Here is a 127,234-nt window from a genome sequence, read left to right as displayed (position 1 = left end):
ACACGGATAAGCATTTGCAGATGGGAATTTGCAGGCAAGAATTATTTTTGTATTAGGTTGTCACTTTTACGTGAGCTGTGTACCAATAACCCTACATAATGCTGCCATAATCGTGACAAATCACCAGCCTGTAACTGTATTACAGTTCATGATAAGCATCATGTGACTGTGATATTGTCATAATGTATGCAGCAAAGTTTACATAGCAGACTCTGAAATAACTCACCACGGTATACATTTATGTCATTGCAATGGCATTTATTACTAGCTTAATTGCATTTTTATAACAGGTGTTATGCCACGCTTATAACAGGGTAATACTGGCTTCATGGCCTATATTTCAAATTAAGTGTTACCAGACTGTGCTTGCTGTTGAAGCATCAGACTATTCCACTCTTTTTATAATTCTGCATTAAATATGAGCACTTGACCCTCAGCACTTGGTTCCTCCTCAGGTTTTTTTGTTAGTTTTTTTTTTTTAAATTTATAATTCTGTATTAAATACGAGCTCTTGAACCTTGGGCTCCTCCGCAGATTCTCGTGTGGCACACCAGGACAGAAAAGCCCGTCCTCGTCAACGAGGGGAAGAAGGGATTCACGGACCCCGACGTGGAGATCTGACGCCGCCGCTAACACCGGTAATATCCCGCGTGGATACGGATCGGGCCCGACCGTGCGGACGTGACATCATCACACCCCTGCGTGTCCTTCACTGATGACAGTGTTTGAGAGACGGCCCTGTCTGTATGCGCTGTGTTCACCAGTGAGTGGGAAAAGAGCGTTTTCCCTCCAAAATGAAGCTGGGGAACCAAGCTGAGGCTCCGCTCAGTCTTCATGATTCAGAGTGGGGCGTGCTCACTGGAAATTATTAGAACATTTCCAAATACTGCTGTGCTTTGGGTACCGAGATGTTTTTTTGTGACCAAACGCAGTTTTATTTTACCTTGTACACACACATTCTCTTTTTCCTGCAGGCACCCCAGTTCTGACGTATTATAACATTATAATGGCACCACATTTGCCTGGCAAGACAAGTAATATTCTGTGAAAGATATAGCATTGGATGGAATCACAGTTGTCTGTTTCTACAAGAATGTCTAGTTTGCGAGCTTTAACGTTACTGGATCATTACAGTGGGCGGGAGTGTAGTATAACGGGTAAGGAACTAGTCTTATAACCTAGAGGTCACAGGTTTGATTCCCTGGTAGGGCACTGCTGTTGTACTCTTGAGCAAGGTGTTTAACCTGCATTGCTTCAGTATATATCCAGCTGTATAACTGGATACATTGTAAACACTAAGTAAAAAGATGTGTAAGTCGCTCTGGGTAAGAGTGTCTGCTAAATGCCTGTAATGTAATGGATCATACATTGTTGTCTTTATTACCCCCACAGGTACTTTATTTGGCTGGACCTTCAGGGGGTTGAACTCCAGCAGCCATTTTGGACAAGCCTGGCAGGAAAGAACTGTATTGCCGGGCGACTCCATTTCAGGGACCGCAGAGTACTAGGGAGAAGAATCCCTCGACCATAACAATGTTAACTAAAAACAAAATACAAACACTTACAATGACCGTGATGTACAAAATAAATGCACTGTAAGTAAAGCACAGATTAGTCCAAGAAGGCAATATTTATTAATTTTTAGTGTTGAAATGAAATGCGATGTAATAATAACAGACTGAAGACCCAGTCAGGGGCAAGTGCATCTCAAAAGGGCCGCAGAGTGTGCTTGGTTTTTTTGTGGGGTTTGGGGGTGGGTTAATATATGTATTTTTATTTTTGGGCAATTTTTTTGTTCTTCTTTTTTATATCTGCATGGTGTGATACTGTGACAATTTCCAGCATCCAATCCTGTGAACGAGCGACGCCCCTCCCACACAGAAGGCAAACAGAATCGATGTCACTCACCCAGGAGCTGACCAATCAGAGTGCATCTCCAACTGTCACCCATTCATTCGTCATTTGGCTGGCCGTGCCCTGACCTCACTTTTGGGGTTTGGGTGGGAAGGGGGGGTGGGGGGGGGGGGCAGCACAAGAGAAAGAGATGCTTGTTTGGAGTGAGTCAGCAGCTATGAATGGACTGGAGGAAAACAACCAAACAACCATCGGCCCTCAATCCTGAAAAAAGAGGCACAGCACCAGCCCCCCCCCCCACCGAAAAAAGAGGCACAGCACCAGCCAAACCCCCCCCCCCCCAACCTGACATGTGACATCCGCTGGGGACCAGGACACCTGCTAGTCTTTTGGCACATAAAGGTTTTTTTTTTTTTTTTTTAAAGGGAAGGGTTGCTTTTAGCTTTACTTAGCCTCCCTAAACCTCTTAATTGCTTTCTTTTTGTTCCATGTTTACACGCGGTTGTCCAATACTACTGAATCCTGTCTTGATTTCAGACTTTGGTCTGGGGTACAGGGTCCTGGGTCATGTGAAGAATTCCTTCATCAGATGTCTACTGAAACTGGTGCCACCCTTAAACCATGGCACGCCTCTGATATTTATGAAATTTGTAAATTTGCTTCTACTGACTTTGTTTCACGATAATGCGGGGCAGGTTTCCAGAACGTGGCTTGACATTTTGCTGCATTAGAGATAATTCGTCTCTGCTATGATTCACACACTCACGCTTCTCTGACACTTGAACACTTGTTTTTTTTTTGTTTTTTGTTAAAGTGTTCATTTATTTCACCGTTCAGTTCGAGAGGGAAAGTGAAAGATCAATAAATGCTACAGGCCACCGTTTACGAACAAGTAGCCATTCCCTTGTTTTAAGCTTGTCTTGAATTTTCCTACGGATTAAGAAATGACTGCAGTCCTCTTGTAATGTGTCACATGTGCTTGCTTCACCCGAACTTATAAACAGAAAACCTGGCAATTTGCACGTCTGCAAGTTAACTGATGTTTTCATTTCACATCATCAATGATGCTTGAGGGCATATTTGTTTCGAGTGGGCTCTTAAAAGTTAAGTGGAAGCTGCTCTCGTAAATTAAATTAATGTAAATATTAACGACGAGTGGGAAGCGAGGCCTCGCTATGAAATTTCGATCACGAGTAGATCACAGAGCTATTTAATTACCGCAAAAACGCATAAATGTGAAATGCGTCCACCTTACATTCCAGTGCCCTAAGGCCACCATACATGCCCTACTTTAATTCTAACCGTTATTGCGGCACGTTTTCTCACGCCAAAGACCTACAAACAGCCACGACTGCTCAATTGAACCCGTGCCTGGGTGAATCTGGCCATTTTGGGAATTACAGATTAGGCGCTTTGTCTTGTTTATGTGCATTGACAGGCATTGAAGCCACAGTCTGAATGACCTCATTGTGACTTCATGGCAGGTAATGACAGGCGTCGTGTCATAAGTACTACAGCGTTATGTTACGTAGGCTTTACTGCGTATAGCTGAAGTAAAGTGGAACTGGAAAAGTCAAATGCAACAAGGGGCGGCTGTTGGAATGGGAGGCGGAATCAAGTTAAGGCAGACGCCTGAAAATAAAGAAATCAATCTGCGATGTGACAAAAAGCACCCATCAACTGCTGATGAGTACTCTGTGAACACTTGAATGAAAGTTTCAGTTCTTATCAAAATGGAAGCCCTGTTTCGAAGGCGGCTCTGCTTTCTTTTCCCCCACAAAGGTTAGAGCTGCCGTCTCGTTGCTTGACAGATTTGTTCCCTTCATTTTTCGCCGAATAACAAATAAGTTGTTTAACATACTTTTTGACTGTTGTTGACAAGCTGACAGAACAGAAGAGATAAAAAGACCTGGGGAATGGCGAATGTTTGATAAGACCGGCACAAAGCAGTCAAAAACAAACACTCAAGATTAGTCATCCAGGCCTTCCTAATAAATGTGTCAAAGTTGTGTTCCTGCCATTGAAAGTTTTAGTTCAAAGATGTCTTTTGTGTTGTGCATGCAGCACAAAAGAAAAAAAACTGTTTTTAAGTTACACAGACATACTCGGTTCGGCATAGTTTTTTGATCGCAGACTGAAACGGCAGTACGCCAATTTTCAATCAGGGTTTTCCAATATTTTTATTTCCTTTAAATTCTTATGGTTGTGTCTGTGTGGAAGAATAAAAATACAGTCTCTGTTCAAAGGCACTTGTAAGAAAGGCATTGCTGTTCATAATAATAATATGTCAAACATCAGTTCTTCATCCTCCACAAGACTGAAAGACCTCCCCCCAACTCTGGACTCAAAGTGAGTGTGTGTGTGTGTGTGTGCGTGTGTGTGTGCATAACTTTATCACATTATTATACTGTTCATAGTGGCTTCTATAATATTTCTACATTTCTGAGCCAAACTATAACATTAATTACAACACAACATTGACCCAACATTTTCAAATTTATTACCAACAATGCATTTGCTGACAGCAGAAGTACACGGATGAGCAGAACGGCCTAATGAAGCGCACCAAAGAACAAAGCCCTCAGTTAACATTTACACTTGTGTCTCAACGCTCGTTAGATAATTAGTTGTCAAGGTGATGAATTACTGATTACAGCAAGGAAACCCTGACAGACTGCCAGATTCACTTCACGGAGACATTTCCTAAATATCAGTATCAAATACTCCTGCGGTTTTTCAAAGAGACAAAATCATGAAGTTCATAAAGCTGTGCTACAAATCCCCCCAAATTTTTTTTTTCTCTTTATTGCTAGTGTTATGCATCTTCGAAAGCTAAAAGATACGAAAGTTTTATAACCTTATTTTTAAACAAGGTTTCAGGATCCTTGTTCGCCTCACCATTTTGTTATTGATCTTCAATTTATCCAGAGCTCTGAGGACTTAATTCTTTTCACAGAGGTTCTTTCATGCAAAGCAAGGAAGGCCCCGTGTTGATTTTACACTAATATTAGCTTCTGTTACGAGCCAAAGCATGCAATTCATGCATTGGTCAAACTGTGCACAGATTTTAAAATTTTTATTTGTTGAAAACCTGCCTAAATTGAAGGAGGTTTGTCTTGGCTATGTGCTTCATGTACTTTTTCACGAGATCAGCTGTGCCAATTCAGTGATATTAAAAAAACCAAGAGTCTCATTCTCCCATCTGTTCAGAGTCCATTCTTCTCTATATAAAAGGTCTCCATTTTTGCTGTTACAACTTACATTTGTGCTTTAGGGGCAGTCACATATTCACTCACTGGTCTGGGACTGTTCCTTGTCAGACACAGCACTATTAATCATACAAATCAGGTAAATTTACTTGTTATGTTCTCGAACATTGTGAGTCACTCTGGATACCAGGGCCTGCCAATGATAATAATGTAATGTAATCACACAGCTAAATTCACGTCTGGTTTCTCTGCCCAGAGATGGATATGTAATTGTAGTAACTGTACAGTAGGACCATGTAATCATAACTATGGTTTATTTATACTTTTCATATCTTTCAGGCAGTGGCCTGTAGGCTCTTCCGGACAAATGGCGCATTTCCATGAATTTTTCTCTTTAAAAAACATTGACCTATGGATGCTCTTCCAATGGATACATTCTGGCTAAGGAGCAATGGCAACACTTTCAACTATGGTGTGGTTGCAGATGCTTAGTAAATCATTAATAAATGAGTCACACATCGTTAAAAAAGCATTATTCATAATTCATCAATATTAATAAATGTCATGAAATGTCCACAGAAGGAGGGGGCCAGGGTGGCTGGATTGAGAAGATTATACACAAGGTTATAACAGTTGCCACGGTGATGAGTGTATCAATGACAATACAACTGCACTGTCTGTAGATTTGACATTTCCAGAAACTCCAGGCATTATTTATTAAGTTATCCATCTTTTTGTTATGTTTAAGAACTCAATTCAACCAGACAAAGGAAAGGGCAATGGTTTCTCAAAACCTAGATGGTTGTGCAAACTGAACCACCAAATTTCCCCAATGAAAGGGGTGGGGAAAGAACTAGGTAAAAAAATATAATTAAATGGTCTAGGCATAACTTGAAATCAATCCCAATTACAAAAGAACATATCACTTTATATTGACATATAGAAGGATCAAACAGAACAGAGCTATTTTAGAACATTGATTTTTTCATTGTATATGATTACACTGATTCGATGTTTTCGGAGTGTGTACGTACGTGTGTGTGTGTGTTTGTGTGAAAAATCTGAAAATGGTTGAACGATTTCAAAACCATAAAACCATACTGGCAGTTTATGACATTTGAGTGACATACACAAGGCTGTTCGTATCTGTGTTTATAATGGGCATTTATTGAGTCATTTTAGTGAGCTCCTCAGCACATCACAAAATAAAATGAATAAATAAATGCCCGACCTTACAGCCGCCTGGACGTGAGGCTTCTTTAGACCTTGTATCGGTCCGTCCGTCACACGCCAACACTGAGCATATCGCGAAGCTGGCCCCAGAAAACCACGGAGGCAGCCCATTATGTACAAAATGAAAAGGACGTGGCTGTCTTCCCAGAACCAAACACACTTCCACCCACACAAGAGCAGGTCTGGAGAAATTAAAAAAAAAAAAAAAAAAGCTGACAAAAAAAAGTCTGTCTGGAATGTTCTTTGCTAAACGTCGACGGTCATGCCCAGATCCGGCGAGTCCTCGAAATGGACTTTGCCGTCTGATTCCACTTCCTCAAACACAATGACCTAAAATAAACAGAGACAGGAAGTTGACTTGAGACAGAGCAGGTCAGAGTTTGAGCCGTATGTGGCCGTGCTCTCTTGTACAATAAGGGCGGCCGTGTAGCACAGCGGGTAAGGAACTGGGCTTGTAACCGAAAGGTCACAGGTTTCCGGGTAGGACACTGCCATTTGTACACTTGAGCAAGGTACTTAACCTGCATTGCTTCAGTGTATAAATGGATGCAATGTATGTAAAAGTTGTATAAGTCATCCTGGATAAAAGTGTCTGCTAAATGCCTGTGATGTAATGACATCTGGAGGAGAGAGAGCAAGTTTTCTAGTTTAACTGCGACATGACAGGGATTGCGCAACGGTATTAGAAGCATTGCCTGTGAAATGCCCGGCAGTACGTGAGCTGGAACTGGAGGAGGTCAAAATCGCACGCTTGAGACGATCGTTCGCTCTCGAAAGATTTTCATTTGCCGTGCTCGATTGCCAGCGAAGCCATTAATTAGCTGAAAAAATCAATTCCCCTTGATAGTTACGTTGCGTTTCTCAATATTATCTTTTGGTACCAGTTTTTTTTCTCCTTATTTAACAAAATTGAACAGCAGGACATAAAGATCACTCAATCCGCACAGACCCCGCAGTTTAATTGCTCATGAAAATGCATTGATTTAAGCTGGTTCACTCTCTATTGCCCTTCTCTCTCAGTGATGCCATTAAAGTAACAATTCACCTATTTAAGTTAAAGCCTGTTTTCTTTATGATGATTTTAAAAAAGGGGGGGAAAAAAGAATGTGTCAGAACAGGATAACTGGGTCTGGGTACCTGATTGATTCCGCTGTTGAGCCAAGGTCCCGGGAGGTAGAGGGCTTGCTGGGGCCCGATGGCCCAGTACCGTCCAAGATTCTGCCCGTTTATAAATACCACTCCTTTGTTCCAGCCCTGCAGACCAAGAGGAAAGACGGTTACCATGCCGACACCCCATTAAACAGGAAATGGGCCGCAGTACCTCAATGCAAATATCAATAAAACACTGTGTACAAAAAAAATGTGCTGGTAATGTGGCGTCCCCTTTTTTTTTTTTGGACCAAGACAAGTGAGCGCTACATTTTTCACCGGAGGGGTGATGTTCAACTGAAGTAAATATTTTTAGGTGGTTAGCACCACAGCAGACTCTAAGGCTCTCTCACCGGCAGCTTGACGAAGACATCACTGGGATAGCCATCCACAAACAGCCTGCCCTGGAAGAACCCTGGGAAGGCGCGCGGTGCTGGGTGGAATTTCCATGGCGCTGAATACAGACTGAAACGCAAAGAGACCTTTCCTGCTTTAATAGAGTACTTCCCCAAAAACAACATTTCCAGATTGTTTTTTTTTTTTTTTTTACTTAGCATTATTATATTTATAATACATACAGTTGGTATATAAACTATATACTACAATGTAATAAGAGTAGTACTGTACAACACATGTAGAGGATAGGTTCTGGTGGTAAAATATTCTGGCTAGAGGTGTTGGATTGGCAATAACTGTACTGACGTTTGTGACAGTAATTGTATAATTTGAAGAGTGTTAAGGTTATTGGGACAATTTGACTGGGGTTACTGTTATTTAGATAATCTCTATATACCTCACTCAAATTATCTGAAGCACCTCTGTAGAATTTGAACCAAGCTAGCTAACCCAGAGGCAAAGACCTCAAAGCGTGTACAGCATGAACTTGTGTTTATATATGACCGCACAGCCAGAGTGCTGTAGCACATAGTGTCCCACTAAATCCTGACGTCGGCCTGGATCAAGGTGACCTGCTGCCGTCCAACACCGAGGGTCTCTGAGAACTCTGCATTCTGTGCGCACCCCAGCACACCTGCGGCTGCTAAATGTGGGCATCAATCGCACCACCGTGTTCCTACTTCTCTTCCAAAACGTACAGTACTTCCTCAAAGAAGCTAAGTCGACACGCATCCTGCCGACTCCCCCTCCCCCTTCCCCGCAGTGCATCTGAAAGCCTGCGCTGACACAGGTCAGGGAAGCGAGGCGAGACAGATGTAGATCTGCACAGAGCCTGAACCAAGCCTGGCTCCAGCTCTGCTTAAAAATGCCTGTTGCGCTTCATAACTAAAATTCTTTTTTTTTTTTGCTATGTGGCACAGCCGATATGCTAGTTGTTAGTGGAGAAGTTTGCTGTACTTATAAAAAAAAAATAGCCTACAAAGTTATTACAATAGTGGATTTGTTTCATATGGTAAACAATCCACAGATCTGTCTGGAAAACATTTATGTCTCAGCTGAGGTTCGGGCGCCAGACAGAGTGCGGAACACTGTGCTACAGCTATAATTCAGTATGCACATTAAGTCACATATTTCTAATATAATACAACATAAGCTTGGAGCCATAATAAAGAACACACACACACACACTCACACACACTCTCTCTCTCTCTCTCTCACTCACACACTCTGTCACGGTACGGGTAGGGGGGACCCAAACGCAGAGGGAAAAAAAAAAAACACAAACTCAAAAGGGAAAATTAACAAAGACTTTACTAACACGACAGGCAAACAAGTAGGGAACAGAGAAGGCCACGAAGGGCAAAAACACAAACTCAAAAAATATCTACTGAAACAACAGGAACTCAAAAACACAGGCAGGGCAGAGTACAAGTAAGTCAAACAAACACAAACAGGTCACAAACACAGGCAGGTACATACGGTCGGCGCGAACATACGTAGGAAACAAACACAGGAACAAAGGAAATGCAGAAACTCCAAAAAAAAACAAAAAAAAAACACTAGAAAACCAAGACATGGGCAGGAGCACATGGGGCAGAGGCTTACGCACAAACAATCTGACATAACCACAAGGATCCAGCACCTGACTCAAGGGAGGGGGAAACTTAAATAGAAGAGACACTGACGAGACACAGGAGGGCACCATGAACAATCAGGCCACAGAGAGGGAAGGGAAAACGAGACAATCAAGAACCAATAATGAGACAATTGAAAACAATCATACAATTAACACAGGGGGAGCAGGACACAAAACAGAAGTGCCGCCATCTGGCGGCCCAACAGGGGAAACGCAGACAGGAACACAGGACCATGACACTCTCTCTCTATCACACACACACACACACACACATTCTTTCTCACTCTCTCACACACACACACAAGTGTACAGGCACACACAGTGTATATGTAAACATAATTTATTTACTGAAAAAAAAAAATCCTCTCAAACAATTTATTTAGCAGTGGGTGTACCCGCACAGTGTAATAACTTGACATTTACATCAGAGGGAACAATAACGGCAAACAAAATGAAACGCACAAACCGTTCAATGAAGCTGGGCTTCATTTCCAGGCTGTAAATTGTGAAGTCTCTCAGTGGGATGTTGTTCAGTACGACATCACCCACCAGACCTGAAACACGTTTTAAAAATGACATTTTAAAATGTGCATTAGGAAAATGAACACAGAACACATAATCAGAGTCAGGGATTCTTTTTTTTCAGTTAATTTGTTGAATTTCAATTAATTTCCTGAATTTACTGAACCGACTCCAGCTCTGTGTATAATCAATATGTGTGTCTGTTGTGTACATGTGTATAGCAGGAAGCTCAGCCAGGCAGATAAACACTCAATCCAAATGCATTCGATTTCAGCTAAGCCCACATATTTGCACTACTAAGCTGCAGATACAGTATCTTCCTTTCACCCCACTGAAAATAAATATGTGGCACATGACTGAACACTCTCTACACAGCAAATACTCTTTTACAAGCATGTGATAAAAATGTGATATCGAACGCAGAAAGACTGGCTTGCTACTGTTTTTTTTTTTTCTTCACTTTTCATGTGAAGACATATGAGCCAAAAATGTCTCCCTTGCTGCTCAGAGTATGTTAGAGAGCCAGAGAGAGACAGAGAGAAAGAGACAGAGAGAGAGAGAGAGAGAGATGTCATTTTCACTCTACCTTTGTGCTGGTTGTCTAAAGATTTCCCATAGTGCACTCGACCACAGTTCTCCACAAGAAAACTCAGTGTTCGTTTGCCCTGCAGCCAAAAGCAAGATTTAAAAAATATATATTATCTATATATATTGTTATGTTATTGAATATACTGCAATATATTTTCAATACATAAAAATACATAAAGAAAATATATTTCACAGCTGTCTAGTTAAAATATTTATAATATACAGAATATACAGTCAATATACAGACGTGCAAGAGCACTCTACCTTCCCATCAGGCACTGCAAGTTCCAGGCTCTTGTATTTGAAAATGCCGATGTAACGTCTGTCGACAAACACCTAAATTACAAGGAAACCTCTGTCACTTTAAGGAGCATTAAAGAAATTAATGTGTGTGTGTATAGTATACATATACAGTATATATATTGTGGGTTAGATTCATTTTCTTTTTTCTGTAACGTAGTTTCCTGTTTTTCTCTTGGATGATGCCAGTTGGGATTGACTCACCAGTGCTCTGTCTCGCACGTTGTTTCCAGAGCGCAGGAGGCCCCCGCTGGTGATGGTGGTCTCGTACAGAGTGTACCCAGAAGACTGCCCGTTGCCGTTGTTCACGGGAAGGTTCTCCATATTGACCGGCCTCGCCGATTTGAAAGGCTTCGGGGAGCAACAGAAATGTCCATTAACCTTTGACCTTTCTCGAATGGACCTCCCACTGCTGTGGGTCAGCCATTGGCCCCTGGCATGGCTGTAGGCACATGTGCTCACTCAGTGATGCCCAACTGACACAAGACGATCACTTCATAATTTATAGTTTATACGGTAACGCAGTGAATGTTAAATGTTAATGTAACTCTGAGTTCAGATTCATAAAATAATACCCTATCAGGGATGATTTACCGCTAAACACGTTACAGCAGTAGCGTTCGATCATGCGCCATGGAGATGTGTGATTGGTTGGAATGCACACTCTCAGCCCTCCATGATTGGACACTACTACTGTAATGTGCTTAGCGGTAAACACCAAGTTACATTAGCACTTAATATTTTAATGGACAGGAATGAAAAAAAACTGACAACAGACAAGATGAGAATTCTTCGTTTTCATGAAAAGAATTTGTCAAACTATGTGAAGTCTACACTGTCAAAATGAACACAGCAGCTAACAAATGAAATGGCCATTTCAGTAATAAAGAATTATAAGTTGGCTGCGAGGATTTGCCTCATCTAACATGTGGAAGATGACAGTAGCCACCAGCAAACTTTGTGGAATGGAGTAGTTTTCACTTCAATAAAACTCTGCAGATAACTTTCGAAACTGCTTGGTCATCTTGTAACTTTTTGATCTAAACCAGCCTTTAGACAGTCATATCACTCTTGAGTGACTTTTATTTGCTAGGGGATAACACACAACATACTTTTTTAAAAGATGACAGAAGAAGTAGTCTGCACTTTCGAGAAAGATGTGGGAAAATGTGTGTATGTGTAAGCTTTAAAGTGTATAAAATACCCTTTAATAAAAGCTGAGAATCTGCTCTTTAACCACATGTCAATTGTTTGATTACAAATCTAAAATTGTGGATTGTGGAGTACAGAGTCAAATAAAATTTAAAAAATATTTGTCCCAGACGTTATAGAGCTCACAGTTCACTATATATATATATATATATATATATATATATTGGCTCTGGTCATTTTGAACCACTGGAATCAGTCGGCTTTGTGACAGTGACACTTATTTATTTTAGTTTTCCAATGCGACCCAATGCAGGTGGATCGAAACTGGAACCTTCCCTCACCTCACCGGTGAACTGCAGGGCGTCCCACAGAGAGAGGTGCTGGTACATGATCGCCGCCTCGTAACTCTCCTTCCAGCGAAGGGGCGGCATTTCCGGAAGCTTCTCGGCTGAGACAAACAAGGGGCGCAGAACACGTGACATCGTGCAGTCCCTACCACTTGAGCCTCTGTGTCCCGATATGAGCCCCTGTAAAATGTCTCCCTTAACCTGATTTGTTGAACGGGGCTGTCAATCAAACTCACATGGAGCTTGGGCCGTGACTGTGAACAGTACATTTGAGCTAGTAGCATGTTTCTAATTCTTAAAAGAACACGTTTTAATGTTAATAGCTACCAAGCACAAGAAGGCCTGCAAAAGTGGAAGAAGTATAATTATGCTATTAGTTATAGGAAATTATTTAAACTAAATAATTTCCTTTTCATTTCAATTTCGCTTTTACACAACTCCAATAAAAATTAGATTTTTTCAGTGTCACGTAAAATGCATAAAATTAAAAAAAGGTATTACACGCACAGATGTGTCTGTTACCAACAGTACTACCATTACCTCTAAACCACAAACCAATGCATTAGCGCCCCCTGTAGGCCAATACCATAAGTGTGCTGAAAGTAGGTGGCGGTGCATTGTAGAACTTACTGTGATAGCGGCTGAATAGATCCCGCAGGAGGTGGTATTTAGGGGTGTAATCCCCGGCCTCAGTTAGCGGGGCATCGTAATCTAAAACAAAATCAGGCCTCAGTTACTGGATGATGATAGGCCCCGCCCCTCATACTGGCTGGATAATTCACCTGCCAGTCTTTTTTTTATAGCCAATCATCATTTTGTCGGCCTTGCCTCAGCTGTCCAACAGTGGAGCAGCACAGAGCCAGTTTGTGAAAATACTGGTGTTGACCACAGCTGTGCCACCAGTGGTCAATGTTTTCTGGCTGGGGAGCATATTTTATGGGACAAGGGGTCATTGAGGGGAATTTCATTACTGTCTGGCCTATCCTTACAGAAACTGAATATAAGAAAAATACGTTAGCATAAAGATATTGCAACACTTCATAATATACGGCAAAAAAATATATTAAATGACAACTGCTTTCATATATTGCAATATTGTTTAGTGCATTTTTTGTGGCATGTTAATTTCCATAAGGGTCTCCAGCACAGAGGTGAAGAGATGTTTTTATTTTAGTGGCAAGAGGCTGTGGGCTGTGGTGTACAGCAGACATGCACGGCTGGTCCTCCAGTATCCCACAATCCGTTGTTCTTATTCAGCACCACGCCGCAGCTGTTCAGCGTAGTTTAGCTTAGCGTTTGAGCGGAAAGACATTTCACTCCAGCCTCCCAGCTATAAGCCTGGCTTTTAGCAGTGAGGTAGCTCTAAAGCCCCGCAGGGACTCTGGATAAAACCCATCACAACTTGAACAGAAAATCCAGGATCCACACAGACAGGTACTCAGCTGTGGCAACACGCTATGCCCCTGAGTAGCTGAGTAACACTGTGGAAGTCAGATGGCGCCATCTATTGGTACAAACATGGAACTATCCATGAATGCAGCGCTACACTATTGTGGACCCATGACCAAAAAAAAAAAAAAACTTTTGGTTGCACTTGGTTAGCTAGTTTTCCGATGGTTAGATAATTAATCAATGTTATTGCAGGTTTTTAAAAACAGTTGGCAGGAAAACACTGAATATTTTTTTCTGTTACAGTAAAATATTAATGACATAAATTTTAAGGTGCAACATCACAAATCTAAAATCCAACTCTATTATGCAAGTCCCTACACTTCTATATAACAGACATTATAAAGCAAATAGATACCAAGGTCAAATACTTTAATTGTTTGAAATATATAAACCTATTAGATATTTGTCAATTTTAAACATCAAAAATAGATGAAAGAAAACAGAATTTTAACCAATATTCAGAACAAATTTATTATTTACTGTAATGTGATGGTTATTGACATGTTTAATCATTAATCATTCACAGGGATCCGCGAGAGTATTTTACTGTTTTATAGCCTCAAACAGACTAAAGCTTTCAGCCCAGAGTTTTTGACCCATGTCTGGTCCATATAAAACTTCTATGTAAGACGGCGTTGGACAGCCTACCGTAGCTCGTGGCCAAAGCCTTGTATGTCGGCTCAGCCAGCGCTCCGCTCATGAAGCCGAAGTTCGTCCCCCCGTGAAACATGTACAGGTTAACTGACATGCCCTTCTTCAGAATCTTCCTCACCATGGCAACCATGTCTGCCGGGGAAGAGGGTCGGGCGGTTATCAAAATGTGAAGCAGCAATTTTTCAAAAAAAAAAAAAGAATTACGTGAAAGTCCTGTCCTTGTTAACAAATAGAATCAGAGATCAGAGATCAGAGTCATTGTAAAAAATGAGTTCATGCCGGGGAGTTGAATTTAAGCTGAAATGGCTCACCCTCTGCCGCGAATACGTGGTGCAGGTCGCCCCAGGAATCGAACCACCCGGCCCAGTATTCCATCACCAGCTTGGGGCGGTGTGGCTGAGCAACCAGCAGGCACACAGGATTATCACGGGGAGTTCAACAAAAATTAGGCAGTTCTGACAATATCAGCTTCACACCACATCACAGACAGGCAGGCAGCACTGACCAGGGCCATTTTGTGTTTTATTGAGAACGAACCACACGTTGCTGGACAGACGTGCGGCAGACATACATGTAGGGTGACAGGGCAGGACAATGGGTAAGGAGCTCGTCTTGTAACTGTAACAGGTTCGATTCCCAGGTAGGACACTAATGTTGAGCACCACTGCTGTTAACCCTTGCTGTTATACTTAACCTGCAGTGCATCAGTATATATCCACCTGTATAAATGGATGCAATGTAAATGCTATGTAAAATGTTGTGTATGTCTCATCCAGAGCGCCTGCTAAATGCAATGTAACTGTAACATGCACGGCTAGTTCTGAATACCAGTACGCCCTCCAGCTAAATCTCATACACACTGACTGAAGAAAATCTGCACCAGCAGCAGGTTTGGGACCAATAACCACTTCAATTCAGTCGACTCGGAAAATTAATTGAAATTCAATCTTCTAAGGGTATAAAGTTCCATGGATGTTTTTTCAATTAATTATTTGATATGACTGAACTGGAAATGGAATTAAACCAAACTGATTGGTAGCACTTGCACACACTTACATTTAATGTTACTGCATAACATGAAAATAGCATCTTCACTCAGGAGACATGAGCAATGAACACTAAACGGAACAGAACATCAGTATTCATCGAAAAGTCGAGCCTTGCCTGCACAGCGTCCAGGTATTTCAATCCTTCGGGCTTAAGCTTCTGCATATTGACAGTCCTGAGTGCTTCGGTAGAGAGAGAAGCCCAAAGCATTACATGAGAATTTCCCACGACAAGTATAAAACTACAGCTTTACTGAACATGGGTGGTAAGACCATACAAAAGCTATAATAAATACAGTGCTATCTGATGTTAAATACTGATTTGAAAGGCCAAAGCACAGCAGACCCAGGTGTGACATTTATTTTAATTACTTTAACTTTTCACGTGCCAGAAAGATTTTAAAACACATATCCCTGAGAATTTTCAACAAATCATGTTACAGACCAAAATGCACGCAGTGCTGCTGTAGTCAGGATAGTTAAGCTAGGATGTTTCTAAGGGCCCAGACTGACAGCGGCCCTCAAAAAAAATATTAAAATATAGGATTTTCTGGGGTCTTGGGGCTCAATGTGAGATCTTTTCATGGGGCACAAAATCCCTGGTGACACCCCTGCATTCAATCATATTGTGATCTTATGAAAAAAGAGAATAGATCTGATTACTGGTGAAAGTAGTGTTTCTTTTTTATATGGTCTGGAATATATAAATGTATCAAGGGGAAAGTATTTCAAATGAAGTATTTTACCCAGCTCTCTCACACAGCAAGTAAAGCTGATGTGTTTTTATGTGAACTTCATGTTTTATCGATAAGCAATTGATAAAGAGAAGGTCACTCATTGGTAGGACGTTTCTTGTTTACCAAGTGGGCAGTCCCTTTGAAGTAAACGGCTGCTGTTTGCACACGCCACGCAGTCACAGCCTTATTATTTAAACAGAGCCTCCGTTTGAGAGGGAACTGAAATCGCCATGGGTCTGATTTGCTGAGACCTTTAGCATGTGCAAAACCTTTTAGGACATGTGAAACTAATAACACAACCAATGTTAGGTGCAAAACAAATACCACGACCAAACATTGCTCGTGTTCTTGGTTTTTCATGTGCAAGAAAAAGGTTGTGCACGTGCTAAAGGTCTTAGCAAAGTAGGCCCCAAATGTTTTAAATATCAACCATTAGACAGTTTAAAGACATCTAGAACCTTCAGGTGTGTGGATCTGCAGGACTGTGACTTCTGACCTCATGACAAGAGAGGTCAAAGGTGACCCCCAGACAGTACCTCCATCCACGCCCCCGTACTTCAGCCCATCGTAGTTGTCAGACGTCAGAAGCAGCTCGTCGATCCCCCTGGATTGCAGAGCCTATGAGAGGAGAGCAGACAATGGTCTGACTATATGAAAAGGGCATCTAATCCTGCACCAGAGCCACTATTCATTTTACTACACAGCAAAATGTTTGGTGCAAAATCAACTCTGATAGAGTGAATGTGGTCTATCTTCGACTCACATAAACTCTATTTGTGTGGATTTAACACTGCAGATTTGTCTACTGCATTCGTTAGACTGACTGAGCCACATTTTCCCATTTTAATGAAGGATGGCCATTTAAAGAGAAATAGAAGAGCAACTAGACTGTTGCTCCGTGGGACCACAATGGCCTCTTCAGCCCCTTCCCTGGTCCACAAACTCATAGCCACAGACAAGGTATTAGAGGACATTATACTGAGGAGTATACAAAAATAATATGCAAATGAAAATGCCTGGAGTGAACAATCACGGCCAGTATACTGCATCCATGAAAGGAAGAAAGGAAGCATTGTCAGTCTGTGAGGTCGTATGAATGTCACCTCGGCAGAGTACAGCTGGCGAACCACTCACACATCCTATATTAATCCTAATGAATTCAGACATGTCATGAAATCAATGCTTGGAAAAATCCGGACCCTACCTCTTTGATGAAAGGCATGTAATCCCTGTCCTTCGCGTAGGACCCGTATTCATTCTCCACCTGGACTGCAATAATGGGGCCTCCCTTTTTAAACTGAAAAAAAATATAATTACATACTACGATGGCTTTCTCATTTGTCAACAGGTAAATTTACCCACGATGCTTCTGGGAACAATTAGTTGTGCCTTGTTTAGTAGTAGGTGGCAATAGGTGTATAATGCTTAGGAAACTTGTAACTCAAGAGGTCAGTGAACAATCAGTTGTATAAATGGATTGCATGTACTGTAATAAGAAGTGTAAGTTGCTCTGGAAAAGAGTGTCTGCTTAATGCCTAAATGTATCTCTGTCACAGACTGGAACACGGGCTGGACTGGTGCAATTCCCCACAGTTAGAAAGAAATCCATCAGGATGCTAACAGCGTCCGAAATGCCACAGGCCTCCAATCGGCACCTGTCCTCTAAAGTTATGTGGGGAAAAAAAATTAATAGAATCGTTCAGTGATGTACTCCAGTCAGAATAACCTGCTGGATGAAAAGTGAATGAGGGATCGAATGACTCTGAACCAATGCCAACTTTAGAATTACAACCGAGATTGCCCGGGCGACCATTACCTGAAGTGGAACGACTTTTGGGATGAGTTTGTCAAAGAAGTTGCTCACGGCCTCTGTGAAGCCTGGGTACGTTGTCCTCAGCTTCATGTTTTCATCCCGTAGAAGCCAACTAGAGATACGTTAAAAGTTAAGCTTTGCTGGCAGGAGCCAAAAGTGACAGACAAGCTAACAGGACAGGGTATGGTGTCCACATAATTAACTCTTCATTGAGAAGCAGCCAGTACTCATCAGTCAACATCATCAACAAAAACAACTCTGTTTGAATAACAAGAACTCCCACCCTGTCACATCCGGCATGTCAATATCAATATGAAAGTACATTTCCAAAATCAAGACTAACTTTCAGCTTTAGTGTTAACTGAATATAATTCAGTACTGCATTTTTACTTCAGTACTTTTCTTTTTATTCATACAAATCGGATGTGATACAGTATATTTCCTATGAAAAAAAAACAAAACACTAAGTGCCACATATACTGACGGTTAGCATGCGCAAAACTTTTTAACACAGGCAAAACTAATAATAATAATTTATATAGGTCAATCTCCACAAATATTTGAGTCTTATATTTACACTTTAAATCTTATTTCAATTACTTTTTTGCTAAATATGAAAGAAATATTGCCAATGAGGTGAGACAGTTTGACCCATTTCTATAATTGCCAATTTCAAGCAAACAGTAACTTAAAGCAAGTTAATAACTTCTACTTGAGAGGGAGAAAAATAAGCTATCAAGACAGGCTGAAACACTTAAGACAGACTCATCTGCAGTGCAGAACGGCGAATGCGATAGAGAGGAGAGAGCAGGCTGACCTCGGTAATCCTCCGAGGTCCATTTCAGAGCAGATGTACGGCCCGGGCCGTAGGATTACCCAGAGGCCCACTTCGGCTGCCAGGTTGATAAAAGCTCTGGGACATTGAGAGAGGAGAGCAAATAACACAACGGTACAAGAAAGACATCTCGCTAAACCCACCCAAAAGATTCAGTGTGGCTCCGGCTGACTGCCTTAAGATATTCATCTACCGGGATTTTTGTTTTGTTTTCTTTCCAAAACAGGAATAAAACAGGATGTGCCTGAATGTAATGAACAACTTTCGATAAGCGGTCTATAATTTTTCAGCACAGACATTTTGTTTCGTTACAGATGGTGCACAGTCGTTGCTTTGGAGTGAGAGATTAGGCGGCTGCTGGAGGAGCTCGAGCCATTTATTACAACCGAGTAATTGACGACATGGCAACCCTGTTGCCGTGGTAATGATGCTGTTGTCTAGCGAGGGGACTGGAGCCTTGCTCCCTTGACAGGAGACCGGGCTTAATGATCCCATCTGGAACCAAACAACAACCCGAAAAATCCATTCCTGTGAGAATTATAATCAGGGAACTCTGTCAGGGGACAAGAAAGCCAAGATATATCTGTATAGTTTCAGAATTAAATAAAGAAACGATTTGAATACCAGCAGTGGATTTTTAGATGATTTTTTTGTTATTGCGTTGGAGGTCATTTAAAAATATATTTTGGCCAGTAAAATGTGTTGTTTCATCATTTCCTTATAAGAATGCAAAGGTAAAATTACCTGTTTGACAGTAAGAGACATGTTAAGAATGTTAAAATGCCTTTCTGCAATAATTTGTTGACAAACTAAGACATTTCATTCGCAGGGCTGTCTTAATGTTTGACTTCCTGTGCATCAGTTCAGGGACAGGAAAGGGTCCATCCTTACTCTAAATCCAGCTCCCTTTGGAAGGTGAAAAGACCTTTCTCAGGTTCATGTAGATTCCAAGGCACGTAGCTGCAAGAGAAAACGATGAGATTACAGGTGATCCGTTGTGTTCAACATTTCTTTAAAAAGCTGGGCTCAAAAAGAAAAACAGGGGCTACAAGGGGGTGCAACTGCCCTTACATTCTCAGAAGGGTTCCACAAGGTCCCTCTGTGTTTCCATACAGGCACCCTATCTAGTTCCAGGGTTCCTTGTTTGGCAAAATGCATCAATCTGGGAGCTTTCACACTTTTCACACCTACCATAGAGGATTCCATAAATAACTAAAAAAGATTCCCCATTGAAGACAAGCCAAAGAGCCCCTTCCGAACCCCATTTTTTTCTCTAAGAGCGTGCTGTACCGTACGTACGTGGTGAGGGTGTTCAGGCCACAGGCCTTCATCTTCAGGAGCCGGTCTTTCCAGTACGCCCTGGGGACGCGGAAATAGTGGACGGACCCCCCCAGGACGCGGAACTCCTCCCCCGCCAGAGTGAACAGGGAGGAGTTCGCGCTCAGCCCCTCGCTCCTGCTCACCCTCCTCACCCTCGCCTGCATGCTAAAAAAAAAACAAATAAAAAATAAAAATAAAAAACACAGGAGGTGCTCAGAGGCGACGGTCACCTAGCGCGAAAAACACGCTGACCGGCGCACCACGCCCTGACATCACCTGGAAGGTCACCTGTGCCCTGGGCCCGTAGGCAGACATTCAGCATCTGCCTGTGTCCCGAGGGGTCATCAGATACACTCAGGCTCTGCGAGAAATCATTAAAGCTGGCAGTACGAGACACATACAGTTAAGAAAGCCCACGTTTGATTTGAGCTGGTTAATGCACTGTATGCAAGTGACTGGATTATGTGCATGTCCGTAGCAAAGTTTGGTGTGCGATTTTTCAGTTCAGAGAGCTGTCTGCAATATAGTAAATGCACAAAGTGAAATACCACCTCCTCAACACCTCCAAAAAAAATAAAAACAAATATAAATGAGTCAACGCCCAACGTCCTATTTCCCTGCATGATCACTTTCATTTTGTAAAGTGCTAATAAAACCTAATCCAAACATGTGGTTGCTTGCAAATAATTTGAGAATATTGAATAAATGCTGTAATAACATTACTAAAGAATTCAAATTTTGAATTGTATACTCATCATTCACGAGAAATGTTTTTGAAAAGTGACACAAATGAAATATATCTGAATGCATAATGAAACAGGTGACCTGGACAGGTATGTAATTGGAACAAACAGAGCAAACCGCTATTAAAACAGCAAAGAATAACCTACCCGCCTATCAAGCAACAAGCTGCCGCGCTCCCGGAGATGATCATTAACTTACCCGATATAGTTGTATATAATAAACCCGGCGATACTAAAACAGAGAAGGGCATAGTGTCTTCTGTGAACATTCCTTATTCTAATCACAACCATTGATTACTTTATCCTTGAAAGAAATACACTTTAGTGCCAGGCACACATCTACCAAGAATAGGCTGCAGGTTATTGACCGCACTTAAGGTAGGCAGTTTTGGTTGGGTATTTCTGGATGTCAGCTGCGGGAGATCAGGCACCAATAGATACCATGGTGACAACTGTCGCACAGCCCAAAATACAAAGGAGCAGAGAGAAGAGGGGACGCAGCGTATCTCCCGATAGGTTGCCACTTTCGCCCAGGTAACAGGATTGCCTACGTCACGTAGAAACAGATTCCCAAAAAAGATGAAAATAACCCCGCCCATTAGAAACGTGAAAAGTTGCTTGATTTATTTATTTGCTGTATATTATATTTTTAAGGAAAGATTAGCTTGAGCAAGCTGTCATACAGAGGCTAATAATAAACCTGACGCTGCGTAGCCTATGGAAAGCTGAGGTTACCCTACATTATTCAAGAAACTGCCCTGATTTACTTTTGTAATTTTATATAGGCTGACGGTGCAATTTGGCGCTTAGGACAGCTAAATTAACGGACAAAAATAAACATCAAACACGACATTGATCTATTTTCAAGCCATTGAACGGACAATGATGTTGATTTACTGAACATAGCCTAATTTAAAATCAATATTTTATCCACAGAAAATATTGAGTCGATCTGCTTGGTCCAGCTGTACGAAATTATTGTGATTATGATTGTTGTTGTTGTAATTAATAATAACAATACGAATAATAATAATTATTATTATCATCATTGTTTTGTTATTATTATTATTAGCGTTGTTATATAATAATAAAAATAATAACATTATTATTATTATTGTTATGTGTTAAATGCAGTAGGCCTATCCAGTGTTAATGCTGTATAACGGTGATGAACAATCTCACCCTATTTACAAAAGCCGCTCTTCTCAACCTGTGACGTAGCCTAATTATTTACGTGCACCACCCCGAGGGTAGTCCTTTGTAAACTACAAGTGTCCCTTGGAGTGTCTGACAGAGAGCAACACGCCAAATGCATAGGCTACAAAGGCTACATTGAGTTTCTGCATGACGTCATTTTCTGTTTAAGTGTGTTGCAAACGTTTTCATTTCCCCTTTTAATTGAAATGTTTATTGTAGGCAAGTCTACTCGACAATGCGCATACATATTTACCTGGGTAACTTCAAAAGCTAATATAAGGGCTTTAAACGGTTTTACAGCCTACAAAGAGCAAGACAATGTAAGTTTCTCATAAAGGCCCATATTTCATTTAATTTAAATTATGCCCTATACCAATCCGCAAAGTAGGGAAATGCTACTACAATGGCCTATCTAAGTTTTACTTTAGTTTAATACACTGCGATGCTATTTTTGTCCGCTGAATTTTGAGGTAACTGAATATGTACTCAATATGACCTATTCCCTTCTAAAAATGTGCCATGATAATTATTCATATCTATTAAAACCATAAAGTTTGGTTGGCTGTGGGTGGGGTTATAGTGGCTACCTGTCCCTGCCGTATCCGCCTTTAGAATATTTCTGATACGCTGAACATCTTTGGTATACCATTGGCTGATGCCTCTGCTTGTCACGGAGAGTGCAACGCCTGACGGAATTCACAAAGCCTCAGTAGATATTTTCCGCGTAACTACGAGTGTTATTTCTCTTTTTACGAAAACTGCGGGACATTCAGCGACAGCGACTGAGAACTCGTCGGTCATTTCTAGTTGAAATTGCTTGCTTTACCAGCAAGCTCGTGTGCAATTGTTAGCTACAAGCGTCGTAGTTATAGTTCTGTAACTGACTTAGATAGCTAGATAACTGTTTATTTTCTTAACTTGAAACCGTAGGGAATATTTAGCTGATGCCCTCAGATAATCTGCAACAAACTAAGTCGCTAGTTCGCTACGTTGTCAGCACTGCCTTCACGTCAATGAGCAGTGGGGGCTGGCTAACAAGCAAGCCGATTTTGTTTTTTTAGTGCTGGAAGTGGATACATTGTCTATCCGACTAGTTTACAAATGATCCACTCGTTCCATTGTGCTTTTCTATGCTTGAGTTTCCTTTGTCCAGTAACTGTGATATAGCTAGCTGCCAAGTTCTGTATTCATCAGGAAGAACTGGGCGCTGGGAGATGCAACAGTAACAATCGCATGTAACTAGTGAACTTTCCTTGAGTTTTTTTGTATAGATTTTATTTTGTCTAATAATGGACATCAGTACAGTTTTGGGAGGCATTCTTGGTTGTGTGCTGGGAGGGCTGGTGCTCGCTGCTTACAGACTTGGTGTTTTCTACCAGCTGATTCACAAGGTAAGATATCCCTAAAGTTGCTTAAGCCTTTTTATAGTTAACTTACATGTTTTCCAACTTAAGTTAACCCGGCCAATATGACCAGCTGATACTACAGTTTCGGGAGAAGTGGAAAATATTTTATTTTTCTCAGCTGTTCGTGTGACAGTGCTACAAATGCATATTATAAAACGTCTACATTTTAGACGTTTTATAATATGCACTTGTACATTTTAAACGTAAAGACAATTTAAATGTACATTTTAACAAAAGGCTAGTCTCAAGGTTGTTCAAAAATGCTCACATGTATCAGTATAGCAGGTGCTTATCGTATTGCAGGTCGTAGGTAAAACTGCAGGTATCAGTGTTGCGCAACACAAAACCCTTTGACCTTTGACTGTTGGCTGCGCATCCTACAACATTAACTCAGCTTTACGGAGAGATCCCATTGATGACGGTTTATTCGTCTGTTGGTGTTGTGGGTCGTCACAATGAAAGCTCCACATGGGCGTGTCCAGTAAGTGCCCTTTTCTGGCAGAGAAGTGCTGGCAGACTACTGTGACGCACAGGGAGTGAGAATTTGTAAATCCTAGAGAAGTTATATTCACAGTGCCTTTCTGAAAAGTTGAACCAAGTTCTTTTTTGGAGGAGGCTGCAGGTGGCTGCAAGCTCTTGGTCCTTATTGAAGACATTTGAAAGAAGAAGCTAGTGTTCTGAGGGGGAAAAAAAATAAAAAGCTTAGAGGACACATAAGCACAGAAAAAAATCAGTTGAATTGCCTGCTACAGGTGGTTTGTGGTTTGTGGTTTGCGTCGTCCTCCACAGACAGAGACCAAGAGCCCGCGTCATGGGGGGGAGAGCGTGGCGGAGGTCCTGCGGGCCCACGGGGTCAAGTTCGTCTTCACCCTGGTCGGGGGCCACATCTCGCCCATTCTGGTGGCGTGCGAGAAGCTGGGCATCCGGATCGTGGACACCCGGCACGAGGCCACCGCGGTCTTTGCGGCCGACGCAGTCGCCAGGCTCTCCGGTAAGGTTCACCCGGCGCATCCGCAGACTTCGATTTTGGCCCCGCCATGTTTGATTCCGTCCAGCTCTCGGTTCATTCAGACTTTTACCTGTTATCTGTCTCTGGCGGTGTGACAGTTGAAAGCAAACTGAAGTTGTGTCCTAAGTTGAATGCGACGTTTGGTTGCGCAGTTCGACTTGTCATTTGGTTGACTGGAACCAAAGCCAGCAATCGTAGTGGTCTTTTTGGGCTGGGATTGAAAACAGGGGCTTTGTGTCTTGTTGTGCTACATTATAAGCACTTTGGATAGCCAAATACTATAATAAATTGCCTCAGTTTGACTTCATATTTGTACATCTGCATAATTACGACTAAAACCCTTCAGACTGTACCACTGTGGTATTTTACCAAACTGAAATCAGTGTTAATTTACTTGTGAGGTTTCTCAGTTGTTCTGACCATAGTGGACGTTTTTTTCCCACCATGCAAGGCACCATCGGTGTTGCCGCGGTCACTGCCGGTCCCGGTTTGACCAACACAGTGACGGCGGTGAAGAACGCGCAGATGGCCGAGTCGCCCTTGCTCCTGATTGGAGGAGCAGCAGCTACACTCCTACAGGTAGGCTACACCTTTTCATTACGTGCGCACCGATTGGCTCACTCGCTCAGCTTGACCAATCGTGGAACAGAGCTGTTTTTTGTTCGCTTTCTGGACCGTGCTGAGTGTGTAAAACTGTTTGGGAACCCCCTGGAGTGGATTTTTGGGCTGCTCTCTGTAACTCTGTTCTCGGCGGTTTTTGGCGCACAGGGTCGAGGGGCCCTGCAGGACATTGACCAGATGTCCCTCTTCAAGCCGCTCTGCAAGTTCTGCGCGTCCGTGCGGACCGTCCGCGAGATCGGGCCGGTGGTGAGGAAGGCCATCGCCGCCGCCCAGTCAGGCACGCCAGGTACAGCGCACCTGTAACCAGATGCCCTGCTCATGAAGGGCTGTGATGTCACACCTGAAAGTAGAAGATCAGGTTTGGGGTGTCATATGGAGGGGGGGGGGGTGTTAGGATGATTCCAAGAGCCCTGACTAACAGGGGCCCTCAAAACAATTGTGTTGTCATTGTTCAGGGATTGTGTGGTGGGTCCCAATGTGAGATCTTTTTTTGGGCCGCAAAATCCTTGGCCACACCCCTGAATCAGGTTGTTCACAGTGCTTCTTTGCAAAAGAAACACTATCGTTAACATTGGCAAGTGAATCAATTGACAATCTTAATTTAACAGAATTTTACAGCAGTGCACTATTGACTGTATAGGAATAATGGCCTCACACATGCAAATAATGCAATACATTTAAGCAGTATTACTTCTAATTTAAAATATAGATGGTAATAATACAAATTTAAAAAATAAAATCCACTACCCCATTCCCCAGTGGTTGTAATTGGATTATGCTCATATATGCACATTAATGGGATTATAGTTGTCATAGTATATTTGTAGATACGGTATCATGGATGTGCAGTCTGTAAATAACTGAGCAGAATCTCCTCTTGCTTTTGTATTTTCCTCAGGTCCTGTGTTTGTGGAATTCCCTATCGACACTCTCTACCCCTTCCACCTGGTGGAGAAAGAATTTGCTGTCAAAAACCCCCCCAAAGGATTAATGGGGAAAGTTGTTGCCTGGTAAAGAAAATATGCCATACAGTTTACATTTTCCTGAACTTACTGGAATGAAACGTGTTATTGTTATGCTGATTTGATTCAGTGCACTGGGATTTAATGACAGCACATACAGGAAAGATGTCACAGACGTTGTTTTTGGAAAGGCTCTCCTGCTTGAATGAATACCTGACCAAGACACCAGCAATATAACGTTTCTTTTTTTTTAACGTCCAGTCCGGTGCAGGTTTAACCTGTGAGATGGCTCGCCTTATTTAAGAAAGTTATTTTGGCTAAACTCTGTTGTTCCTTCACTTGGAAGTGTGGAAGGAGAGCTGTGGCATGCTGAAATACTGGTTCTCTCACCTGAATCCTTAATGCTAAGGTGATGCTCATTAAGACATTTTTTTTTCCTTGTGCAGGTACCTACACAATCACCTGAAGAACCTGTTCGCTGGGGCTTGGGAGGCCAGAGCCGTCTCCCCGCTGCCTGTGCACATACCTATGGCTACAGACTCACAGGTGACATCACCGTACCTGCCTCGTTCGGTACCACTGCCGTGTGTTGGGTAATATAACACATGCATTACCAGGTCAAGTAGAGCCCAGAAGGCTTTGAAACTCTGCTTTCTTGATACTGAATCCCAAAGCATGTCAGTGAGGTTTCTTTTGTTACAGAGAAGCTCTTAATGATTAATGTCACCGTGCAATCACTTTTTATATTGCATTTAATATGTTAATTAAGCTGCAAGATGAAGATACTATACTTACGTTCTTCAAGTTTATAAATGGGAAACATATACATTTTCCTGTTTATAAGTTTGGCCTGATTAAAGAAGGAAGGATCAGGTTATGGAAGGAAGTTTTTGGAGCCTGCCTGTACCTAGGTATAGTCCTTCATCAGCAGAGATGGTATTTTCCATATAGTTTCCATAGGCTTTCAGAAGGACTAAGCAACGAGACTTTGTAAGAAACGCATTTTCATTAATTGCTAGCAAACTTCTCATAGTAGTAAACTGGTATTTTTGGGTCTTTGTTTCTGGTCTTTCTCCAGATACAACAATGTGTGGAGCTGGTGAGCAGAGCCAAGAAGCCTGTCATTCTCCTGGGTAGCCAGGCAACGCTACCCCCGACCCCCGTGGATGAAATCAGGTGGAGAATCCGCTAAATGTGAGCGATAACAGAGGCTCTGTGGTGGTCGCGCGTGACGTTATTTCAGTTTCTGAACGATCGTTGCAGGAAGGCGCTGGAGTCGCTGGGCATCCCGTGCTTCCTCGGCGGCATGGCCAGGGGCATGCTGGGACGGGACAGCCCCCTGCACATCCGGCAGAACCGACGGGACGCCCTGAAGGAGGCGGACCTTGTGCTGCTGGCCGGTGAGTGACAGGTCTCTCAACAGACACGATACGGGCTTTCAGTTCCAATAATGAGAATCTGAGCTGTGTTGCTCTGTTCTGCATATATCATTACTAGTTGTGTAGATTTGTTTTTAAATGCTAATTGAGTCTTTGCTTTTTGTCTGAACTCAGCAATCATCTGCAGAGTATCCATGATCTGTTAGGTCAGGGGCTCCCTGCACGCACGCATTAGCCAGTATGGAGTAGTAGGTCCTGCACCTCTGTTAAAATCCCCTGCACACCTGCATTAGCCAGTAGGGGGCAGCAGGTCCTGCTCTCCTGTTAAGTCACGCCTGGCGCTCACCCTTATTGGCCGCGGCTCCGCAGGCACGGTGTGCGACTTCCGGCTGAGCTACGGCCGGGTGCTGAGCCGCCGCAGCAAGATCATCGCCGTCAACCGCGACGCGGGCCAGCTGACCAAGAACTCGGACATGTTCTGGAAGCCCACCGTCGCCATCCAGGGTACGCTGCCGCGCGAGCGCGAGCTTTACGCCTTCCTTTACTCTTCTGCGTCATACCTGACGGGGTTCAGCTGCTGTGTAACCGCCCCCCTCTTGTCACCCCTCTCCGTGTCTCCTTCCACACGTGTCCCTTCTAGGGGACGCCGGGTCCTTCCTGTTGAGCCTCTCCCGGGGCCTGAAGGGCCACCGCTGCCCCGAGGACTGGCCGCGGAGCCTGAAAGACGGAGACCGGACCAAAGAGAACTCAAACAGGTACGGAAATTTGATCAACCAATGGAGTCCGACGCACTTCGTGATGGAAAAATGGAACGTTCTCTGTCAGCTGACCCCGAAGGTCCGCCTATATCTCTGTATGACTATGGAATGGTGTCACGTGTCTATTGTTCTTTCATTGGACGACACTAGTGTATGTTTGAACATCAAATTTGCCTCTATGGTGCCATCGAATGGTTGTCAGCCATTTTCTAGATAGTGATTGACAGCATGATGTCTTCCTTTGTGGTGTGTCCTCTCATATCCTGTGGAGAATTGTAGTTTTCATAAAGAGATTTATTGCAAAAGCCATATGCAAAATGGCTTCGCGCTCCACATACTGACTGTGCCATCGTGGGCGTCTTTGCCATCGTAGAGAGAAAGCCGCGGAGAAGACGGAGCGACACCTGAACCCGCTGCAGGTGCTGCACCGCGCGGACGCCCTGATGGCGGAGGACAGCATCATCGTGGCGGACGGGGGGGACTTTGTTGGCAGCGCCGCGTACATCATGAGGCCCCGCGGGCCCCTTCGCTGGCTGGATCCAGGTTAGGCCCCGCCTTCCCCTCTGGAGCTCCGCCTTCCCAACCCGGAGCTCATGTACACACGCTCCACAAATAAACATTTTTAGAAGCAGGGCTGGGGTGGCACGGTGGTGCAGTGGATGATGCCTCACAACAAGAAGGTCCCGGGTTATAATGTGTGGCATTTGGAGTTTCAAAGTTTGTACTCTGTCTGTTTGAGTTTTACATGTTCAATGAATTGAAAAGTTGAATTGATTCATTGCTTTTATTCTGAGTTTAAATTAAATACACCCAAACTGCAAAAATGACAGAGCATTCTTATGTCCATTAACTAATTTTGGAACCCTGTAATTCTAAGCTCTCGGTTTACCTTAAATTTACTCAGTTAAACTGTTTCTCTTCATCCCAAAAGGTGCCTTTGGGACTCTGGGTGTTGGAGGAGGGTTTGCCCTCGGGGCAAAACTCTGCCGTCCTGACTCAGAGGTATGGTTAAAATGGGGTTTCCTGGGCAAAGCCGTCATCGCATTGCAAACTGTAATGATAGCGACAGTGCCAAAAGCTTAAATGAGAAAATTGCAAGGCCCCTGTGCATGAATACCAAATATATAAATTATAGTTCAGAAATTTCAGGGATTTAATTAGTTATTTTTTATACCTTCCAACAATGACATTGACAAATAAGTGTTGCACAAGGTCCTGATTCACAGCTGTGTTGAAAAGAATTTGTTCTCTCATATAAAATGCTTCCAAGCAAATGTTATAATGCACATAATTGTTGTTATTGTTGGAAGTTGCCAGGTTTGAAATCTTTTGAAATGTATTTTAAAATGTAACGTTGTGCGCTGCATACCTTTTGATTTACACATTTCCGATTGGCAGGTGGGTTGGATGTGAGGGGTGATGTTTTCTGGGTGCGTTTTATTTTAGGTGTGGATCATCTACGGAGACGGGTCACTGGGCTACAGCGTCGCTGAATTTGACACCTTCACACGGCACAAGGTAGCGTTAGCGCTGTTGCTCCGCAGTGACTGAAGAGCGACGTCATATCACCCACCTCAGGGGTGGGAAATTCTGGTCCTGGAGGGCCGGGTGTGTGCGCAGGTTTTTGTTTCCACCAATTACCCCCGCTAAATGTGCTAATTGGCTGTACACACGAACGCTGGTTCACTGGTAGATCACAGTAAAACGTTCCATGTAGGGATGCAAGAGCAGTCTTCGGCTGTCGTTCGTGCGCTTATCAAGAAACGTAGCTAAAATGTCACATGCCATGAAAGTTTGGGCTAATTAAGTAATTAAGGCCAAAAGTTCACATGAAAACCAAAAACGGATACGGAACCTGTTTGCCCACCTCTGCCCTACCAAATTCAGTGGCGTTCACCTTTCCCCTTCATCCGCTCCAGCTGTGCCAGGCCGGGTTTTCCTTGTTACCCGGCACTTTGCTGAGAGCTCGGCTTGCCAGGTCCCTGGGGTCTGAGCCGGTTGGGATTTTACGGTGGAGGCAAAAAACCAGCATATGCTACGGCTCTCCAAAGACAAGCGTGTGCACCGCTGACTTAATTGAATCAGTCCGTGATTTGTGTTATGGAAAAAGATGAAGGTCCGGTTCTCAAAGGGTCAGAAAATGGCAGGCTTTGACAGAGAGAATCCACGGGAAGTGTTTCTCTCATTTCTCTTGTTTGTCTGGCAGACCCCCGTGATTGCGCTGGTGGGGAACGACGCCTGCTGGAGCCAGATCTCCAGGGAGCAGGTCCCCATTCTGGGGAGCAATGTGGCCTGTGGGCTGGCCTTCACAGGTAGGTCCCTCCCTCTCATCCGGAACTTTCCAACCAGACGCCTGTCTGATTAGCTTCAGAAACGCGTTCCTTTTTTTAAAAAAGCAACAGGAATTTCGACCATCTTTTCCCTCCGGTTTCTCTAGATTACCACGTTGTGGCCGACGGCTATGGGGGCAAGGGCCACCTGATTGGGCGCGAGGACGAGGGCCGGCTGGACGACATCATCCGCCAGGCCCAGCGGGAGAGCCGCGAAGGCAGGGCGACGTTGCTCAACGTCCTCATCGGCAAGACCAACTTCAGAGACGGCTCCATCTCGGTGTAGGGGCGCCGGGGTCCTCCCTGCTAGCATCCGAGCGCGGCCGCGGCTAACACTTCCCGCCTAGAAATCCAAAGCATAGGATCTGCTGAGACGCACGGCGGATACCGTAGAGCGCTTCGCTTTCCGACATTCCCCTAGATGCACCGCTCTTACCAAGCGAAAGTAGGAAGTGGAGAGAGAGGCGTTTTGCCTGGAAAAAATCTCACCCGTACAGGCCTATGTCGGCCTCCAAAAAAAACTGGTTTTGAAACCTTCTTTTTGGTATATATCCCTGGTTTTTAATCTGTGTTAATGATTGGGCTTCCATGTAATTTATACTGATTTGAGTCATGTGTATTCTGAAATTGTGACTGGTTTTCACAAATTCTTCTCCAGTGTAATTTAATTTAATCACATTATTTCAGGCAGACACATTGTTCAATATGAGTCGGTACTATGTGTGAGAGAGGTTAGTGACTGACTGCAAAAGCTATTTGAATTTTGCCAAGTATATCATGTGGAGCATTATAATGGAGAACAGGATTTATGAATCCGAGGCTTGCACTGATGGATGATTATGATGCTTTCACATGTCGTTAATTAGAAATAACACAAGCCTCGATCTGGAGAAGGTCATCTAAATGTTGCGCATTGAAAATGATTAACTGAGCTTGCTAATCTTAAAGGGGCAGTTTACCCAAAAATCTATATTATAGATTTCCCCTTACCCGTGGTTCTATCTATAGACCACTTGAGTTCACTTTATGAAGAATATGAACGTTCATATTAATTAATGATGAATTAATAGGGAACAGATTTGAAAAATAAATACTGATAGCATGTTCAAAAGCAGTTGAGCTGCTAATGAATAACAGGTTTGTTTATTTGACATGAGATGATGCCGTGTTATGGTTTAAAAATAGTGTGCCTCTAACTGTTGAATGTAACACTCAACCAACGTATAAAATGTATGCATATTCATAATTTTTAATCTTACTATGGCTGTACACAGAAGAGATTGTGGCATGAAGTGAGTCACTGCCTGAGTTTAAACTTGCACTGTTGGGCTATTGGTTTGCACCTTCATTCATATTTGTATTTCCTTATGGAAAATACAAGCACCTGAAATCCCATTTTGTGTTATTATAATCAGGAAATAAGGCCTTCTGATTTTATTGCCTATTTATGGTAATAAACAGCTCTAATACTACGTTTACAGTGCCCTCAAAAAGTATGCTAATGGTAGAATGAAATTTATTTTTGCTATATTCTTAAAGCATTTGGCCTTGAGGTTAAAAGATGAATACGAGACAATAGTACAGACATTCAGCTTTTATTTCATGGTCTTTGTGTGTTTTTCCATTTTAATGAAACAGCTGTTTTTGTTAAGAGTCCCCTACAAATCAAAATGCCTTAAGTATATATACTTTTAAAAACAGCTGACTTTGTAAAACGTGCACACCTATAAATACCATGAAATATAAGCTGAATCTGTTCTTTTGTCTCATATTCATCTTTTAACCTCAAATCCAAATGGCTTAAGTATATAGCGAAAATAACTATTTTAACTCTACCGTTCCCATAGTTTTGGAGGACACTATTTTCCTGACCACACTATTTTGAATCATTTCAAGGGAAGATGGTGGTACAAACCTAAAGTAGCAATATCACCAGTGATTTTATTTGATTTTGTTTTATTTGTGTGAATAAGATCTTGGATATTTGGGGACATTTGGTTGTAACCAAACAAAAAGAAAATCAGTGTTCATTTTTGAGCATATGTATGTGTGTGTGTGTTTCAAGGGAACCAAGGGAATAAATAAATAATGATTTTAGAAAGAGATATACAGTTTGGAGTTGTGCTGTTATGCTGATTGGTTGCTGAGATTAAATGGACTTTCAAATAAACTGGAAAAAAAATAGTTGAATTGTTAATGTGTTCAGATGTTCTGTTCATTTCATTTTCTCACGTGCTGATCGAAGAGAAGATTGTGATAAGGCCATATATCGTCAAATGAACAATGTAGCATTCGTTTTGCTGCACAAGTTGAAACAGAGGCGGACTATAAACCACTATATAGCCTATGCATAATCGAACACAGAAAGATTCTGCGTTGTGCATGAACAAGCCAAACGATTTTAAGATGTCAAAACGTTTTTCTGACCTGGTGAATTTTGTTTTCGCCAATGACTACATATCCTATAATCCCGTTTGGGAGCTGGAACATGCGCAGTGCGTTACTGTACTGTACAGGGCCCGAGCGTGCGGGACTTGTCAATGAGAATAAAGACTGAATCGAGAAGCCAAACAAGGTGAACAGAGTACCAAGGAAGAAGCTGTATGAGGTAAGAGGAGGTGAACAGAGATACTCGAATTGTGTCCTAACTGATGTCATTGTCATACTGGTTATCCGAGCTCGAATTTGGCTCGATAACTAACGTTCGATATAATAGCTTAGCGAACACCGCACTCTGAAGTACAGATAGGTGGGGTGGTTAGCTAACGCTAACAAGCCCAATTATTACAAGTGCAGTATGCTAGCCAGCCAGCGGTAATATGTGGCAAGCTCATGCAACTAGCTCGCTGGCTGTCTAAGTATATCTACATGAGCTAGTTAATCTGATAAAACACAAAGATCATTTGTTAACCTATTAGCTAGCAATTTATATAGATATACTATCCAACTTGCGTCGTTGGGTAGCTAGCAAAGGTTTCAAAAGGCTAGCTAGTTGAATGCTACTGGTGATACAACATTACTGTATGCGTAGGTTAGCTTGGTAATTACTTATACCTAATTATGACGATTTACATTGTTAACACCATTACTGTTCGCCTAGCGATGTTATGTACGTAAAGTCTACAGAAGGTAACGACTATGTTGGTGAAGAAACTGTTTGGAGATTTTAAAACTGTAAGCTTTTAACGTGTGGGTCACGTTTACAAAATTACAGTTTCATAACATAAGGAAAATGCTGTTGTGATGTTGCAGTATCCAGGCTTATGCCATCAATTTAGTGGCGTCAGTATTCTAAGAGTCGAGTTTTGCTGGTTTTTGTAATTCTGTCGTTCTCTGGGAAGATGCTTTAGAATAGTTTATTAAACGAATTACCTACCTGCAATAAACGGATAGACGTTAGCTAGTGTATAAAACGTAAATGCACTGCCACTTGAAACATTGCTACAGTTGGTTGATCTGGGTCATTCCATGCTTCGGGACACTCAGTCAGTAAAGAAAAATGTACTCTGCGGGGGCTGGGGCCTCCTTGCTTTGGGAAGTGAAAGATTACTGATTTTTTGGAATGGGTTTCTTCTTCCCCCAAAGTCAACTAAAATGTTGCCATGATTATCGTGTTTTATGTTTTACTGTAATTTTGGTTGATCTATGATGCTGATCTATGTCATTTTTCCTCCAGTTCTGCTTGGGATATGTACGTCCACAGTAAAGTGCTGTAGCAGGTTTCCCTTGGTCATGCTGTAATCCCACTTTCACATTTGTTTTCTTCTGCAGATTGTTAGGTTCTCCTCTTGCCGCCATGAGTTCCCAGATCCCCAACCCCTCTTCCTTCTGTGGTTGATGACATCACAGATGACCAGGAAATGGCAGACAGTGTCAGGACCTTCATCCACTATGTTGCAACAGTCAGTACTCTTTCCTTCCCCAGAAACTCAATTAAGCCCACGGGCAACTAAAGTTACTGAAGTCTCTACCACTCTTTTTCCATCTGTGAATATTTTTTGGATGACTACTATAGATGCTTATGTAAGAAATCTCTGGGAAAGATCAGGGCATTAATGGGTTTAAGACAGCACATTGTACCAGGCTTGTAGGAACGTCAAAACAAGTATATACTTAAGAATGACGTTAAACCGGTGATTCATTCTTACAGAGTGCACTCACAGTGGCCTAGGGTGACTTTCAGCAATGTTGTGTGTTGTCAACCTTTTGTGAGCTGTCTGGCCAGCGTGAGCTATCTGGATGTCAGAAAAGCCATGTAAATTTCCTGAAACGTGGATTGTGCAATACAAACGCAGTTACATTCTGTGCCTTTAAAGCATCCCGTGACAGGTTTTGACAAGTGTCTTTTCTAGGCAGGAATCACTGAATGCAAGTAATTCAACCACATACATGCACTTATTCTTGGAATTGTCCAAAATTAGGCCTTATGGATTTGGGCACAAATTAGTGTTATGTGACCAGGGAAGTGACCTGTTCTCTCTCTTTTAAAAAAAAAAAAACCCTCTTGTCTGACGTATTAGCTGTCAACAAGAAGAGTTTGTCTGAGTTGTGAGCGGAGCCAGTGCTGCAGTGAGAGAGCCAGCCGCCCACCCAACTCCTGATCTGCTGGCGTTATCGCAGAGTTCACCACCGATGCTTGATTGCACAGCTGTTTGTGCTCTCTGGCTCTTCTTACCTTTGGCCTTTTGCCTTCAGCGTTATCTCTCCACGGTCCCGCACGGCAGGGTGGCTGTTAAGGTGTACCCACTGAGCAGACCTAAGGATATGCTTTTGTTGTGTATTTGAAATATTTTTTCATTTATATATAGTTGTATTTACTTGCATGACGTGTGTGCCTGTGGAGTCATAGCTGCTTCAAATTCAGGTGTCTTTCTTTGTTGTTTGTAGAACTGAACGATGTGCTTTTGAAAGGCATTTCGGGTATACGTCTCTTGTAGGACTCTAGTAGGAGATAAAATGTGGCAGACCTAAAGTTATGCACCCTCCTGTGTGTGTTTGGGCTTTTTCCCCGCAGGGGATCAAGGACTCTATTTTGGGGATCGGCACGATCTCCAAGCTGGACTCCCGCATCCAGCAGAAGAGGGAGGAGCAGAGGAGGAGACGGTCCACGGGAGCGCTCGCGCTCAGACGTGCGCAGAGCGAGGAGTGCAAGCAGGAGAGGTAGGGGGCGCCGGCGAGCCGAACGCTCCATTGACGGACTGACGCCCGGAGAGCCGCGTGCCTGTTAACTGTCCTCACCGGCAGAGCTAATCCCTAATCTGTGACGGTCACTGTGCATCGATACATCTCTTTGGATTTAGGCATTTAGCAGACTTATCCAGAGTGACATGGAGCTGGAAATGCAGATGCTGCAGAGCTGACTAGCTTATCTTCCCTTGATTAATATGCAGACAAGGTAAAATAATAATAATAATTCAGAACCCAAACACTGTCCTGATTCAGAACCCAAACGGCTAGTGCTCCAACATCTAGTGTTAAGTCTTCTCAGAAGAGTGGAGGTTGTTTTAGCAATTATTATGCCCATAATTCTAGATGAGATTTTGGATGTCAGGTGTCCACATACTGTTGGCCATATTGTGCATTATACAGGACCTTGCTTGTCCAAGGCAGTGCTTCTTGGCATGAAGCGGTTCGGTGTAGATAGATGGGCCTGAGCTGACATTCGGTAAATTTAGTGCAACGAAGATCAATATAATAAAATGTAATCAGGAAAATTGCATTCAGATTTTTGCCAGTCAGAATGCTGTAAAAGATAAATAATGGCGGAACGCAAGCGTAGAAGTGACTGATGGTGGTCAGCTGTCTCTGGGATCTGTAGACGTTGCCAGCGAGCGCCTGCTGTAAATGAACTTAGACGAAAATGCAGGGTACTCCTGACTCAGACTTTGTGTCTTCATCTTTTTCCTTCCAGTGAGCCCAAGTTAATCAGCCGGATCTTCCAGTGCTGCGCGTGGAATGGTGGGGTGTTCTGGGTAAGGATCTCTCTGTTTAAGCTTCTAAATTTAACTGATCTGAAGATGGGAGAACAAAAAAAAAGAGATGACTGAATTAAATAAATAAATGAATGAATTAAAAAGTGTAATGGCCTGTTGAAAGCTGAAATATGACCACAACACATTGACGAGTCATTAAAATCTTTTTGGTAATATAATTGCATGTTAATAAAAGCATTTTAATCTTTAACAAAGAAGTTTCCTTTTTTAAAGAGCATTACTTCAGAAATGTGTCCTAAGATTCCCACGCATTGTGCTTTTGTTCTTCATAAATGTGGTGTTTCATTAAAAAAATATATATTTTTTTACCCTACAGCTGAGTTTGTTTCTTTTCTACCGGGTCTTTATACCACTGCTTCAGGCCCTTACAGCGCGAATCATAGGTAAGTATCGCTAACTTGTGGGGCAAGTTCTTCCAATGGCCTTGCTTTAGGACTGAGGCCTGCAGTTGACTGCCACTCATGAGAGCTCTCTCGTGTCAGGTGACCCCTCTCTCCATGGCGACGTGTGGACCTGGCTGGAGTTCTTCCTGACCTCGGTGTTCGGCGCCCTCTGGGTGCTGCCCCTCTTTGTGCTGAGCAAGATCGTCAATGCCATTTGGTTTCAGGTGAGGCTCTGACCTCAGCACTCCCAGAGTGCGCGCGTGTGAGGGAGGGTGTGTTTCTGTTTGAATAAAAAAACGCTTAGTGTTGCCAACTGTCAGATAAGAAATGGTCATAAAGTAGACCATGTGACCTTGTTTAAACAACTGGGTGCCAGTCCTCCCTTGACCCCATTCATTAGAATCCTCCCCTATGAATTTGACACTACGATTTTTAGAATGCATGCACCACGAGGGATGTGAGTACGCTTGCTGATATATAAGTTGGTTTTTTTGGAAAGATTATGTGTTGTATTTTAATGGCTTATTGTCAGTTCTGAGGGTAGTAAGGTCCTGTGTGTACGTGTGTGCGTGTGCTTGTGTGTGTGTGTGTGTGTGTGGCTGCTGCAGGACATCGCTGACCTGGCGTTTGAGGTGTCCGGTCGAAAGGCCCAACCCTTCCCCAGCGTCAGTAAGATCATCGCGGACATGCTGTTCAACCTCCTGCTACAGGCCCTCTTTCTTATACAGGTATCTCACCTCAGCTGGGAACGATATCTATCTATCTATCTCTATCACTGTCTCTATTTATATATGTCTGTCTTTATCTCTATCTATGTATCTGTCGATCTGTCTATTTTATGCACAAGCACAAACACACACAAGGCTAGGAATTTATTTCAACTGCCAATTTATTTTGTCAGGTCAATTCTAGGAAAGGTTTACGTTTAACTTGTCACGATAGCTGTCGCCATTTAATTAAGTTGATGTTATTAAAAAAAATTTTAGGGCATGATTGTCAGCCTGTTCCCCATCGATGCCATTGGTCAGATGGTCAGCCTTCTCCACATGTCTCTGCTCTATTCGCTGTACTGCTTCGAGTATCGCTGGTTCAACCACGGTGAGTGTACACGTTTCCTGTACATCTGTCTTCCCTGAAGAGCGAGCTGCTCCTCTTCCATAGGCTGTTAAAATGGATATGACTCTGCATGGATTTGATGCTGCAGTAAAGTTCTGAAAGGTGCTTAACCTGGTACTGTTTACAGCTTATGATTGCAATGAGTGGTGTTTGCTTTTAGAATACTAGCCTCCTGGTTTCATAATAGCTTTTTCTCTACTTTGAGCTGACAGTACCCTACCCTGCTGTACTTTTAAGACAGAGGTCTTACCCTGCTAAGTTTTTAGCCGTTCTCGTTCCCCCCACCTCCATAGGCATTGAGATGCACCAGCGGCTGTCCAAGATCGAGAGGAACTGGCCGTACTACTTCGGCTTTGGTTTACCCATGGCTCTGCTGACGGCCTTGCCTTCCTCCTACATCGTCAGGTACAGGTGTAACCGTACCTGCTCGGAAGAAATGTTGGTCCCAAAACCATCGTTTACCTGTATCAGAGGGACAGGTTATCTCTTGACCTGTCGAGACTTGTGAATTGACTTGTCAACATCTCTTTCTCTCTCTCTTTCATTCACTCTCTCTCTCTCTCTCTTTCAGTGGATGCCTGTTCTCCATCTTGTTCCCACTGTTCATCATCAGTGCCAACGAGGCCAAGACTCCAGCTAAACTTTAGTGAGTTCTGCTTTTGGTTTCCCCATCAAATAACACGTCAAACTTACGGTATCTCGGGACTCTTCCTCCTCTGTGCGAAATGTAGCGTAATGTGCGTCTGTAAGCGTCTTCGCCCCCCTCTCACCTCCGCTCGTCCTCTTCCTCACTCCTCTTCCTCTCTGCAGCCACTTCCAGCTGCGCCTCTTCTCCCTGGTGGTGCTGATCAGCAACAAGCTTTTCCACAAAACCATGCACCTGCAGTCCTCCATGATGGCCTCGCCCTCCTCAGAAAGACTGTCCAGCCCCCAGGCCTCCCCGGCCCGCCAGCGCCCCCTGCCTCCTCGTTGAGGCCATGCGGGCAGCGCCGGAATGTGCCGGAAACGGGCGGCCCCACAGGAAGGAGCGCTCAAACTCTCGCACCCTGAACTCATCAGACAAGGATGGATTTACACTTTTGTATTTATTTTATTTTATTGTTCTTTTTTTTTTTTTTTTGTGAGTCGGCGGGAGTGTTAATGAAGTGTTTCCTTTTTTGCTCCGTAGTCTGTTTCAATACCTGTAATGCAAAGCGAAGAGACGTGTTTCATGTGAATTATGTTTGTATGTGACTCAGTTATGCATGGGATAGTATTGCTCTGTGCCTCAGACACGTACTGACATACAAACCTTTTTTTTTCTCACCTCAAACACAGCACGTGCCATTTGTCTGAAGAAATGTCACCTCACTGACACAGAAATGCTTCAATTTCCCTTTTTTTGCTACAAAAAATCCCATTTCTTGTTTTTATCTTTTTTTTTTGGTCAGCCTCCCAAGTTAATTCTTTATAAAAGGTTAGCGCTTGAGACCATATATGATATGATGAAGAAATCAATATTGTTGTCCCAGAAAAAAGACTAATTGAACCCAGGAAACATTAAGGCATTTGTTTATGTTAGTGTGTTCTCCGGACAGCCGTGGGTTTTGTTGTTAAGTCAGCAAAGAGGCACAGACTGAAATCCGAGCTATATATCAAAGCTTGCTGCAAGTGTGAGGCAGGTCCTCATTCTCCTGTCGAGGGACAGGCTTGCGTGCAGGAGCACAGCACCCGGTTTTGTAGTTTGATTTATTTTTATTTTATTTTTTTTCCGTGATGATGAAAAATGTTTTTTCTCTTCTTTTCTCTTTTAAATCAAAGAAGCTGCTGCTACACGTTTTAACGGCCTTTTCTTTTCAGCGACGTCCTCGTAAATTCGGGGAGCTGCGTAACCGGATTTAGCGGCCTGTTCTGGAGGAAGGCTATAAGGGAGTTTTTTTTTTATTTTTTTAATGGCTTTATGAGAAGAATCTCATTTTTAGTGTTCAGAACATTGTGTTTCTATAATAAACAAAAATGGATAAGCATAAAAATAAAAATGCTAAAATCCTGGACAAAGATCTTAGGCTGTTCTGCAGTAGTGAATAAAAAATAATTATCCGGACGTGTGTGTATGTTGATCCTTCAGTTTGGGACATTTGGTCCCGGGTCTGTGAAATAGTCGGGTAGAAGTTGCTGGTGGCAAGCCAGTTATCTTTCAGCATTTAAACCGATAAATGAAGATGTATGACTCTACTGTTGGCTGAAAGGGGATGCTGCCAAACTGCCTGAACAATTCAATTTTCTGTGTTCTGGTCCTGAAGCAAGTTCTGAAGTGTAAAAGTGTGTGTTTCTATACTATACTCCACAAGCCCTTACACAATCACGCTGTTGATTTTCTCCCCTCCATCGCCTGAAACACTTGCACAAATTAGAAGCAGGCTTGAAATACATCTGGAAAATTTCACAAATTCAGATTTCCCTGTGAAAAGTAGCAGTAGTATTTAGTTTTTGGGCCAAAAAGTGGGGTACAGACATGTTTCTGTACCCCGCTTATCACAAAAGCACTCTCATCTTACACTGACGATCTCACCATCACGTAGTGTTGACAAACTGGGGTCTGTTCTTTGGAAGATGGTAGTATTTTTAAATGTTATTTAAAAAATAAAGTATTTAATTCTTGTCAGCAGTACACACAGTGTGAGTGTATGTATGCATTTGAATTACTGTCAGTGAGATTTTGTAAAAGTATTACACGTTTATTAAAAGTCGTCAGTATGCACTACATTTGGGACTGCTTTTATGTTTTCCTCGCAGGTCCTCTGTATGGAATCTATCGCGAGAGCCTTTTTGTAATAGTTTCTTACTTTGCTCAAGCCAACCACCGTGTTCGGAACCAAAATAACAGAGAAACGTTTTGCATATACGGGTTAATTTGCACATTTGTAAAATGAACTATGTGTCCAGTCAGTATAGTACCTGTTCAATGGTATAAATCCCATTTTAATGCAATCTGTCAATTCAACGTTCGGTGCTATGGACACGTCATTCCTAATCGCCATGAGAAACTTGACTTAACCTTTGAGACACGCCTGGTCGAATTTAGATTGACGACCCTTCAACGAATAAGAAAAGGCACAGGGACCTGAAAGAAAGCGTGTAGCCAATAAGCACCTGCTGTGGTTCGGTCGGGCGGGGCTGAAAGCGCTCCACCGTTTGTGTGTGGAAAAGTGTGCTTGTAAGCAGAAGAGAAGTGGGTGAGAGTCGCGAATGAAAGAAGGTAATTCAGAAAACTAGGCAACTTTCATTGTTTCTACCTCTAGAAACCACTTGAACATAGATGTGCAAAATCTGTGATACTGTTGCTCGAACATTGGTTATTGTCAGCAGATGCTAGAGGCTTCTTGTTGACTGTCTAGACCAGCATCTTGTCAGCTAACGTTGGCTAGTAGTAACGTTAGCAGTAACTATTACATAGCTAGATAATGTTTATTGGAGGCAATAAGCAAATGTTGACTGGGGTGTAGATAACGATGTTTGTAGCCTTCCAGGTTCCGTAAAACTGTCTAAAAACATAGTGAGGTAGTTATGTTGCCTACGTAGACTTCTATGACATCAGTCACATTTCCAGTTAGGTTTTGAGCGCTGCTTCCCTAGCTAACGTTGACTCTCCAGTAACATTTAAATAGGAACTCTTTCCTGATTTTCTTCGCGTTCGATTTGCATCTCGATTGACTGCGGTGACTTGAACTTGATCCCGTCACCTTAAGGTCATGTGTTTAGTCTCAACTCAATGATACTTGCACGTCAGCGACTCGTTTTTGGTGTAGCGCGGTTCATTCTAACGTTTGTCAGTTACCCTGCCAAATAATTTGTACTTGACCAACTAGCTAATTACGTTTGCACTGATACAGTGACGTCGATTCCATTTGTTTCTACAACAAAGCTAAAAGTGGAAAACATTCACCTAACGTACGAATAAGACCGGAAGTCCACGTCAGTATATGGTGCTTATGGACTCAGGAAGCGTGTTAGCCTCGTTTTAAACCACGGCTTATGCACAGTGAAATTGTACTAGCTAACTTGTTCTTGAGCATGGTGCCATTTCATGAATGAAGAAACACGATGATGATGCTGACGGCTTCAGCAAGATGGTTCCACACAGGACTTCATTAGAAACACCTATTCCCCCCACCACACACACACTACCACACACATATGCACACACACACACACAGACGCGCACACACACACACAGGGCAAACTGCCCTGCAGTTATGCTTTAACCGGCCCACTGTCTGTACTGAATTTGAGTAGTCTTGGTTGCTATGGTGACGCAGCTGTGTGTCTGTGGTCCTTTTTTTCTGAAGGTATCTAAGGTTGGTCCTCCCTCCCCCCCTCGCAAAGATGACCAAGCTGGGCTTTTTGCGGCTGTCCTACGAGAAGCAGGACACGCTGCTCAAGTTGCTCATCCTCTCCATGGCTGCCATCCTCTGTGAGTGTGACCCCGCCTCTGTTCAGTCAGGACCGGTTACACGACATGGACTCCCCACATATTGTCATTGTATTAACGTGTGACTTGAGTGTCTGAGACCTTATTGTATTTTTCTGTTTGTAATTTGCATGTCTCCATGTTAGCTTTGAGTGGTGTAAACAATTTGAGTGGTGTAAACTCTGTGCCAGGGAGATGGAATGAAATGTTCTTTTTTTCCCCCTGCGTCAATAGCCTTCTCCACCAGGCTGTTCTCAGTGCTGAGGTTCGAGAGTGTTATCCACGAGTTTGATCCGTAAGCTTTCCTTCTTTTTCTTTTCTGTGCTTGCATGCGTGCATGTGTATGTGTGTTTTTAAGAGACTTTTTATTGTTAGAGCCAGTCCTCACTTATTTTAACATAGTCTTAACGTGGTGAATAAAAAGGGAAATGTCAGTGAAATAGACTCAGAGGATGTTGAAATAGGCCGAGTATTTTTGTTCATTTTTTCCCCTTTCACTCTTAGGTATTTCAACTACCGGACAACCCGTTTTTTGGCAGAAGAGGGCTTCTACAAATTCCATAACTGGTTTGACGACCGGGCATGGTACCCTCTGGGCAGGATCATTGGTGGCACAATTTACCCTGGTATGAATTAAACTGGCTACACGTCCTGAATTCTCAGGTTTCCATGGACACAGTCTGCTTGGCATCACCAAGGACACAAGAGAGTTGAATAATCCAGTACATTATTTTTTTAGTCTATGATATGCATTGTTCTGTTGACCAGTGGGATGAACCTCTTCCATTGAGATAAGATGTAGGAACACATTGTGCAATGGGACAGTGAGGTTTCATGAACCTCAAAATGGCTGGATCTCTAATATGTTCAGTGACCAGTTGATTTGGAGAGTACTGCCGATGGATTGGTTAAAACGGGTAATTGATTGGCAGTGCACCATAGCTCTGCCCACAATGGGGTACAATGACACCCCGTTCTCTTCTCTGTTGGAACGTTAGTTCAATTATGATTGCATGTTGGTGTTTTATACTGTATCTCTTTGATAGAGCTGCAGTTTTAGGGAAGAGTTGCTGCTCTGGTACTGCAAAGCACTGGAGGGTTGGAGTGGAGTGTGTTACAGCTTTATGCCAGACCTAATTGTTCTATTGTTGTGTGGGTGTATTGGAGCTATATCTAGTGTAGGAGAGTGCTGGAGGAAACTGTGCTGTATAACTGTGTGGGTTTGTTTTATGGGCATGTACAGACTGCAAATGGTATTCGCTAGGAAGTGTTTCCATGTGCAGAAGTGCACATGGCTGACTGTATGACTGCACTGTGTGTGAGAGTTAGAGTGAAGTGTGGGATATTGATGTGTGTTTAACTGGGTGAGTGTTGGAACTGAGTTTAAGAGATTGAAGTGTGTGTTTGTGAGGGGATGTTGGAACTGTGTGTGATTAAGGTGTGTCTGTGAGAGAGTGTTGATACTGAATTTGAGAGATTGAGCTGTGTGTCTGTGAGAGTTCGAGCTGGGCGTGAGAGATTGAGGTGTGAGTCTGTGAGAGAGCATTGGCGATTATTCAGGAAATTGTGAGCTAACAGTTTTTTGTGAAAGAGTGCTGCAGCTAACTCCTCCTTCATGGGTTGGCCTTGACTCTTGGTTAGCGAGCACATTGAAGCTGATTCATTAGGAATGAATGCAGCGGCTAGTTTTGTGAGATTGTAAGTTCTGGCGTAGGGGTGAGACTTTGAGATGACTGCCTTGAGTGTGCCAGTGCTGACTTGCTTTGCAGTCTGAAATTTTTTGAGCTGTCTGTCATGTAACCTGTGGCCTGTATTCAACCAGCATTAGTCCTTTTCAAAGTTGTATGCACGTCTTAATTTTATCTGCACCAACGTTTGTTCAGTGTTTTGTAGTAGTGCTCGGCACTCACTAAAGTTGCCTTGTAAATCCGTTTTTGTGACTAAGATACAAAAATTGAGTCAGTCTGAGTTAAGAACAGGTGTTGCTCCAGGCCTGTGTTGGAGCTGGTGTGTTAGCGTTAGCTTTAGCATATTGAAGCTGACTCCTCCCCCCTTTGCCCTCCAGGCCTGATGATCACCTCGGCCCTGCTCTACCACGTGTTGCACTTCTTCCACATCACCATCGACATCCGCAATGTCTGCGTCTTCCTGGCACCCCTCTTCTCCTCCTTCACCGCAATCGTCACCTACCACTTCACCAAGGAGCTGAAGGTGCGGCACAGCTCGGCATATGCTCGGCACAGCTCACCTCCCGATGAGTCTTACAGGCTACTTCCTGCTGCCTGTTGTCATGCTCTCATTAAATGTATAGCAGGTCAGGCCCTGAGGGGGGTTTTTAACCCTTTAAGGCTGGGCTGCCCAACCCAGTTCCTAGAGATCTACTGTCTTGTAGGATTTCACTCTAACCCTAACAAAGCACACCTCATTCAACAACTAGAGATCTCGATGAGCTGCTAATTAGTACAGTCAGGTGTGTCAAATTATGGTTGAATTGAAAACCGTCAGGACGGTTTATCTCCAGGAACAGGGTTGGGCAGGCCTGCTTTAAATGTTAGATCACTAATGTGATCACTAGTGATTAGAATGCTCTCAGCCTGAACATTCTAATGCTGATGTAACAATCACTACTGGTAACTGAAAGCAGTGGGATTCTAGAACACTGACTTAGAAACTGGGGTCAGTTTTCTCTTTCAGGTCATAATGGACGAGCTCTGAGATAGTGTTGTTATGAACAAATAAATGTCCTTGTCCTCCAGGATGCCGGCGCCGGGCTCCTGGCCGCGGCCATGATCGCCGTGGTTCCCGGGTACATATCCCGTTCCGTTGCCGGTTCCTACGACAACGAAGGTACGAGCACCGGCAATTTGCGGCTCCTCCCATCACGGAACGTTCCGGAAAAGGGGCGTTCCGCACCGTTCCTTGTTTGTTGGCCCTCATTCTCCCGTGTCCTGTGTTTCAGGGATCGCCATCTTCTGCATGCTGCTGACTTACTACATGTGGATCAAAGCAGTGAAGACGGGCTCCATTTACTGGTCCTCTATTTGTGCCCTGGCCTACTTCTACATGGTGAGTTCAGGGCTAAGCGATGGGTGTAGAACTGGTGCGGGACTATAACCAACCACACGCAGTCATACAAAATCGCGTGCGTCGGGGAAAAACTGACTGATACTTTTAGTAGTTTTGATTGATATTGTTTAATGTTGTTGGACGCACAGTTGGCTTTAATGGTGATCTCCTGCCTGCAGGGGCTGCTAGTAAGAATGATTCTGAGCTGCAGAAGTGTTATTCTGCATTCATGTGGTTCACTGGTATCTTCTGAATGTAACAAATTCTGGGTCATGTATTTTGTGTCAGCATTGTGTGCTTTTGAATGTTACATTGACACCAGTTACTGTATACATCCTTTCTTCTTGGGCAACAATATTACTGATTACAAAAGTACGGTACAGTTAATTTGCTATGAAAACATGTACATAAAAACTTTGTTAAATACTTTGATATATATATATATATATATATATATATATATATATATATATGAAAACCTTTTATTGCTGTTGATGCAGTGATGTAGAACAATGTTAAATGCATAAATGACTGGTCTGAGAAAGTGGCCAATGATACGGCAGGTTTAACACTGTCCTCTGTTCTGTCCCTCCCATCGTCCAATCGGAATGCGCACTGGCAGGTGTCCTCCTGGGGCGGCTACGTGTTCCTCATTAACCTGATCCCGCTGCACGTGCTGGTGCTGATGCTGACGGGGCGGTTCTCGCACCGGATCTACGTGGCGTACTGCACCGTCTACTGCCTGGGCACCATGCTCTCCATGCAGATCTCCTTCGTGGGGTTCCAGGTGAGTGCAGGTCCCATCATGCAGTGCGGCAGAAAGACAGTGGCGCTAGCCATTTTGCTGCCTGAGATCACCTTTTAAAATGTATGAGCGCAACACACACCTCTTGGGTGCTGATTAAATGGAGAAATTACTTTGGCTTAGCAGTGAAGCGTGGATCTTGGCTCAACCCCCAGTATATATATATATATTTTTTTTTTTTCATGAAATTAGCTGTGCAAGCGTGCTCTCTTGATTAAAGATGTGGGAATATGTGGCTGCATGTTTTGGTCCTGGATTGATTGCTTTCGGATTGTTGACACACTCAACGCGTGGCGGTTGTCCCAGAATAGCCCGCTAGCCTGAAATGACATCATTAACCCCCGACGAGTGTTTCTTTAGCCGCTGAATGCAAATCACACGGTAACCTGACCATACCCCCCTCCCTCTCCCGTTACCATGGCAGCCGGTGCAGTCCTCGGAGCATATGGCGGCCTTCGGCGTCTTCGGCCTGTGCCAGATCCACGCCTTCGTGGACTACCTGCGGAGCAAGCTCAACGCCCAGCAGTTCGAGGTCCTCTTCAAGAGCGTCATCTCCCTGGTTGGCTTCGCCCTGCTCTCTGTGGGCACAGTTCTCATGCTGACCGGTAGGTGGCGCCCTTTCACTAAGATGGGGATTTTACTGCTCTGTCTCTCTCTCTCTGGGCCTTGCAAACCCTTCCTTCCTTTTGAGTTTGTACCTCATTTGACAATTTAATATTAAAGTTAAAATTGAAGTGGTAAGACATCATTTTCAGACGTGAAGTTTTCAGTTGTGAAGGCTGGCCTACTGGTTTTTAAGCATTTTAGATTGTGGAACTGGTATAAAAAATGTATTTTTGTACCAGCAGTTCCTCCCCCCATTTGGATTTTGGGAACTTGAGATCTATGAAGTTCCCAGTGACTTGGCCTTTCCCCTCCTTCGTGGCTAATGCTTTCTCTCGGCATTGTTGAATGGCCTCTCTGTGACTTGGGTACGGTTCGCAGGTAAAATCTCTCCCTGGACGGGGCGCTTCTACTCCCTGCTGGACCCCTCCTACGCCAAGAACAACATCCCCATCATCGCCTCCGTGTCCGAGCACCAGCCCACCACCTGGTCCTCCTACTACTTCGACCTGCAGCTGCTGGTCTTCATGTTTCCCGGTAAGAAGCCACACGTCACTGCGCTGTGCGGTAACTGTGCTGCGGGAAGCGGCCATTCTGGCTCACGCGTCTCTTTCTCTCCACAGTGGGGCTGTACTACTGCTTCAACAACCTGTCCGATGCCAGGATCTTCATCATCATGTACGGAGTCACCAGCATGTACTTCTCTGCCGTCATGGTAAGGCTACTGCAGGCTACAGTAGCCACTGGAAAAACTGCTGTAGTTTCAGGCGTACTGGGTCATTTATTCCAGCGGTTCGGCATCAAGGCAACCTACTTATCACAGTTAAGAAGGAAGGGTGGCTGTCTTCATTTTTACATGTATTATTAGGTTTGAGTCAAGTAGTAGACAGGTGTAACTGTCCATTTCACAACTGTTTCAGAATTGATACCCATTGAATAAAGTATGAAGTTCAGTATATTGTGGTGGCTATAGATAGTGTATTGTAGCGTGGTACGCTGGCGGTCGTCGCGGCGACACGAGTGACATCACGGGTCCCCCCCCGCGCAGGTGCGTCTGATGCTGGTGCTGGCCCCGGTCATGTGCATCCTGTCGGGCATCGGCGTGTCCCAGGTGCTCACCACCTACATGAAGAACCTGGACATCAGCCGGCCCGACAAGAAGACCAAGAAGCAGCAGGACTCCACGTACCCCATCAAGAACGAGGTGAGGTGCCCTTTACCGCACGAACGTGCCCCCAGCCTAGGAAACAATGGGTCTGACCAGTTCAGTTCTTATTCAGCACTGATTATCAATGCTATTGAAGTATCTAGCACATCATGTTGATGTTTTCGAAACACATGAGCCTTTTCAGGAACTTAAAATTGCTCTCCAGAACTGCAAAAGATAGTCAAGCTTGAACGCTGGTATGCACAAAGAAAGGGCCTAATAGAAGCAAAGATAGTGGAGAAATTAGTAGATGTAGTGATACTTAGCTCGCCTCACCTGGTTATTCCTGAGGTCTGAAGTGATTTCAGATTTCATGGAAAGCGTGACGGTAATATGTCATGATGGTAATATGCCGTGACGGTGATACGTCCTGACGGTAATATGTCATGAGAGCAATATGTCATGACGGTGATAAGTCCTGACGGCTCATGACCGTGCGTCCGCAGGTGGCCAGCGGGATGATCCTGGTCATGGCCTTCTTCCTCATCACCTACACCTTCCACTCCACCTGGGTGACCAGCGAGGCCTACTCCTCCCCCTCCATCGTGCTCTCTGCCCGCGGGGGCGACGGCAGCCGCATCATCTTCGACGACTTCCGGGAGGCCTACTACTGGCTGCGACACAACACCCCCGAGGTGAGCGGGACGGGCAATTGCCTCTCGACCAATCAGAACGCAGCTCAAGTTATTTCAGCTGGAAGTCATTCAGCACAGTCAATTTGCGTATCGTACATTTCTCTTTATTCTAAATTAAATTTAATCTTAAATCTTAATTCTAAGTCCACTTGAACATATTGTTCGGCTAACAACACAGAACTATGCTCAAAGCTGTCTTTGTGCAACACTGCTTACTGTCTCTTGCAAGTTTTTGTCGATGTTGAAAGTTGCCGTCACCCCTTTTCCTCGGCTATCGAACGTTTCCTTGACCGTGATTTGTCGCCTCCCCTTTCTCCGCTCGGTTTCCAGGACGCCAAAGTGATGTCGTGGTGGGATTACGGGTACCAGATAACGGCCATGGCCAACCGGACCATCCTGGTGGACAACAACACGTGGAACAACACTCACATCTCCCGCGTGGGCCAGGTCAGCGGTCCTCTGAGCCGTACCTCGTTAGCACCGTCCCCCTGAGGGCCAACTGCCATTATACTGAGGGGGATTTGTCGCCCCCTACAGGCCATGGCCTCCACTGAGGAACGAGCCTATGAGATCATGCGGGAGCTGGACGTCAGCTACGTGCTGGTGATCTTCGGTGGGCTGACGGGGTATTCGTCGGACGGTACGTCAGTAAATTAAAAAGAAACACGATGTACCTGGCACCTGCTGTTACGTGTGCACGTGGCATGCGTGTAAACAATTGTAAATTATTCATAAGACCTGTCAAACCAGATTTTTCACCTCTGGAAAAATAACTGACATTTGCTTTGTGTGCAGTGCCACAAAAAGTCTTCTTGTTTTGGTGCAACAGATTTTACTCTTTCTCTCCTGTGCGTGAAGGTAGAAGGCATAGAGCTCTGCGTTGATCTAAATCTGATTATGTAGCTGCAGTTAATTAATGTAATGAAATTATATGAGAACTGGAGCACTGTGATATGCCTCCATTGTGAAGATATCCCATAAGGCCGTGGGAGCTCATGGGTGTCTCCCGTGCTCTGTCAGAGTTTAATTAACACCGTACACGTTGCTGTGCGCGACCTCCGTCTCGCAGACATTAACAAGTTCCTGTGGATGGTGCGCATCGGCGGGAGCACGGACACCGGGCGGCACATCAAGGAGCACGACTACTACACGCCTACCGGAGAGTTCCGCGTGGACCGCGAGGGCTCGCCCGTCCTGCTCAACTGCCTGATGTACAAGATGTGCTACTACCGCTTCGGCCAGGTCTACACCGAGGCCAGTGAGTAGCCCCGCCCCTTCCGGAGCGCAGCCCAAAAGTTGGAGCCCGGTGCCTTTCAGCCCAGCTCCATTAAAGAGGAGTAGTTCAGTGCTCTACAGCCGGGATGACCATATATGGTCCCGGAGTCGTGGACCATATGTGGTCATCCTGGCTGTTGAGCATGAATGTACTGCATCCTGGAGTCGTGTCAGTATTGACTTGTGTGTGTATGTGTGTGTGTGGGGGGGTTGTGACCTTTATACTGCATACACTTAAAGAACAGGGTGGTGCACTAAATGAGCTGAAGGTAAATCTGTGTGTAGTCTAACTGGCTGGGTATGTGTGTATTGATATTACTATGCCAGATGCTGCTGAAATGACCCAATAAGGCTATTTGACCTTACGCCACGTGGCTCATTCTGACCCCGATGTCTCATCTGTCTCCCAGAGCGCCCCCCTGGTTACGACAGGGTGAGGAACGCCGAGATCGGCAACAAGGACTTTGAGCTGGACGTGCTGGAGGAGGCCTACACCACAGAGCACTGGCTGGTCAGGATATACAAGGTACACAATCCTCTACCATAATCAAACTAGATGCTAACACGGAGCACTGGCTAGTCAGGATGGCTACAAGGTACACCAGACCTTTACCACCTTGAAACCACACACTAACACTCACAGAGCACTGGCTGGTCAGGATATACAAGGTACACATGTCTGTTACCGCCATCCAACCACACGCTAACACTTACAGAGCACAAATCCCATGAGGATTCATTCATGAGTCATTTGTAACTGCATCTCTGACCTAAGAGTGATGGTACGTGCTAGTTATTTTCCTTTTGCAAGCTCCATATACTAATGTCTGGTTAGCAAGCCAAGCGCCGCCCACTTTTCCAGGAAGTAGTAAACCCATGAGTCTCAATAAGAACTTCTGTATTGTAATTCTTCACTGTTTTACTTGAAAAAAGAATGACATGAGGGGGTTAGAGTTGTCCTATAAAGACTACAAAAACACCGGGATTTCTTCAGGTCCAGTGGCCTCGGGTGCATTGGCTGACTCAGAGCGTTGTGGGTGGCTCAGAATAGCAATTCAATCACAGTTCATCCACCGCAACAACAGAAGTCTTAGGCATCGCACCATCCTATCCACTTCTGCCAGGGTGTGGAAATATTAAATATCGTAATTTGAAAACCACTGGTGCGCAGTCAGGAGTGAACTCACTGCACTCTGTCCGTTTGAGGTTATTTGTCCGTGTCGTGTTCAGCGCTGACTTCCTCTCCCGTCTCCCGCAGGTGAAAGACTTGGATAACAGAGGCCTGTCTCGAACGTAATTTCTTCTTCTCGCACAACACGCTCACACACACACACACACACGCGCGCGCCCTTTCAGCACCGCGCACTGAAAGACCTCCCGTGCGATGAGCATCCCGCCAGAGAGAGAGAGAGAGAGAGAAAAAGAGAAGACGATACTTTTTATACTTTGGTTTGCAATTGCAGAAAGAGATTTGTTTCCTATTTTTATTTTCATTTGGTGTCTAGTCTGGGGAAAGAAGAAGGGGGAAAAAAGTATCACTATTGTTCAAATCTAATGCCAATGAATGGATTTCTGCTTAAAGTGCCCGAGAGATCAACTTTGTCCGTTGCGGGCTGGAGTTGTTATGACGTGGTCAAATAAACCAATGGATTAAACTGGGTGACATGTTTTCTGTCCTTCTTTACAAATGGCTAATTTCCAAAGAAACAGTGTATTGTGGGTATGAAGATGTGTTGTCAGTTTTGCCTCATCTCCATTTGCATCACCTTATTTTAAACACTTTTTTTGCATGTACTTGTATTATTCTAGTTGACTTGTAAACCAAACAAAAACTATGATGCAAGATTTTCCATTTTGGTAAACTAATGCGGAAAAAAGGAAACTTATAAGATGTATAAGTAGATTAAGATTATAGGCAAAGCCATTTTAAGTTATATTTGCTAAGATAAAACTGTAAACTGCAAATGACAATACATGTTTGCACATTTCCTGCTGGTGGTTTTTTAATAAATAAAACAAGGTCTTTTACATGTAGACACTTCCAAATTGCACACATCACAAATATTTGTGTTACCATTGTTAGGACCCATTAAGATTTGGTTCAAGTGTTCTGGAAAAACTCTTTACATTACATTACATTCATTTGGCAGACGCTTTTATCCAAAGCGACGTACAAAAAAAGTGCATTTCATGGTCGTAGACAACTGCTGAACACGGGTTCAGTAAGGTACAATACTTATTTTGTACAGCTATTTCTAGCCGAGAACAGTGAACACTATTCTGGCCTAACTGCAGAATATAAGATAACAATGTAACCATGACACTGGCACTGTTGAGTTGATAGAGAGTATTATCTTAATTTGCTAATATATATATGTGTGTAACCAAAAAGTCCTGTGCAGTGCCATTTCGGGGACTGAACTCAGAGTTTAGACCCCGTAGCCTAACTAATTCAATTGAGTGCCAAAAACTAACCTTTTCTTTGAGACATAGCGACGTCGCTCAAGCATGATGTTTACCGGTATAATTTAGTTTGTCCTTTGCTGGACGCCGTAGCTGAATCAGGCTTTGGGCAGTTTGTCGAGCTGTGATTACGAGGCGAGAGCATGTCAGTATAGACCGAAAGCTGACCGATGGTATAGATGAATAAGAATCTGCTAAAAGATGCAGCTATCGAAATAGCTAAAGAAAATTGACAGGCTTTATACAAGAAGCTCGTTATTTCAGCATATATAGCTAAAAGACAACCTGTTGCCGAAGTTTCTGGGTGGTAAGTAGATTAATTTTTTTACTTGCTGGGTAGACAGCAAAAATTCAAAGGTGTCATTTGTAGCAAGCAGGCTTTTGTTGCTTACTTTGTCTTTAGTAAGGAATATTGCCTAATATGAAAATGGAAGGCATTGTCAAGATTAACACGCAAACACGCGCACACGCAACATTTATTCTGCACGAACAGTTGGCTATCTAGTTAGTCATCCTATTATAAAGTTTCTTGCTACCACATACGGTGACCACAGGGTTACCGTGTACAAAATGTTAGAACCTTATAGCGCCAGCAATTCGTAGCAATTTCTGTTTACATTTGAGAGACAATCAGCGTTATATAGTATTGAGTTTAAAACAGGAACAGAGAAAGGAGAGACGGAAATGTACTGGCCCGGAAACGAATATTTAAATATTAAAGTTGGCAGAAGTTGCATCTGTTCCAAAATAACTTGGCTTACAAGAAACATTTTTCTGTCATAACTGTGCAACGTTGTTAATGCTTAGCAAGTATAGTAATTGATACGTTCATCATTTCTTAATTACAGTTAAAAATCAGCCTCGCTATATTAAAATAATTTTTAAAAAATCTCATACTACTGACTTGCTTGAACTTAGGATACTTTTGGATAATGCCCTGTCAGTGAAAAGTCTTCCACTTTGACATATGGTAAATATGGCAACACTGACGCCTCTGGCTGGGAGTAACTCGGGAAACAAAGAGGAATTTACAACTTCCGCGTTCGTACCGGTCATTTAGTACACAAAGACTAAGGAATATGAGTTTTTGATGAGTGCTTTCTTTGATATTTTACAAGTTTCGCATTGCGATGCAGCTAAGCACGGAGTTGTTCAGTGTTCCCGAAAACGGCATTGTAGAGGAGAATAACAGACAGTCATAATACCGGGCAAAAACGTGCATCCCCTCAATGTGCCGCGTATACTATTCATTCTGATTCAAACACATTCGTTTAATCAACTGTGCAAGAGCCAAAAATAACAAAACGCCTTGTAGTCTAAATTTTTTTCAGGCGTGAAAACAAGAACTTAAGCTCACGTCGCTATTAAGACAATCCCATGAGAAATCACCCTACCGATTTGGCACATTTCGCCTGGCAGCCTATTTGACGGTGATATAGTAGGCTACCGTGTCGCACCCTTACGCCATATGAAAAGCTTGAGTTGTGGAGCGCGGACATATTGACTAGTCCTTGCCGGGAATTGTCTGTGGCTGCCAGGGCTGTGGGTGACGCGCTTGTCTGTGGACTCAGGAGCTGGATGGCCTCCGTGGTGACCGTGAAGAGGGAAAAGCGGCCCGCCCAGGATGACGTCGAGTCCAACGGCAAAAAGCCCAGGTGCTCCAGCCCGCCGCGGACCCACGCTTTGTCTCCTAATCTGTATTTCCGTTACGTTGATCAAAATAAGCTTGACACGGACAGATGGCCGTTGTAAAGAGCTTAGCCAGTGGCTAAAGCAAGGTTATGACCGGACACTGTTTCAAAATATGATAAATAAAATTGCCAAACTGCTACTAGGAGCTAGCTTTGATGTATTTTCAGTATTTTAAAATTATTGATAATAATAATAATAATAATAATAATAATGTTGTTGTTGTTTGTTTATTCAAATTTTGGTGATTATTATTTTGGTTTACCAAAGAAGGGTGATACCATGATCCTCCATGCACTGTAGTGAAGGCTTTTAGAAGAGATGGACAGAATATTTCTGTATGCTGGCACTGTGAGCATGTGGCTTCTGTCACCCACAGGAAGCTGCTGCCCAGCCTGAAGACCAAGCGGGCCCCGGAGCTGGTGCTGGTGATCGGGACAGGCATCAGCTCGGCGGTGGCGCCCCAGGTCCCGGCGCTGCGCTCCTGGAAGGGGCTGATCCAGGCCCTGCTGGACGCCGCGGACGACTTCGACCTCCTGGAGGAGGAGGAGAGCCGGCGCTTCCAGAAGAGCCTGCAGGAGGACAAGAACCTGGTGCACGTGGCGCACGACCTCATCCAGAAACTCTCGCCTGTGAGTGGCCGACCGCGCGCGTGTACGAATGCACACAGTGTACATAATCCTGCATACACATGTACATCCACGCATGCACTGCACACATATGCACATCCACGCATGCACACACATGCACATCCATGCATGCACATGCACACACATGCACATCCATGCATGCACATGCACACACATGCACATCCACGCATGTACATGCACATATATGTTCTTTAGTATTTATACACAGGCATATCCACACATACGCATGCACACACATGAACATCCATGTATACGCATGCACACACACATTGTTTAGTATATATACATGCACACACATGTTCTTTAGTATATATACATGTGTTCAGTTGCCCAGGATGTATTTGTTGTAAAAACACAAAGAAACAGCCATTCACAAAAACTATAAACAAAAAACAAACATCTGTTGAGCAGACACACAAACCAACACGCATGTGCACTCCTACACCTGCACACATAGAGAAACAGTGCCTGTGGTGAGATTTAGGAGCCTGTCTTTAATAGACCGGGCCCAGATGTAAAACAATGTAAGTGTACACGGTGTCAGTGTGATAATAGCAGAGTCTGCTGTTGTTTTGGTATTTATACAGGATTCTAAGGATATCAGAATGGCGCCAGCGATTAGAGCAACTCGTCAACAAAATGCACTAAAGGCTCACAATCGCGTGCATAGTTTCAGAGTTTTCTCTACCTCCCTTATCTCAGTTCCACTGGTCTCGACAAGTTTACATTCCCATCCTGTGTGTCCACACGTTTAATGCTCGAAAACCTCCCAACTGGAACTCAGACCTTATCCGTTCATCAGAAATGTTCTGCCTGTTATTCCCTGTCTTTGAAGGGTGCCTGCAGCTCCATCTTTAAAAAAAAGAATGGGCATTTAGCGGTAAGGCGGTGTTCCAGTGTGTGGGTGGGCCTGGCTGTGTCACTGCTGATTGTGGCCGGCTGCCCCACTGTGCAACGCGCATAGTTGGCCTTGGTGTCATCCAGGGAGGGAGGGGGTTCAGTGGCGCAGGGTGATGTGTTTCATTGCTCATCGGTGACCCCTGCTGGTCAGTCAGACAGTCTGCTTAACCTAGCTGCATATTAAAGGTTTTTCTCAGACTCAACACATTCAAGATGAAAAAGATAAATGGTGGTGGGAGAAGAGGCAGCGGGTTCACATCACATGATTTGATTTGAGAGAGCGTGTGCTTGTGTGTGTTCATTGAAGAGCGTGCAGGTGCTTGTGTGTGCTCTGTGTTCAGAAGAGAGCGTGTGCTTATGTGTGTTCAGTAGAGAGCGTGTGATTGTGTGTGTTCAGTAGAGAGTGTGTTCTTGTGTGTGTTCAGTGTTCAACTGAGAGTGTGTGCTTGTGTACCCAAGCTGATAGTGAAGACTACAGCAATGACCACAGTTGGTAAATAACATTGGACAGTCCAAAAAGGGTGAAAAAAATTAAAAGTTACTTTAAAAGTTCCAGAACTGTGTGACTCTCCAGGAAAGGCACACCCCATCACGTACGCCCGGTCTTGACTCTTTCTGCCTGCCCCCCCCCAGCGCACGGACAACGTCCGCTCCACCTTCTTCAAGGACTGCCTGTACGAGGTGTTCGACGACCTGGAGTGCAAGATGGAGCACGCGGGGAAGCACCTGCTCAGCTCCGTCCTGCAGCTGATGGAGAGCGGGGCGCTGGTCCTCACCACCAACTTCGACAACCTGCTGGAGCTCTACTCCGCCCACCAGGGGGCGCGCCTGGAGTCCCTGGACCTGACCGACGAGAAGAAGGTGCCGTACGGGCCCCTCCTTAACTGGACTATATTTAACCTGATAAAGTCCACTTCCGTATTTACTCTCATAAGTCCATTCACTAATTAGTCTAGTTAACTCCTCCACAAATTGGATTGGTTAAACCCACCCACAATTAGATTAATGGATTAATGGATGCCCTGTTCAAGCAGTAGAATCGCTCTCTGTCTCTCTAATTCTAAGGAGGTATTCAGAGTGTGATGTCATTTGTCAAGTTTCCTTCAGATCCACTGATTGGGTTTCTTGAGGTATTGAAGCTCCTGAATGAGCCCTTAGACGTGTTGATTGTGTGTATGTCTTCGTTGGGTCAGTCAATGCAGGTTGGCCTCCAAAGCCATTAGGGGCTCTGCCTTGAGAAGAGTTGTGTGATGTGTTCCCCTGTGTATGTGTGTATGCACATGTGTGTGTGTGCTGTGTATGCACGTGCGTGTGTGTGTGTGTGTGTGTATGTGTGTATGCGTATGCGTGTGTGTGTGTGTGTGTGTGTGTATGCGCGTGCGTGTGTGTGTGTGTGTGTGTATGTGTGTATGCGTATGCGTGTGTGTGTGTGTGTGTGTGTATGTGTGTGTGCATGTGTGTGTGTGTCCTGTGTTGGCGCGTGTGTGTGTGCATGTGTGTGTGTATGTATGTGCGTGTGTGTATGTGTGTGTGTGTGTGTAGGTGCTGGAGTGGGCGCAGGGGAAGCGCAGGATGAGCGTGCTGCACATCCACGGCGTTTACACCAACCCCAGCGGCATCGTGCTGCATCCCGCCGGCTACCAGAACGTCCTGCGGAACACCGAGGTCATGGTGAGGGCAGCCGGCCGCCATGTCCGCCAAGTGTGAAGCTCCTCCCACCATCTTAGTAGCGTAGGTCCATGACTCAACAGTCTGTGCTGCATCTCCATCTGTGGGAACGTGTCAGTGTACCCATGGATTACCTTCATTTCCCTTTTCATATAAGACAGCGTTACTGATTGGAAGAATAACGAGCTAAATAAAAGGCAGCTCCTGATTGGTCATCAGACTTTCTTTAGGTCCTAGATTATCCCTAGGGGGTCATGGTCTGATTTGATGGTGGGGTACTGTGTGTGTGTGTGTGTGTGTGTACACGCGTGTGTGTTTTCAGAGGGAGATCCAGAAGCTGTACGAGACTAAGTCCTTCCTGTTCCTGGGCTGCGGGCGGACGGTGGAGGACACCACCTTCCAGGCGCTCTTCCTGGAGGCGGTGAAGAACAAGTCGGACCTGGAGCACTTCATGCTGGTGCGGCGCGAGGACGTGAGCGAGTTCAAGAAGCTGCGCGACAACATGCTGGACAAGGGCATCAAGGTCATCTCCTACGGCGACGAGTACACCCACCTGCCCCAGTACCTGCAGCGGCTGGCCAATGAGATCTGCTGCCAGGAGGCGGGGGGCGTCAATGGCAGCGGTGAGGGGCGGGACCGTCTGCACATGGGCTGTGTGTCCGGGTTCAAACACACACACACACTCACCCGCTCATTCACACACACGTGCAGTCACTCACTCACTCGTGTACTCACACACATGCACACACACTCACTCAGTCACTCTCTCTCTCTGTCTCTCTCTCTCTCACTCACATTCACTCACTTGCACACACACATGTGCTCATACATGAGCACTCACATATGGGCTCATACACACACACACAGCCCTTTTGAAAGTTGTCATAACCGCGGGCAACAGTGTGCTAATCTGCTAATTCTCTCGCGGTCCGCAGGTAAAGAAGAGGATGAAGAGCGGGATGACTTTGACTCTCCGAGGGAGCGGTCTGCCGGTAAGGACCCTGTGGTGTTCGCTGCCTGTGCTATTTTCTGCGTGTTCAGAGCGTTAGAGTAGTACATCTTTGCTTTATTTATTGTGTTTCTGTCCTGATACATGCCCCTCCCCCTTGGTGTCCACTGCCTGCCTGCTCTCTTAGATATTAAAATACATACAAGTGCATTATTTAAAACCTTGTTATACTGCGAGTGGAAGAAAACTAATTAAAGGAGGCTTGTTATCTCTGAGTCTTATAGCAAGAGACATGAATTGGGCTATTGGCTGGTGAATTGGTCAGAAGTACCATTACACTAAGACTGTCCAGTCTGCTGGTAAATCCACATATTTGTATTTATGCAGGGACTATTAATGCTTTAATGAGATATAATGCAGCTTTCTGAGATAAGAACTTTTATAGATGTCAAGTTGTGCATCATCATTATTTACATGTATAAATGCATTATTTCTGTGTTGTTTTGTTGTTGCTATGACCACATCTGCTTAGTGCCAGCTGTAGCCCAGGGTTTGTGACTAGCGGTGTAATGATGAGGAGCTGTAACTGCTATTGGACAGAGATCAGTTGGAGCAGCGGGCAAAATCAATGAGTTTGGTGAAAACTTTGATGCAGGAAAGTAGGGCAGGCCTTTGTGGTTGTTTTTATTCATCAGTGTTCTCTCACTTTGTCTCTCTCTCTTTTGCTCTCTCTCCCCCTCTGTGCCTCCCTCTCTCTGTCTTTCTATCCCTCTCTCCCCCCCTCTCTGTCTCTCCCTCTCTCTGTCTCTTTTTCTCTCTCCCTCTCTCTCTTTGTCTCTCACAATCCCCCCCCCACTAGACTGCCGGTGTTGACAGGTCCAGAAGGGTCCACAGAAGGTTAGGGATCGTTCTCTGTCCCCGCGGTTGGAGGGGCTCCACCACAGAGATCTGAGGCTTGGATACACGCGACTGAAAGACTGTCAGACCACTGCTCCCTCCTGTCCCCTTTATTCCCTGAAGCACGCTGGCTCTGTTCGGAAAGGGAGAGCCGCACAAAGACCCCCCCGGGGGCGTCTGCCACGAACGGCTGATACTCGGCCTCTCACTCCAAAGGGAAATGGAGGGATAGATATTAAAAGGGCCCCCCCACCTGACTCACCCCCCCATGTGAGACTGAGGGCCCCCCGCAGAGACTGAGGCGTCTCTAATAAGGACAGAGTCCGGGTGCAAGCCCTCAACATTGTACTGCATGGGGAGGACAGCCAGGCTGTCCACAGCAAGGGTCCTCTTCCTGTCCCAGTTCTTATTAAAAACTACAAAGGCCAGCATTCGTTTAAAGAAATGTGTGTATGTCCAGGCATGGTACTGGAATAAAATGTTTATTCCTAATTTGGGGCAATAACTGCAATTTAAACTTCTTCCTCCCCTGATATTGTGAATGGAATGCTTGGTTTTGAACGGGAAATCTCTTATTGGCTGATGCTACCTTTACTAGCATAGGTTCAATGGTGCAAATCGCACGTGTTAGAAAGATGTTAGTCCAGCAGTACCATTCAGGGTACAGTAGAGTAAGTCATTTGCTACGGCATAGCCATTACTGTGTTGAGGGGGGAAAGTATGCTTGTAAACAGTTATTGGTAATCTTTTATATTTGCTGTATTGCATGTGTGGTCGTGTGGAACTGTTTGAAATATTTATACATTGTTTTAAAATAAATGTTTTTTTTTTCTACTTGATATTCCTCAGTTTCTTTCAATAATTTCATCAAATCAATTAAAATAATTGCGCTGTTATCCAGGTTGGGCACGATGCCGCCGTTAAAAGGTGTGGTATAAATATGTCTTTCTGGAATTTGTTTCATAGTCTTGATCAATATACGGAAAATAGAACTGTATTCCCTCTGCTGGTCAATCGTGGAAATACGAATTTGAGCTTAAGGTCGGTGGATGGGAGTTCTGTTTGAAATATTTGATTTGTCAAACAAAAAATTACCATCAATTCCAAAATGACTTAACTGTAAAAGTAGCAGGACCCAGGAACTACTTTATCCACTAAGACCAAGGAGGTTTTAAGCTATTCGTTGAGTTGACGGGCAGGGTTAGACACACTGAACTGCATTGTTAGACACGACTGTCTAGCTCCGTCATTACTGTCATTTAGCATGGAAACAAGAAGCAAATAATAAACAGGTAAGTGGATTGCATCCAAATTCTTCCTTGACACACGATGTTTGACAATCAAAAAACACAGCACATGCAAAAGCTGTCGTTATAAATGGCAGTGGATAAAAAAACTAGCCTCTTGTTAAACATCTTTTCTTTGCAGGGGAAAGGCACTGACTTCATACGTCATTCAGTATGCTCACCCTTGTCACATGACTGGGAAGCCGTTCCGCCTTTATGTTCACGTGTCGTGGCTAAAGGAGGTGTCTACTGCTATGTACATATGAATTAAACTTAGTTTTGATTGTAGTCAGAGGCGTAGTTGTATCGAAGGCACAGGGATTTCCGTGTTACTTGTTTTGACGACAAGGTGCGCCACATTAATGCATTACTAATGCAATTGTTGTAGTTAGTAAGCTAGCCTTGTAGTTAGTAGTGTGATCATATGGTGATTGTTTTTAACAAAACCATGATGACAGCGTGGAGACTGGTAGCTCGGGCTTGCAGCGCAATAAATAGGAGAAGTAGTGTTCCCTCGCATGTCTATTGCACGTCTGTCGCCTTATCTGGATCCCGAAGCTTCAGCACAGGAACAGCGGTACGAAAGGATTTTTTCAAAGGTGACCTTTGCGTTGATGTTTTTTGTGTGTTATTATTGTGCCTGTTGCAAGATACAAACCTCGCAGCTTCCTGGTAACTTAGTTTGCAAGTATCCAAACGATCTCTTTATTATTATGCTGTAGGCTATTTTATATCTTTATCCATACTGTAACTCTCCACTGTCCATCACTGTACATACTGTAAGATGTAGCATCACTTATGCTGTAGTACTTACTTTCCTGCACTTATCTGTAAATAATACTATATTTTGCACTTCTGGTTAGATGCTAACTGCATTTCATTGGCTTTGTACCCGTACTCTGCACAACGTCAATAAAGTTCAATCTAATCTAATTACTTAATACTGATGCACTGTTCCAGGACCATTTTAAAATCATTTTAAGACGTCATAACACTTGGAGTGCATGATTACGATATTATTTTGTAGTTCCATTTTTATGATTTTGCCTTCAACTTTTTCTGAACACAATCGATTTGCATAGCGCAGTTCTTTGCCCGGCTTCTCGTCTTTATCCAAATTGTCTGAATTACACGACACTGACCCGGGCTGCGAGTCTCACTGGTCTGACGGGAATTTTGTCTGCTGTAGGCGCAGATGTGGAGTCGTACGTCAAGGACTTCCGGGAGAAGGCCAGGGCCATTAACCCCGGCAGTGACTGGCACCCTCTGCACCTGACGCCCGGCCTGCCTCCAGAGAGGACCGACATCCTGATTGTGGGCGGGGGCGTGGTGGGCTGGTCCATAGCCTACTGGCTGAAGAAGAAGGAGAGGATCCGGGACGGGGTGCGGGTGCTGGTGGTGGAGAAGGACCCCACGGTAGGTTATCGGGCCCACGTGAGCTTTCCATGATGCTGAAATCTCACTTTGACTGTTTATAAGGAAAGTGTAAATTTGTGTTGTTACACTGAAAAAAATCTGCAACACTAATGTTTATCGGTGGATACTATTTCCTGGATACCCACTAGGTTCCAGGGATAATAATATTTGGATGAAATATTGCTGACCATCACCATAATGGTAGACAACAGAAAGGAGCTTGACCAATCACAGACTATATTGGTGACAACCAGTGGAACAACGTCAACCCTGATTGGTGCATACGTCCTGTCTGGACTTCCAGGATCTCTCTGCGTATTACCAGGAAATGGCCAGAAAGTATCTGCTGATCACCATCAGCGTTGTTCTGTTGCTTGTTTCCAACATAGTCTGCAATATATCATAATTTCATGACTGTCTTAGCTATATTTCATTGTCCCTGCAATGTTCCTGGATGCATATCCTTCAGTCACCCATTGGCGTTGGCCTATTAGTTGTCACCATAGTACTCTGATTTGTGGAGCCCTCCATTATCGGCTAGTAAGCTGATGTTGTGCCCGTTATTCCTAATCCGTTGTCCCTGCTCTCAGTATTCCCAGGCCTCCACCGTGCTGTCGGCCGGAGGGATTCGGCAGCAGTTTTCCATGCCGGAGAACATCCACCTGTCCATGGCCTCGGCCGACTTCATGAGGAACATCAACGTACGGTGACTGAGTGGGCGGGGTTTAGCCGCTTCAGGGTTTTAACGTCTAAGTTAATGTGCACTGTGTCTCTTACTGTTCATTTGCACGGTTGCCAGTTAATAATCGTGCACTTCTGTCGTGAGCGAGGGTCAGTCATTCACTCAGAACGTTTTCAGAGGTTTACAGTGGCACTCATCTCTTAAGCTGACCAACCTTTCGACTTTCCTCTACTTTACAATGCGGTTTAAAATGGCACAAAGGGCCGTGTCACATAATTCACCATTTTGCCAACACTTGCCCCGCTCAAGACAAGGCTGTTCTGCTTATACTGCGTGTATGACTGTGCCTGTATTTTTTAATCTCTGCAGGAGCACCTCAGCGTGTTGAACGAGGACCCCGTTGACCTGCAGTTCAATCACTCCGGGTACCTCTTTCTAGCCAGCGAAAATGGAGCGGAGATCATGGAGGAAAACTACAGGATCCAGAGGCACGGAGTAGCTCCCAGTAGTTCATTATGTTTATTTTTAACCTAGGAATGGACCAGTTTTTCCAGTCTTTCCTATTTTTTTGGTCCCGGTCCTTTAAAATGTAATTTATTAATACATTTACTTATTTATGAAAACAGTTGGCCTTTGGGTATTTTACAAATGCTTAGTCATATTGCACCAGCTGTCAGACGTTCAGAAGGAAACTAGTGTATTTGCACATTGATTTTAAGTTATCTAATCTTTCAGTTAGAGTAATATCAGTGATGTGGTTAAATTCCTTGTAAAATTTTCCATTGATGGACCAAGAATAAGTCGTTGTAGGTATGCATTGTGGCCATTTAACAGTGTTTGAGGATTGCTCTTTTCATGCTGTTCATAATATTAGGTCTGCCGGGGCGAAAGTCGCCCTGCTCTCCCCGATGCAACTCAAGGAGAAATTCCCGTGGATGAACACTGAGGAAGTGGTGCTGGCTTCCTACGGTATGTATGCCCCGCCCCCTCTCTGATCTGACTCATGTCATGTGACACTAACTCGCGAGTATATTTCTCTTCGTCATTGGTTGATAATTGCAACCACAGCACACTGCAAAGCAGTACTGAACTGGCTTGTTTTCCATCTGATTTGAAGGCATCATATCAGGCCACTGTACTCTGGGATCCAACAGTTTAGCGGTCATCTGCAGTAATGGCCGGGTTGACCGTGTCACGCTGACACAGAGATGGGTCACAGCGATTGGTTGACACCTCTCGCGTTGATGTTGATGTTCCCCGTGTGTTCAGGTCTGGAGAACGAGGGATGGTTTGACCCCTGGACGCTTCTTAATGCTTTCAGGCGGAAGGCCATGTCCATGGGCGTGTTCCAGTGCTTCGGAGAGGTCACAGGTCAGCGTGTGCCTACTTCACAGCTTGAGAAACAACAGCGGCCATTTTCTCATCTCCTGTAAACTCTATAGAGAGGACTGCAACCCTAGTCCTAGAGAGACACAGAATCTGCTGGTTTTAACTTGGGATTTCTTTTGATCAGTGAAAGCAGCTTCTTGCTCAACAAACTCACTTGGTTTTTCGGTTGGAATTTGCTGTTTGATTGCAAAGTGAAAACTGAAACCAGTAGAACCCTCAGCTTTCCAGGAACAGGGTACTACACAGATGACCTTAAATACAGAACATATGGATAGATTTAAATGCAGGTTGTGCCTTTAACTTGAAGTGTAAAACTGTGAAGAGACTCGGAATATATCCATATTATGAATCTCACATTTTCTGTGTTCCAGGTTTTAAGTATAGGACGCACTCAATGATGACAGAAGATGGAGACTTGGTGGATTTAACGAGAATTCGATATGTTAATGTAAGTTTGAGTCAGGTGTTTTCCAGAAATCGATCATTGCGGTGCTTTCCAGTTCAATTTGAAGGGATGTTTTCCACTATGGGTTAACAGAAACAGAAACCTGTTTTTCAAGGTCATTTAATTATCCATTTACAGGATAGTGTATGTTTGTTTTCTTTGCAAACAACCACAGGTTGAAGTTTGACTGTGGAAAGTCTTAATCTCTCCTCACAGTTGGAATGGTTACTTGGAATAACATACTTGTAAGATTTCTGAGGATATCGTGGCAGAACACAGCGTTCCTGATTAAAATGTACAGCGTTTGCTTTGTTAAATTAGTAATCTTTGAACTGTTTGGGAGACTATGTTCACACCAGACTTTTTGGCTGTACTAGTAAGTACTTAACCATACTCACAGCTTCTGTATTCATGCCCAGACACACACACACACACACACACATACACTCACACAAATGCTTGAAGCAGACTGAGGACACTGCCTGCTTAGAAACAATCAAGCAGCTACAAAATTTTTAATAATGTTATATTGTGAGCAAACACAGAAGGCTGCTCCGGAAAGTTTTTCTGTGCCAAGATAGTAATTACTTGCAGTTCATCTTTCTGAAACTAATTCAATTTTTTATATACGCATTATTGGTTTATTACTCCATTTTGGTCACACTCTTGAGCACAAGACTGGTGGGGGAGGTAACAGAAAGTAGCTTTTTCAAAATTCCCACTGCTGACCAGGTCTTTTATGGCTACTACCAAGTTGCTGTTCATCCATGCATGCTCATTTGCATGCGTTATTGTCCAGAACAAATTGTTTGGATGTTACTCCCTTTCAGACCTGTACTTTGTGTGAAGACTAAAAATACAGATGTACTGTATTTAGCGTTAGCGTGAAATTAGTCGGCTTGAAGTTTAACAATGTTCTTGATGGCTGCGTTCTGTAACCAGGTCAGAATGCCCAACAGTCTGGAGTACCAGCCCGTGGAGTGTGCCATAGTGGTGAACGCGGCTGGCGCCAACGCTGGGGAGGTGGCCAAGCTTGCGGGCATCGGATCTGGGCCCCAGGACACGATCGGCGCCATCCCGGTGCCTGTGGAACCCAGGAAGAGGTACCGCGGACATCCGTGTGCCACCCGATGAAGTACAGAACATGGCTGAACATTCACAGACATACTGCTCTCTTCTGCACTTCTATAAGTCACTCTGGATTGGGGCGTCTGCTAAGATAAAATATATTATCCAGATCAGAAAATACATTGCTATGCTTCACAATTTGCTGGCGAATGTACGAATTGTTGCCTTTTGCAGATATGGCAATGAATATTTATAAATGCACTACTGGAAAATATATGAATCATAATTTTCCAAAAGGTCAACATATTTACGGAATATCACAGTATATTCTGTTTCTATGAGAGTTTAGGCTCAGATGCCTATATTATTCATATTTAAGAACATGACATCCAGCATCATGACAAATGCTATTAAACCTGAGAAAGCTACATTCTGACCTGGCATAACTTCTAGAAGGTAATGGGTACATTGTGAAAACTCTCTAAGCGCTCGTTCCTTAAATGTCAGCCCAGCCCTCCTGAGTGCTTTGACTGAGGTTCTGTATTCATGCCATGTCTCAGAGTAGGAGTGCTTATCACGGACCAGTTTTGCTACTTTTGATTGTGACGGGTAAGATTAGGAAAGGGACACGTAGAGGGGGAGGGGCCCAAAGCACCCAACCTGCCCCTTTGATTGGATTTTGAAGAAATAATATTCGTATTATTGTTGGTGCTGTCATAAATTTTTCATTCATTCATTTTGGTAAAATGCATGCTGTACAGTAACTGGGTGTCGCAAAACAGTTTTTCTAGGTCTGTGTTCCCTTTTGCTCCCTTTTGAGCACCAGCCCCTCAAACTCTAAAGGTCTCTGCACAGTCCTGGTTTAGGAAATTCTGAGAATTTCAGAGAATTCTGACCCTAGATCGGTACTCATACTCTGAGATATTTTATGAGTATGGGCCCTGGTCATAGTTTAGACCCCGATCTTCATTTCTGGTCTTGGAGAGCCACAGGGAGGGCCTGCTGGTTTTTGTTACTCTGGGTCTGAACTGATTGCTTATATTAAGGCGAAAGCAAAGACCGGCAGACCCTGTGGCTCTCCAGCACCAGGAATGAAGACTGCGGGTTTAGTCAATATTCAAATTGGATGAATCTCTCTGCAGGTTTATCTATGTCTTGCACTGTCCAGACGGACCAGGTCTGGACGCTCCTTTTGTGATCGACTATTCGGGAGTGTACTTCAGGCGGGAAGGACTGGGGGGAAACTACATCACAGGGATGTCCCCTGAAGAGGTGAGCAACGGCACCACTTTACCCCATTAATTCATTGGCATTGGCCCCTCCTGCGTGTCTGACTAACTTGGTTCAATGCAGGAGGAGGAGCCAGCGACCACTGACCTGGAAGTGGATCACGAGTTCTTCCAGGAGAAGATCTGGCCCCACCTGGCCAATCGCGTTCCGGCATTCGAGAAGCTGAAGGTAACTTTTTTTTTTTAGTTTTTTTTTTTTTAAACCTTACAAATCTAAAGAAATATTGGTAAGGCTTTTAGGGTCACCAACACCAGTGGCAAAGTGAAACCAAAATTAAATTATGATCTTACAAAACTTTGTGAGATAACCTTCCCCACGTTTAAGGTTCTCTGTTCATCTCTCGTCAGGTCACTAGCGCCTGGGCGGGTTACTACGACTACAACACCTTCGATCAGAACGGCATCCTGGGGCTCCACCCGCTGGTGAACAACATGTACTTCGCCACGGGCTTCAGCGGGCACGGGCTGCAGCAGTCCCCGGCCGCCGGGCGTGCCCTGGCCGAGCTCATCCTGGACGGCGGCTTCCGGACGCTGGACCTGAGCGCCCTGGGCTTCCAGCGCATCCTCTCCAACCGGCCCGCCCTGGAGAGGAACATCGTGTGACGGGCGGAGGGAAGCGCCGAGGACGGAGGAGAAAACGAGCGACGTGGGGACGACCGGAGCGGGAGGAGGAGGAGGAGGACGCCGACGACGATGACTACGCCGGAGAGGTCCGGCGGGAAGAAGACGAGGAGAAACGACGAGGAGGTGGAGAAGGAGCTGGAGGATCTGAGATGCGCTCCTGTAGGAGGAAGGATCTGAGCAAGACGCTAGTCTGGAGGGCGTGTGTACGTAGTGTCAGGTCTGCATGAGTATACGCTAATTCCTCTCAGGGCAAATAAGTTCAAAGTTCAGAATCCCTTATAATGAGTGATCCTGTAGACCAGGGATGTTATAATGCAGTCCCGGAGGTCTCGATATCTGGCGTGCTTCAACACTTATGGGATGAATGTACGTCACTGTTAGGCTAAAGAGTTAAAACTTTGTTTCTGACTATCTAAAATGGCTGCTGATGACCTTGAAAATCTGTAGACACTGAGGACCTCCATGACTTGAATTTGAAACCTCTACCATAGACTATGTATGGTCAGATTTCTTATCCTGGGTCTGTAGCCTGTGTTTGTTACAACTATGAGTATGTTGCTTCCTGCTGTGTAACAGACTGGGGAATTGGCAAATGGAAGTGTTAAACGGGAATGGTGAATGGGTAACTGTGAAGCGTTTAAATACTTATGAAACATGTCAATGCTGATAACACTTCTTTTAAAAACTATGATTTGAATATACTCACTTGTGAGATGGGCCATTTACGGAACGGTACAATGCTCGTCAACTTTTGTTGTATCAGATTTGAATTGGTTTCAAATATTGTAAATACCGTAAGGTCTGGCACAGATGTCAGTGTAAATGCACAGAACCTGTCCACCAGAACGAAGAGAAAATGAAGAGAATCAAAGCAACATTGCTCAAACAGAACATCTTTGAACTTGCTGAATTTGCAGACAACTTGCTGGGTCATGCAACTCTGTGGAGTTTTGGCCTGGATTCTGATTTGCGCTGGTTTTAATGTTGATCTTCATAAGATTTCTTCAGGCAAAACCTAACCTCTGTGAGTTTAAGATTTCTCTCTTGTTCTCCTCAGTCAATACGTGCGTGTACAAGGCCATGACGAGACTATTTTAGTAATTTGCAGTCATTTCTTAATAAACATTTTCAATAAACCGTGTGCAGTACTGTGGACTGATGGTTTAAATATTAGGTTTCTCCAACTGCAGTGATTTTTTGCAAAGCAAAGCAATGTATGCAAAAGTATGAAATAGTATAAATAGGTTTACCACATTGTTTCAGTGGTATGTCGATGTCACAAAAACGCTATGGTGGCTTTGAAGTACATTTAGGGTTTAAAGTTTGATTTTACTGAATCGTAATACAGAAGAATAACAATCTGTGAAGTCGGAGTTACAGGAGAAGGTTAGTACATTTTAAAGGTCCCCTGATAGCCTCATCAGGTTTGCATGAAAATTACATAGCCTTTAATAATAAATATGCTAATGTTACTCGGACACTTTCTTCTTAAACTGAACTATAACTGACAGGAGTTAGAGAGAAGACAAGAAGAAAATGCAATGCTCCTGTTCTGTTCTAATAATACCATTAGATGACATGTCTAATCGTTTATACTTTATAACAACAGAATTTAACATAAATATTTCTTGTAGAGGGTGGTAGATATACATCTTTCACTATTTAAACCGTATTAGTTCGTTATTCTATCGCTTACGGCCATACCACCCTGAATACGCCCGATCTCGTCTGATCTCGGAAGCTAAGCAGGGTCGGGCCTGGTTAGTACTTGGATGGGAGACCGCCTGGGAATACCAGGTGCTGTAAGCTTTTTTGCCTGTTCACCAAGGAGGGCGCTATTTAGCTAAAAATTGAAAACAAGAACTAATATTCATGCTGAAGAAAAATTAAACGTAATTGTATGTATTTGCGAATTATATGTGTGCATGTTTATTGTGAAGTAAGTTTCGAGGATGTGTTGAAGTTGTTTTCAAAAAGATAGAAAATAGTTTGGGTTTCGCTGTAAAGGATAAAAGTTTTGACGAGCCTCGCATATCTGCGCACATGCGCAATGTGAGGCAGTGTCAAGTCCCTTTCTCTTCTGTACGTTGCAAATCTTTCGATATACTCAGACTACAAGTGAGACCGTACATCGTGAGAAATAAATATTAATCGCTTCTAACCAGGGGTTTGGAATTCCAGATTTTGTTTTAGGCTACCTCTCACTTCTTCCTGTATGGGTACTTCTTAAAATGTGTACTGCATGGCATTGTGGGTAATGTTTTAAAATCAATATTTATAGGTGATAATATAAATAACTAGCGCCAGTATTGTAGTTTTCGTAATGAAACCGAATAATACACAACTGTAATTTTGCGCCTTTGATAACTGAGTAAGTGGAAATATTTTCTACCCATGTGTGAGAAACGTATGGTGTCGAGTGCGGACGCATCCCGAAAAGTGTACAACTCATACTTACCTGGCAGGGGAGATACCATGATCAAGAAGGTGGTTCACCCAGGGCGAGGCTCAGCCATTGCACTCCGGTTGTGCTGACCCCTGCGAATTCCCCAAATGTGGGAATCTCGACTGCATAATTTCTGGTAGTGGGGGACTGCGTTCGCGCTCTCCCCTGATTTGCGGTTGAAAAGGAAGAACATAATTGATGCTGTGAGGTATATTATAATCAGCAAGTGTTCATGATGGTAATTACGTTGTGATGCATATAATGATTTTTAATAATTGGTGTAGTGTTTGTTAACATGTCTTCAGCGTATGTTGTGCTGATTTTACAGTTTCAATCTGAAATCAGATGCAGGACGATACAGGTATTACACACGCATAGTAGCCTACAGTCTAATATTTGTATGTCATTAAAAGGTATGCTACAACCAGCATGGCTCCGTTGTATTTGCATTTATACTTGTGTAAAAACATTTTTACATTATACATTTAAATGATTATACATGAAACAGATTTCAAAATCTGTCTTGGGTCCGTTTTTGGGTCCAGGTCGTTTCTGTTGTGTGAAACGGCTAAGATGTGAGCTGGTTTGCCTAGATAAGGTGCCCAGTTTATATTATTCCTGCTTTGAAGAACAATTTGATGTCATCAAGTCAATTATACAGTTATCAGAAAGAACACGGTTTACGTTAACAGTGAAATGATGCACAACAGTTACTGTTAACCCTGTTTATGGTAGCACCCAGAGAATCGGTTATAAGAGTAATAACTCCTATGTGTAAGTGCCTCGTCGAACTTTCATCGATATTTATTTGTGTATTCACTGTTCCCTCCACTACGGTAGGTGGCAATACTGAATCTTGAATGTAAATCCGCCAGTAAATCCACACAAAAAAAGTCTGCGCAAGAGAGTTCTCTCCATACCTGTGATTGGCTATTTGTAACGTTTGAACAAAAAGATGGCGGACTCTGGAAAACGCAAAATAGAGGTAGTTGGTGGTGATAAGGAATCAGAGGGACACGGGGAGACGCATAAATTCAGAAAAGTTACCGGTAATGAGCCAGGAGAAGGCAATGGCGCAGCATCTGATTTTCTGCTGTCGGGCTTCGAAAAAATAGAGGTTCTCCGGGACTCGGCGCGGGAGAAAAACATATTCATTCATGGCAAGGTAAGGAGCTAACATTAGCTAACTTGGAAAAGCTAAGTAACGTTAAGGAACATTTTCCATTTATATAGTTAACAGTCTGTCAAATGCCATTTGGAAACGTAACTACGGCCATGGTGTGAAGGACGTTATTTAGCTGATGTCGCTAGAAAGCTAACCCATAATTTGCAGGTTCTTTTTCCTGTTTGCATGTAAATGATTGGCTAATGCAACCTACAGCGACTGACCTGCCCCCTTTGTTGTTACACGTGGTTTCGTGTTGAGCAAAGATGTTGATTAAGCATCAAACTGGGTTTTATTGCGTGTCATTTATTTTTTATTTTTTTAATACCGTATGGATTGTTTATATTGTATTCGTTGTCTATTGTATTTTTACATTGTCGGGAGAGCCCAAAAGCACGATTTTCATTGCACTTTAACTTTTCACGTGACAAATGAAACTTGAATTTATAATAAAAATCTTTATAAGATTGCTGGCCAGGAGGCCGTGGTCATTTTGGAGAAGACTCCTATCAGAGAGGAAACCCTTCCGGAGATTTTCAAAGACTCTCGTCTGGAGCTTGAAATGAAGAATGACATCTACAGTACCTACAAATTGCAGCCTCCTCCCCACCTCAACGGTATGTACGGTAGTATCCAGCGATTGTGCACACGCCCACTCTGATACTTGGGTCTGACTGACACATCTGCACATGCGCCTCATACTACACACTCCTGAGCACCTCTGTTAATGCAAATTGTGGTTATTTGTCTATTTCTAGTTTGTCAAATATCCGTTTTATGGTAAAAACACCAGTGGAGACGAAATGCAGTGAAATATGTAATGTTTTTTTCCCGACAGAAATATAACCAATGTCTGCAATCACAAACTAATGAGCTAACCTAAGACCACATGCACACATTATTTCTTTATTTTAATAAACGACTGCTATTATTGAGCTACACATTAATTACCTACAGAAACACTCTAAATGGAGAGCTTGAATGCCCTCTAGTGGTTGCCAGTAGCTGTGTTTCCACTGACCCAAATTTCCTGGAGGTCAGTGATGAATCAGCTGTCGGAGTCTCAGCTTTAAAAAATACTGGGGGGGGGGGTGTCATGGTCATGGTCATGGTCATGCTCTGAGGAACCCACGTGGAGGCAGGTGCTTTACCACAAAATTCCAAAGGCAGAAACTGTATTTTATTTCCATCACTACATTGCACAGGCTGCTGTTTTTTAGGTAGCACAGTCCTGTCCACATGCTGTTCACACGCCACATTAGATAAACTTTTCATAGTAACCATGGTTACTATGTTCCAGTTAAGGTGACTAGAATTGTGGAAGGATGTAAAAGTTGATCAGGTGAAATACAGACCCCTGCTACATTGAGGCAGATGTACCGCTAAGCTGCGCTGATGAAGACCGTGCCAGTGTTCAGCTCTTCACCCGTAGATCAACAGTTTGCCTCGAACCGTCATCCTGGTCCCCTTTGCATTACACTTTTCCTCTTTCGCAAATAAGGGTGCAATACCTCAGTTCTGCTGTAGAGGGAAACATTGACTGACAAGAGCATATTGAAACTGCTTTTTTTCTCGGTCATTTTGAGAACCGGCGCTTGAAACATTCTTATGCAGCTTAAGTTCTGTTTTGTAATAAGTTGGTGTGAATAACTTTATGCCTTATAGCGAAGAGTTTAATTACATTTCCAAATAAACTGTCAATACCATTTCACAATGTAGTTTCATTTGCCTCACCACTTTGAATATTTTCAGGCTTTGAATGTGTAACTTTCCACTGAATTCAGTGTGTACATAATTACCCTGATATATCAAATATTTGCGTTGGAGTATTCCGTTTGTATTCCTGTTGTAGAAATTAAACATGCAGCAAAACTCTCTTCAGGCAGTTCGAGATATTTCGAAAATATCTTGAACGGGGGTTTATTTTTGAAGCAGCAGTTTGTGCTTTGCATTTTTAACCTGACACCGTCATTGCATATTATCTGTGCCTTTAGAGTTGTGCTGAATTTGGAGGGACTACATTGATCTTTATGTAAAAGTAGATTGCACTCTTTTTTTTTCCAGCCATTTGAGTTAAAAGCAGAGATGCTTCAATCAAATTGATATTATAACTACATTTATGAATGAGCCGCACTCCACTGTTCATATTATTTCAATTATTTACAATTTATTTTTTAGCTAAAATGCAGCTAAAATACCGAAACCTAATGATTAGCAGGTAAATTAAGTTTTCCCAAACTGTACTGGCTTTAGTTTTAAATGTCTGTATATATATATATATATTTTGTAGAGAACTGGAGAAACACACGAGGCTCGTGCCTGTCTAATGTGAATAGAGACAGTGTGCAGGCTTTCGAAAAACCATTCCCGACCCTGGGCTCACTTTGCCCACTGGAAAAATGTCCAGTTGGAAGCAGCCGAGTCCTCTGTAGATTTTCACCCGACTTGCGGAAAAACCACACTTAGTCATCGGCCAGTTTTCACCCCATGACTTCACAGCGGTCTCGCATTAGACGGCAACCGCTCCAGACGCGCCAAATCCCTTCTGGGGCTGTACCAGAAAAAAAAAAGGTGTGAGTAACGGAGTCCGTGCGTCACAGCCAGATAACAGTCAGTGAATACACAGTCACAGAGACTGTCCTGCTGAAAGCCATCAGAAAAAAAAGTTTACAAATTCATTAATTCTTTTAAATTGTATTTTTTGATGTAATACAAATGTCCTTGGTTGGGGGAAAAAAAAAAACTTGTTATGGTGAAAATATTTACATTTTTTAAAAAGAATATTGCTTATTTTGTTTTTACTGAACGTCCTTTGTAGTGTAGAATATATGGTTCTTGACATTCAGACCATGTCCCCTGTGGGGGACGGAAATGAACTGCCGGGTCTTGGGAGGGTACGGGGTCAGTGTAAATCTATGGGCAGCATCCAGAAGCAGGAATGTGGGGAATTCTGGTCCTTGGGGCCTATATCTGTTTCTGGATTTCATTCTGTCTTCTGCTTTGAATTATTTAATCATGCACCAGCGCTGGTTCAACATGCAGTATACAAAAAAACGTATAGGCAAAAGATGCACTCTGTAAGGTAAGAGGAACCTTTTAATGTAGTTACAAAGTTTGTGGTTGGTGATGTCATCACCTCTGTGGACTGAAAGTGTTTCTGGGTATCTGAGTTCAGCTCTCCAAGGAGTTCCCCCAAAGGCAGTTCCTATTGCAGCGGGGCAGCTGTTGCAAACAAATGAACTGCAGGAACCTTCTCCTGCTTCTCTTGCTAAAATAGCCATTAGGATGCCTTCCTCTGTGCTCACCGGTGCACGGGGAGGCTATAATCCTCCTCATAATGATTACGTCGTTCAATATTTGTTCGTCTGTCTCTCACAAATGAGGGTTTATACCTTGTGGACCTGAGGAAACTCATTTTATGAAAGCAGGGCTTGAAAGTAAAATCCTTTCTGCTCTCTACTGTGTTTCTAAGAACCAAGACGCCCTTTCTCGATGTGAGATACGGTGTCTTTGTTTAAGCTGCTGATGTGTAGAAACGCCTTTGTTAGGGGCAAATGAATCAGTGAACAAGTCAGTGAACTTTGCGTGTAATTAGCCTCCGTCCGCGGCGGTATACTATTCACAACGAATCAGCATTTTCATAAAGCGTATCAGACGTTGAAAATGCTCCAGAACTGGGCACTTGGGCGGTTAATCGTTCCTGAAGTCGGATCGGAAGCGGGAGACGGAGCCAAAAACCCCAAACGAGAGAGGCGTGCCGCTCCTGGGTCACGGGACGCTTTGAACAGGCGGAGACCGCGGCGGCGGTGGCACGGGGGCGGGCGGGCGGGCGAGGAGACCACCCACGACAGAGAGGGAGAGAGAGAGAGAGAGAGAGAGAGGGAGAGAGGGTCCTCCGTGCCGCGGCGGGGTCTGTGGTCAGGAGGGTCTGGAGCGGGAGCCAACGTAAACGAGAACCAGCCTGCCTCTCGGAGCGCTGCTCTGAGACACATCTGCTGCTCTGGCCCCGGCGTCTGCTGCTCTCTTAGCTGTAAGGAGTTCGTTGAGGCACGGTGTAGGCATTGGCTGTAAGAAGCTCGTTGAGGCACGGTGTAGGCATTGGCTGTAGGAAGCTCGTTGAGGCACGGTGTCGGCATTGGCTGTAAGAAGCTCGTTGAGACACGGTGTGATCCTGTACGACCTGGAGAAAGCAGGGGTAGAGGGGGGGGGGTAGAGGCCTGTGTCCGGGAGGTGTGCTAGACATGCAAGAGTCCCACTGGAAACATTACAGTCAGTAAGGTTGTACAATTGGACACGTCATGTGACCACAGAGACACACTGCAGGAGAAGCTTTTTGAAAGGTTGGCAGCGCGGTATAATGGGCAAGGGGCTGGCCTTGTACCCTAAAGATCTCAGGTTCATTTCCCGTTGTACCCTTGAGCAAGGTACAGTATTTATCATGCATTGCTTCAGTATAAAAAAATATATTGCTCCAGCTATAAAAAAAATGGATGGTATGTAAATGCTATGTAAAAGTTGCATGCGTCACTCTGGATGAGAGTGTAAATTCCCTTTGGCAGCCGTGCGTGGCGGACCGTGACATCGCGTCACATCGTGTGACGGTCTTACTCAGGATGACTTGCGGCGTCATGGCAACGGTGTCTTACCGCGCACTGTGGCCAAAAGGGCCGGGTTTGAGCAGAAGTAAGCGATGCTGGCCAGGATGGGGTGGCTGTGGCCTCCGTGACAAACTGTGAGAACTCTCACCCTGCTCTTTAGGGCTTCACGCCTTGTATTTATACATCTAAAAGCAGCGTGTCACCATCTTCACTTCAGGGAGAGTATGACCGTAATTGGCATGCAAACGTCTGCTGATTTCTGCTTTTGTGTTCCGGCACCCAGAAAGTTTGACCATCGGTCCACATTCCTGGATTCATCCACATCAGCAAAGGTTCAGCCTTTGAGATACTTTCGGTACCCAGAAAAAAAAATGTCTATCGACTATCGAGCTAGAACAAAAGGTGTTACAAGGCCATTATAAACCTATAAGCCAAGCAAGGAGGCAGTGCAGACCGAGCAGTAAGAGGAAACAGGTCAGAGCAATAATTCCTGTTGACAGGATATTTATGGCCCAGAAATACTGCGCATGGTGATGCCTGTAGTGGTGGGGCCATAGCTGTTCCTGGTCTATTTAAACTGGATAAAATATAGAGACGCAAGGAAATATAACGCATATGTATAACTGGGGCAGCCGAAAAGTTTTATCAAAAGAAACGAAAGGGGGGGGGGAGGGGGTGGGGTGAGGTACAGGCCTATAATGAGAGATTTATTTGCTTTTAAAATTGAATTATTTTCAGTGTCACTGTAGGTACAATATCATGAAACCATGCTGTCCAGATGTAAACTGGTGTGTGTGTGTGTGTGTGTGGTTTCTTTTAAATTATATCATCACAGATTGTTGTAATTTATTGTTGTGGGGACTAAGTTGATTAACTGGAAGGCAGAAGGCTAAGTTGCCAAAAATTCGGTAACATTGTAAAATAGCTTACAGCCTCGACTGCACTGGAGGATGGAAATGTATTGATGAAACCTTTCCCTTTTTTCTCCTTTTTCTTCCTTTTTTTGTCCTGCATAAAGCAGCAGGTGTTTCTCGCTGTCTGTTCTTGTCCATTTTCCCCCTTAATGTGTCTATTCTTAATTTTTCTTATTTAGTTTTTGTGGATTTGGTGACCTTTATGATGAGTGATGGTAACAGGTTCCTGTTTCACACTCCAAATACCGTTTCAAACAGAGTTGTATCTCGACTGCATATCTTTCTTATAAGATAATTCGGCGGTAGCGTGTTTTGGAGAAAGAAGGTGCTCGCTCTTTGGCATGCAAGTTCCTGTGCGCGCATCATCGCATTTGACTACTTGGCGGGATTGTCGCACCCGACACCACCAGCGGATATCAGCATATAGACACGTTGGAACAACGTTGCTACAAAAATGCCATTGTGGCATTTTTTAGTATGGAAAAAATGACGGGTAGCTACTTTTAAAGATCTTGGTCAAATCACAGAGCTTCAGGGCCTCCTGTATTTTCCCCACCCACCTGCTTTTTTGAATTTTCAGGGGCGTTGAGCGACGCTTGTTGCGAGGACTTTGAAGTCACGTCATATGACACTCAGCATGTGCAGTTCGGCTTGGGCCATTCTGCATATTTACGGTGCTCCGGTTTTGACTCAGTGACTGGTGCCCACCCTAACGGACGACTTTTGAAATGATATGAACTCTGCCACCACAGGAAGGTCTCGGCATCCTGTAGCAGGCGTGGCTAGCGGGTAAAGCAATGCGTTTGCCACACGTCTGCATGTTTTTATTTCAGAACGAGCTTCATGGTATGCCGGTGCTTTTTGTTTTGCTCGTGAAAGTTTTTATCTAATCTAACGATCACACCGAAATGACACAGCACTAAAAACATTTTAAAAAACAACTACCCGTTACCACAGCTTAAGTGTTAGCAAAGCTCAAGTGAACATTAGGCATGCAAAGAATGAGTCATTCTGGGCAGGGATTGGCTTTACTGTTTCCTTGATGGGATTATATACACTATAATATAACGACTGTACAGTTTAATGTTCGTCACACATTTCACAACATTTTTCAAGATTACCCCGTCGGAAGATTGAACGTTCCTTAACGTGAACGTCTTCACATTTAATTGTAAGCTGAAAGGAGACTGGTAAGGATCCAAGGGGGTACACACCAGGCTTTGTTGGATTCGGGGTGCAGGCAAACCATGATACATCTAAGCCCGGTTCGACCCGAGGCACTGGTGGCAGCGTCATGGGTCCGTTCTGCTTGCTCTCTTCCCAGAGATAAAGACCACGGTGGTGTGTCCGGCCACCGAGAAGCACGTGAAGAAGTACCTGCGCCAGGAGACCTACCTGCTGGAGGAGAGCGGGGAGGACTACCTGTCCATCACCCTGCCCTTCATCCAGAGCCAGAGCTTCAGCGTGCAGGCAAGCGCGGCGCGCCCTTTCCTCCGACTCCAGCCTCCCGAGGGCCGCACGGCCTGCTGGGAGTGTTTCCCGCGCCGTCTGAGTCGAGCCATTGGTTGGACCGAGCCCACGCACAACTTGGGCCTGTAAGGCCTACGTTCTGTTTCGCTCAGTCCGGTTGTATTTCTTTTACCGAGACACTGTCACAAAGACGCTCAATGCGAACAAGGAGACACGGTGTCGTTGAGGCGAGGCACCACTCTTACGCATCACCCCTGAAGTTCAGCTACTTGAGCGCTGATAGCTTTCCTTTGTGGAGAATCTTCAGCCTGCCAAATGTGAGTGAGTGAGTTTTAGTTGGCTGAAGTTGGCTAGTTACAAGCCAGGTCCGTGAGGTGCTTTGCATCCAAAAAAAGAGAAAATCGGGGAAACTGGAATAGGGCCAACACTGAGGTCCCCAAAAAGCCAGCAAGTAAAGAGGTAAAATGGCTGCAAGTCGGGTAACGTTGGCTGCTGATTGAACCGACACCAAAAATAAACCTGCGGTGGTTGGAGTTTGAGACCCCTACCCCACGTTGCCCAGGCCTGCCCCCTACTGGCAAGAGCCTTCTTCAGCCTGGGTTTCCTGCAGGCCTGGGTTTGTGTAGTGAGTCTGTGCCAGAGTAAACTCATGGAATTAACGCTGTACTCTGTGTACATGTAAATGTGGGCCTTCTCCAAAGATGAGCTGATGAGTTGTAGAGTGTTGAGGCCTTTAAGGTTTTCAAACTGATTCCCTGTTCTAAATTCAGGACAAAAAGCATGTATTTATAGCATTTGACAGCCTTTATATGACAGATTATTTGCTTGGATAATTTTCATTTACTCTGGCTCTTAGATTATTCTATCAGTAATTGATAACTTGGGGGCATTAGACCGCTCACAAATGATCACAGTTTGAAGAAGAGTGATGGGCTTGTTTTCAGCCTTATCAGTATTCTTCTAGCTGAACTTGCATTAAAATTCATAATTGATATTCATTTTCCGCCTGAAATCGACTGAATGCTAGGTAAAGTGAAGTGAGCCATTATGAACACAGAAAATAATTGTTTCGTGCAGTGATTAGGAGAAAAGAACATTTTAATTATTAACAAGTCTCTAAACCCACGGAATATCTGCAGATGTATTTGAACTACTTCACTGACAAATGAATAGCTTCAGAATAATAATTCAACTTCTGTAATTGCTGTTGGGTTTTGATATTTGGTGCCATGTAGCGATGCTCAGAATTGCAAATTCACCGGATTAATCGAATCTCCTTTTGGCATTTATTCCATTTGGTCTTTACAAAGAGCTTCAGGCTCATTGCACGCAGTTGCAGTTTTAATAAAAGAACTATTTATCACACAGTCAATGCGGAGGATTTACGCGCAGTGGTGTGAACGTGACGCGTAGAGACTGTCGCTAACGCACTCTCTGGCCCTGCAGTGGGTCTACAACATACTGGAGAAGAAAGCTGAGGCAGATCGAATTATTTATGAGGATCCAGACCCTGAGCTCGGATTCGTCCTGCTGCCGGATTTCAAGTGGGACCAGAAGCAGGTAAGACGATCGCCGCGGCTCGGAGCCGCGAAAGGAAACGGAAGCTTCCGGAATCCCCCGTGTCCTCTTTCTGGCGCTTCACGTTTGCAACACGCGCTCCCTGATTCGAAGTCTTTTTAAAAAAAGAACAATTCTGTGTTTTTCCAGCTGATCTCTTGACATTTGAGAGGAAAGGCAAAGAACAAGTCTACAAAAATGAAAGCAGACTTTCGTTCTATTGTAGAGTCAAAGTCACTGGACGACCTGCTTACTCTGTTAAAATGAGAATTTTGTCCCAAAGCACCTTTCTCAAAATGACCTATCACTCTGTCTCCCCAAGCATCTTCACCTGATAACTCATCAAAACCTCTCCTTACGTGTCTCTCCTTCATCTCACAACTGACCAATCGCCTTCTTTTCGTACGCATCTTCATTTGAAAATGTCTCTCTTCTCAATGTTGTCCTGTGTGTATACCAGAATCTTGGAATTAGTTTAGCTGTGTCTGATTTAGGTGTACTTCAGTGGCCCAAACAGTGAACAGTCCACAGGAAATTGGATAATATTTCCATTGTGGTCATTAATGTTTAATAAAGTATTTATTAATGCATTATACACCGTCTTTAATAAAGTATTAACCACCCACAGAAAACCGCTTAACATCAAAAGATTGTATAGCAACATTTTTTTTCTCCACCTATGTTACTTTTTTTAAACGTGAACCTGAGCTCACTGCTGAACGTGTGCGAGGTGATGTTTTCCTGTGAGTCAGCTCTGAAAAATGCTTGTAAATATTTCGAGGGAGGAGTCCGCAGTGGTGAGATTAACAACTCAAAGGGACTGTGCTCGTGTGGAATTACTCACTCTGGGAAGTACATCCGTCTGCCTGAACGATTTTACAGTAAATGAATGCTTTGCTGTATAAGGACATTTTTTTGTCACTGTCACCATGACTTGCATACATAGACACATAGTAAACACGTACAAATTAATGTAAGAATATACATCAGTTAGGCCCAACCCTGTTCCCGGTGCTGTCCTGTAGGTTTTCACTCCAACCCTGACAAAGCACACCTCATTCAGCAGCTAAAGGTCTTCATTGAGCTGCTGATTAGTGGAATCAGGTGTGCCAAGTTCAGATTGAGATGAAAACCTACAGGATGGTAGATCTTCTGGAGCAGGGTTAGGGAGTGCTGATAGACATGATAAAGCAGTTGTCTGTGTAATATTTTCCACATTGTGTCCTTCATAAGATGTGGATGAAAATATGCATATATGACTGAAAACGGCCCAGTATCAAGCTCATAGAAGTGTATAAAATGGCGTCCTCAGTGTCCCCTCCCTCCTCTGTGTCCTCAGCTGGATGACCTCTATCTGATTGCCATTGTTCACCGGAGGGACCTCAAAAGCCTGCGGGACCTGAGATCAGAGCACATTCCGTTGCTGAGTAACATCAGGAAGGGAGGACAGGTGGGGCGACTCCTTTCCCACTCTTTTCCTGCGCTCTCATTGGCTATTACTGTAGGCAGCTGACGTGATGACTTAATGGAGTCTCATTGTGGTGGTTGACCACTATTGATTGCGTTGTAAATCTGGCCCTAGTTACACAGACGTTCATCTGCAGTGAGCCGATGCTTTAGATCTCCGTTACCGGAAAATTCTACAGAACGCTCGCCTTTTTTTTTTGTTTTTTTTTTTTTGTTTAACGTTCTATTGCGTTTCTTGCAGAGGTTGGTAAACGGCTAATTAGCTCCTCTGACAAGGTCGGTCCCAACGCTACCCTTTAGCCTTCTTCTGAAAGGCCTGGGGAGCCACGGGGTGTGCTGGGGCCTCATTTTTAACTCAGCACTGGCCTGCTCGAGACCCTATTTGCAAAGGTTGGGCCCAATGGGAAATCTCGCCAGAACGCAATGAAAAAGGCGGCATTTATTACACGGTGCAGCACTGGTGGGGGTTTTTAAATAATCTATGTGCTGCCTTATGAGCCCAGTATATCTTGATTGAGTGTGAGAAAGTGCTTCGCGGCAGGATGCCCTGTTTTCTAAATGTGGTTATTTTGTGGCGAGAAAATGGTCTGGTTTGCAATCAGCCATGCCACAAGTGCACTACATGCACAGAAGTAGCGAATGTCCGCTCGCCGTCCTGTGGTTTCTTAGCCACGATGTCAGGAAACAAATCTTGATTGGCCCATACACCCCATTGCTCATCATACATTAAGCAATCAAACTAAACAGACCTATCATTTTTGAGAACAAACAATGAGCGTATTCACATGTCTAGTAACACGAGTCACTGTTCTGCCTAGCGATTAGTCTGTTTTTGTCATTTGTAGTGCTGACCTCTGTTACCTGCCCTCGATTCTAAGAACTGAAGTCTAATTGCCAGACATATTTTTATCCAACACATAAACACACGGAGCTCATTCAGCCAGTTCAGTGGTAATTAAACAAAGCTCTACTGATTTGATTAACTAATTTGGTCAAATTGAATGTTTCAACAATGATGAATTTATGTCTTCTCCTTTAAGGCATGTGGCATAACATATATGAGCTTAAATAATAGATTGTGATATGTGTGTGATTGAAGTGAAATGACAAGATAAATCCAAGAAAAATGTTTTTTCAATGTGATTCTTAAGCTTTTCCGATGCCTAATGTGTAAATACAAGCCAAGGAATCGTATGAATCATGAATTGCTCTAATTGCACTAGATGTGTATGTACGTACATAATGGGTGCTTATAAACGCTAGCTAATTAAGCTGTCTTGTATGTATTTAAAAAGCTGTTTTCACATGAGTATGGTAAAGGAAGTTTACAGTCATTTGAGCCGGTCTGTGTAGGGTCTGGTAGGGTGATGTCATGAAAGTAAAGATTCAGTGGGACTTTGAGAGCAAGGTCACCCGCCAATCTGACCCCTCTTTTATAGTCCCTGGTCAGTACTTGGACGCGTGACCTGCTGGAAGTGAGCTTGGCCGGTCTTTATGTTGAGCATCTCCCCACAGAGAATTATCTCTCTTAACTGTGTTGTGATTCTGAATGGAGTGTGCAGATGTTTTTAAATTTAGAATTTCCAGGTTTTTTCAACAGCCAAGTAACGCTCAATTCCATCCAATATTTGTAGGAAACCAAGTCTGCATTGTACAGTTGAAATGATCTAAGCTGATATATGGCTTGGAAATAATCTTTCTTTAAAATTTTTTTTTTTTTTTTAAGAAGACTTGGTCAATTAGCTTCCTTGACTTTGACTCCTTTCAGAGTTTAAAATGAAAGCCGGTTTGCAATGCTAGGAGCATAGCCTGGACCGCAACACACTGGTGTTTGGCTGTCGTCCCCCCCCCCCCCCCAATGGTGACTTCTTACTAATGCCGTTAAGGCTGAGGTGTGTAATCTGTTCTTTTATCCTGAGGGAGCAGTCTTTCATAAATCATTACCATTTCCCTGAAACCGATGGTAAACATTAAACCGAAGTTTTAACAGTTTATTAAATGGAATGGATAAATAAACTGGATTGTAGAAGACACCCCAAGTTGATATCGGTTTTATGTCCAGAATTTACGTCCACAAGTTTTGTTTACTTGTGCGAATTAAAAAAAAAAAAAAACATTTTCATAGTATTAAAAATGTCATGCTTATGATGCGGTTGTCTTTTGAAGAGTAAAAAAGTTGTACTTTCTGTGAACTTTAAAATGTACTTTGATACAAATAAATGAACCCGAGATTTTTTTTTTGGGGCGGGGGGAACAACGTGTTGACACGTCCTCGTGTCAGCTGGACGCAGCAGCACAGCGCAGATGTTCCGGGAATGCAGAATTCCGTGTGGCCTCGGGAAGCGATCTTCCGTGGAAATGAGGGGGCGGGGGTCCGGGGGCTGGGACTGTCTGTATGTCTCTCTGTAGTGCTCGCGTTCTATCAACAGGTGTCCTCCATGTTTGCGTTCATCTGCTCGCTTGACTGTCCGAGGCCATGCTGGCGAGTGTTATTAGACAGGGAACTTCTGTGTGCCGCGGCATCTCTGCTTTCTCAAGCACCTCTTTTACCGCGTAATTCGCGGTTTTGTCAGGATGTGAACGCTGCCCAGCGTTGTGACGACATCTGTGATAAATGAGTTGCACAATACTTTAACTTCCCTGTTATTTAAACAGAAAAACACTGTGCCCGTTGCCAGGATTGCTAATCACGTATTACACGTCCTTTTTGCAGTAGCCTACATGTTATTTTGGTGATGCTCATCTACATTACTCAGCGGGGGCTGTTGTGCTTAAGTAGAGGTGTATATCAGCCACACAGGCTGTCTGCGCATTGCACATTATAGTTTGCCAGTGTAGGTGTGCTTTTGTGGCTTTTGATTTCACAGTTACACTTGTGAGTAAAACTGCGCGTTTTGTCTTGAAGTGCGTGATGTACTGCGGATTTAATGATGAACAGGAAAGGCAAGGTCTTCAGTCATTGCTCTGAAACTGTGTTTATCAACAACATATGACAGCATTATTGGGATGGCAGGTATGCCATCCCGCCAAGTTACACCTTGGTGGGGGCATGGCCCATACCTATACAGCACCGAGAGTTTGGCACTTTTCAGGGTTCCCCACAGAAATAACCACAACAGCCACATACACTCAGCCCTTAAAAACATTAAATTCTGTACATTCTGACCCCATTTCAACAGACATAATTCATAAACAACTTCACATGTCCACACAATAAAGCCCCAAACTAAGGGGATTTTGCGTTTTCTCCTCCTTCTTCTTCTCTTTCTTCTCTTTCAAGTGACTTGAAAGAATTGAGGAAATATTGGGTATCACTGCTTTGGAATACATGTTATTAAATTTCGGTGAGGCAAGATAGCCTATATTGTTTGTAGTACCGTAACTTGGCGTCATTTTGATATCAATACTTTTAATGGCAGGCCTGGATTTTGGTAGTCTGAATGAATGAGTTTATTGACGGTGTATGTCTTGTATGTGTGAGTAACTTGGCATGTTTGTACGTTGAAAACGTGTTTTTTATGAGATAAAATATACAACGTTTTCTCTTATTTGTCGTGTTGATTTCTTTCTCTTTTCTGTCTTTGTGCTTATAAAATAAAATGTATAACATTAAAATATACAACATTTTAGGTGTTATGGCGATTGTACATTAGCCTATATGAAATGGATTGACATTAGTATTACGCAAGTATGCATGCACGGCAAAAAGATTAAATTAAAATGTTGGGCAATTTTATTGTATATATTTTCGGGCTTTTTTAGGTACGCTTTTCGTTGTGGCTGAAATTTGCTGCGCATTTTAATCTTTTTTTTTTTTTTTTTTTTTGCTCGTGCTGCTAACGTTAATTAGTTCGTCCTGAAACATTAATAACGGGTGGCTAATTGGTCCGATCGTGGGTTTTTCGGCACATTTAGATGTTATTCCGCATGGAGGCCACATTTCCCCTCTTATGTTAATTATTTCCATTGTATTCGCGGCCATTTGTGTTACTAATGAAACTAGAGCTCCCAGGTGGTGCTTTAAACTGAACGAATCTGTGCCCCCACCAGTGCAGGTGCGACCCAACTCATTTTTGCAGGTGACTCGTTCCAGCAGGAGCCAAATGTGTTAAATCTCCATATCAAAAAAGGAAAAGAAAAGGGAGAGCAAGCTTTGTATTATAAGAAGCTGTATTCTTAAACAAGAGCATATCCCAGTATGTTTGGTCTCGGGCCTGAGAATTCATAGCTGCAGCCCTGCCTGTGTGTGTGTGTGTGTGTGTGTATGCCTGTCCACACAGATGTGGATCTGGATTCATAACCATAAGAGTCTTGTATTGAGTGCATGGCAAATTACTTTTTAATGGACATTATATTTCTTTGCCATTTGGATTGCAGCAATTGCATGCTGTTGTTTGTATTCTTTCTTTGTTCTTTAGTTTTTGTGTCTTAACAGAAAGCAATGTTTGTGTGTGTGAATGTATGTGTCTGTAGATGTGTGGACTCACACGAGTGAGATATGTACATATCTTACAAACGCATTATTACAGCCCCCCCCCCCAGTAAAATGCTCAGTGTTAATTCAATTCCAGCAGAATATATATACACAAGTCCAACTGGGACCATATGTGCTCTTCAAGTGTTAGTTTAATGCTGAACATTTTATTGTGTCCTTAACAATGTCTTACAGAGTCATACTGCATACTGGGCATCACATTCATGTAGAAAAACAGTCAATGCTGCACTGATCACATATTTTCAGTCTCCAAACGAAGAGACTGAGCTGGTTATTGTACTGTTGTGACAAGGACACTGCAAGTAACCTGAAACAGAACAGAGAGGGGGAAAAAAACATCTGTTCACTTGGCTTGCTAGTTGACTGTCATTTTTTTCTTTTTTTTAAAACCGCGGTAGAGCCCAATATCAAACAGTTTTTGAAAGATAATAAAAATTATTATCTAATGAAAAGTAACCTTTGCTGTGTGTATATCTTGGTATCCTTTTGCTCTGAGTATTTGGATAAAGTTTGCTTCTCAGGTATACAGATTGATAGCTTTAGAAATGGTCTCCTAAAAAAAAAAAAAAAAAAAACGTTTTCCACTCAGGAGGATAAACAAGAAATGGAAAACCCCACAAAAAAAACCAACAGCCTGTAATCCGATTGCCAAATCAGTTAGCGGGATAATTTGCTTGTGAATAATTCAGTTAATGCTAGGAAAATTCCTGTAATGTAATCTTCCTGTCAGATCTAATCTAATCCGCTTCGGCAGCGAGTTTGAGAACTCGTAAATGGCGATCAGTCAGTCAAACAAAAGGAGCTTAAGCTGAAAAATAAATAAATAAATAAATAAACTGCATGCACCGGTGGAAGTACCCTTTATCACCGTGGTGGTAACCGGACCTGAGTTTGGGGCATCGAAGCGTCCTGTAACGTGGTGAAAAACATCTTGCTTTTAATCCCCCCAGGAGGCCATTCGGAAGCGGTACGGTGTCCCGGCCAACAAGCTGAGGGTGTACCTGCACTACCAGCCGTCCTACTACCACCTGCACGTCCACTTCACCTCGCTGAGCTACGACGCGCCGGGCTCCGGCGTGGAGCGGGCGCACCTGCTCTCCGACGTGCTCCAGAACCTGGAGGCCGACCCCCGGCACTACTGCTCTCGCACCCTCTGCTTCCCCGCGAGGGCCGACGACGGCCTTCTCCGCAAGTTTAAGGAGGCCGGCAAGGTGTAGAGTTCTTGCCATCTGAATGAGAACGCGCGTCTGCTGTGCTCCGTTAAAAAATTTTAAAAAAATAAAATCGTAGTAGCTTTGCTCAGCTATCGTCTTGTGTCTGACCCCTGTAGCTATTAATAGACAAATTTTTTTTTTTTTTTTTTTTTTACTACAATGGTTGTTTGCATGAATTTTTCCTAATAAAGCTGTTTGTAAAAAAGAATAATAATCCAGTTCTCTTTGACTTGTTCTATTTTGTTGATGTTAGCTTGTATGTTTTTGCGTTTAGCTCCCGTCAGCTCCTCATTGTACATTTTTGCGTGTTAGCTGGATAGAATGTCTGTGCGGGTATTATTATATTCCTACAGGTTGAAAGTTGCAAGCTCTTCTGTACTAAAAAAATGTTCTGCTGATGGAGGAGGTATTGAGAAAATTGCCTTATCCTTCATTTTGTACGTCTCCACAGGATCCAGTGAAACGGGGCTCATAAAATCAGCTGAGCAGCCAAAATAACTTGTATTTGCCAAGAATTTATACTGTCCTAACTTTTAAATTTTGTAGCTTCTGTCCAGTTCAGCTGATGCTAAACTTCTGATGGGTGACTCGTTGCAACTCTCTGAAATGCTGAAACCTGTAGATGTTAACTTTGACCATATTAAATCAAAACTGGAATTGTGGGTTTGGTCTAATCAACAGTAATTGGTAATATTTCTCCATCTGTGTACTTGACTCCACTGTGGGCACAATGACGTTGATTGTGTCTTGTCTGTAAATTAATTTCCACTGGTTAACTTAGTTTGGGGATATGTACAGACAAAATAAAATTAGTGATCATATGCATACCGATAGGGAAACAGATAAACATGACTCTTAGGGCTGGTTTCACAGACACAGATTAAGCTTTGTCCAGAAGTAACTTGAGTTTTGTATGGAGTATCTCCACTGAAAATTTAATTTATTACTAGGCTTAATCTGTCTGCAAATCTGGCCCCTACTGTAACCATGAAAGCATTAGAGGGATAGTTTGCTTTGGCAAGGGCAATTGGAAACTTACATTTTTGCAACCTTTTAGATGAATAATGTTGCAAATGTATGTTTAAAAAAATGATAAGCTATATCATGTATTTATGGACCATGGTGATTTACTAATACTGTACTGGTATACACCAGAGCAATGTACAGGTATGTACCATTTGTACCGATTAATCATTTTTAGGGTGAAAAAAACTGCATTTCTTTTCAGGTCACAGATGTAGGCTACCCGGTATTTTATCCTCGCATCAGTACCAAAATTACGGGTTATAAGGCATGCATATACTTGCAACAACAGCCGAGGCGAAAATCTTTAATGTTTCGAAGGGAATTTATACCTTTTATTCGCACGCATACAGTTATCACAAGATTGCAACAACGAGTGTCCAAACCGTAAGGGTTCTGCAGAGAAGAGTCTTACCGTGCCCAAATCAACCCTCTTTAAAACATGCGCATGCGTCTATAGGAAAAGGCGTGCAGCGTGTATCGCTGCCTAACTTGCATTCCGATGGATCTCTTAATCATCGAACAGTCAGAAATGATGTGAAATCGTGGGGTCATTTTTTTTCTTTCTTTCTTGTAAGCTTGTAACTGGCGAAGTACTAGTCAGGACTGTTTCAAAATAAGACCAGCCGAGCCATACTGGACACGTCCTACTACTGAGGAGGTCTGAGGACAAAAAACATTAACACGACCACTCTTTCTTCAAATGGTAACATTGGCATCGCTGAGTCCTGGTATGGGAAGGAACTAGCTAGCTGTTGGTAGCTAGTCATAAATCATTGGTGAGTTATCCAGCCAGCTGTTATATCAGTTTCTATGGACTTTGTGTACAGTAGTTGGTTGTTTACAAAACACTACAATAATTAATATGGTAGCTAACGGAACGCAGGCAGTTAGCCTTTGCATAACGTTACCGCGTATTTATTTGATATAGCTGGCGGTAGCTAATTGTGTTCTTGGCTTGTAACGTTTGCTAATACTCTCGCTGCATATTTTTGAGGCATCGTGTCAGTCTGATTATCATCGACTTGTTGGCTACCTATTGTCTTTTTCGTGATTTCCCCCACCAAGTAATGGTTGCTATCTAAATATAAGCAGATATCCAGGCACAGCAACCCGCCCCGTCTCTTGTCTCGGGAGCTAACGTTAGGACTTTTGTGCTTGGAATAGTTGCGGTTGCTTGATGTCTAGTTCCACTGCTTGCCAGCATTGGGTTAGCAACAGACCTTAGGTATACTATCCTGTGTTTTAGGAGTAGCCTTGGTTCTTTGTTCAGTATACATGTCTTCTGTTAGAATTAATTGTGGGTAGTCATAGTCGTCTCTGTGCTCACCTTCCTTTTTTGACCCAGAAGTAGCTATGTCAGTTCATCCTGAGATAACGTGTTGCGCTATGCGAACAATCGCAAGTGTAAGTAATTTGATAAGGTAGTTTATTTAATGTGTATAAAATGAGCCAGCGACCAACACTAAGTAAAACAAGAATCATTTTGATCGAATGCGCTCGTTTCTACGAAGTTATCTTGGGTTTCCTGCTCTGCAAGTGAATACTCCTTATTTTACCGTGGTGCCAATGACTTTAATAGTAGCTAACTGCAAGAAAAAGCAACATGCTATTTGATGTAGGCATGCACCCTTACAGAATTTAAGCTAAATTACTACAACCACATCTACTAACCATGCGTGCATTATCAGCAACGTTCCACATATTTTCAAAAAAATATTTTGTCACATTGCACTATAAAAAATGCTAATGCGCCCACATCCAAGTCAATGGTGTAGGTAGAGTAGGGGAGTAATGCAAACGAGTCTGCACACTATCCATGCAGTTTTCAGATAACCAAGAAGAACCAGCACGTGAAAACATTGATCACACTGTGGTGTATTTAATTAAAAAATCTTTTTTAGTATTTTAGGCGCCAGTAAAGTGGTGCGCAGACTCGCAGTGCTGTGATATTACACTGTTCACTCATTCCCTCAAATGTAAAACCCCAGTCCACATGCTCAACCACTAGTGCAGTTCTCCATTGTTTGTATTGACCTTATTTTACGATGGGTAAACAGACATGTCAGTTGACATGCTGTTCGCTAAGTACTCAGTGCCTAATGGATCGAAGCTAATCAATGCTAGTGCTTGGTAAGTACTGTGATTGGCAATATCCTGGGGGAACTTAAGTTGCTGCGAGAAGAGGTGTTGGTAGTCCAGTAGGGGGCAGTATTCCCTGTGGACCAAGTAGAAGACTAGGTGCCCCAGTAGTGTATTGATGGGGCCATGGTGCTGCAGGAATGGCTAGGTCATTACATTACATTACATTACATTACAGGCATTTGGCAGACGCTCTTATCCAGAGCGACGTACAACAAAGTGTATAACCATAACCAGGAACAAGTATGACGAAAACCCTAGAGAGAAGTACCGGTCCAAGTGCAGGGAACAACCGCATAGTTCAACTTGGACCCTGAAGGTTAAACTGATTAACACTAACACAATGAGAACGGCAACAACGCAGTCTATGGAAAAAATACAAGCAGTAGTTAAGACAGTTAATGCACCTAAGTTACCTACGAAACAGCTGCCTAGTTACAACCCTAAGCTTAAAGTCATTTACAGGGGGGTAGGGAGGGATGGGGAGAGGTGCAGCCTGAAGAGGTGAGTCTTCAGTCGTCTCTTGAAATGGGTCAGTGTCTCAGCTGTTCTGACCTCCACGGGGAGGTCATTCCACCATCGTGGGGCCAGAACAGACAGGAGACGTGTTCTGGAAGTGCAGGTGCGAAGAGGGGGAGGTGCCAGGCGTCCTGAGGTAGCAGAATGGAGGGATCTGGCTGGCATGTAGGGTTTGAATATCTTGTGGAGGTATGCTGGGGCTGATCCCTTGACTGCCTGGTATGCTAGGAGCCTGGTATGCTAGGTCCAGCCCATTGTTAAAGTATCGGATTTTCTGGTGCTGTCCTGGATACTGGGAAGACTCCCTTCGGCAATTGTCACTGAATCTGATGCAATAGTTTCTTTGTTTTTTGGCCAAATGTATTTTTTTTTGCAATCAGTGTTTGAGTGACAGACAGGGGCGTTTTCTTGGTTGGATTTGTTTTTAAAACATGGCATGATACTTTCTATCAGTCTTTTTTTTTTCCTGGGTATTTTTTTTTTTTTTTGGAATCACAATACCCCCCCCCCCCCACCACCACCCCTTCATTTCTTAAAAAAGAAAGTCACCCAGGAGCCTCGGGCAAAATGGATGCCTGAAACCCGACAAAGAAATAAATCTAACAATGAGAAGTTGTGTCCGTGTGGCTGGAAGCCATGTTTCTCCTCTACAGCACCTGCTCTGAGTGCTGTGTGAAGGGCCTAGGGGGGGTGTGGAGCAGTGTTTGGCTCTCCATGAAGTGCACCTCCATTTTACTGCTTTCTGTCCCCTTACACCAACCCTGTTCCTGGATATCTACCGCCCAGGTGGCTTTTCATTTCAACAGTGATTTGGCGCACCCGATTCTGCTAATTAGCAGCTCAAGATCTCGAGGGGTGCATGCCAATACGTTTAACTCCTCGCCTCCTTTTCCTTCACTCTCCAACCCGTTAGGATGTGGAGGCAAGGAGGAGAGGAGACAAGCGGAAGAAAGGAGAGAACGGGAGGAGGCGTGAAGAAAATCGGACAGCTGATCTGCTTGTCCGTAATCAAAGTCGACATTGGCTGTTGATGAAATAGCCCTATCATAAAAGCGTTGTTTTTTTGCTGACCCCACAAATGGTCCCATAGCCAACCACAGATCTCACACATGGCCAGTCCCATTTAAAGCTACGAAATTGCTTGTAAGTTTCAAGTAGAGGAAGATCGTGTACAGTATACAAGCAAGCACTTGGCATTAATGTTTGCGCTGAGACAATAATTGATATCAGCCCATAGGATCAAAGTAAACATCTCAGTGTGTGCGCAAACATAACGATTTACTCTAAGTACCAAATCCCGATCTCTCTCACACACACACACACACACTCACACACACTACCTACAGGACTGTGAAGGAGAGCCTGGTGTGTCGTGGGGTTAATGACTCTGCAGGGTGACTTTAGCAGCTCTCCTGCGCAGAAAGGTGTAAGATCCTCTCCCCTGTCCCCCCTGCTGTTAATCGGCGGTGAAGTTCTTCCTGTTCTAAGCCCGTGGGCTGCATGTTGGTACTCTGCATTGGCCCGAAGAGCTTCCTCTGCAACGTGGCTAAAACATAGTCCCTGCACGAGCCTCCGTGTTGTTCAGTATACAGATCGGATAATCAGACGGTAATTACGTGCGTGCCAGTTTCCTGTAACGCTAGGCGGCTATCGCGCGGTCCGTGTCGGGTTCTCTCTTTCTTCACGTCGGGGGAAATTCGCGCGAGTGCTTATTCATGTCAAGATGCCGCATCTCCAAATCTCTCAAGATGGCAGTTATTCTACCCCACCCCCCCCCCCCCCCCCCAGAATGTTTTCTCATTCTAAGCGAAAGTCGGGCCTCGTGGTATGCCGCCGAAAATCGAAACGGATGCGCTACACGCGAGATGCCAATGGCATATTGGCACGGTCGGATGCTGCAGCCTGCCTCAGCTGGCGTTCTGAAATTTATATTGGCGCTCAAATTTTTGTTCGCTCTGTAGAACACGAACGACAAATTGTTCTCTGTATCAGAACGCGTAGTGTACTTGTGCATTAGTGTAATTTGTAACATTAGGCTATTTCTGAAAACTGAATAGCCTACAGTTTCCACGTGGTCCTATTTAAACATAATTGTGTGCTGCATGTACTCTTAAGATGCAATATGTTTGGAAAAGATCTTGACAGCTGAATTGTTCTGCTCAAATGATTAGTGTTTCACTGCCTTTCATAATCACTAAATGTTCAATCATTATGATCGTTTTAAAGTTTCTGAGCACTATCTTACACAGCGACATGGGACGTTTAGCCTACTGTTCGCAGTCTAATCAAGATTAACTTCCGTTGAAAAGCCCGTGGGTTTTTGTTTTGCTGTTATTGCTTTTAAGTTGATCCAGTAATAAGCTTGATGGCTTGCATATCTTCAGTGCTTAACGTTACATGCTGCCACATGTCACTTCATATATCAGGTGTAAGTTATTCAACATCTGTATTTATTTTTCTCAAAACAGCAGCTTGGCCAAATATTTGCACATGTCATATGCATCATACAACGCCCATAAGAAGGCATCCCAGAATGCTTAAGTCAAGGTTGATTTTAACAATGTTCCAGAAGAGTAATGGCATGTTTTATATGTGCAGTCAAAAGTGCTGCACATATAAAATCTGTTTTAGACAGACATGAGTAATGTGTTTATTCACCGGTCAACATTCTTCATAGGCTACATGTTACATTATTTGTAATATCAGTTCGCTTTTAAGTCATAAAGCCAAAGGAAGGAAAAAAAAAAATCCTAAAGGGGTTCAATGTTAATTCCTTTTGACAGACAGATATCGAGCTCTTTCCTTTAGCATCTGACCATATTCACATAGTTGATTCCCTTGTTCACAAAGCGTGCATACGTGCTGTATGTGAGGCACAAGCTCTTTGTTTACATACCTGGACTGTTTGCCAGTGACGATCTCAAGTTCTTTGAACTAGCATGAACCCGGAGCAGCTCACTTTGCATAGGGCCTGGCTAGTCAAATAGCAATCGTCCCCACCGGCAGGGAGGGCATTGGTTTTGCTCAGCAGTTTTTTTTTTTTTTTGCATTACTAGACCGAGCGGTTGATAAAGCACACAGGACTGGTCCTTTTTAAAGGTAAGCAAATAAGCTACCTTTTGATGCCATTGTTTGAGCAGAGCTGCTTGTTCAAAAGGAATACGCACACAACTGGGCAAAAAACTGAGTTTTGTTAAGTTTCTTCTCCCCAGAGCGGGCTCTTTCTTTTCAGTGGGGAGTGGACAGCTGTCCTTATGTCACCCCCCTCCCAAATTGGTACTTAAATATGCAGCGTTTTAAAATATGAAAACAATGGTATTTTTCTTTGATTCTTCAAATAGGTCACTTAGATAATTTATTAAAGTTTTGGCTACTTCTCGTCATAGTGTAGGCCTAGTGTTTGAGCTCGGAGGGTACATTGTATTTATTTGCCGTATTATAAACAACCAAGTGGAGTTATGTCATTGAACTTTGTCATTTTTGTCATCATTTTTAGTAGATGAGAGACTGGCTATAGCTCATATATGGGTATGTGTCCAATATTAGTTGCATTGATTGACTAAGAATGGATTTTGGCAAAATTATCATTTGTAGTGTTGAATGAGGAAAAAGTAATTAAATATCAAGGAACAGTTTCAGATTTGGTTTTTCAATAAGTAGCCTAACTAACTAGCATTTTACATGATAAATTAATGAATCTGTGATTATTTAAGTGTTCAGCTTTGGACAAGTAGAACAAATACAATCTGTAGCCTATATTGCTTCTGGCTTTCACTGGGCATTCTTCCCAGAATTAATATTAATGGTTGTGTTTTTGATCTGATAACTTGGCCTCACATGCGTTACACAATGTGGTGATACGGATTTCACAAATAATTGATAAAACAGTGTTTTTTGGTAAATCTTAGTAAATTAATTTGTTATTAAAAAAAAAAAGAAATAGGCTAGCCTAAATGGAAGAATGAGCTCTGCGTGGGTCCCACGGGTTCTTTGGATCCATCGTATGGCCGTAATGTCGTAACCATGGTTACAAGCGATTGGGCTGCGAACGGTGTGTCAGAAAGCGTACGTTCAGCGTGAACCCAATGCGCTTCTTTTAAACTGAGGACTGCGGGGCTGCTACCGGTGCAGTTTCCAAAAAGGGAAACGGATCTCCGATAAGACGACACCACCAAGACTGCCAGTTTTAAAGACGCGTTTGCATTTTCTTCTGTCCTCTTGCACACAGTTTTTAAATATGTTTTTTTAAATTCTAATTGACTAGGCCCTGGCCAGAACCGTCCACTTTAAAATTCAGACGAGTTTAGTCGTGTCTGAATTGTGAATTTGACATTTGAAACGGGTAGTGCCTGTGTCTTATGCTCACACACATTATTTTTCTGCTTTTTCCATATCGATCACTGTTCACTGACCCTACAGCTGCTTTCATGTGATAGCTACCATAATTTATTGGGACTCACTGTCGATTTGTGAGGTTTATTGGAGACTTTTGTTGAGGTAGATTTCAAATTGAATTCTTTTATATATATGTGTGTGTGTGTGTGTGTGTGTGTGTGTGTGTGTGTGAATTTGGCACCCAATGTGGGGCCGAGCCTCTCGAATTTGGATTGTCCAGCTGCTGGAGCAGCAGCCGCGTTCACGCTGTGGACCCCACTGCCAGTTCGGGTTCGAGTGTTGACTCGTGGTGTCGCCAGCTGCTTCTTCTCACACCGCCGACTACAGCTAAGCTCGCATAGGGCGGAGTCGGAGGAGGACCTTTCACACGCAGGCCGCGGGTGCACGATTGACCAGCAGGGGCCGCTAGATAGCGACGAACGCGGATCCCCTAACCGACTGATCCCTCCTGTACCCCGGGCGACGCAATCGGCAGTTGCACAAGGCCCTATGGAGCTAGACGCCACAGGAAGATGAATTGTGAAGCAAGCACGGACTGGGCTGCAGTTCAGAAAGTGACAGTTGCGACATCAGTTGTGACTTCACATAAACCCATTGGAGGAAAAAAAATAACTTTGCATTATCGGTTTGTCGAGATCAAAAAAACTCGGAAACAGGATCTTCTTGTTTATCGAGGCACCGATGACACTGTCCTGTCAGACCTACCCCGTTGTTTTTCGAGATGTTACGTGGTTCGTGGAGAAGTGCCGTGACCGATGAGCAGCCGATTGATGAGTGCCGTTATCTCGACTGTCGTCCGCCCTCATTTTGTATCACGCAAAAGGGGGGGGGGGGGCGGGGAGCCATCTTCTGCGAGATCACGTTTCACCTGATTGGCTCGCGTTAAGGCGATACACCGGAGATCGTCCCGAGTCAGCCTCCTGATGGGCCGGTCTGTTTTATGCCGTGGGTCACTTAAAATCATAAAGCTAAGGTCCTCCGGCAAGGGGGACCCCAGAGGGGCCAGGATGGGGCCCCGTGGAGGCGGCCCGACCCCTCCGGCGGGCCTGGAGCGGCGCCAGGCCCCGCCACGCCGCGGTCGATAACGGCGGCACTGTTCTCCACGGCGATCGGACCACGTGCCTCGGGGAGGCGCTGGCTGTGGGGAGAAGGCCGTACCTGACGTTTAGGGTTTGGGGGGGGGGAGAGTTCCTCTTGGAAGCGGGAGCATGTGGAGGTAGTTAACGGGGCCCTGAATGAGGCATTCACGAGCCTGCCGTCGCGGAAGGAGCGCCAGGGGAGACGGCGGAGCGGCGGTGGGCTGCTGGTCTCAGGGCGGGCCTACCGGCTCGCTTCCTGGTGGGGATCGCGTTACAGTGGAGGGAAGAGGCCACGCTTACTCACTGACTGACTGACTTACATAATGACTGACTGACTGACTTTTACTTACTGACTATCTTTCTTTCTTGCATACATACATACCTACATACTGATTCACTGACTGACTATATTACTTGCATACTGACTGACTGACTGTCTGTCTTGCATGCATACTGACTGACTGACTTATTTACTGACTGACTGACTATCATATTTGCATACTGACTGACTGACTGTCTGTCTTGCATGCATACTGACTGACTGACTTATTTACTGACTGACTGACTATCATACTTGCATACTGACTGACTGCCTTTTTTACTTACTGACTATCTTACTTAGCCTACATACTGACTGACTGACTGTCTTGCATGCATGCTGACCGACTGACTTACTGTTGCTTGCTTTCTTACCGACTAACTGACTGACTGACTGGTAGTTTGCTCCTAGTTAAGAGCCTTTAATGAGGCCTGCTCATTTCCAGGCTCTGTAATTGTTACAGGCTCGTCTCGCCATTTTGAGAGCGATCCAGGTGTCCTGCCAGGCGAACAGAAGCCGTGTAAAATGGCGCGAATTGGAGTTCTTTTTTTTTCTTTCTCCTGGCCGACGTTAAAAAAGAAAGGGTCGTTGTGCGCTGAGCGCTGTGGCCACCGGCTCCGCTTCTGTTTCACACAGGCGTGCGGTTTTCCGCCAGCGCCGCCGCACTTGCGCTTCCATTTTAGGTCTTGTTTTCGCTTGTGCTAATTAGCTAGGACGCTAATTAGCATTCTCCTCTGAGCGTGGCGCTCGGAATGGCCGGCGTTCTGGGCCGCACGAGCGCGCACACACACGGGCGCGCGCGGAGACACGCGCGCGCACGTACGGCCGGGGTCAAGCAGAGTGCGCGAGCAGCTGGAACAGAAGACCCCCTTATGCGCCCGCCATCTTAAAATTGCTGCCACAAGCCTGGATCGAGCTCCAGCCCTTACGGTCCACGGGACCCGCTCGAGAAGTCAAAACCCGCATTGTTCAGCCGGAGCTCTCCAGGCGAAATTGGGTAATGGGGCCGAGCGTGGCACCGGTACAGCAGAGTAATGAGGAACGACTCAAACGCGCATCAGAGTCCTTCAAAAAATGCAGGCAGGCGAGTGGCAAGTCCCACAAATGCGTCTGGAGTTCTTGAAAGTTGAGATTTTCGGTTTAGCGCCCTGATTAACCGAAAATATCCATCCAGGTGGGATTTCAAAATTCCTTAAAAAAAATGTCTGGCTAGGTTTTTTCCTAATTCTATAGACCGTATATGAGCCAACGAATAGCCCTCTTGACACGAGAATAGCACTCCTGTCCTCTTTTTGAAATCCAATATTTGCTGGCCCTACTAAACATAGCTTACAGGCTAATGTTCAGCATAAAGGCAAATCCTAAAAATAGGCTTTGGGTGGCATTTGCTGTCAGAATATTTTTACATAATTCCAAATGACCTGTGACCACGGCGCCTGTCCTATGTGTCAGATTTGCGTGACCTTCACCTTCAAAAGCCGAAAAACGACTCCTCCTCGGTCCCTGTTTTGCATTACATTTACTTGGCAGATGCTTTTATCCGAAGCCACGTACGCTAAGTTCACACGGAAGGTCGTTGGAACAACTACAAAACACACGCAATACGCATTTTGTAACAGTTATTCATTTATGAGCCCTACTGCGACCAAACGGGGGGGGGGCGGGGTCCTGCAGACAATGGTGCAGTGTGTTCACTGTAGGAGACTATATTATGGTGCTACCTCAGTCTAAAATTATTTTGCCTAAAGACTACCTAGAGAAGCTGAAACACAGGCTCTAGGCTGTTTATTTTTTGTATTCTTGTGTGGTATAGCTAACTGAATATTTATGTTCTCTATGTTTTTTTGCGTATTTCGATTGTGTGCGCCATTTTCCCCTACTGGGGTACCTGCCTACCCTAAACGTGGGAGCCGCTGAAGGAGCTCTGCGGTATTTTGTGCACGTGTACTGCTCGCGTATTCTCTAACCGCGATCCACGGATGAGGAGACAGATGGCCTACGAGCGCGGGGCCTGGATTTCCGTTCGTTTCCTCTGCAGATCTGCGCCTCGTGACTCGTTCGGGGAAGGAGCCGTCGTCCGAATCAACGCCGTTAAAACTTTTACTGTGTTTAATCTGCAGGGTGGAAGCCGCTGTAAAAAAAGAAAAAAGAAAAAAAGAAAAAAGAAGAGCCCGCAGTCCTGAGGTGGAAATGACCAAACGGAAAGGTACGAAAAGGGCGTGGACTTGCTCCTCGCACGCAGACAAGCAGCAGGGACGGTTAATTAGGTTCAGTGGCCCATTCCTCTGCGACCGATGGGTTAGCCAAGGATGTCGAAACCGTGGCGGAAGTTGGCATCGTGTTCCGAGCCTGGTCTGGGGGGTGGCGGTTAGAGGAGGGTGTTAGCTGACAAGATGTTTTTTTCTCGCTTGTTCAGGACTGATCTGCTTTCAGGGGTTGCGCTGTGTTCCTCCACAGCAGGAAAATGGGGAACGCACGGAGACCCCCCCCCCCCAGGCCTCGCTTCCTTCCTCTTCCTCACACACTGCTTCTCTTCCATTAATCCCCAGCAATACTGGGCGGCAGTGTATTGTATAATGGGCGGGGACCTTACTGGTCTTGTAACCGAAAGGTCACAGTTTCAATTCCCGGGTAGGACACTGCTGTTTGTACTCTTGAGCAAGGTGCTGTATATTGCTTCAACATATGTGTAAGTTGCTCCGGATAGAAGTGTCTGCTAAATGCCTGTAATGTAATGTGATGCAAATAGTTCTGAATGCTGTTGAGTTTTACAGCAAGCCTGGCATGGCGTTAGCGAGCGTGCTACCGTGTGAAGGAGCTCTGCTTGAAAATCAGATGTGCTGCGTTCCTTTTTGGAAGGGTTTGCCGCGGTGATTTCCTGGTGATTGGCTGTGGTCTGCAGGCTGCTTCAGCGAATGCGGATGTTTTTTAGGTGGCCGCACGCCAGACCAGGTGCCAGTCATGCATCGCAGATTTTCTCTGGTTGGCTCTTGCTCTCCTGACTCCAGAGCAGAGTTATGAGTTATGACGTGTAACAAACTATTGGGGGACTGTAATTTGGAGGGGGGGGGCAAAAGTTTCCAATGGTGAGTTTCATGGACAATCATCTTCCTAGCCGCCACCCCCCCCCACCCCCCAAATTACAGTCCCCCAATAGTTTGTTACACGTCATAACTCATAACTCTGCTGTGTGGACCCCACACGGAAATGGAACGTGTTCTCAGCTCCTTTTCTGAGCTCAGTGAACCGTGATGCGAGGCTCAATTAAATATACTGCCCTGGAATTGTTCTCTTATCTCTTATTGGAATCTTATCTGATGGAGGTTTCGAAGCACGGGCCTGAATTAACCCCGTTTTAAGGTGTACAGTATGCACATTCGGCTGCAAAGCCAACTTTGCTCTTGGTGGCGCAGATTTCTGCCTTCAGTGAGTCAACTATGTACAGAGAGATGCATACTGTTTTTGTTATTGCTCGTGTCAATAAAGAGTTTCGAATGAATTTTCTTTCCTTGTTTGATCATGTGGCGAGAGAGTTCTATCTTTCCATTTTCCTGCGAAACACAATGTCCACAGTCTCGTTTGTCTGGTTTATAACCATTCAAATATTGACCTGTGTTTATCCAGGAAGTTTGCTCAAGATCTGGAATCTTTTTTTTTTTTTTCAAGGCACCAGGCCTAAGTAGCAGGCAACACAGTGTCAACATAAAGCATTGCAATACATATGACATATTAAACAATGCAGTGACGACATAAGTAAATACCACGGGGGGTAAAAGGCTGTAATTAACTTTTGGTGTGTCACTTTTTTTCAGTAAATGCTGAACAGAGCCCAAAAGCAAACGTCCTGTGAGGGTGCGGTAATTGCAGACTGTAATCCGTAAGAACCCCCCGGCTATCTGTGACATCATTGGCACTATAATCCCGCCTAATCCCCGATCTAAACTTGGCTTTTTTTTTCGGATGCATTATTTAAAGCCGACAGATCTCGCTCTGCCGTACGCAATGGCATGAGATTGAAATGCCCCCCCCCCCCCGGTCGTCATCTCCGGCCCCGCGCCCCTAAGCCGATTTAATCGCCCGTCCCGTCCCGTCCCGTCCCGTCCGGGAGCGGGATTTCCCCCGGCCCGCTTCCCGCGCGAGAGTCCGCGGGGAGGACGGGAGACCGTCGCCCTTTTCCAGAAGCCTTCTTTTTTTTTTTTTTTTTTCCCCTCGCTGTTTTTCAAGTTTTGTTTCCTTTTTTTCTCGTACTTCTGTTTCCTTTAGCTTTTTTTTTTTTTTTTTTTTTAGTTTTTTTTGGTGTGCGTGTGTGTGAAGAAAACAGGCCAGAATAGTCCCGTTGTCACGGGTCACAGTTGCTTGGCGCCCGTCCCAGCTTTTGGTTCGCTGTGCCGACGGCTACCTGGATACGAGAACGGCAGGAAGGACAAAGACGGGGACGGCCAGGTGTTGACGGAGCATTCTGTGGTAACATTTCTTTCTTCTCCAGGGTAACGCCATGTGCTGTTCGGAGATGAGAGCGCGTAGGAGCATGTGAAGATGTCCCTCAAGACAGCAAAAAGTAAGACCTCAAGACCAACTTGAGTTTTTAACGGCGGACGTACCTGGGCACTCTAGTTTCCTGTGTTTTCCCGTGCGATGCAAGTGCGTACATTGGAAATGTGAGGACACTAGCAGTTCCTGTTGGTTTTTATTAGTTATCAAGGAATAATGTAATTGTGATGCCCCAATTACACTTATTATTCAAGAGCACATTATTGAGAAAAAGGTCACCAAAATCATGAGACCTTAACTCTTATGAACATCTGTGGGAGCTGTTGAAGAGGGAAAAGTCAAGTCACATCCACAGAGCATCTATGGGAAGCGTTGATAACTGACTATTTTTGACCTTCAGTAAACTCTTTTGGACTCATTAAAAAAATAATGTTCTCTCGAATAAGAAGTATAAGAAGTTATCATTATTGTGTTAGCCCTTGGTAAATAATGAAATCAATCAGGTCTTGGTAGTGTCCTTAGACTTTTGGTTCCCACTGTATATAGACCCATCTCTTCCTCATTTTCGGTCATCAGAAAGAACAACGGTTCTTTTTTAAGAATTAGCCTACAGTTTTAAGCCAGTGTTGAGGTGACGTTGATTAAACAGAGGGTCATGCTTAAATAAACATGCTTTATCTATACGAGGGCTCCAGTGCTTGCTCTGGGCTGTTCTTTCTGAAGAACCCGGACATAGAAAATTAATTAAACTACAAATAGACCCTATTAGTATTTCCTCTATCATTTTACAACCTTAAATGTGTTTTAAATGTATCTGGCAGGATAATCTAACTTGGCATCTCCTTTGATAAGTTCTCAGTGGTCAATATAGCAATGACAAGCTTTTGTTGAGTTAGCTAACAGCCCAGGTAGCTAACAGTGTAATGGCTCCCAGTGTTAAAAGGAGGTGGTTGTCACTGGATACTCTCTCTGTTGCTAGCGAGCTAGCTTGCACCTTGGTTTAGTACCAGTCGTGATGCTTTTTTCAGTAGTTAATTGGAAAGTGCTGGAATGCATCAAGCTTGAGCTTGTATTTTTTCCCCCATTTCTGTGTTCTTGTGGTTACATTTCTTTGAAATTCGGCTATTTGTATGTTTGTTTTTTGAAAAGGAGTAACTGAAAGTTCCAGTGAAGGAAGACAAAAGGGTACCAGGATTATTTACTTTTTGTATGTGCTGACATTAAAAGGTAAGGCAACGCAATGTTTTGGGAAAGTTGAACCATTAGGAGTAAGAGTGTGCACACGGACGGGGGGTATAGGAACCCTGTTCGTAATTACAGCGGGAAGCCTAAGTAAGTGTTGAAAGACCTTGGCACCGACTGCGCCTACGTTCTTCGTCGGGTACTGCTCGGCCGGCAGGCTGAGCTCGCAGAGAACGGAACAGCTGGTCTGGACTGGGCCGGTGGTACCAGCGTAGCGTAGGGGGACGGTGCACCGGCCACGTCATCCAATCAGTTTGTCTGAGCGGTCCAATCAATGTTCTCGAGATGCTGTGTCTTCCGCAAGACTGAATAGCTGTCTCTGTGTATTGTTGTATGTCCAGTTGACTGTTGTACAGTCTGTAACTATTCTGTAGGCGTACTGCTGCTGCCTTGGCCAGGTCTCACTGAGATTAAAAGAGATTTGAATAATAATAATAAACAAAGGTTCTGAAGGGTTTTTTTTTCTCCGATGCCTCCTGCCCTAGTTAGACGTGCAGGATCAGTCTGTTTGCGGTTGTGCAGGCCCTCTGGTCTGTCATTCAGCTGAAGCGGTTCCTGTGGACGTGCTTGGCCACCACGCCCAAATGACTCTAGGTGTTATAAAAATAGATTATAAAGATGCGTCAAACGATTTCTCAAGAAAACTTTTTCCTGTGCCAGCGTAGTTAATAATGAAATAATGAAATAATTCATGTTTTGAGCAATATTTTTCTTTTTCTTTTTTTTTGGGGGGTGGGAGGGGGGCGGGGGGTGGGGGTGGCATGTGACATTTGACACATAGTTGGTTCCTTGAAGGCATCAGTGTAGATACTCTCTGTTTTGGTGAGTAATGTAATCTTCATGGTAAATAATCAAAGCAACACAACCACTTATACATTTACATACTAATCAGTCGGCTTGTTGATGCATCTTGTTTTTCCTAAACCAGGTGTGTCCAGTCTCATGCAAAAAGAGCCAGTGTGGGTGAAAGCTTTTGTTTTGATCTGAGACACCCACTGAACCTAATTAGAGACCAGCCCTGGTCAGGTTAGGACAACTTAATAGAGGTGATTAACATACAGCACTGCGTTGACTGCTTGACAAGTGGCTTCAGAAAGTATCGCCCTCTTCTTGTAGGAGGACAAAAATACAAGTACAAATAGGCCGGGGGAAAAAAAAAAAACTCATGGCAACATCTTTTGTTCACTTCCAATTTGCATGAAGGCCAGACAAGCAAACCGCGGTATCTGTTATCACAGCAGTGCCGGCTGAGCGCAGCGGAGATTGCGGATGGATCACTTTGGCTGTGTAGCCTGAGGCGAGGTGCAGGTGCACACCGCACAGTCAGTCTCTGTGCATTTCCATAAATCAACACCGATATTTAACAAACGCTCGTCGCAGATATGCCCGGTAAACTAAACTGCCTCAGGAGGAGGCCTAGGGCGACGGTCCGTGCCAAGAAAAAAAACTCCCTGGGTGGAACAGATCTTGGGAGGAACCAGACTCACAAGGGGGGGAGTGGGAGGGAGTCCACCCTGGAACAGGGCTAATGAGTCAACGTTCAGGCTAACAGTGTGCGCCGAGAGGTTAAAAAACATGCGTCTGCTTTCGTTCTGCTCCACAGCATGGTCCATCAGACTGATAATGGTGCTGCTCTTCTTCGTCTCCTTCTACTTCTCCCACGTGTTTCTCCAGAGGTAAGGCCCGTCCCCGTCCTCCTCCTCCTCCTCCTCCTCCTCCTCCTCTAACCCGTTCCTCTTCCCGCGGAAGAGCAAAGGGCTTCTAGAAGCTTCCTCAGAGAGTAGAAACACGAGCCTGACCTTGAAGCGAAACGAATCGCACGGTGCTAATGAACTTATAGCAGTTACTAATTGTGTGAATGTATAGCGCTGGCTGATCACAGGGGGAAATCTGTGCAAACTCTCTGCGTGGAGTTTGCAAGTTCTCCGCGTAATAGCGTGGGTTTCCTCCGGGCACCCTGGCTTCCTCCCACGCCAGAAGACCCGTAACGTCAGGTTAGACACGTATGTCAAGGGCGGAGGTGTAGTATAATGGGTAAGGAACTGGTCTTGTACCCTAAAGGTCGCAGGTTCAGTTCCTGATTGCTTCAAGTGTGTATCCAGCTGTGTAAATGCTATGTAAAAAGTTGCGTGAGTCACTCTGGATAAGAGCGTCTGCTAAATGCCAGTACTGTAATGTATGCTCCTGCCATTGCCCTTGACCACGGCGCTGGCCTCAGAACTGGAGTTGGTCCCCGGGCGCTGCACTGTGGCTCCTTAAATAGCTAGGGTGGGTCAAGAGGACCAATTTCCCCACGGGGTCAATAAAGCGCGACTTAAACGTAACATTTTCACAGGCAGCGTCTTTCACGGCGGCGCGAACGTCACACCCGCCGCCTCAGCTAAGGCCTCACGCGTTAGCCAACGGCCCCAAATAAGGAGCTGTGAGGTCGCATCTCTGTTTGTATGTACGTTTGGTGCGTCGTTTTTTAGCTTTTTTTTTAGCCTGTGGCCTGTTTTTTTTTTTTTTTTTCCCCTCACTGTAGCGATTGCACATGAAGAAATTTAATCTTGAGATCTCCATTTTTAAACAGTCAGCAGCTCAGAAGACTAGTCTGCAAGGCGAAGAAAACGTGACGCGCAGTTTGTGAAATGCACATTTTGGCGCGGGCGGGCTCTTTAAAGCTGGCGAGAGGCGACGCTGACTCGGTCCATCTGGACCGCTGGGTCTGCCGGGTGCTGTAGCACCGCCCTGGGAGAGCGAGTGGCGCAAATTGAACAGGCCGAGGGACGCATCGGAAAAACGAGGACAGTACGCTGGCTGTGCCTTTCAGAATTGAGATTCCCCTTCCCGTTTCTTTTATTGATGTCTAAATGTCAACGTCCTTTTTTTTTTCCTCTCTCTTTAGTGTAGGCAGACCTGTCCTTTATTAACACTGGTACATTGTTTCCACTCTTGAACGTGACATTCTATTATCACTGATTTCTTTGTCAGTCACGTGAAAATCGATGTAAAATAAACTGGTTCCGTGATGCGGACGTAATCGTGAAATGGTTTTAGAAATTTTTTTTTTTTTTTTTTTTAGAAAAACATAAATGCATTCCTGACGTAAAGGGTGGGTAACCTGTGGCTTTCGCTCGGGGGTCAGCAGAGTAGCTCTTTGCGACGAGTCCCGACAGCCAATCGATGTCACGGCTTCGGTGAGCCCCCCGCCGTCCTTTTTTTTGGGCTTTAGGTTTTTGAGAGCGTCCGTTTTCTCTGTCAGTTACACAGGCACCGGCAAGCCCCCCGCCCCCAGCAAGACGGCGTGCGACGGCTGGATGATGTCGAAGAAGTGGGAGGCCCTCGGCTTTAAGTGAGTGGTGAAGGCTCCTCGCGATCCCGGTGGTGGCGAATAGGGGTAGCGGTAACGACTGTCTAGTTTTGGATCCTTTATACTGACATACTAACATTTTAACATCAAAGGAAATCGGCACTTTTTTTTTTTTTTACTAGGCATTTGGAGGGTAATATTTTAAGTATTAATGATATGAATTTCAAAGGCATAACTTGTACTCTCTTTCTTAGTGAAATGTACTCCTGTCAGTGTTGATTAGAGTGTCAGTACTGAACTGTACTGTACAGTACTGAATTATTTTGACGTGCTTATGCCATATGTTGCTGTGAAGGGCCACGTTTCGCCGCAGCTGCAGAAATGAAGACTGAATTGCAGATTTGAAAGCGGAGCGGTTTTTGACAGTTGGAAATAGAATCGAGTTGTTTTCGCGAGCCAGGTTATTTACAGGATGCCGCAAAATGAAGAAGCGCTGTTCTGTCATTCACCGCACTGTGACAACACTGGTGTCGGTAATCTATTGCTCTCGGACCATTCTGCAGCTGATAAATTTTGCTGCCTCAAAAAAAAACAATTTTAACCGCATTAAATGACTGTTCAATGTATAAAGACGACGGTTTTAAGTTCACTTGCTTACTTGTACATTACAGAATGTCTCAAAGTTTCAAACGCCATATTTAGTTGCATGGAAGATGGTGTCTAATTTGTTTTTTTAATGGTAGAATTGGAGAAGATTATAAGTGAAAGCAAGATGGAGATGCTGTGGCTGGGCTTTTTTTTAACGAGAACTGAAAAAATAGCAGCTATGCTGTGGTGAAGGTTGGGGTGGTGAGTGGCTGCACAGCAATGTGCTCTCTTAACATTAGAGTCCCCCCCCCAGCCCCCCCCCTCCCCTTCCCATTAATGCTACACATTTCCTGTTTGGGGAGGGAACAGCCTGACAGGCATCTGGTACTTCTCCGCTCGTCACCCGTAGGTAGCCCTCCTGGACGTTAGCCGAGGCGTCGCTACCTAACCGCAGAACGCGCGCGTCTTTTTTTTCCCGTAAGGAGGTTGCGATAAGGGCGAACGCATTCCTTGCGCGCAGAACACTTGAAATGTGCTCAGCGGGCGATTATTCGACGCCCCCTTTTTAGACGTTTTCCACGCGGGCTATCGTGACCGCAGCAGGCGTGCGCTGACAGATAGGGGCACATCGCCTGGCAACGCCGACGGGGGGGGGGAACAAAAAAACAAGTGGTTGATTCTGTGGCGTCTTTGTGCCGGAAGCAGGATGAGCGTTGTCTTCAAAAACACGTCAAATTAAGCAGGTTATTTCATTGGGTTGTGCCGTTTTCTGTTTTTGCAACTGCGAGGGCATGTACTACATATGAAATGATTTCTAAACGCTGACAAGGTTCCACAAAATCGTTCCACAAAAGTTACGCGTGATTTTAAAAATGGCCCCTTTCACTGGCTTGCATGCAGATTTTATTGCACAATCCCAGAAATTCATGTGGTGATAATCTTCTCTCCCTATTTGAATACTAAGGTGGGTATAACGGCATTTGGCTGAGTATGTGACTGCTTCGTTCCCTAAGGCCGTGTGAAAATCTTCCTTTTGTGCGTTCTTCATTCTGTTTCATTGAATTAATTTGCATATAATCTGTTCTTTCTTTCCCTCTCTCTTTTTTTTCCCAAACCCGTCTGACCCAGTGTGAGCAGAAACACGCAGCTGTTCCTGAGGCTGGGGGATTTCTTCTGGAAAGACTGCTCCTCGTCGCTGCCGTTACCGTACGGCGTGAAGGGCAGTGGTGAGTCCTCCCTCGCTCTCTCTCTCTCCCTCTCCCTCTCTCTCTCTCTCTCCCTCTCTCTCTCTCTCTCTCTCTCTCTCTCCCTCTCTCTCTCCCTCTCTCCCTCTCTCTCTCTCGCTCTCTCTCTCCCTCTCTCTCTCTCTCTCTCTCTCTCTCCTCTCTCTCTCCCTCTCTCCCTCTCTCCCTCTCTCTCTCTCTCTCTCTCTCTCTCTCGCGAAGTTTTATTTCGGGGGGGCCCCAGGACGAGTCCGCCGCTTTCGGGCCCGGGCGCTGACAGTTTTATTAAATATGCATGCTCTCTTTCAGTCCCGCTCCGCACGTGTGCCCGAAAGCTCGCTGGAGTCGGGGTTCGGGGTTAGCCGACGGCAGCCCTGCGTTTTTCGGGTTCCGTTCTTTCCCCCGTTTTGCGCACGGACGTGACGCCGGTCCCGGTGTTCAGCCGGCGCCGGGTTTTGTAAATCAGAAGTTCGCCCTCGGCGGAAATCCCCGAACCCCGAAACGCGCGGGGGCTCAGAATCCTCTGTCGTCTCTTCTTTTGCAGAGGCGTACCTCCTGAAGGTTCTGGCCAGCGCGGCAAGCTACAGAATGCCAGACAGCGTCAAGAGGTATGCGAGACGTTGCATCATCCGCCCCGACGCTCGGAAACAGCACTTCTTCCCTTTCAAAAGAAAGAAAAGCAAGAATGTCCCAAAAAAAACAACATTTTGCTGCAGACACATCAATCTCCTTAAAGGAGGTGAAGTGAATCCAGGCGTGAAAGGGGGTTATGTGGGCTAGCTTGTGACGCCCTGCCATAGGAAATTACCCAGAGCTCCTTTCTCCAGGGGTCCGTGAGTTCCGTAATGAGTTTCGGTTTGTGTCCGCGTCGGAGTGACCGCCTCATTTCCGCTGTCCCTGTCTCCAGCTCGCTGTGCAGAACCTGCGTGGTCATCGGAAACGGGTTCAGCATCAAGAACAGCTCGCTAGGGGGCGCTATAAACAAGTACGACGTGGTGATCAGGTAAATGGCATTTCCAAATACCCGGTTCATTTTACCTTTGTGTGATTGTACCAATCCCCGTGTTTTTGTGTTTAAACTCGTAGATTTAAAAAGTTGTTTTAGCCACCTTTTCCTTGGTTCGCTGCTCCCGCCTTGGTCTTCCCCCAAGCTGTAGGAGCACCTTTCCTTTGGGAATGCTAAATTATCGGCAGTGACGTACGGCTTGTTCCCATATGCCTTTGAAGCAGTTCCGTCACTTTTCTTGCTGCTCTGCGCAGTTGTCATGCCCCATTGAGTTCTCACACTGTCCTCGTATCCCAGCGACACATTTAGCGAGCAGATGCTGTCAACTAGTTCAGTTTAGACTCCACACTGCTTCTGAAACGGGCGGTTTTTCATCTGCCTCATGTGGAATTTGGCAAATTAGACTGTCATAGAGAATTAGCGCTAAGTGCAGCATTAGACAAGAAGGAGTTATGTCATAAACTGGTCTTATACTGCAGCCTATCAGCTGTAGGGTACCTTCTATTCCAAGTTGCAGTTTATTGTTTCTGTCGCATGCTGTTTATGGAAAATAAATGGCAGAGATTCCTTTTATGCCTTTAACATGGCATGAAAACAGGTTTATTTTTCTTTTGATTTGCACTTGTGATACCAGTGAGTGACATTGCCACTGTCGCAAAAGAAATGTCAAAGTCATTGTGTTACTCCAGAACGTTGAGGAAACGTTATTGATAGTGGAGCGCTCTTGTTTTTCTGTTCAACAGATGAAATGCCTAAAATTACAACTGACGTAGATGTAACACAAAATGACACTCCGTTGTGGAAATTAGAACTTGTAATGCTTTTTCTCACGTATACACTGCCCGTTGGTGGACGCCTGTGATTCTGATTGGTCCTTTTTTCTCTTGCGTTTTGTTTACACTGAGATGCTGTGTCAAGCCTGTGGTTGAGATGGTGTTTTTTTTCGGCTCGTCTCTGTTCCCGCGCGCAGGCTGAACGACGCTCCCGTACGGGGCTACGAGGACGACGTCGGCAACAAGACCACCATGCGCTTCTTCTACCCGGAGTCGGCCTCCTCCAACCCCGGCGTCCACAACGACCCGGACACCCTCATGGTGCTGGTGCCCTTCAAACAGCAGGACCTGCGCTGGATCAAGGAGATCCTCAATGACGAGAAGAGGGTACTGCCAACTCGCACCCGGTGCTGTGGGTCTCTGGGGGTGGGATGGGGTGGGGTGTGGTTCTGAGGGAGGCTAACCAATCAGAACGCTGCATTAGCCCTGAACTTTTAAGATGCGAAGCACCTCATGGATCTGGCTTGTAATTCACTCACTCACTCACATTTGGCAGGCCAAATATTCTCCACAAGAGGGAGCTATTGGCACGAAATTTGGGAGGGGGTGCTATGTAAGAGTGGTGCTTCACGTCAGTGACACTGTGTGTCCTTGTTTGACAATAAACGTGCAATAAGATGGGGAGTTTAATTTTTTGGTGGGGAAATTAAAGGTGCTGGAGAGGGTTTGTCAGTACCGGGCCCTGTCACTTCTCCATTCTCCAACCCTGTCTCTTTTCCACCAGGAGAGGAAGGGGTTCTGGAAGCCCCCTCCTCAGTTCTGGCTGGGGAACCCCAAGCAGCTCCGCATCCTGGACCCCTTCTTCCTGCACCAGACCGCCAGCCGGCTGCTCAACATCCCCCTCAAGCCAAAGAGCAACCAGGTGAGAGCTCCGCTGCCCCCCCCCCCCCACCCCCATGCTGGGAACGCACATGCCCACGAACGCCTTCACACGTGTTCAGACTCAGTCTCGCACTCGCTCGCTCACACGCACACATGCACACGTGTACGCTCACACAGCACATACATGTGTGCTCTCTATCTCTCCCTCTTTCTATCTCTGCCCCGTCTGTCTGTCTCCCCCCCTCTTTCTCTCTCTCTCTCTCTCTGCATTTATTTCCGCTGGTATTCCCTGATTCATTAGGAATTTTTGTTTTTTAATTCTCTAAATAATGTGTCTGCTGAGGCACATGCATTTTTGTAAATATTCTGTCCTACTATTAGCTGTTAGCTGGCTAATCAGGAAAAGCATCCCTGATTGGGGTACATGCAGTTTGTACAGCGTGCATATGCAACAGTATTCTCACATTCTACAGACAGGTTTCTGTCTCTACCCAGGAAATCGATTTCCTGACTCTCGAAAGGGCAAAATAAAAGATAATATCAGCTATTATAGGAAATTGTTATATGATCTCAATCTTTACCCTTGATGTACAAAAATGTGAGATTGTACGATTAAAGAAATCCAGGTGAAAATGATAACAATCTCATCCCAGAGTTTCAAAACACACTATTACGAAGATTTAAACCAATGCGAAAGGTAAAACTAAGTGTTTTAAGTTTTTGGAAAAAAACAATCTCGGGAGATGCCATGAAATTGCACAGCAGTCTGAATTGCTCGTTGAGCAACACTCCGCATGTCCAACGCTGCCTGTCCATCATAACTGCACGAACAGTCGAGCTGCGCCAGATATTTTTCAGATGAGCTGCGGGCGACATTTTGTTCTATTTGGATTTGGATCGATACTGCGCTTTTTTCCCCCCTTACCAACCTGACGCCAAAATATTTAATTTGGATGGCGTGCACAGAAATCATCAGTGTCTCTTTAAAAAAAAAAAAAAAGATTTCTTCAACATTGAAACGGCAGAGGCCGCTGACTCGTTTCCAGGTCCCTGTCAAACTAGTTGGTTTGCCAGAGGGTTCGAGACGAGCCGTTTCGAACCCGTGCAGAACTCTCCGGTTACAGGGAGACGGACGGCCCGGCTTCGGACCAGCGCTCTGTTCCTGCTGAGCGCTTGGAAAGGAGAGGAGGGAGAGTTACGTCAGCTTCTCCCCTCTGCTTGCCTTCATGTGGAAACAATTTCGTCCGCTTACCCTCTCGTGCGATTTTTGGAAATCGTCATACAGAGGTGGCGAGCTGCGGTGCGGCGGAGAGACCCTGGTAATGGCCCAAAGAGCAGGTTTCCCCAGGGGGGGCGGGGGGGTTGAGGTTGAGGGGGTGCCCCTCGTTCCGGAATTCTGCGAGTCGGCGAAAGAAAATTTCTGGGGTTTTTTTTTGGCGTTGGCTAAAATGCAGTACAGCCGAGGGCAGTGTCGAGACAGCTGAAGACGTCAGGGGAACGTGCCCCTGCTGCCACCTGCTGGCGGAATGCAGTATCGCCCTCGTGTGGTGAAACCGGCTCTTTGCCCTGTTCCCGCAGAATCCCGTGCACCCCACCACGGGGATCTTGGCCATATACGTCGCCCTCAACTTCTGCGACATGGTGCACGTAGCCGGATTCGGGTACCCCGAGTCGAGGAACCACAAGCAGCCCATTCACTACTACGGGCAGGACACAATGAAATCCATGAAGGTAACGCAGAAAAGGCCCAAAGGCTTTAAATGCAGGACCCCTGTCATGTAGAGGCCATTTTGTCAGCTTATGTGAAATTTCTGGGGGTTTTGGCGGGGAGTTTGTGTGTGTTGGTCTTTAATTCCAGGACATTGGACGGTTGGTCTTATTTTGGTCGTGTGTATGTTTCTGGTCTTTCTCCCAGGATTCCTACCATGACCTCAGACATGAAGCAGACGCTATAAAGAGGCTGGAGGACTCGGGTGCCATCCTGTTGCTGAGTCACCCGTCCTGACTGACGGACTGCTTCCGCTCTCTCACACACACACACACGCGCGCGCGCGTGTACATGCGCATACTGGCACACACGCATGCATGCTCGCACATTTTATCTCTCTCACCAACAGACACACACACAGTCTCTCACACACACACATGCACACACATTCTGCGTGGGACTGCTAGTGTTGTTGTACACACACACACACACACACACACATGGTCCAGACAGGCCAGTAAAACAAGCCGGTAAGGTCCGGCATTGTGTACGTAGTTTCGCAGGTTCGTGAACACCCTGCTCTTTAGATACACCAAAGCAGCGGTCAAATAGAAATAAGAAAATGTGTGCTCAGTGCTGCACAGACCTTGCGGCATAGATTGTATAGCATACCATTTTTTAAAAGTCGGGCCAGACATGCCATGTGAAAAACGAACATCATCAAGCATCCGAAAAACAATGTTAAAACACACTTAGCCTTCACAGAGAACCACTTGTCGTCGGTCCTCTATTTTATTGACATTTTATTGGCTGTTGGAAATCCCCCCCCGCCGCCCCTTCTTCATGGTGGCCACGCCTTCATGGGGAACAGAATCGGAGAATGCTCCGGAACTCTTTCTGTACCCAGAACCCTGCGAGGACATCCTGGTCGGGCCCAGTGGCAGTCGCCCCTTGTGCCTGACACAGTGCGCGTGTTGAGGTGTCGTGCCGAGGTACGGCCACGTCGTTGGCTTTCGGAGCGAGCGCCCAGAGACAGTTGCTGGAAACGGTGATGTGGGTCACATCACCGCTGGACGATTGGAATTTTGTGGGCGGGGCTACGTCCAGAATCCCCACCAGTGACCCGCCATACTGTGACAGAGACTCTGAGCTTTTTTTTTCGGGGGAGCTGGAGGTCGTTTTTAAATTGCTCTTCTCATTGGAAATAAAAGGCATGGTGGAAGAACTGAAATGTTTACACTCTCGTGTCTTTTTTATTTTTTTGTACTGTTTATTAAAATTTATGAAACTTTTTTATTTTTATTTTTTACAAGTTTTGTGTATTCAAGCCCATTCGTTTGCAAATATCCATAACTTTTGATAAAAAAGTTCCAGTTCAAGCCAACAAAGGGAAAATAACCTCAGATGAATAGGTAATGGCTGTCATTATATCTGATGTTTGCATTATAGCAGGCTAGTGTTTGATTTCCTGTTGTGGTAGTTCATTGAAGTGCAGCATTTATAAATCCATGTAAATGGTGGTAAAAGGTAAATTTGCTTTCATTTTAAGGTGTTAAAATGAAAAAAAGGTTATTTTTTATTTTATTTTATGTTTTACTTTTGTACAGTAAGGGTCGGACATGGAGCCCAACGGACATTGGCTGTGGAGGAGGTTGTGCTTAGCATGAAACAGCTGTTGTGCTCTGGTATTACTGCTCATATATAAATCAGCACAACACTCTTCTGTACTGTCTCAACTGGAGCGCAAGACTGTACAAAATAACTTCCAGATTTAGGAGAGAAAAGCTCTCTCCCCAGATGGAAGACAGGCTTGAATTTTATTTTTTTTATTTGACATTTCTGTGCTTGGTGTAAAAAAAATATATTTTTTTTAATTGACTGATGTTAGATGCAAAGTTATGGTTTGACATCCGAGGCCATATATTGAAACCGTCATAGAGAAAAAAAACGGATAGGCAAGGAAAAGATCATCCGCTGTAGGACTGTTCGTGCAGAACGGGGGGGGGGGGGGGCACAGACGGACATCCCTGCCGCGTGAAATTCGTTTTTATTAACGGCGAGTACAGAGCGCGCGGGCTGCCAGGCGGGGGTCGAGCGAGCGAGCGAGAGCGCGCATCACACACGCTGACAGCGCTCGCCTCGTGAGCGACGGGCTCTCGGCAACCGCGGCGCTGCGGAGCGCGTCACGCCGACGGGTTTCTCTCGTTTCCGACGGGGCAGCGGACGGGCTGATGTCTCGTTGCACCCTTCTCACCTGCCGCCGCCGCCGCCGCCCAGGTTCACAAGTTCACGGAGCCCAGCAGACGCCGTAGAATTCGATTACTTTTTTAACCTTGTTTTGAGGACGGTGTTATGTATACGGCTCGTGCGGGAACCGGGCAGGTAATTTCTGTAATGGGGTAACCGTGCGTGCTAATGGTGCAGCGGCATAAGGCACTGGGGTTGATGGCGGAATTCTGTTTGAGATGTTGCCAAACTGCCTGTCGACCCGGGTTAGACCTGCTATCTGGTGCATTGGAGCCCTCCGCTTTTCCAATTAAGGTCTGTGCTCAGCTTGCCTTTTCGGCAGAGGGGTAAAAGGGACGTGGTGTTTCTTCCTGTGACCACTGTGTGAAGTACTGCTCGGTTGTGCTCTTGCACCTGGAGCTCACCTGTACCATTGCATTACCTTTCATTGGGCAGACACTTTTATCCAAAGCAATGTACAATGATTACCTACCAAAGGTCACTGAAACAAATATAAACACAGGTCAGATAAAGTACAAGTCTCATAAAGTAGCAGCTTTCCATAGCCATGAACATCAAGTCTAGTTCACACAGTAAAGCACTGGCTAAGTCAGTAGCCTACAGTTATGGCTAAGGCCATGTCCGAAACTGGCCTACTACTGAGTATACAAGTCTATACCAGTTGTATACAACTTGTATACTCAGTAGTAGGCAACCACCTTGTTTTGGGCATGGCCTAAATCTTAAGCTAGAAGAGAGGCATCCCATGATGCTGTGGGGTTAGTAGGTGGAGTATATTTAAAGGGCCAGTATATCACGGCCCTCCAAACCTACCCTTTTCTCTAGGTCCGGGGTGCCCAGTCTCATCTGAAAAGGGCTGGTGTGGGTGCAGGCTTCTGTTTTATCCCAGCACTACAACACCTGACTCAACCAAATAACTAATCATGGTCTTCAATTAAGTAAGTAGGTCTTCAGCCTTGGTGAGTAGAATCAGGTGTCTTAGTGCTGGGCTAGAACAAAAACCTGCACCCACACCGGCCCTTTTTGGGTAAAATAGGACATCCCTGTTCTAGGCCTTTCTTAACCACATGACTCTCCACCCTTGGAGGACTGAACCCTGAGAGAGCAGCATTTCCCCAAAGCAACCCGGTCAAGGCGCAGCTCTAAAGGCGTTCGTGTGCTTCGTAGTCGCCTGCCGCTATCGCCAACAGAAGACAGCCGAAGCTCACGAGCGCACGGCAGCAGAACTAATGCTGTTAGCAGACCGCGAAGCCCGCGTTTTGCGCTCGGGACCCGATCGGCCGGCACAGACGACTCCGGGAGCGGTTGTTTTCATTTGCTCGAGCGCGTCAGCGTTTCGCGGATCGCAGGCCGGAGAGTTTTCCAGAAGCGCGTCGGAATGCGGCGACTCCCGACTGCCCCCTGAAGACCTCAGCCAGCAGATGGCACGAAAAGCTGAAGGGATTTTGTTTTATTGTTTTTTTTTTTCCTCCCCCCCGCCTCCATTGTACCCCTTGGCCGTGGTATTCCATCCAACTGCTGAGGAACAGACCGAAATTGAAGGAGTAGCGGCGGCTATGTAAACTGCAACGAAGCCTTCTGCCCACCCACCCCTAATGTTCACCTCACCCGGTAGGTTCAGTATTTACGGCACCTGGTAACGTGCCATTTGGGCCTGAAGTGGTTGCCGTGGTTACAACAGCTTTCGCGCGAACGCGGGGAACCTTCAAGCGTTCAGCGGAATCGTAGCGGTTGCTCCACCCGGAGCAACACCACGCTCAGTCAGTGGGAAGCATAGCGCAGCCTGGAGAAAAATAATAATAACTTCAGCGAATGGACGCTGCAGTATTTTGCCGTGTCTGCTCTATTAGCTGTCAAAGCAAAATGTAAATTAATGCATTTTTAGGATAGTTTAGCCCAAAACTGACTGGTTCTGTCAGCTCTGAATTGCAGTGTGTGTGTGACTGCTATTTATTTGTCATTGAATGCGTGTCCCCAGAGAATTTGTATTGCTTATGAATGTTTAAAAGGGGAATTTGTGTGTGTGTGTGTGTGTGTGTTGTTTTGTATTCAATACCACCCTCCCTTTGCTAAAACTACTCAGAAAAACAAAGGCATTGTTAGCTGGAATGTACTCTAAAATAATCCTATTAACTGTGAAACAATCATGAATTATGTGCGTAATGTGCACTTAAATCTGACCCTAAATAATAAGTAACTTACATCGTGATACTAACAGTGTCAGCTAAAGCACATGAAGAGGAGATTGTCTACTTGTGTGTGCCTGATGGATACCCTCCTCCACATGGGCATGCTTAGCTTCACTGGCCAGTTTAGGATGAAAAACGGTCACGTGCGCGCTTTAATCTGATCAGACATAATAATGGGAAAAGACATCAGGGAGGGGGGTATTTCAGTAGCTATACTGGCTCCAATAAGACATTTGGGAAGAACTGTAAGATGTACATTGTAGATGAAGCATTAACTTTGACCCTAATCTGGCCTTCTTGGACTGCTACCAAAGTGTAGCTATAGCGGGATGGTACGGCAGATAAGTCATTCCGCGCTCTACCAGAGTGGGCCCGTGAGGTCACAGGCAGCACGTGGCAATGCTCGCAGAGCAGCAGCAGTGCAGAATTCGAACCCGGTGCGCCGGTGCTGTTGCTAATTCCACACAGGGCAGCAAACTGCGTTTCCATGGCAGCAACATAACATGCCATCGCGATTATTTTAGAGCCTGAAGGTGCCGCGCTGGGACAGGGAAAGGGGGGGAAGGGGGGGGTTTCCGTAGGTGCGATCAAGGACCGAACGAAGCTCCACGCCTTGTTTTGAACCCCTGCTCTTACGCGAGAAAACAAATTCAAATGTGATCGTGTCCTTTCAAGAGCTTTTAACCAGCACGTGTGGGCATAAACGTCACAGATTGTACTTCAGTGCATTCAAACGAACACGCTGAATATGCGCTGTGTGCGTAAGAAGAAAGCCTGCTTAACGTCCGACACGTATTTCCTTTGCTGAAGACAAGACTGGGTTAAAAAAAAAAAAAACCCCAAGACGAACAGCTGAAGATGGTGGCTGCAGGACCAGCTTGGCGACGCATTAGGGAAGATAGCCAACTTCTAATGATGTCTATGGGTCGCAGGCCTGAGGCAGTCATCAGTGCAAATGATTTGCAATCGTGTACCAAATAAGAAGACTTTATTGAAGACTATATTAATTTATCCAATTACTGTGGGCCCCTGAAATGTGAGATTATATATGAAAAGGGCAGCAAGTCCTAAATGGATCACTGGACACGGACGTAAATAGCCGCATCTGAAATTAAAGCTGACAGTCCGCACTTTAACCTTTAACGTTTTCCTCTCCACGTCGAGCTCCGCTGAACACGGAGGAAATAGACGCTAATTGGGCCGTCTAACGATGCGCAGCGGCGGCTGCGGTATGCTGTGTGGTCCAGAGCTTCCTTTCGTTTTCCTCGCTTTTTGCGATCAGGTCACGGTGCCATGGAGAGCGAGAGGCCATCACTGTTCCCGTCCCTTCATTTTTCATTGTGGTCACTCACTCACTCACTCACTCACGAACGACCTTTGAGGGACGTTTTGTGGGACGCATGCGCAGGTGGTGCTTCGTTTTGTGGGACGCATGCGCCGGTGGTGCCAGCTAAAATGTGTCTGCGGAAGTGAGTTGCGCCGTGGGTCTGGACGGTTCCGTGCTTGTTAACTTTTGAGCTCAGATATAATATCATAAGCATCAGAGACCGTCAGCTCAGCTGTTCGTCCAAAAATGAAGCGTAGGCTACCGGAAGGAAACAAGGAACATTTATCAACTGATTATGGCGCGATTCGGAAAAGGCGTAGCCTACTTAACAGATATGTGCTTGAGGAACTAAGGGTTGACAGCAGCACCCGGTTACCTGCACTACAGCTGTGCCAAGTAACGATTTCAGGTTTTATTAGGCCAAGTTTACAGGCGACTGTTATTTAGACGTGATCGATTCTGTGTTTTTTGCACTGCTACCTTGAATGATGGCCGTTTTATGCCTTTCTGTCGTTGCCGTGATGTGAGCAACGTGGCAGAAGTTCGGTGAATAATTAAATGCTCTGTCAGTGCCCGCAGTGGAAAGAAGGCCTGCGAAGCAATTAGTCCCACCAGGAGCGGAAGCAATTCATTATGAGTACGACCCTTGTGCAGTCCCACAGGCGTCCCAGTGAGATCCGAAGTCACAAAGCAGATTTGTGAATCGAAATAAATACGAGTGTAGTGCTGTCCCTTTGTCTGCGGCTTTTGACAGACCCTACGGTCCAGCTCTGTCATTGTCTTAGCTATAATAATAATAATAATAATAATAATGAATAATAATAATGAATAATAATAATAATAATAATTAATTATTATTATTATTATTATTATAGGTAGCATAAACCATTATGCAAGGCATCGGTGGATGGTACTGTCGCCTCACAGCCATAAGCTCTCGGGTTCGAATCCCAGCCTGACATGCAGCTAGACTAATTGGAGACACAAAATTGCTCATAGCTATGGATGTGTGAGTGAATTATCAGGATAAGCTGGTATAGATAATGGATATAATAATAATAATAGTACTAATAATAACAATAACAACAGCAACAACATAATTACATATAATATTATTAGTAATGATAACAAGTTATTGACAATTACATTAGCTGTCTGTATTGTTGTTGTTTTAATAGCAGTGGTTGCATTATACATAATCTATAGCCTAACATAGCATTGCTTTTGGATGGTGTGAAACAGCTTATGCCTGTTTATAGCATATGCTCTGTTTAGTAGTCTACCTAAGTGCCAGTGCACCTGCTTTTTACTCTCTGAAAGACATTGTTTTAAGGCACAGGGAGGCCACATTGATAACCTTGACATTTCATTAAAAATTTAATTTTTACCAGCATGGAGTGTGGGGAGTGCTATAATTTTAACGGCTTTGATCAAAGATGTCATTAACACTTTTCAGTTTAGGCTAAATTTTCTCTGAACAATTTGGCGCTGGTTGCATTCTCTGAGCCTTGAAGCCGGCTTGTCATTTCCTGCTCTGACAAACACACTCTCCTTTGTTATTCATTCTGAAGGCCCCCTGTCCAGTACCATTACACGGGCTGTTTAAATGGAATCCTTGCACGTCTCTGCAAGTTAATATTCCGGTTTTCCAAAACTGTCTGGCTTGTCGAGCAGACACCGCTGGCCCATGGATGCATGAGCATCATAAAACTCCCCCGTGGCGATCTCCTTGATTTCTTTGCGACACTTCACATCGTGCGTCATTAAATCCTCCTGTTTGCTTTTGAGTTCGGCCCTTTTAATTTTCACCCACTGTTTTCCAGCCTTTCTCCACAGGTGTACCGCAGGGCTCAGTCTTTGGCCCGGCTGCGCTATCCCACAGTTTTGTTCTCTTTTAACCCTTTGTAGAGCAGATTTTTGGAATGTTTTGTTCTAGAACGCTGGCTGAGAAAATTGTTACATCAGCATTAGAATGTTCAGTTAAGAACATTCTAATCACATTTGTGTTCATACATCTTAGAGGGTTAATGGTAAAGAATACATCTAATCATATTAAAGAACTGGTTTAAAATTTAAAAAAAAAACTTGACTAAACTTTCCTCTCTAGTTAGAACATTTCACTGCTGACTCAAATGCCCGTCCGGTCGTAGTGTAGAATGTAATTCACAGATTTTTTCGGGTTTGGATTGTAGATTCTTTGTAGATTCGAGATTCACTGCTGCACATTTTTTCCTGTCTCTTTCATTGGATGAGGTTACAGTGTAACCATGGCGATGGTAGATTACGGTGCACAAACCAGGGAAATTAAATTTGTTGTGATATAAGTTAACTAGGCTGCCAAGTACGTTCTGATAAATCATCAGATCGTATCCTGAATGTCAGAATTGTTGGGGGCTTTAAATGATAAATCTTCCTTATTATTTGTTCTTTTCTCAAAAGAATAACCCCAAGCACCCCCCCCCCCCACATGGATTTCCTTTGAGACTCAGTCTCAGCAGTCTCTCCAAGAACGAAACAAACAGCTTTTGGAATCAGTGATAAAACTGTATAGGGGGAAAAAAATGTTTCTCGTTTAAAAGTTTAAATGAGGGTTACATTTGGTGTTGGAGCCTGGGTCGATGTTCTGGGATTTGAAGCAGCCTTTTAGTACCTGAAGGGATGAGGGGGTGCTTCTGTTTTCCTCTGTTTCACTGCTTTAATTCCTGAAGACCTGCTTTTTCTGGACTGAGTTACTGATACAGAAGATAAATCAATTATAGCACAGAATGGGAGGGAATGGAGATATTGGCCTGTATTCTGCGAACATTTGCCCGTAACTTTGACTTCCAAGTTAACACAAGCAGAACCGTTTTCACTCACAAACCTATTCTGGCCAGTCAATTTTAGATTATTAACTTGCCAAATTGTGCTTGTACTTTTAGTTGTGGAGAAATGTTGTTTTAATATTGGTCATTATCTTATAAACTGCATCATTATTTGCTTTTTCATATGTTAAAAATATATATATATATTTTGGCCCAGTGCTGGTTCAGTAAACGTGAATGAACTGCCAAGGAAGGAATGTCCATTAAAGAGGACAAGTGGGCCAGTGCAAACTCAGTATCATGATTTCAGAAATGTAAATGAGGCTTTTGAAGGAAGGTTTTTATTTGATCTGGGTGAAAGTGATCTAATACTTGGTTTTGCTTATCGCTGATTCATCCGATCATTTTATCAGCGTCGATGCTCAGTAAATTCTTTCACGTTTAGCTGCCGAAGCTCGTTTCCATATCTGGAGTCTTTTTCGTGATGTGAATTATAAATGAGACGTTTGGCTTATTCATATTTGAGTGACGCTTACAGATGGAGCTGGAGCGAGGTTTTTAAAGACTTTCCGTTGATATGAACCGCTCGTGTCGTTTCATGTGTTGAGTGACCTATAACACCGCGACATTTAAAACGGGAAAATGCGTCATAGACAAATGTTGGCACTTTTGCAATCCCCTCGCGCTCATGCTTAGAATTTGTGTGACCAAACTGCTGCGGAAAAGCAAACGGCGTTCGCGAGCGCGTGAGCGCACAGCGCATGGCTGATTTCTCATTGCATTTTCATTTATTTTACTACTATATTTTTTCTGTATTTCATCCAAGTTAAATTGCGAGGCGGAGAAGAGTTTTTCCTTCAGTTTGGTCTTCGGGAACTGCAATAACAGGATGTCCTCACCGTAAAAAAAACCTACACTTGGGATGAGCTAGTCTATTTGATTTAATGTTCGAGGGCTGAATGTCCAGATCACATGCTCTGGAGGTGAACGCTCTGCCTTCTACTGTCCGTTTTGCTTTCCTGAGCCCGCGGTCGAACGGAATCGAACGCGGGCTTTTTGTGTGAAATCCCCGGTGCATTGTGGGACGTGGGGACCAGCTGGAGGAGGCAGGAGGCCTCCCTGGGCTCCTGTCCTAAATTTTGAGTGAGGGCAGGATGCGTGGTGTCCCTAGAGACAATGTGTGACATCAGTGAGCCAGATCACAGCCTCTCTGGCTACTGGACAGCCCCCCCCCTCCCCTCCCCCCACAGCTGGATGACTGCCCTCATGGAAACTGAATAGTCTGCAACATTGGGGAAATACTCCAAATATATTGCACAGCAGTGACATTTAAAAAATATGCATTGCTATATCTGAGTAACACAATATTTTCAGTATTTGCATGCTGTAAATTGTTGTCATTACTTATTGTGACTTCATATATGTAATCAGGCATACTATTGTAGCTTTTCACAGTATATTTAATTCGTGTACTGCTGTACTGCTTCTTTTTCGGCTGTAATAATGCCGGAGAGGTGTTTGTGTGTGTGTGTGTGTGAGTGTGTTAGGAGGGCGGGGAAAAAAGCAATGCGGTTTATCATTATTTATGGGTTTTATATGAGATGAACAGCGTAACAGAAGCATTTCTCTTAACTTAGACTCGGCATTCTTGATTTTTCACTTTCCGGTCTGGCGACCCCTGAAGGAATTCCGGCTGATTAGCTCCTGGAAGTGCAGCTCAGTGGACGGTCCATAATGTCTGCTCCTCGCGGCCATTCGTTTGACGCGTCCGACTGACTCACTGATGGTGACCCAGCGCGCAGAGAAGGGGACGTCTGTGACCGCTGACCGTGGAGGGAAACCAGGCCCCCCCCCCCCCGTTAGAGGTTTCGAGAGCACAGGACACTTTTTCGGCTTTTCACACCGCAGTGATTCCGTCTCCATGAGAAACACTGCAGGGATCAAACCCTGTGTCCTTTTCCCAAGGCAAACAGCAATTGTTGATCCATCTGCCACAGCCTTTCACCTTACTGTTGTGCGGCTTCGGTTACCCTCTCTGCTTCCGGAACCTTCCACAACCGGTCAATCCAGAAACCAGGTCTTAATTCAGTTTCAGAGGAAGTCATATTTAATGGTTTTATAATTGCTGTCTCCCTCCCCTCCCCTCCCCTCATGCTGACATTGGGCCTAACATCTCCCCCCCCCACACTCCTCCCGCCCCCCCCCCCTTTCTGCGCACCACCACGTAAAAGCACTTTTAAATCTTTCCACTTTGCTACCCCCCACTTGTCAACAATTATTTGGACTGAGCTCCAATCAGAGATCAACCCTTTATATTTGCCGTATTCCGAAAGCTATTCCTTCCTCCTTTTTTCTTCTTCTTTTGAAGCCCACCCTCAAAGCCTTGCGATTCGAGGGCGAAAGCGAACGGCTCTCCGATAAATCAGTCGGAGGCTTAACGGCCCCTGCCCGGGCTATTCGCAGTTTTACAGTATAATACACGTCTCAATTGTGAAAGAAAGAAAAAAAAACGAAGATTGATGCACACGCTCTGCATCGGCGCAGTACTCTGTGGTTTTAATTCGTCGCTCTTCGGGTCTGGCCCCGGCTCTTGGCAGGAAGGCCCGATCTGACGCTGAATTCAATCTTGCATTCGGGGGGTGGGGGGGGGGCCCTTACAACAGGCGCTGCTCTCTGCTCTGGGGTTTCTCCCGTCTCCCTGCTTTATATTCCAGACTCTCCGCCGCTCGCGGATTTCAGTCGTGAACCGCGGCAGGTGGAGTTTTTTCGAAGCAGGGGACCCTCACTTCAGCTGTTCTTATTTCTGTGCCCAACACCCGCGAGCCTTCGCCGTTGTTGTAAACGGCCGCAGCTACAGGAGAGAGAAAAGAAGGCAAACCTTTCGTTGTTCGAATAATAAATCTGAGTTAAAGATAAGTATTCTGACGGAATTACAGTAGGTTGAAACAGGAGGTACACTTTCAACGCTGTTGATCATTTGTCTATTTTTTTTTCCTTGAGTGTGTAGAATATGAGGTTGTGAGGGATGCTACGGAGAAGTAATATATTATGCTTTCAAGTAAATTAAAGAACTACCAAAAAATTGACAAACTGAGTAAATATAGAGAGGTCCATCAGAGTAAGGTGAAAAGACATTTGTGCAAAGTCAAGAGGTTGCAGGAGCAGCCCTAAATAACAGAGAGTTGGCCTTTCACTAATCTAATCCTGGGGGCAGGCGGTGGACTTGTCAAACTTGACCTCCACGCTTTCTGAATCACCCACAGGAAGGAGGCAGGCCTGGTGAACTGTGAATAGAACAGCAATGTTATCAAAGAATTCCGCTCATTTAAAAAAAAAAAAAAAAAAAACTAGATTGCTCCTAGAATGGCCTGAATGAACTTGGAAACACTATTTGTCAGAGGGGTAAGGAAAATGACTGCTTTCAGTTCCGGAATGCATCCTGTCATTGTGCAATTTACTGGAAGGTTAGCATCTAATGCTGACAGGACTGTGTTACCACAGAGTCTAAAGACCCACCAGATTGTCAGCTCTGTGTTCTTTACATGGAAAGCTCTGTCTCCCCACCATTGTAGAAAAAAAAGGATCCGATTTCACGCATCTGCTCTGCAAATTCAGCTATAGCACCAGCTGGAGCCCCTTGTCATTAAGAAGGAGAGAGAGAGGAACAAAAGCAAGGCAGGAGCCGAGCATCTGCTGCTTCTAAAGAATGAAACAAACGGAAGTTTAAATTCTTTCACGCAAGGAGCCGAAACCTATAAACCGTTTTACGGCTGAAATGCGTACAGAGTTGACGCGATGGTGAGGTCAGCGGACGGTTGTCCCGGCGACCTTGCACTCGGCTGATTATCCGCGGGTGACGACAATGGTTCTGGTGTGACGGAACGCGCAGCTGGTGACACTGATTCATGACACGAAATGTGAATCTGCAATGCAGCAAAATGGTGGCAGCGCCTCAACAGATGACTAGAGAACAACAATGTTCCGTCTTGTGATTCAGCAAATTTCAAATCTGCTTGCAGTGATCCGTTTATTGCGTTACAGCAGAGTTTACAGCATGCAGCGGAACGCTACTGAATATATAGTGCACCTGTTAAATGAATTCAGGATTCAGGTTTGAACTCATTTAACAATCAAATTATATGACATTACTGAGGTAGTTTTTAAAAAAATAATAATGTTTGAGTAATGCAGCATTTCAGTGAGAACGTCAGTGAATTTTTCCATCTATGAATAAATGAATAATTTATTTTTAATGCGCACCTGTATAAACAATTGTAACATTATGCAACTCTGTCTGCCATATTTTATCATGATGTTACGCAATATGACTCGAAAGTCTTAACTGCACAAGGAACACTGCTAGTTATATAACTGCAGTATGTATTTATGTAACCAGGGGGATTTACCGGACTGTATCATCCTTCAATTTGAAGGGAACTTATAAAAGATGACAGAAATTATTCAGGTTTCTTATTCTCAAACTCGATGTGCTCTTATGAGGCAAAAACATGTGACATGTTCATTCATCCATCTCTGATTCTGCAACGCCCCAACAGCCTTTGATTCATACTTCCAAATGTCATCGACCTACAATAGGAACCGTGCACTTTCATGTGAATGTAGCTTGCATTGAAAATGCATTTCTTCTGTTCCAACACATTCATTTAATTAACGGTATACGGTAATAATGATTTGACAGACAAATGAGTACAAGATAATTCTGGTGAAATGGTAAGACTGAAGACATGCTTTTCATTGTATGTATGCCGTGGTTCAGTAGATGCCGGCTTCCTGTATATGTTCTTATATTATTGTTGTGATCGGGACTGGGTCTGCATAGTTTCATTGGAGTAAACGAAAAGATGAAAAATGTGGCTTTTCGGTACTCAATATGTCATATTACTAATACTGATATCGGGAACAGATATCAGAACACAGTTGATATATTGACTACATCTGGCTAGCTTGATATCGTATAAAGAACAGTCAGTGAGCTGTTATTGTTATTGAAGGCTGTAGGCTTGTCACGGCAATTAAACGATTATATTAAACGATACGAGATTCTCATTGCCATAAGCGATAAGGTCAATGACTCATATTTCGGTTTTCATAAAGAATCCTAGTACTGCGCAATTAGGGGTGTTCACTCTTAAATAATGAATCATTGTAATACTGAAGTACTGCTTACAATTCAAAGGAGCTTCTTCCATCTAATTAAGAAACCGATACAGCGATTACAGTTTCGGAAGACAGATCTTATACGTGTGCAGAATGCAGTTCTTGCCAAGTACCAGACTAGGCCTACCTGTCCCTAACCGGCGTCCTAATGACTTCAGCCAGTTTAAAATGAAGTAATATCCCCAAAGGTGTGAGCGCAGAGCACGCAGGTTTAACGAATTACTCTCACGCAATGGCATAGAGAGAACAGGAACCGAAGCTTAGCTACAATGCTGTGCGCGTGGCCCGGAGTCCCATCGCCACTTTAAAGGAGTGGGGCAACCTGCACATATGTTTGCGTCTGCTTGGGCTGGCGAATGATGAGTCAAGCAGACTAAGTGCAGTTTATTCACGCATCGAAGGGAAGGTGTCTTCGTAGTACAGGAGTATCGCTCTGGTGGAGACAGTGGGCTGAAGACGCTCCTGAATTTTTGCGGAGATGTCTTCGCTTTATGCCCACTAATGTGAACTCCTCCAAGAGGCAAGAATGGCTAACATTTGTTGACTTTTGGCGAGAAACAACAAGTTAACTGCTTCAGCTCCTGGTAAAATTACAACTGTTAGTAGACTCGAAAGTTGACTACTCACTCGCTCAGTCAGTCAGTCAGTCAGTCAGTCACAGTCAGTCACTCATTCTGAGAGAATGAGAGCTTGGCTGACATGCAGAAAAAATACAATAAGTATCCCACTGAACCTATTTTGAATGGAATCTGACACATTTAACAACTTTTAATATTGGAAAAGGACTCTGTTCAAACAAAATACCTTTTCACCTTAAAGCAAGTACTTAAAGCACCTTCATTTCATGGAAGATGGGTTTGTTAGCTAGGGCCACCATGCAATCGATGATTATTGAGCCTAGTACTGCTTACTAGGAAATAATATGTGTTATTATGGGTTCACAATCTTGGGTCAATGTATAAACTGCTCGCATAATGTGTATAGATGTTTTATATCCATATAAATAGTAATGCAGCTAGCATTAAAATCAAGGTAAAATATTTCTTCTCCCCCTTCCAGAATTTTACCACAATTGGATAGATTACAGGGACAACGTGAAATTGAATTATTTCCAGTAAAAAACAAGGAATTTCTAGTAAAAAGAAAACTGCACATTTTCTACATTGTCTAAATATCTTGAAATACCTCGGGGTCTTGGGATTATTAGAGTCCAAAAATCATTGTAGCTGAACAGGCCACAGCAACACTGAATTTCTGATTAAATTAAAAATACTAAATGTTTCTAGACTCTTCTCGGGGCACAGTTCCCGCAGACATGCTGAGTTGTAAACAGAAATTAATTCTTAATAGTTTGTCTCCGTGAAACTGCCACCGAGAAAACCAGTTTTTAATTAAATGCACACAACACTCTGTGCAAATTCTGCCGCCTTCACGGTGCTGGGCGCCCACGGCCCTCCGGCCTGATGAAGCTCTACTCTGACAGAAACAACCGCGGATACAACAGAGAGGGGAAAGACCCCCTTCGGATTTCTGACAGCCCCGCATTTCCATTTCCTCCGACCCGCGTCGTATCGGGAGATCCCGAAACAGCCGACCCATTAATGTTTCATGGCACTGCAGGTGGAACGCCGGGGTGGCCAGTGGGAGATCTGAAATGTTGGGGTTTAAAAACCTCCGTTGCTTTCCGGCTCCCCGATCAATTATTAACCCCTCAGTGCTCAGACTACTCCGTGTTTAAGTGCGTGCGCATGCCGAACGCACTTTCTTCTACCCTCCGTTTCTCCGAGATGGTCGGGGTGGGGGAGTGAGAGGCTCTGCGGAAAGCTTTATTATGCTTTTACCGACCCCCGGTGAACCCAACACACACCCGTACATGCTCAAGTGG

At 44.4% G+C, this 127,234-nt stretch overlaps 7 protein-coding genes, 1 long non-coding RNA gene and 2 other non-coding genes across 16 annotated transcripts; 9 read left to right on the top strand and 1 right to left on the bottom strand.

Moving 5' to 3' along the window:
- Positions 1–502: 502 nt before the first annotated feature.
- LOC135264012 (uncharacterized) lies at positions 503–2,880 on the top strand. Its single transcript, XR_010332578.1, has 2 exons — positions 503–638; positions 1,393–2,880. It is a non-coding gene; the product is annotated as an uncharacterized LOC135264012 (long non-coding RNA).
- Positions 2,881–6,210: 3,330 nt separating this feature from the next.
- LOC135264011 (beta-galactosidase-1-like protein 2) lies at positions 6,211–21,467 on the bottom strand. Of its 2 annotated transcripts, none has more exons than XM_064352574.1 (19): positions 21,186–21,467; positions 20,223–20,408; positions 19,815–19,883; positions 18,906–19,001; positions 18,092–18,200; positions 17,480–17,572; positions 16,812–16,893; positions 15,651–15,721; positions 14,804–14,882; positions 14,487–14,624; positions 13,017–13,097; positions 12,381–12,487; positions 11,092–11,238; positions 10,852–10,923; positions 10,586–10,664; positions 9,944–10,031; positions 7,799–7,910; positions 7,434–7,550; positions 6,211–6,626 (listed from the first exon to the last, which is right to left on the bottom strand). In XM_064352574.1, the coding sequence occupies exons 1-19, from the start codon at positions 21,275–21,277 to the stop codon at positions 6,543–6,545; spliced, it is 1,902 nt and encodes a 633-aa protein (XP_064208644.1). In that variant the 5' UTR covers positions 21,278–21,467; the 3' UTR covers positions 6,211–6,542. The 2 variants fall into 2 exon arrangements, with proteins under 2 accessions (XP_064208644.1, XP_064208643.1); XM_064352573.1 differs by having other exon boundaries at positions 14,804–14,888; positions 15,657–15,721.
- A 1,425-nt stretch (positions 21,468–22,892) lies between these two features.
- Positions 22,893–32,845, top strand: ilvbl (ilvB (bacterial acetolactate synthase)-like). Its single transcript, XM_064352567.1, has 15 exons — positions 22,893–23,574; positions 24,379–24,580; positions 25,050–25,177; positions 25,367–25,505; positions 26,118–26,229; positions 26,628–26,727; positions 27,260–27,357; positions 27,445–27,581; positions 27,930–28,064; positions 28,201–28,315; positions 28,692–28,861; positions 29,250–29,320; positions 29,765–29,836; positions 30,525–30,630; positions 30,756–32,845. Exons 1-15 carry the CDS (start codon positions 23,473–23,475, stop codon positions 30,932–30,934), a joined length of 1,866 nt encoding a protein of 621 aa, XP_064208637.1. The 5' UTR covers positions 22,893–23,472; the 3' UTR covers positions 30,935–32,845.
- Positions 32,846–33,111: 266 nt separating this feature from the next.
- Positions 33,112–40,605, top strand: ei24 (EI24 autophagy associated transmembrane protein). 2 transcript variants are annotated; one of them, XM_064352570.1, is made up of 11 exons: positions 33,112–33,256; positions 34,420–34,550; positions 35,663–35,808; positions 36,560–36,620; positions 36,958–37,024; positions 37,124–37,248; positions 37,633–37,752; positions 38,011–38,122; positions 38,434–38,545; positions 38,712–38,786; positions 38,951–40,605. In XM_064352570.1, exons 2-11 carry the CDS (start codon positions 34,509–34,511, stop codon positions 39,111–39,113), a joined length of 1,023 nt encoding a protein of 340 aa, XP_064208640.1. In that variant the 5' UTR covers positions 33,112–33,256; positions 34,420–34,508; the 3' UTR covers positions 39,114–40,605. The 2 variants fall into 2 exon arrangements, with proteins under 2 accessions (XP_064208640.1, XP_064208641.1); XM_064352571.1 differs by lacking the exon at positions 33,112–33,256 and adding an exon at positions 33,521–33,822.
- Positions 40,606–41,220: 615 nt separating this feature from the next.
- Positions 41,221–51,841, top strand: stt3a (STT3 oligosaccharyltransferase complex catalytic subunit A). Its single transcript, XM_064352566.1, has 18 exons — positions 41,221–41,378; positions 42,469–42,593; positions 42,825–42,885; positions 43,095–43,216; positions 44,656–44,801; positions 45,347–45,437; positions 45,550–45,656; positions 46,279–46,443; positions 46,886–47,066; positions 47,446–47,601; positions 47,688–47,779; positions 48,113–48,268; positions 48,718–48,906; positions 49,237–49,353; positions 49,444–49,546; positions 49,976–50,164; positions 50,592–50,707; positions 51,440–51,841. The coding sequence occupies exons 2-18, from the start codon at positions 42,506–42,508 to the stop codon at positions 51,476–51,478; spliced, it is 2,118 nt and encodes a 705-aa protein (XP_064208636.1). The 5' UTR covers positions 41,221–41,378; positions 42,469–42,505; the 3' UTR covers positions 51,479–51,841.
- Positions 51,842–52,728: 887 nt separating this feature from the next.
- LOC135264009 (protein FAM118B-like) lies at positions 52,729–60,236 on the top strand. 2 transcript variants are annotated; one of them, XM_064352569.1, is made up of 8 exons: positions 52,729–52,951; positions 54,183–54,299; positions 54,713–54,965; positions 56,517–56,744; positions 57,426–57,554; positions 57,874–58,174; positions 58,487–58,543; positions 59,360–60,236. In XM_064352569.1, the coding sequence occupies exons 2-8, from the start codon at positions 54,223–54,225 to the stop codon at positions 59,371–59,373; spliced, it is 1,059 nt and encodes a 352-aa protein (XP_064208639.1). In that variant the 5' UTR covers positions 52,729–52,951; positions 54,183–54,222; the 3' UTR covers positions 59,374–60,236. The 2 variants fall into 2 exon arrangements, with proteins under 2 accessions (XP_064208639.1, XP_064208638.1); XM_064352568.1 differs by having other exon boundaries at positions 52,730–52,951; positions 54,216–54,299.
- Positions 60,237–69,286: 9,050 nt separating this feature from the next.
- Positions 69,287–69,405, top strand: LOC135264336 (5S ribosomal RNA). The gene has a single exon (XR_010332658.1). It is a non-coding gene; the product is annotated as a 5S ribosomal RNA (ribosomal RNA).
- Positions 69,406–70,046: 641 nt separating this feature from the next.
- LOC135264370 (U1 spliceosomal RNA) lies at positions 70,047–70,210 on the top strand. Its single transcript, XR_010332689.1, has one exon. It is a non-coding gene; the product is annotated as a U1 spliceosomal RNA (small nuclear RNA).
- Positions 70,211–70,903: 693 nt separating this feature from the next.
- Positions 70,904–86,992, top strand: dcps (decapping enzyme, scavenger). Its single transcript, XM_064352565.1, has 6 exons — positions 70,904–71,207; positions 71,674–71,824; positions 78,044–78,189; positions 79,636–79,749; positions 81,086–81,196; positions 86,659–86,992. Exons 1-6 carry the CDS (start codon positions 70,998–71,000, stop codon positions 86,923–86,925), a joined length of 999 nt encoding a protein of 332 aa, XP_064208635.1. The 5' UTR covers positions 70,904–70,997; the 3' UTR covers positions 86,926–86,992.
- Positions 86,993–88,394: 1,402 nt separating this feature from the next.
- LOC135264004 (CMP-N-acetylneuraminate-beta-galactosamide-alpha-2,3-sialyltransferase 4-like) lies at positions 88,395–112,835 on the top strand. 4 transcript variants are annotated; one of them, XM_064352561.1, is made up of 12 exons: positions 88,395–88,724; positions 98,520–98,605; positions 100,886–100,957; positions 103,736–103,808; positions 105,377–105,466; positions 107,141–107,238; positions 107,780–107,843; positions 108,143–108,238; positions 109,212–109,401; positions 109,799–109,936; positions 111,475–111,627; positions 111,812–112,835. In XM_064352561.1, exons 3-12 carry the CDS (start codon positions 100,936–100,938, stop codon positions 111,899–111,901), a joined length of 1,014 nt encoding a protein of 337 aa, XP_064208631.1. In that variant the 5' UTR covers positions 88,395–88,724; positions 98,520–98,605; positions 100,886–100,935; the 3' UTR covers positions 111,902–112,835. The 4 variants fall into 4 exon arrangements, with proteins under 4 accessions (XP_064208631.1, XP_064208633.1, XP_064208634.1 ...); XM_064352562.1 differs by lacking the exon at positions 88,395–88,724 and adding an exon at positions 93,687–93,705; XM_064352563.1 differs by lacking the exon at positions 98,520–98,605.
- Positions 112,836–127,234: the final 14,399 nt, after the last annotated feature.

Source organism: Anguilla rostrata, chromosome 9 (assembly GCF_018555375.3).
Source record: "Anguilla rostrata isolate EN2019 chromosome 9, ASM1855537v3, whole genome shotgun sequence".
Taxonomy (NCBI): domain Eukaryota; kingdom Metazoa; phylum Chordata; class Actinopteri; order Anguilliformes; family Anguillidae; genus Anguilla; species Anguilla rostrata.
The sequence above is the reverse complement of the archived record's forward strand: the minus strand, read 5'-3'. Positions and strand labels throughout refer to the sequence as shown.

Coding starts and splice junctions, on each gene's coding strand:
- LOC135264011 (XM_064352574.1), bottom strand. CDS start 21,277: ATGGTTGTGATTAGAATAAGGAATGTTCACAGAAGACACTATGCCCTT. Junction 12,488..13,016: donor TCTATTCAGCCGCTATCACA/GTAAGTTCTACA, acceptor TGTTTGTCTCAG/CCGAGAAGCTTCCGGAAATG. Junction 11,239..12,380: donor CCCTGCAGTTCACCGGTGAG/GTGAGGGAAGGT, acceptor TGCTCCCCGAAG/CCTTTCAAATCGGCGAGGCC.
- dcps (XM_064352565.1), top strand. CDS start 70,998: ATGGCGGACTCTGGAAAACGCAAAATAGAGGTAGTTGGTGGTGATAAG. Junction 79,750..81,085: donor TCAAGTGGGACCAGAAGCAG/GTAAGACGATCG, acceptor CTGTGTCCTCAG/CTGGATGACCTCTATCTGAT. Junction 81,197..86,658: donor ACATCAGGAAGGGAGGACAG/GTGGGGCGACTC, acceptor TAATCCCCCCAG/GAGGCCATTCGGAAGCGGTA.
- stt3a (XM_064352566.1), top strand. CDS start 42,506: ATGACCAAGCTGGGCTTTTTGCGGCTGTCCTACGAGAAGCAGGACACG. Junction 42,886..43,094: donor GTTATCCACGAGTTTGATCC/GTAAGCTTTCCT, acceptor TTTCACTCTTAG/GTATTTCAACTACCGGACAA. Junction 46,444..46,885: donor TCTCCTTCGTGGGGTTCCAG/GTGAGTGCAGGT, acceptor TTACCATGGCAG/CCGGTGCAGTCCTCGGAGCA.
- LOC135264004 (XM_064352563.1), top strand. CDS start 100,936: ATGTCCCTCAAGACAGCAAAAA. Junction 107,239..107,779: donor GTACGGCGTGAAGGGCAGTG/GTGAGTCCTCCC, acceptor CTTCTTTTGCAG/AGGCGTACCTCCTGAAGGTT. Junction 109,402..109,798: donor TCCTCAATGACGAGAAGAGG/GTACTGCCAACT, acceptor CTTTTCCACCAG/GAGAGGAAGGGGTTCTGGAA.
- LOC135264009 (XM_064352569.1), top strand. CDS start 54,223: ATGGCCTCCGTGGTGACCGTGAAGAGGGAAAAGCGGCCCGCCCAGGAT. Junction 54,300..54,712: donor TCCAACGGCAAAAAGCCCAG/GTGCTCCAGCCC, acceptor TGTCACCCACAG/GAAGCTGCTGCCCAGCCTGA. Junction 54,966..56,516: donor TCATCCAGAAACTCTCGCCT/GTGAGTGGCCGA, acceptor GCCCCCCCCCAG/CGCACGGACAACGTCCGCTC.
- ei24 (XM_064352570.1), top strand. CDS start 34,509: ATGGCAGACAGTGTCAGGACCTTCATCCACTATGTTGCAACA. Junction 35,809..36,559: donor GAGGAGTGCAAGCAGGAGAG/GTAGGGGGCGCC, acceptor TTTTCCTTCCAG/TGAGCCCAAGTTAATCAGCC. Junction 37,249..37,632: donor TCAATGCCATTTGGTTTCAG/GTGAGGCTCTGA, acceptor TGGCTGCTGCAG/GACATCGCTGACCTGGCGTT.
- ilvbl (XM_064352567.1), top strand. CDS start 23,473: ATGGACATCAGTACAGTTTTGGGAGGCATTCTTGGTTGTGTGCTGGGA. Junction 26,728..27,259: donor CTATGGCTACAGACTCACAG/GTGACATCACCG, acceptor GTCTTTCTCCAG/ATACAACAATGTGTGGAGCT. Junction 29,321..29,764: donor TCTGCCGTCCTGACTCAGAG/GTATGGTTAAAA, acceptor GTTTTATTTTAG/GTGTGGATCATCTACGGAGA.